Source organism: Oenanthe melanoleuca, chromosome 3, assembly GCF_029582105.1.
Source record: "Oenanthe melanoleuca isolate GR-GAL-2019-014 chromosome 3, OMel1.0, whole genome shotgun sequence".
Classification (NCBI taxonomy): Eukaryota; Metazoa; Chordata; class Aves; order Passeriformes; family Muscicapidae; genus Oenanthe; species Oenanthe melanoleuca.
In genome coordinates this window covers 29,408,025-29,515,202 of record NC_079336.1, presented here as the reverse complement: position 1 = coordinate 29,515,202, position 107,178 = coordinate 29,408,025, and the positions used below count along the sequence as shown (strand labels likewise).

At 38.1% G+C, this 107,178-nt stretch overlaps 1 protein-coding gene across 9 annotated transcripts; it reads left to right on the top strand.

Annotated features, from left to right (window-relative positions):
* The first annotated feature begins 1,733 nt into the window (after window positions 1-1,733).
* COL12A1 (collagen type XII alpha 1 chain) lies at window positions 1,734-101,071 on the top strand. 9 transcript variants are annotated; one of them, XM_056487020.1, is made up of 67 exons: window positions 1,734-2,106; window positions 2,461-2,556; window positions 5,074-5,181; window positions 13,583-13,699; window positions 14,375-14,518; window positions 15,380-15,436; window positions 16,115-16,378; window positions 16,490-16,654; window positions 17,083-17,256; window positions 18,051-18,341; window positions 18,564-19,166; window positions 20,519-20,791; window positions 23,063-23,335; window positions 24,280-24,552; window positions 35,906-36,175; window positions 38,050-38,316; window positions 40,277-40,469; window positions 41,797-41,918; window positions 44,476-44,625; window positions 44,713-44,832; window positions 45,354-45,518; window positions 45,712-45,858; window positions 46,494-46,633; window positions 47,774-47,903; window positions 48,939-49,084; window positions 49,333-49,462; window positions 50,256-50,395; window positions 51,125-51,254; window positions 52,633-52,772; window positions 53,041-53,173; window positions 53,275-53,301; window positions 53,612-53,754; window positions 55,884-56,013; window positions 56,878-57,017; window positions 58,107-58,236; window positions 58,887-59,029; window positions 59,947-60,076; window positions 61,003-61,145; window positions 62,507-62,636; window positions 62,797-62,916; window positions 63,539-63,685; window positions 64,442-64,558; window positions 64,995-65,141; window positions 65,254-65,328; window positions 65,833-65,972; window positions 67,192-67,315; window positions 67,511-67,654; window positions 69,535-69,699; window positions 72,422-72,460; window positions 72,553-72,691; window positions 74,802-74,944; window positions 75,310-75,419; window positions 80,489-80,638; window positions 81,054-81,131; window positions 81,715-81,801; window positions 82,648-82,701; window positions 83,223-83,318; window positions 84,729-84,782; window positions 85,690-85,743; window positions 86,937-86,990; window positions 88,001-88,072; window positions 93,225-93,260; window positions 93,371-93,437; window positions 95,082-95,270; window positions 96,297-96,365; window positions 97,390-97,560; window positions 99,959-101,071. In XM_056487020.1, the coding sequence occupies exons 3-67, from the start codon at window positions 5,109-5,111 to the stop codon at window positions 100,138-100,140; spliced, it is 9,369 nt and encodes a 3,122-aa protein (XP_056342995.1). In that variant the 5' UTR covers window positions 1,734-2,106; window positions 2,461-2,556; window positions 5,074-5,108; the 3' UTR covers window positions 100,141-101,071. The 9 variants fall into 9 exon arrangements, with proteins under 9 accessions (XP_056342995.1, XP_056342997.1, XP_056343002.1 ...); XM_056487021.1 differs by lacking the exon at window positions 1,734-2,106 and adding an exon at window positions 2,313-2,329; XM_056487022.1 differs by lacking the exons at window positions 1,734-2,106; window positions 2,461-2,556 and adding an exon at window positions 2,277-2,417.
* The last annotated feature ends 6,107 nt before the right edge of the window (window positions 101,072-107,178 follow it).

Below are 107,178 nucleotides of genomic sequence, written 5' to 3'. Positions count from 1 at the left end.
GCAGACCTGACAGACACTTTGCTTTCATAATGTAAATCCAATTGTAGCTCTACACCACATTATTCAAACATTTAAAAACAATATTTCAGAGTGATTCAACTTCTGCATAGAATAATGCATATTTTCTTCCAGTCTCATTTTTTGCATTAATTGCTTTTAACTATTAACATAAAATCTTGGTTATCCTATGATGGAAAAAATCCACATAATATTGTAAAAAAAAAAGCAAAAATCAAAAAACATTGTAGTGCACAGGTGATAAAAATACCTCATTTGCATTAATTTACTTCTTGTGGAAAGATATTTCACTGTAATCCCCAATGTCCATTCTTCTGAAACTATTTTCCACACAACGTTTGTACTTGTGTTCTTGCTGTATTCATTGAGGGAACTAAATTTTTAAAACTTATTATTTCTTAGAAATACTGCTTTTCTATATCAGATCTAGATAAGAAGAAATCTAGTTCCCCGTGACAAAATGATGCCAAAACAGAAAATCCAACTCAACAGCTGGGCAAGGGGTTTAATAGGTCAAGAGTTTTATCAGCAGAAGAGATGTTGCTTTTGGAAAATGCATTCTATCAATACCAGACAGCTGAAACTGTGCCGTGTCCCAAAGAGGAGCTGACTCACTTCCAAAGTGTCTGGAAATGTCAGCGCATGTCTTCTGGTTATCACTTTCTTTTCAGCATTTGGGTTCTTGTGTAGATGACAGGTTTGTTGCAGAAATGACGCTCAGGAAACAGGTCCGACAGGTCCTTGATCTCCCAGTCCTGCGGAAAAGTGCCCGGGCACGGTGCTCTGATAAAATATTAATCTCTGCTATGGGTCGCTTCCACCGGCTGGAACCCCCCGGTGACTCTGCCAGTCACGTCGCGCACGGAGCCGAAGGGACCCAGCGCGGCCCCGGCGCTCCGAGCGGGGGTCCCGAGCCCTGCTGAGGCGCGGCCCGGTCTCTCCCTCTCTCCGCCATCCCGGGCCTGGTTCCCGTCTCGTCCCCGCCGCGGTGTCCCCGGGGCCCAGCGGCAGCCTCGGCAGGCGGACAGGCAGACAGGCGGACAGACCGACAGACGGACGGACGGACTGACGGTCTGCCGGGCCTGCTCCTGCCCGGCGCCGCCACCGGGGGGCGCTCCGGCACCGCGGATGGCCCCGGTGCGGCGCAGGGGTCCGGGACGAGCGGGCGAGCCCGCAGCTTTCCCTTCCCTGCCGGCTCCTCGCCCGTCTGCTCCGCGTCCCGAGTGTGCGCACCGCTCCTAGGGGACGCTGACATGCCGTGTTTTAGCCCGGAGGGTCCCGGAGGAGTCTCGCCCGCCAGCGTTACCGGGGTTGCCGTTCCCTGCGGGTGTGGGAGCAGCCCCGCTGCTGGCGCGGGGCCCCCGGGATGCTGTGTCTGGGCTCTCGGGCAGAGAACGGCCCGGGCATTTCGCCGTGTCACTCTCTGGCACGGAGCCGTGCAGAGGCCGGGACACGTCGGGTGACCTGGGCTGGCTCCCGAGAGCGAATGATGGGGGACCCGGCGGATTATCCGATTGTGGAAAGTGAAGTTCCTTTGGAAGACACAGAATTTCAGACCTGGGCTACGGGCGCGGATTTTCCGCGGGGTCCGAGGGTGGGTGCGGCGGTGCGCCCCGTCCGTCGGCCCGGGCAGCCGTACCCGCCCCGCCGCAGGCTGCTCCAAGTAAAACACCCACGTGGCGCAGGGCTGACGGGGGGAGTGTGTATTTAATGTATGCTTAATGTATGTACGGCTGCACAGCGTCGAGGCCAGACACACCTGAACTGTGTCACAATGATTATATCACCTTTGCCCTCAAGGCTCCACCGGGAGTGCCGGCGCTTCTCTGCAAGACTGTGCCGAGGATCAACCCAGCCTCGGCTCCTCCGCGGGGGCGGCGGGGGCTGCGGTGGAAACCCCCGCTTGGGGACACCCTCCGCGCCGCCGTCCCTCGATGCCTGCCCGGAGACTCAGTTTTTCCACTGCCCAGCCGGGTCCTCCCCGTTTGGGAAGCCTAGGGGAAGGAGGGAGGGGGCGGCGGGCCGGGCCCCTGCCTCCGGGCGCGCTGCCGCCGCGGCTCCCGTCTCATGCCGCAGGAATGCGCGGAGGTATGCGCCAGTTTCCAGAAGTGGATCCCCTTCCTTGCTGGAGCACAGCAGCGCATATATCACCCGGTGGCAGCAGTCCACCTTCCCTGAAGTTTCGTAACCGCTTACGAGGGTAAATTGAGAGTTGGGAACAGCCCTCTATTAAGTAGCAGATTGAGAAGAGGCTCTTCCCACTTGGAGAAGGCAAGTCTTCCCAGACAGACCCCTCGCATCGGGAGCTACAGTAATCGAGACGCCTCCTCTGCGCTCACTGTTGCCGCTGCTGCTGCTCCTCCTTCGCCGCTGCTGCTACTTGCTGCTCCCTCCACAAGGTGCCCCCGGAGCTTCATCCTTTATCCTCCTCCCTTTATCCAGGTCCGACGGCTGGGCTCCGGCCGCGGGCACCGCCGAAGCCATCGCCGGAGGAGCTGTCCCGTCACCGACCCCGGCACCCTGCGGCCAGCCCGGAAGGTCTGTGTGTGTGCCCGCGCAGGAGCGGGGTCCCCGCCCGCCGCCCCCGTGTCCCGCTGTGCCCGCAGCAGCCCGCCCGCAGCCCCTCGCGATGCTCCTTAGGCGGCTACCAGCGCCGGGCTGGGAGCTGCCGCGGGATTAGGCAGGAGCGTGTGTGCGCGCCTTGGGCATGTCGGAGCCGGCTGCGGCGTGCGGCCGGGCGGGCCGGGAGGTGCGGGGCACGGCGCCCCGGGCTGCTGGCTGCCAGCCCGGGCAGGGCACGGGGCGGCCCGCAGCGCTGCCGGCGGTGCCTGGGCAGAAATGGGCGGGGGCCGTGGTGTCCCGGAGACGGAGGCTCCCGGCGGCCGGAGGCTCCAGGCGGAGCCCGCTGTCAGCGCCCAGCGCGCCTCCAGGCACGCTACCGCTGCGGCTTTGGCAGGAGCTCTCGCTTCCCTCCCTTGTGTGTGCAGCTGCCGGTGATGCTTTCTCCTGCTTCCAGTTTTTTATATCTTTGATGGGCAGTGGGCTTTTCCTGCGGTTTTTTTCTTTTTCTGTTTGCGTTAATTTTTTCTTGGAAGTGGTAAATGTCGTGCACTGTGTGGTTTAGAAATGCTTTGGCTAAGCGTTTGTAGGTTGAGTTAGCATGAGATGGGACTGGCACTGTGAAAGCTCGGGTCTGACTTTTTTTAAGTGGTCTCTAAAGATCAATGAGAAAACCTTTAGTCCTGACACGAAGTCTGTCATGTCCCTGGTGAGCCAGGAGGTGTCCTCTGCTAACTCCAGGGTTTCTTTCAAGCACCTAAATTCGCAAGAAGGAAACAGTATTTCTAGGTTAGCAAATGAATGCTTTGGCTGAGGTGGTGTATTTCATGAAACAAAAACGTGTGTCAGGAATGGTAGACCAGCAGCAGTGGAGAATTCCTAGATGCCTTTGTGAGATGATTAATTTCTGTTGCTTTTCAAAATGATCAAAAGATGGCAGTCAAAGCTCACATGAGAATGTCAGGACAAAATGTCCTTTTGCGTTGAATTTAGGCAATCCTTAAACTCACTGCAGGATGCTGTAGATCTGCCCAGGGGCAGAGGTTTCCCACGCAGAGCAGTGATAGGATTTTGGAATTTTCAGAGCATTTTTATCCCAATCTTGGCCTTCCTTGTGCTAGTGTTATTATGGTCAGTATTACTCTTCTGTTTAGCCATTGGAACTGACATTAGACTGAAACCTTTGCTTAGATTTTCGTTGAGCTTTTGGTATTTTCATGTACGGTAAAGGCGTTTGGCTAAGGCAAGCATATACAGCTGCTCAAATGAATCCTGTTAAGCTCAGTGTCAGTAACTGGGAAATTCCTGGATCTTCATAGTGTTCTCCCACCAAATGTGCCTTGCTGGGTAGTTCTTTAGATGGTAGAAGAATATTGTTTTCCCTTTCAGATGTTTCTGCGGACTAATGATTTATGTATTTTTCTTTTGTTTTGCTCTTGGCACCTCCCTTATAAAATCTGTTGCCTAATTGCTTTTGGAATTCTTTTTTCCCCAGCCTAATTATTATATATGATGTATTTATTAATTTATCCTCTACCTCTTGAGATAGAAAATTGGAAACTATAGAAACACTTACACTTACGGTTCATACTAGACTTTACTTAGACAAGGAAATAATTTGGAAGTAATAATAATTGGCAGTAATTTTACATGACCCAGAGCATATAGTTATGAAGGTATGGCTGTTTGTAATTAAGAACCACTAACTTGGCCTAGTCCCACTTATTTTGCTAGACAGCCTGCAGTGATTGTGAGACTCTTATGCCTGTCAGCTTTATATAGTGTATTTTAAATATATTTTCTCTCAGGACATGTAAATGAATTATCAGATGTTGAAACATCTTGGCTAGACAGACGTGTCAAATTTCAGATGTGTGTTACACATACTTCTGTATAACCTATTTCAGACTTTCAAGAAATGAAGAATAGCACATTTGTAGGCAGAACCCCTCAAAAAAGTTTTATTACAGTTTCCAAACTGCCTTGAGACCAGTAAAACAAAGCTAACTAAGTGGTTCAACAGTTATGAAAAAGGAGCTGATTAAAATCCCCAGCTGAAAGAGACATTTAGTTGATCCAAGGCAGGAATGACCTCTGAATTAGCTATCATCACATTCAGCGATGAAGTCATGGAGCTCCCTTCTGGCTCCTGCCTCTGCGGAGGCACAGATCTTCACTGGCTTCCCTGATCAAATTAACCCTAACTAGGTTAAACCTTCATACTTACTGTGATTGGAAAGGGTTCAGCAACAAAAGGCACATTATTGTGAGACGAGACTCTCCGGTTAGTCATACAGATCCTTCGTCGTCTTGGAGAGCTTTCAAGTCTAGAGGTTTCAACCTGGTCCCGTGGGTGGGGGCTGGGGATAAGGGAACAAAGTGAAATCCATGGTTTGTCTTTTTTTATGTTTCATGAATACACCCACGCAATCCTTTAATCCACATGTATCATTTCCTTCTCGTTTCTCCCCCTTCCTCCCTTCCCCGTCGTTGCAGATTCATTCATGTTGTTGTGATCTGAAAGGGCAGAAATGAAGACAGCGCTGTGCTCGGCAGTCGCTGCTCTGTGTGCAGCCGCCCTCCTCTCCTCCATCGAGGCTGAAGGTAACCTTCTCCTCCCTGCCCTCTTGCCCCGGTGCCCCGCTGACCAGCCAATCTCCCAATCAGCCTTGAGCTACTGGCTCTCTCCCTCTCTGTTTTTGAGTGTGAATACTTCACCTTCTTTCTTTCTCTCCTTCAGAGAAATGCCTCTCCTTCCTTGCCCAGCTCCTTCTGTGTTCTGTTTCTCCCGGCTAGTGAGCCGGACCGTAGCTCCCTCTCTCTGTCCCTCTGGTGTGCTGTCCACACCACCCCACAGACAGGACGTGGGCCAGCTGCTGTGGCCACCGGGCACAGCGCCCCGAGGAGCCATTGCCCCTGGGGCCATGGCTCTGCCCTCAGGATGGACGGAGAAGGGCTGCTCTCTGGCCTCTTTTGGTTATGTTGAGAAAGGAAACGGAAAATCTACTACTCAAGAACCCGCAACTTTGAAATAAAATGCTCCAACAGAGTCTGGCTCTCTGCGCCTGTGTGTTTTGTCCAGCCAGACCCTTGCCTCTGTCCCCGGCCTACCAATGCATCGGCCTCCCCTGCTCAGCGGGGCGACCCCCGGCTGAGCTCGGGGCGGCCGGACCCTCCCTCAGGGACACCCCGGGATGGCCGGACCCTCCCTCATGGACACCCCGGGATGGCCGGACCCCGCCTCAGGGACACCCTGGGATGGCCGGACCCTCCCTCATGGATACCCCGGGATGGCCGGACCCTCCCTCATGGACACCCCGGGATGGCCGGACCCTCCCTCAGGGACACCCTGGGATGGCCGGACTCTCCCTCAGGGACATCCCAGGGTGGCCGGACCCTCCCTCAGGGACACCCCAGCTTCTGTGGGGGTCTGACCTGGGGAACACGCCTGGGGACACGCTGCCAGTGCCGTGACATGCGGCGTGGGCACCGCTGAGGGGAAGGCTGGGCCAGGCCGTGCTGTGGCAGCCAGGGCTCCGAGGCTCGCGTGCGTGTGGTACTGTCACCTCTAAAAAGGCTTTTCCTTTCCTTCTCCTCCTCGTCAGCCCTCAGCGCAGTCTCTCTGGGGGCTGAGGCCCATGCCAGCCCTGGCAGCATCCTGCCTCCAGCAGGATGGGGAGACCCATCTTCACTGGCTCAAAATGGCCTGGCCCAGCATGTGCTCCCCAGTGGATTAACAGCAGCTGTGTCCTGTGCTCTCAGTGTGAGCTCCTTGGCTTTTTGGTCACAGTCATGGCATTTCTAGCAACACTGGCTGCTGGGGAAATAAAAAGGCTGTACGTCCTGCACTGAAATGACTTGATCTGACCTCTGGGACCTGACTCCGTCATAGGTGTGAAGTCCTCTGGATTTACTGGAAAAAACCAGAAGCCAGCAACTGCTAATTCATTTTTTTTTTTTTTTGCCTTCCTTCTCTTTCTGTCTTGAACTGAAACAAATCCCCTGATCATGGCCCGCCACAAGCTCTCTTGCCTGGACCTGGTCACCCTGGCTGATCTCTTCTAAAAGCATGGGGTGTCAGAGATGCTTCCACAGTGCCTGCCCCCCAAGTAGTAGTGTTTGCTTGGGGCATGTAGATGTAAAGTATACTGGCTTTCTGGAAAAATACGGCATTTTTGCCAGTAGTGCAACATCTGGTCGTCCTAGGAGAGAATCAGTCCACTGCCTTCCCCTTGTGCTGCGTTGCTGTTGGCAAAGGAACCGAAAAAGGTCATTTGAAGTCATTTCAGAGTTGCACTTGAAATGCAGGACTACTGTGCCAGAGAAAGCAGAGAAAGTGTACAGTTTTTATGGAGGAAGGGAGTGGATGTGTTTGTTCATTTTTCCCCATCTTACAAGGGAGCTCACTTGGAGCTGGGTAATATTGCTGTTGTCCTGCCCTGTGAATGACATGTATGGAGTATGTTGTTTCAGGATGAAAGTGAAGGCGTTTTATTTAGCTGCAGTGTAGACTAAACCAGTTATAACTTCAGTACTGTTAAAGCAAGCTACAAAAATGCATTTGGAGCAGCAGAGTTGTAACAGCAAATCTTGATACATAGCTGGATGACCTTGATTAGATGTTGGAGGATGCACTATTGCCAAGCAAAAGAGTGGATATAGCCTGATCTTGAGGGTTGTAGAGGGCTCTTGGACAGAACTTATATGATTTTGCATTCAGAAATGTTTGATAAATAGTATACCTAATTTACAGTGATAATGTTTCCATGAGAAAATTCTCCTAGCTCCAGAGTTTTGAAGTAAGAGCAGGGAAGTGTGGGGTGAAAAATTGTGGTGCTGAAAATGGAGTGAGAAGTGGTGGTGCTGAAAATGAAAGTTCAAAACTAGGAGTACCTTAGGACTTGCTGTGGTGGGAACTGCTTTTGTAGAGATTTTTACAGTGGGGTTTTTGTACTATACTGGTCATTCTTTTGCACTGTTTTAATTTTGTGCTGCAAGTTTGCATAATTTTGTAAGTTGCATCTTATTTACTTTAGCAAATTATTTACTTACGTATTTATTTACTTTATTCTGGTGTCATTGCAACTAAAATCCTGTCTGTTGAACTGATTTTCTCCTGTGAACGTTTGGTCTTATTTTCCAAATTTCATTTATCTTTGTGGCAAACCTATCCTCACCCACTAGTCAGTCAGTCAGTCCTGTGTCTTTTTTCTTGGTTCTTTTTGACTCTCTGTGTACCATTCACAGGACATACATTTTGAATTTTCTTTCAGCCCAAAGCTGTGGGTAGACACTTCATGGGATGAAAGAGTGAGAGGAGAATGAGAGGGCTATTTAATGAGATGAAGATGCTTGATATGAGGTGGAAAGATGGCGTGAGAGCGGAGGAAAGAAAAAGCTTAGTTTTATTTTCTGCCATCAGTCAGCTTTCATTTTCAGTCACCCCTGGGAGCAGTCTGTTTATCTGATGCTGCTGTCCATAGACTCGTGAATTTTCCAGTATGAAACTGATTCTTCATCAGCATCACAGCTGCTCTGAACTCCTTTGTGAGAGCTGTGCTCTGCTGCTCTAGGCAAGGCTGTGACCTACAGTAATGGTATTACAGCTTTTCTACAGAGTTACAGCAGAACAGGCATTTCTAGTAGGGCACTCACTGTAGGAGTAGAGGGGGTAAAACCCACATAGAGTCTAAATGTATTCATGCCATTTCACTGGGGAAGTTGTTTGTTTATGGTGGTCAAGGCAGCAAATCCATTTTCATGCTCAGCATTTTTGCTTTTTTCTTTTACAGTGAAACTCTTCTTGTTTTATTTTGCAATCCTTCTGATATCTCTCTCCAAGCTTAAATTCCTTGCGTATGATTCTATATTTTATGCTTTAAGTTGTTTTGTGCCTTTTTAGTCCAGCACAGGAATACTCCAGTGCATTCCATGACTGTCCACATCAGAATTTCTTTCTGATACAGTATTTTTTTGATTGGTGATCACAAAGAGATGAGGGCTCTTATTTTAGTCATAGTCAAGTATATTGTCATGTGATGAATCTAATAATTTTAACCTCAAGTTACTGCTATGATGTTGTCATGGCTTCTGTAGCATGTCATGTTTGTTAATACAGAGGGATTTTCAAAGGCACAGGAAAGAAATAAGGAAATAATTGGTTTTGTGTAACCTGACTGAGCTTCTGAAGGTGTTGACTTTTCCCTTTTTCAGGAATTGGTTCACACATAGAAAAGTCTGTTTTCTAGGCTGGAGGTAAGGAAGGAGGGCATCACTGATCCAAGTGTGAAACCTTTATGTTGTGCGTAGGAAGGTTTGTTTGGTGAAAAATCTGTTACCAGGACACCCAGTATAGTAAGTGACAAATAATTGCAGCACAGCAGTTGGAGGATAAGAATTTTTGGCTTATAATAAAGCTGTGTTGAGTACATTAATTTTCACTGACTGAATGATTTAGAGATGATCTGGGATAGCTGAAACTTTTGAGGCTTTGAAACTGGTTGGTAGGACCATTATTTTATTATCTTTTGATGGCAATATCTTTTGAGAAAGAAGCTGTTGATTTCAAAGTTCCTAAATAGAGAGCCATGTAGATTGACATGTGAAATTGAAATTTTTATATACATGAGGGTGGCTATACATCCCTCTTTTTCCTGCTGCTAATTAGAAGCAAAATATACATGCATGTGTAAGTGTATATACACATGCACATACATATATATGCACAAATGTGTAAAATTTGATAAATATACATACAATGTGTGTATATGTATTATGTGTTATGTTGAGATATATATATATATTTATTTGTATAGCTCTATAGATTTAAATGAATTTTTTTCAAAGTACATTTATGAGCTACGCATCTTCTATTTTAAAGAAAACTAATATAATATATAAAATTTAAAAAATGCAAAGATATAGATGGCAATGTTTATGTGTTGTGATTGGGAATGAATATCTAACAAGTTTGAGAAGCTGCTCTTTACTACATTTCTAGGCTGTAGGTCATTCTTTTTCTCAGTCACATTGACAATGTAGACTTCAGAGGAGCTTAACTGTGGTCATGATCTAGTTAGTTGTACCAAATTTATGCCATTTCTGAAAAATATAGTAAATGAAGAGTTTTGGCCCCTTCCTGCCTCAGCAGGCTTTATTGCTGGGATGGTAGGGCTAAGCTTACTCTTAGCTTCTGGAGAGTGTATGTTATTTTAACATGGGCTAACATGTTATTTTACCTGCTAATTATAGTGTATCTTTTCCAGTGATGGAATCACAAAGCATGTTTCGCATAGGGATTGTGGATGGCAGCTACATCCAAGTTATATAACTTTTAAATCTGGTTCTAGATACTAGATACTTGATATTCCAGTAATATTTTATTTCTGTCTTGTTAAGGTATTAATTGGGATCCTCTAGTAGTCACATTGTGTTATCTGCAAAAAGCCGTAAATTTTTTATTTTTTTTTAATATTACCTGTGAAGTAATACAAGCTAATATAAAATATACAGGACCTTCATAGCATAAGAAAGATGCTCTGCTCTCTTTTTTTTTGTTTCAGAAATTATACTCTTATTACATGTGCATACAACACAAGAACTGGCAGCGTTTTAAGTATATTATGTCTGATTTTTTTCTTTTGTTTTTCTTTCTTGGTGCATAATATAGAAGATCCAGTTAAAGAAATTATCATAACACAGTTCTAAGAATGGTCAAAATTAATGCTGTGGAAACATGATTATTGTACAGCAGGATATGTTTTTTTCTACTCTGGAAATCCATAGGGGAACCATGCATTTTGTGTCAAGAGTTGGATCTGAATGAAGGCAATACTACAACACCAAGACACATTATGGTCATGATCCTGTACTTGACAAGTCAGTGACAGGTTTGGCATGGATTTTGATGGACACAGGATCACTAGGATCACACTAGGAATAGGTGCAGCTTCACTGCTGCAAGCAGCCTGACATCAGGACTGCTTGCTGGAATTAAACTGCACTCACACGTAAGATTTTGTTGAGTGAAGTTATAAGGTTTGTCCCTGTAAAGGAGCAAACTCCTACTACAACAAGGGGCATTTTTTTCCAGAACTTTGCTTTATTCAGTATTGCAAATATATTATTTTTCCACTGGTGAATTCCCTTCTGGAAGAAGAATCTTAGTGAGATGGAGTAACAGTTGCCCTATTTTATTATCACAATAAGGTTTTTATCATCTAAACATTTTTCTGTACTTCAGATCAGCTTACTACTCTCAGTCATATGACCATGGTTTGGTCTTCACCCCACAGCTGGTTTCACTTGGGTGAAATCTGACCTCTGTGAAGGTCCATGGATGTTTTGGAGATTCTGTTTGAGTATCAAAAGCTCACAGGCCATCTGGAAGACATTTTGATGACATTGGATCCAAACAGCTTTTTCTCTCACTCAAGCAATATTCCTTTTTGGATTTCTATGGGAGAAGTATTCAGTGCTTGAGTTTGATAAGCCATAGGCTGAGAATTAATGGATTTCAAGTAAAGCAATGAAGACAGGGATTAGGTCTCAGAACTAACTATGATGATAAAGGCAGTGAGGTTTTGGAGTAATTTCAGTGGGAAGCTGTCAGTCTTGATAATAGTGGAAGTCTTTAGGATGATCTGAGAAAACACATCAGGAATGACACAGGGTGGCCAATCTTGTCTTGACTGTGGGATGGCCAAGGGGACATTCAAGTTCCCCTGCAATGCCATTGTTCTATGATCACCTGGATGAACGGATACATCACTATGTGTCAATGTTCTATTCTTCTTACCTGCCAAGATCCGCATCTGAATTTTCATAAAATGGAATAAAATCCTTTAAAATGTTCAAGACTTTTCCTCACAGTCAGCTTTTTCAGTTTATCTGGAATCCGGTCATTTGGATATCAACAAGTTGGGCTGCTGCTGTCCTTCAGCAGTTAAAGCCTAAAGTCTCTGCTGCAACATGCCAATTTACTTGCAAGGTTGGTGGTGCTACTTTTTCCATGTACTGAATTTTTTTTTAAAAGCATGCTCAGGTCAGTTGTCTCTGCCTTTGCATTAAATTTGTCCTGAGCCATTGCTACTGAAGCAATATTTTATAATGATATTCTTATAATCTAAATGTATTTTACTATTAACACGTGTTGCATGATTTTGACATTAAGTAACTACCCTGCCATCCCTAGCATTGTGATACTCATAAAGTGAATGATGAATAAACTGTGCATGCAGGTTAATGGTCTAATCTCACTGCCTGTGTATGGACAACAGGAAAAATAACATTTACTTCAGTACTAGTGTTATCTATTGTATCAGTATTATAAAGCCATATTATCCTATGGTTGAAAATTACAGAAAATTAAAAGGAAAAATATGTCATTTTTTTAGCTTAGTTTTACTTTTTGTAATTGGACAGTGTCTTTTCATAATTAAATATTCTAGCATTTACTACTTTATCTGCTTTTAAAATGATTTTCAAATCTGATATGAAATCTGACATATAATGGAGATCTTCTATGAAACAGAAGATCTGTCTTTTAAAAATGCCTGCAAAACTCTCTCACTAGTAGTTAAGGAAAGTATGGCTGGATCTAATCTTACTTTGTAGACCTATTTAAACAATAATATATAATACACCTACCATGCACTGACAGTGAGTCAGTAAAATGCTGCATGAATAAGCATGACAATTTTACAAAGAGAATATCATTATAAAATATTTATGAAACGTCTTTGTGTAATGAACCTTGTACATGGAGGCTTTGTCCATTGTGGGAAGCTAAAAAACCAATAATCAACATTTCATTTATGTATGCATGATGCTGCAAATTAGCGTATGTAAACTATTTCTTCCTGTACTGTTCAGTTACTTCTGTCATCAGCTCCTACAAGTTTTATTTGCAGTCATTTGTTCAGTTCACTGGTGCCCTCTTTGCCAATTTCTATAAATTCTGTAAAATAAATGTCCTTAAATATACTTTGATGTTGTCTTTTCATAATTAACCATTGTGTTGTTTGGAACCATACTGGCATTTTATTTTAAAATGCCACTACTAGTATGGGTACACCTGCTGCAAAGGGAACATGAAAACAATAGTTTACACCTTTGAAATTGTACAGAAATTTGGTGTAAACAGGTAGAACTTTATTTTTGAGAACTTTGCATCAGCTTGAATATTTTGGCAAATTGCAACAATTACTAATGCCATCTATTATTCCCTTTGTTCCTGAATCCTGTGTTGCTATATGCAAAGTATGTCACTTTAGTGGCTTCTGGGAACAAAGGGGTGGAGTTATCCATATTTTGTAATATAATGATACACCAGTGTATCATTATTGCTGATACACATTTTGCATCTATATTCAAATCTAGACCCTAACAGAAATTGTTTTACTGAACATTAAATGCCCAATCTTTTTCTGTGTTCTTTAAACTGTTTATTTTCTCTGCCAAGTTTCTAGATTCAGTGAAATTGATAAGAAATATCATATGCAGAGACTATATTAAAAAAGCTAATCAATTCTTTGATGTCTAATTAAGAAGAGTATTGTGTTCTCTACATCCTAAATGATCTCATTATATTGTAAGCAGGTTGTGATTTGGCATGCTTGTACGGATTGCACCCAGCATGTAAAAAAATTTCCTTTAATTGTTATGTGAAATGTTTGCATATGTGGTGATTATCTGTGAACTCATTGTACATGTATCCAAATGTGTTTTCTATTGTGCTTGATTTTGCTGGCCATTCCTGAATGTCTTGGCAACTCAAGAAACATATGTTCTGTGCTGTCCCCTGTAATGCATACACTCTTTGATGTTTTGTCATATTTTGTCAGCTTTTATTTTACTCTTTTTCCAACAATATATTTTTATATTTGTTGGAAACAAATTTATGCAAAGACAATTTTAGTAAGCTTTGCTCAACATTGCTTTATTTATTAATTTGCCAAAATTTGTTCAAGCTTTTAAACATTTACCTGGTATAAATCTTTTGCAGTTAATCCACCATCAGACTTGAATTTTACAATTATAGATGAACATAATGTTCAAATGTCATGGAAAAGGCCACCAGGTGCAATAGTGGGTTACAGAATAACTGTGGTTCCAACAAATGGTGAGTTCTGTCAAAATTTTTTATGTGATTACATGTTTTGAAACGCAGAGTTTATTTTTCCCTATATCTAACTTAGGTATGAGAGTAGCCATTAAAATCTTTTGGAAGTTTGTGATCAAGCCTGGGTAGCATCAAAGGGCATACAGGAAAAACAGTGATTCTTCCAAGTTAGAGATATCCTTGCCATAGTGTTTTACCATTTTGGAACTGCAAGTAACAAGTTTTGGATGCCTTTGCTTTGCAAGGTGCAAAAAGAAGGTAGAATCATCACTGCTCCTCTTCTATGCTTTCACCTTAAAGTTCAAGAATTGTATTATGCTGTGTAAGACAGCCATTATTCTATTTCACTTTGAGAAATAATCAATGTAAAAGTGATATTGAATCAGAGCAAGGCATGATTTTTTAGATGATAGTATATTTTGTATATACATTTCAAGTTTCAAATTTCCTGGAATTTATTAAACACTTCAACAATTTTATTCACTATAAAAAAAGCACATTAGCCTAGTGTTTCATGTTTCAATATTTATACTTCATGAAAACAGAAAGTGTATCATTCTAAAATTGTCATTGGGTTTGAGATAGATCATTGCCTGTTGCATTTTGTTTTAAAATCAGTTTATCAATATTATTGTATTTTAAGGCTGCATTGAGTGTTTTATATATTTATTGCAGATGGACCTACTAAAGAATTTACTCTTTCACCTAGCACTACCCAAACTATCATATCAGATCTTATACCTGATGCAGAGTATGTTGTATCAATAGCTTCTTATGACGACAGAGAGGAGAGTCTACCTGTTTTTGGCCAGCTGACAAGTAAGTAGCTGCAGTACAATTAGAAAGCCAATTAAGGTAATTGAGTGGTCATTCACAAAACTTGGCTTTGATCCAGTTCTCCAATAAAATTGCCACATACCTAAGCTCGACTTTGATGGAGCTGTCTGAACAGCCTTTTTCCATTAGTCCTAGTAGACGCAGAGAAAATTTGCAAGAGATCAAAGGATGCTAGGGATATAGTGTCTGCCAACCTCCACAGAATTCTTGGCAGGAGGCCATTATGTTTTTTGAGCTATATCTACTTCCTATAAATTGCATCTTCTGAATTTAAGGTGAAGACAATCACTGACCTCAGTAACAAATGAATTGGACTGGCATCCTGTGTGAGAAGGCAAACTATGTTAATTAAAAAATAATAAAATGTGACACAATATACCTAAATGCATGCTAAAATATGGATTTTAAGCTTTAATAACTTATATCAATAATTAAAAAAGCATAAAATAAATTTAATTTAATAAAATTGCACAGCAGACACTTTGCTATGACACAGACTTCACGAAGAACCATGGGAAAATTACTAATTATCAATTCCCCTAGGTGCTAGAGAGGGGTAGTACTGGTATTTCTTTCAGGCATGTTGCAGTTAATTTTCAGGAAATGACTGTACAAGATGTACAAATGCAGAGAATTCTAAGATATTTGCATTTTCTGTATTTTGTGTCACCCTGAATACTATGTTGTCAAACCTGTAAGTATGGGTGATGTATCCAGGACCTGCATTTATTTTTTTGTGTTCTGAGGCTTGTTAGATGCCTGTTTCTAATTCTTTATGTGCTTTTCTTTGATGTTTAAAAATTTAGCTCTATTTCCCCTATTCACTATGTCTATGTTGTGTAGTTCAGACAGGCGGCCCAGGGATACCAGAGGAGAAGATGATTGAGGCTCAATTACAAAGTAAGGTGCTTTGCTTTTCAACTTATCTGACATTTATCTTATCTGAGGTCTAGCTCACAAAGTTAAACTGTGCTTCTGTGTTGCCTACCAAGGAAGTTAACTTGTAAAGTTGGGCAGAGTTAAGAAAACTTATGAAGGGACTGGGATAGAAGGAATTTATAAGCTTCATTGAAGGATTAAGGTGCAAAGTTGTTACTGAAACTAGGGATTTCATGCAACTAACCTGAGCAAGTCTGTGAGTGTCTTGGCCCTATTAATGAAAGCTGTTGTGCTTTGGATAAAAGGCTTTGCAGAAGAACCTGTGCAGCTAAAATGAGGAAATAAAGATGCAAGGCACAAGTGGTAACAAAATAAATTTTTTCTGTAACTTTAAAGCATTGCAAAAAGTTTTGTATGTGTGTTTTCATCAGTTGTGGCATAACAAATCTTGTGGATTAGCATGAGAGGTGTCTCGAAGCAGTTCCCTTTTGATAATGGCTGTTAGAAAACTCCTGTGAATGTTCACTTATATGAGTTTCCCCAAGCAAGATATTCCAAATAAGATCAATCCTTTAAATACCTGTTTGCTTTGGCTTTTGCCCACTAAGTTTCTATTAGACATTTCTCACTGATTTGTAAGAATGCAATTGCTCATTTGCTAATAGAGTTGGTTTTCCTTTTTTCCCTGTTGTGTTCCAGGATGCTCCATAAGTGCAATGACAGATTTAGTTTTCCTGGTAGATGGTTCATGGAGTGTAGGAAGAAATAACTTTGGATATATCCTGGACTTCATGGTTGCCCTTGTATCAGCTTTTGATATTGGGGAAGAAAAGACGAGAGTTGGAGTTGTTCAGTACAGTTCAGATACAAGAACAGAGTTCAATTTAAATCAGTATTTCAGAAGAAGTGATCTTATTGATGCAATTAAAAGGATACCTTACAAAGGTGGCAACACAATGACAGGTACAGATTTCTCACATACATGTTTATTCAGCATTGCATGTCATAGTTCAATTGCTTTAAATCCCGGTTCATACAAGTCTAAAAAGACACAACTTGTGATGTTGATTTTAGGTGAGGCTATTGATTACCTTGTTCAAAACACCTTCACTGAGTCTGCTGGAGCAAGAAAAGGCTTTCCCAAAGTAGCAATTGTCATTACTGATGGAAAAGCTCAAGATGATGTAGAAATTCCTGCAAGAGAGCTTCGTGACATAGGAGTTGAAGTTTTTTCCTTGGGTACGTTGAGTTTTTCTTTTCATAAAAAGTTAGTTTATAAGTTTTGCAGACTGTGTAGCTGAAGAATTTTATTATGCCTCTCTCTTCATGTGGATGCCTTAAAATAGGTCATTTGTGCCCTCCAGAGTGGAACACACCAGTTGTGTTAATTTGATGGCAATTATGTAGGTCCTACATGGAGATTAATAAGACTGACAAGCATAATTTCAACCTTGGCCTCATTCTTCACTTACACCACATGATTTTTCCTGGTTGAAAATTGAGCATGCCACTTCATTTCATTAATTGTTGTTTTGTAGTTTGATTTTTGATCATGACAGAATTTAAACTCAGCTGTATTCCAGGATGTTTTCATACTTCACAAATACATTCACAGGTGTCTGTATTTTATGGTTACTTAACACAGTCCTGTCTATTGCTGCTTCTAGGTATCAAAGCAGCAGATGCAAAGGAACTCAAGCTAATTGCATCTCAGCCGTCACTGAAGCATGTGTTCAATGTGGCTAATTTTGATGGAATTGTGGATATACAGAATGAAATTATCTTGCAAGTGTGCTCTGGTGTTGATGAACAACTAGGTGAACTGGTTAGTGGGGAAGAAGGTGAGACGCTTTATAAAAAAATTATTCTTAGCTTCAGTTCATTCCAGTGTCTAAAGAGGCTATCCCTACTTCCTTTGCTTTATTTCTAGAGTTTCATCTGTTGCCTCACTTAGCAAGTGTGGAGAACTGGTCTCAGTTTTGTGTCTTTAAATGCAGGATAAGAAAACATGTGATGTAGCAGATTTAGAATAGCTCCATTATTATGTAATTTCAAAGGCAACACAGTGATCAGAGTCAGTTTGGACACAGGCATCACTTCCATGGAAAAATGCATTAAAGGAAAGAAAACTGCTTGGTGAAGTGTCAGAATGTGTAATAGATTGAGAACAAAAGCATGAAAACTGTAGAGAACTGAGAAAACAAAGACATAAAGCTGTATCACTGCAGCTTTCTTGCCCTGTAAGGTTTTAAGTAACTAGTTATTCTTTGACAGAAATGGCAGTAGAGATGACTCTGTAGTACTCTGCTCAAGTCTGCATTTGTTCACACTTTCTACCGTGTTCTTGTGAGTGTAGCTTTCACTTTTGGTTGAAGCAATTTTAGAGCTGGGCTGCACTTTTGGAACTTATGCTATACTTGGGGGACCACAAATGCATTGTTCATATTTTTTCCCTCTCACTGAAGTCTCATTTAGACTGTCCTGTAATTAATTTCTCTCTATGCTAAAAAAAAAAAACCAAAAATGATTTTTAGTAAAGATCAGCAAAGATAACTAATTCCCAAAATAGAAACTGTTAGGAAAATATGTTTATAATTGTAACTAATATTTTGGATTTGCTTTTGATTTCTTTCAGTGGTGGAGCCTCCTTCAAATCTGGTGGCCACTCAGGTCTCCTCAAAGTCTGTTAGAATCACTTGGGATCCATCCACAAGCCAAATAACTGGCTATCGTCTGCAGTTCATTCCAATGATAGCTGGGGGAAAACAGCATGTACTGAGTGTGGGTCCTCAGACTACTGCTCTGAATGTTAAAGATCTCTCTCCAGACACAGAGTATCAAATTAATGTTTATGCAATGAAAGGACTGACTCCCAGTGAGCCAATAACTATAATGGAAAAAACACAACCAGTAAAAGTTCAAGTAGGTAAGTTTGGAGCCACTTTACTTTCAAAATTTAGCTCTTAATTGGTGAAACCTCTGTAGCTTGTTTTAATATCATGCCTTTATTATTTTCGAGAAACAGCTTTGCTTAGCATAGTTTACTTTGGTTCTAAGCATTGTGTGTGATACATGAACTACAGATATGATTGTAATGCTATGTGGCAATTGAAAATCTGTTTACAGTGGTTATTCTTTTTCTTCACAGAGTGCTCACGTGGTGTGGATGTAAAAGCTGATGTTGTGTTTTTAGTGGATGGTTCCTACAGCATTGGTATTGCCAATTTTGTAAAAGTAAGAGCCTTTTTGGAAGTGTTAGTTAAAAGCTTTGAGATATCACCTCGAAAAGTACAGATAAGTCTTGTCCAGTACAGCAGAGATCCCCATATGGAGTTTTCTTTGAACAGATACAACAGAGTTGAAGACATAATTCAGGCTATTAACACCTTCCCCTACAGAGGTGGATCTACCAACACAGGCAAAGCAATGACATATGTGAGGGAGAAAGTATTTGTTACCAGCAAAGGATCAAGACCAAATGTGCCGAGAGTCATGATTCTTATCACTGATGGGAAATCATCAGATGCTTTTAAAGAACCTGCAATTAAGCTGAGGGATGCAGATGTAGAAATTTTTGCAGTTGGTGTGAAGGATGCAGTGCGTACAGAGTTGGAAGCAATAGCATCGCCCCCTGCGGACACCCATGTTTACACAGTGGAAGATTTTGATGCTTTTCAAAGAATATCATTTGAACTTACACAGTCTGTCTGTCTACGAATTGAGCAGGAGCTGGCTGCTATAAGGAGAAAATGTAAGTAACTACTATTACTTTGAGGAATGTAGAAGTGAAAAAAGGATCTGAACCAATGTTTTGTTCATATAGCTACCTAAAAAATTTATATTGATGAGATTCTCATACAAACGATAACTTTAATAACTGGGGATTTGCTTCTCATTTTCAAACATATTAAAAGCAACAAGTGAAATTAATGGATAAATGGAAATGAAAAAATATTGGAGAAATTTTTTCCCCCACCCCTGCTCTGTATCTAAAAAGCTAATAAAATGTGTGTCTATGGGAATGACCTTAGTGGATACACTCTGCTTTTGCACTCAATGTCTTGAGTAAAACAGTTACCAGAGCATTCTTTTTTCAGCTCTAGAAAATGAGGTGGCAAGTCTAAGGTTGTCTTTTAGATGTTCAAAGGCAACGAAATAATGCAAACAACTCTAGAGGGCAATTCGATTAATTTTTAGGGTAAAATCAATGGCCCTCTGAAAGGGCCTTAAACAAGACAACTTGAGGCTGCAGATGCTGGGTGAGAGTGATTGCAATCTAACTATAAAGACTGAAATGAACTAGCACATGAAAGTCTTCACATGCTTCAAAATTAGGCCAGCATGGATAATGTTTAACATTCAAAAGATTTCTAAATGGCCAGCTTTTGTTCCGATAAAGTTAGTTGACTAGTTGCACCCACAGTGTCCCTGCCCATGCTTAGTAGGACACTATCATTGAAGAGTCCGCAGTGTTGAAAGCCCCTCTCTCTTTAGGATAAGCCTTTTGTTCCAGGATAGCTTTGAGGAACAAACCAGCAAAGCAGTCTTTGTTTTAGAGGGTTTTAAGATCCTGCTGTTAGGCTGACTAGGCCAAGCAAAACAAGTCCAGGATGTCAGATTTGTGTCAAATTCCTTATTCCCCCTTTGACTTCATTCCTGAAAAAATACTGAGTTTTATTTTGTCTTATTCCTAATCTAGATCTGAAAAAAAACCCCAGCAATTTTTAGTTTCTATTGAGGACACAATGTTATTGCTGTTTGTTGGACATATGAAATAGGGAACCCAATTTGATCATCCAATTCTAAATTAAGTTTTCATAAATATATATATTTTTAGATGGACTGTTTTAATTTGACCTAGAAATCATTGAGTTGGTGCTTTTACTTACTGTTGAATGATTTTAGGCAGCCTAGTTATGATCTTCTTGAAATTTGATAGACATAAGCAAGTATAGAAAGCAGATACTGTGCACATGCAACAAAATATCTGTTGAATTAGAATAAATCAAATTATTGTGGAACATTTTTACTTTATTTTAGAAATTTTGTGTTTAACATATTCTGGCAAGCATGCCTCATATGCACGTTTTTATTTCCATACAGCTTATGTACCTGCAAAGAACATGGTCTTTTCTGACATAACATCAGAGAGTTTCAAAGTAAGCTGGTCTCCAGCTGGATCTGAGGTTTTGTCCTATCTCATTAAATATAAAGTAGCAGTCGGTGGTGAAGAATTCATTGTTTCAGTACCAGCTTCAAGTACCAGCTCAGTTCTCACTAACTTACTCCCTGAAACTACTTATGCAGTCAGTGTGATTTCTGAATATGAAGATGGTGATGGCCCTCCCTTGGATGGAGAGGAAACCACCTTAGAAGGTAAGATTCCCATTATTCTCAAATTATTACATTACATGACAGGGGAGTCGTGTTCAAATGAGAATTTGTTTAGCTGGAGAATGGATAAATGAGGAACAGCCAACTAAGGCTGAGTAGTTGTACTGCCATGCAGGTTGAGAATAAATAATATTGTATTTCAATGCATTCAGTAAAGATTTAAAATTCCAATACATGGAAGCATCGAGTATTGAGCTTTAATTTTCCTGAAGGTTGGATGTGTTGGACGTGAACACAGCAGTGTTCCTCTGCAGTGGCCTCCCTTCAAATGAAGTAGTGTGTTCTCAGTATTAAATTCTGTGGCATGAATTATTGTCAATATAGTCTCAAGTTGGACTAGATGAACACTGTAGATTCTTTCCAACAGAACTATTCAGTTCTATTCTACTCTATGTAATAATTATTACTCTGATGCAGGAATGCATGTTGACTTCAATACATTTAAAGGCAAATGTGTGCCTATGGAATTTGCTATGTCATCCAGTATAACACTAGTAGAAATCTTGTTCTATATACAATAGGCTTTAAAGGGCTTGAGTTTTGGTTAACTGCTTTGTTTTATCAGAAATTAATTGGTCTTATCCAATAAGTAATTCAAAAGTTCCATTGATGTCAGTATGTGTTTTATGTGCTCAATGGCTGTAAATTTAAGCATGGTAGCTTTATTTTTTTCTTGGTAGAGTTGCCATGATGCTTTTCTCCTGATTGAAAAGAGCAGCATGACAGTAGATTTGATTTTCTATTCCAGTAGTAGAACACTCAGTCTACTCTAAATCATGCTTTTAAAAATATTGATCTACTCTTTTTCTTTATTCCATGCTGTCATTTGTGACCTTTGGTGACATAAATGGTTCCACAAGGGAGCACAAGAAACAGCATGTTAATTGCTCTTTCCTCTTAAGACTGATAGAAATAAACACTTATAAAACAGCTTAGTTTGGATGTTAAGTTTGGAAGATACAGGTTTCACTGTCAGTTAGCACATTTCCATGACTGTACCAGTCAGAATATTTTGGACACACAAAATCTTCCCTTAGGAAAACAGACAAATTCTTGGCTGATAGAACATGTGGCTTGTGTGCATAAGGGACAGGAGAAGGAAAAGCTTTAGCAAAAATAATCTGTCTTCCCACTGGTAACTGATACTACCTTAAATAATTATTAACATTGTGATCTGATGATATCCCAGCACGTCTCAAAAGACAGAGTTCTTCTACAGCCACGTAAACATCAGCAGTTCTCCATGCAGATCTAGCTAACAGTTTGAGCCAGATGGGTTTCTTGGCAATTAACTTTGGTTTCAGGCTTTTAAAGGATTTAAAGTTGAGTATTGTGTTTCTGATTAATAAAAAACAAGTTTCTATTTTTAAACCGGGATTATTAATTACTCCACTATTTACTCTGAAGAACAATACTTATGGAATATAGATAGCAAACAACAAAAAACCAGAACTTTTTTTTCCTAAGTGACAATGCTATGTACTGCTAGGCAGTGTGCAATACAGTAGATGTTTATGTCTGTTGGAAGACTCAAGTCTTGTTTGGTGTGCCCACTGAGTTCATCTGAACTGCTGTATCTTTTGTCAAAGACCAGCCCAGGTTGAAGAATTCACCACAGATTTTCTTTAGTTTCTAGGATAATAAACTCTTTCTTTGAGATAGAGACTAAATTCAAAAACTTTTTTTTAAACATTGGATGCAACTCATATTGCAATGAATATGTTTTTTGTTTGAAAAATTCAAAGAAATCAAATTGGTTTGGTGAGTGTTTTTTGCTGTTGGTTCCTTGTTTGTTCTTGCAAGTAGAATAGCTGCCTGTGTGTAGCCAGGTGTATCTGACAACTGCCATTTTCCACCTGTAAATGGAAGGGGTGCAGAAGCAAATGGCCACAGCAAGGAAACTTTTACCATTTTTTGTGTTAAGAGCTTTCCTCACTATGTCCAAATGTCCCTTACAGAGTTCAGTCCTACTATTACCACTAAACACAGTCAAACTGTCTTAAGTTTCAGAAGCAGTTGTGGAAACTGGGATGAATGTACTTTTGGGGACAACTTTGTTCCACTGCTGAAAGTAACTATGACCCTAAATTTTCAGAAATTACTAAAGGTGTTTGTACCCGAAAGCAATGAGAGGGCAATATAAGCAGTTTTGGTAAACTGGATGAGCTAACAGAATGGTTGGTGTGGTTTTCTTTCAGACACTGCTTCAATAAAGGCAAATATTTACAACTTACATGTGTGTATTTTTTGTAGTTAAAGGTGCTCCTCGAAACTTAAAGATAACAGATGAAACTACTGATAGCTTTGTAGTTGGCTGGACTCCAGCTCCAGGAAATGTCCTACGGTACAGGCTTGTTTATAGACCACTTACTGGAGGAGAAAGGAGACAAGTGACTGTCTCAGCAAACGATAGGTCAACTACTCTGCAGAATTTGATCCAAGATACAAGATATGAAGTGTCTGTTGTTCCTGAGTATCAGTCTGGACCTGGGAATTCATTGAATGGATATGCAAAAACTGATGAAGGTACATGATCAGTGCTGTGCACATAGTAAGCGTGAGGAAAACTCGCTGCATATTGACATATTCATACTGAAAGGAGAATAAATCATATAATCCATATGTAGACAAAGAGAGAGTTATAATATTGCCCAAGCCTAGCTGAGAGATAACTTAAGACAATAGAATTTATCAAAATTGCAATATTTCATTTTAAAATACAGTATCTTGAGCCTGATATGGCAAGGTGACTTGGATGAAGAATCTACTTGTATGTTTAATTAATTGCCCACATGATTCTTCATATTGTCATTGATATAAATTATATACCTTATACACCTTTTGAGCAAATTTAGACTCTATTTGCACTTTGTGCTGAATGCTTAACAAGAAATTAATGAAACATTTAATTTTCTCAAGTTATCACTGTAGATTTAATGTATGTGAAAATGCATGATCCTGTAGCATGTATCATGTATCATGCCGTATTAAACAAAATCCAGAGAGTACAGACAGTATGACTGTCCTGATTGTTGTTTAAGTTTCACTGACCCGTGACAGTTATCATCAAAAAGACCTCTTTAGGAAACCAAAGCATTATTAATTTCGTATTTCATATTTCATTTGCCATCTTTGACTTCCGAAGACAGTGACTTCAACATGGATCTTTGTTGAATCTGAGTATATCTAGAGATGCTAGTATGTCTAAGTGCTCCAGGATTGAGCCTACTTTAACAAGAAAAAAATAAAAAGTAGACTTTATTGTGCATTTTTGCCTAAGGAGGGTGGGGATGGGATTGTACAGTCCTGATTACAGTACAGGTACACTGTACCAATGTTAGTCTATTTAGTCTATTAGTCTATTAGGGAAATATTTTTTAACATAAAATCCCATGTAGTGGTAACCTAAAAGCTAAACCAAGAAATGAAGCTTGCTTCAACTTGTTTTCAACATTTTTTAACATGTGCAGTCCGGGGAAATCCAAGGAATTTGAGAGTTTCTGATGCTACAACATCAACAATGATGCTGTCTTGGGATGCTGCTCTTGGCAAAGTGCAGCAGTACTTCATAACATACACTCCAGTCGCAGGAGGTGAAACTAAGGAAGTGACTGTTAAAGGTGACACTACCTCTGAAGTGCTGAAAGGCCTGGACCAAGCCACTAGGTATGCACTGACTGTGTCTGCCTTGTATGCCTCTGGAGCAGGAGACGCCCTTTCTGGAGAGGGAGAAACACTTGAAGGTAATTATTTATTGCTTCTGTTATTATTTATGCATTATCTGACCAATGTTTATGGTGTCTTAGAGTGTGTTCCCAAGTTTTCTGTAGAAGTAAATATCTAAGTGAAAATAGACATAAAGACACTCTCCTGCTTTACATGGACTTACCAAACCTTCTGTCCTTGAAAAAACAGTGGGTTCAGTCACTGGTTGTGGAGGGGACTGTGTCTCTTGAAAAAGCTATTGCCAGAAGCACCAACCACAACTGACTGTACTTCCACATAAGCCTCCATTAAATATTTTGTCTCATAACTACTGTCTTCCAAGCAGTTTTAGTGGCATATTGTTCTTAATGTAACAATTAAGTAATGGGGTCAAAGTATCTCATCCCTTTGAAAATCTGCAGCATTTCTATAGTACTGAGATGGAAAGATGTTCAGGGGCCATTTTTGCATCAGAGAAATAACAAGTAGTCTTAAGCATACAGAGTCAAATCCTTCTTCTAACAAAGAATCTGGAGCTGAGCATAAACAGAATGCTGGCAAAAGAATAAGTCAGGGTATCTTATAAGGAGGAAAGACTGTTCTTTCTCTGACATTGAGCAGATAATATCCCAGACAATTTCTCTGTGAGCATTCTCTATGTGATCTGTAGATTGTCAGAGGATAGGGCAAGCTGCCTCATAGGCCTTGAAAGGAAGTGTGACTCTGCTCTGTGCTGGCCAGGGATGCACTGCTGAAATCTGGCACTGCAGCTGTGTAGGCACCACACTTGGAAGCATCTTATAGATGAATTATGTGGAATTCAGGCTTGTCCATTGATGCTAATCAAGTTCCAGAAGGAATATACTTGATTTTCAGTTTCTCCACCAGTTCAAATTTTGCTTATGACATAGGTTAGGAAAAAATCCAGAAAAAAATTAAATTGGAAAATGTAAAATAAAATAATTTTAAAAATCAGTTTCAATGATTCACTTGAATCTGAATTCTTCCTTCTAAAATGTATGTACTTGAACACTGCTGTTTGCAGCATGGGGTCTCTAGGATTCGCCTGTGATTGATGAAGAAAGGCAAATCTTCCAGTAGGCAGATAGTCCCTCTGAGATCTCATTTTTCCTTCAAACAATGTTTCTCTGTCCACAATACAAGGAGCAAGTGAGAGCTCTAGACACCAACTGCCTGCCTGTCCCACTGCCTAAGACCTGATTACTCTGATGTTGCAGCTGTCAGAGAATCAGGCACTTTGTAATTCATGCTGAAAGTTTCCCAGCTCCCTTGCTTTCACTACCCATGCAAGGTCCAAAAGGCTCATTTTGTAGGGGAAAGGAGCCTGTCTCCTGCCCAGAACATTGCTGAGATCCAGGTCAATGAGATCAGGTATCAATCAATATTCTGCCCATACCCTCCAGAAAAGCCAGAACATAATGAACTTCCCTCTTGGTGGTGGTGCTGCCACTTCCTAGGTCTAATATTTTTGGAGGGAAGAGGGAGGGTGAAAAAGTAGATTTTGTGCTGTGTGGGAGAGTTTGAATTCACCTCCACATCCCAGCAGGTTCACAATACTGCAGAATGTACTGGGCAAGAGTCACCATTATTCTTTCCACTGACATCCAGGTCATGAGCCACTGACCTTCCAGGAAGACAAATTTCACCCTCAGAACAAAACCAGACTGGATCCCAAGTAGACATAAGAAGCTGAGAGCCCTGCATTCTCCTCTGTGCTATCAGTGCATAGAGGAATGCCTCAGTCTTCCTTTGCAAATCTTGAGAGGTCTCTGTCTTACTGCTAAACAGACTGAATGGTTCACTTCCTTAGGGACATAGCTCAAATTTTAGTAAAGGTTTGGCTAAGTTAGCTGTTTACATTTGGTGAAAACATTTTCATTGAGTATATTTGCAGTAAACTTAGGAGAGCTCCTTTGTTAACATGGAGCCATGGAAACATCAAATGTGTTTCAAATTCATAAAGTAAGCTTAGCTTTTTATCCTATCATAAAACTTGAGCAAAAGAAAGGTCTTTTAGGGCACTGCTTAGAGCTTCAGTTAAAACACATCCTAGAGAGAACAGTGAATGAGATACAGTAGAATCCAAAGGACAAAATCATCAGAAAAACAGAATTCAGTCTCAGATGCAGACTGTCCTTTCAGTGCTCCCTGCCCTGTGTCCCCCTTGAGGGCTCTGATTCTTATTTGGACTTTCTGCATGGCTAAATTATTAATAAGAAGAAAAACATTCTCAACATAGGTTGAAGAGATGAAGAATTTAAAAGAATATTTGCCTCTATCTTAGGAATGGGCTTATGTGCAACCAGATGAAGTTTAAAATGGGTGTTGGACTTAAAAGGTCACAGAAGCATTTCTGTAAGGAATTTTCCTCTAAGTAGCTGAATTACATTACATAAAAAATTCATTGACAGATTTTGTCTTGGAATAAATATGAATAAAGGAGCCTCCTATCACTCAGTTGAATGACTTTTTATTCAGTTCTTCAGCTGTGAGGAAACAAAATTAAAAATTACATACCATTTTGACATGCATAGTTTTATGACTCAAGTATAAACTCTTTGAAGATTCAGTTGGATTTGAAAATCCTATCAGGATGCTGTTCAGAAAACATTACCCTTCATATTAAAACTATCTCTTAAATCTTCTTGGTTAGATAAAATGTTAGGAAGAGCACTGTAGAGATGTCAGTCTTTACTGGGTGATCAAAGGGAAGGAACAGAATACAAATTTCTTTTTGCATGACAGCAAAGACCTAATTAATGATATTTCCTCATGGAACATCTACTGTGTATTTCAGTAATCAGCATATCTGCAGTTTCATGGGGCAGTAAAAGTACTTGAATTAGGCCAGGACTCTGAACATAGTTGTAGATATTTTAAAAGACTCTCTGACTAAGAGTATGAAAGGTTTTCAGAATATTTGTTGTAGCATATTAGACAGTATTTCAGTGTATGGTCCTATCTTACCATAGTGAAGAATAAAATAACAAAACCTTTGAAGAAACCCAGACAATTATGAATAAAAGGGTTGCAATTTTGGAACTGAAGGGTAACATTCAAATTTCAAAGCTCAGTATAGAAATTTACATGAAAAGAGATGTCATGCTGGCTGTGAAGCTAAAATAAAAATGGTTGGACCAGGATGAAAAGTTACACAGGTCAGTGAAGTGAATACTTGACTAATGATTAGCTGAAATAACTTGTCTGACTGAGGCTGGAAATAGGACAGGTCTTAACTTCTGGAGAAATAAACTTATCAACAGTAATGACAAAAAAGCTGTGAAAGGAAGCATAAAAAAGTGTTTAGTATTTCAGTTAGTTTTTCCATGAGCCATGGTGTCTGAGAAACAAAATAGCGTGGTGTGTGTTTTTCATTGCCAACAACCCAGAAAGACTGAGCACTTAAGTATTTTTCTGTATCAGGAATCCCTATGGGGCTTACTTGATGTCTTCACCATATGAATTCTCACCAAACCTATTCAGTTACTGGTGCCATAGTTGCTCATCATATGAGGAGCTAGGCTTGAGATTGCCTTTCAAACTGGGATGGTTGCTAGTTCATGGAATTGATATGTAGCCTAAGAGGAATCAGACATTTCAGCACCAACAGGAAAATGAGAAAAGAGGAGTTGGATATGGTACCTTCGCCAACTATCTTATAGTCAAGTGGCAGGAAATGAAAAATCCAAACTCTCAGATGTTTATGGAATTTTACTGAATTACTGAATGGTCTCCAGTGATTAAGGATGTAGACAAACATTCTTGCTGCTTTCAGTAATGATTTATTTTGTCTTGCATATAGTAGTAGAACTCACATGGGCAGTTCCTCTCAGACAAGAGTATCCTTCAGCAGAGAGCAAAAAAACTGAGAAATTTTTAGGCTGCTCTAACCTGATCTGCATGGACATGTCTGCCCAGGCATTCACTGAAGGTCCTTCAGTTATGTTTGTTATCTTCAAAATATTTTGGAACAATCACAAGTTGCCCCCTGTACCTCTGCTTTGCTCTGCATGGTAGTTTTGCAGTGTTTTGAAGTGGTTTGTTTGTTTCAGGATTCACAGGAATATCAATCCAAACCCAGAAACCATTCTGTGTACTTGATTTCATTTACCATCTGGGTAATCTCAGTTTCTCCTTGTGTTTTTCTTTTTGCTAAGCATATGCTTGCCCTTATTGCTTCTCTGCATAAAACAGAGAGGGCAAATATTCCCTCAAGTAACTGTAGATAATCTCTTTTATAAACTGTTTGCTTAGCTCTCTGGTCCAGCCCAAAGATAAACACATGCCAGAGGATCAGCATTTTATGAACTGTTCACAGACAACACAGTGTAGAAAGTTTAGCAAATGAGTAATCAGAAAATGACTCATATCTGAGAGTGCTGTTCCATTACCAGGTAATTGTTATTCAGGGAGAATAGATTTCTTTCTTTTTTTATTTTTTTGGTGTTTTTGGAGCAGGAAAAGGGAAAAGACATTTGCCCCTTTGTTAAAGGAATATGCTTTCCTTCTTCAGTAATCCTGATTTTTGAAAATTTATAGCATTCTCATATTTTATATGACCTCTTTCAGTCATAGCTTGATTTTGTCTACAGTTATGAAGTACCATCTAGAGGTGAAAATTCTGAAGCTTTATATTTCATACTGCTTTAAACATAACTGCATGTGCAAAATATGCACTGAGGAAAATTCTCCATTTTTATTCTCTCACTTTCAGAAGTGCATGGCAATCCATCACTGGGCAGCTTTGGTTGGAGCACTTCTATAAAGGTGCCATGGAAAAATTTTCCTCAGACATACTTTTTTGGCTATGATTCCCCTCAGCTCACACAAAGTTGTTGAAATTGCTAAAGTAAATTAAATCAGTGAAGGCTGCCATTTGCCTTGGGATGAAACAGGGCTTGTGACAGCTGGGGGAACTAAACAAATTTTCACTGATGGTTGTATTTGATGTTATGTGATACAGATTGAAGAACAAGCAAGAAACACCCACGGAATGTCTTAGGGAATAGTCTTTCTCTTATCTCCAAACACTCCCAACAAACCATTTGGCTTTCAGTATTTCTTGGGATCACATGATCTTCACCCAAGCCCTCATACAGCAGAAATAAAATACAATGAGAAACATGGTGAAGGCAGTGAGTCTAAATGCAGCAGACAGTGAGCAGTTTGAGAGAGCTACTGTTTTTCTAATTTGTTTTTTAATAAGAGAAGTGGTTTTAAGTCTGGTAAGAATTTGATTTTCTGCCCAAATGCATGCTGTCAGATGAAAAGAACATACTGTACATTAGCTGCTAAACAGATTAACTCTCATAATTTGCAGTTGTTTTAAAGAGTAACAAATTCATTGCTAGATTGAGCAATCAATACAGAAATGCTTAATCCTATTAAATGTATGAAACACTTGAAAACTGAAGATCTGGTTTATGCATCGTTTGCTGGCAGCTGTATGGTTTTCAGAAAAGAATATTTGAGTAACTGACAGTAATCAGGCAAGTCATTACACTTTTAAATACGAATTTCAGAGAAATTTAGAAAAAAGTCTGGTTCATTTTTTTTTTCCAGAAAAATATTCAGTGGTCAGATTTCCATCTTGGTTGCACTGAGAAATTTTCAAGTATTTCCACTTATATCAGTGAAGATCCTAGGCTAGACACACTGTTGGTTAAAAATGACAAAGTTCTTTGGCATACTTGAGGTTGCTGGTCTCCATTAGCAGAGGTGTCAGCCCATTTTGTTTCTTATCTTTGTGCTTTTTAGAATAAGCGAAAAGAGGCATATTGTAGTATATTCAGAAGAGTATAAATGACTTTGAGAGATAATTATGTCATTGTGTCTTCTGCTTTAGAAAGAGAATCTTTGTTTCAGTGATAAAGGGCCTAAACCTTCCATCCTGTTTGAGGAATTTTTGTGTTGTGAGAATTAGGCTGTACTAAAACAATACATGAAGAAAAGTTGTCATGACTGGGTCATTTTCAGTTTGAAGTGATTTTCTGTTGAATGTGTTTCTTATAGTTTAGATTTGAGGATTTTGGAGGTGGGCTCTTTTTTGGTTGGAAAATGGATAGCAGTGCTTTGGTAAATAAATTATTCTTTTTTTGCTGTTTCTGTAGTAACATAAGAATGCCTTCAAAATGAATGACCTCCTACAGGCAGAATAGTACAAATTCAAGTGACATTTCCTTACAATGAGGTTTTTAGCATATCGCAGAGACTTTACGTAGTGGCCAGACGCTGTCCTGACAGAAACAAGGACTCGGTGTCTCAGGAGATTTAGTGCTGTATCATGCATTTTTAAAATTATACATTCCAAAATTTTTGAGTGTGACCTTTGAAACTGACTTGATAATATGAGGAAAATTATCTTAGTTTTATCAAGGAAATGAAATATGTATCAGAAGAAACCAATGGGGGAAGGCTGAGTGAATAATAAGATATTTCTATGCAGTGTTAACTGAACAGCTTTTGGAAAAGACAGATAGAATATCAAAGGCACTGAATTTGAAGACCTATTGGCATTATCCTAGATCAGGGACTCAGGAGTGCTCTGGCTAAACTTCCTCTGTTTTGGGTTAGAACTCTCCTGGTTGGCATCTTCTCTTGTAGAAGAGAGCTGCTCTAATGGGGTCATGTGAGGATGCCTCTGTGTAGCAAGTCTTTGGCTTTGGCGCCTGCAGTATGGCCACATCCCCTCTCCACTTGCCTGAGGGCTGGTTGCTAACAACTTTTTGTGTTGGAGGGAGGGATATCAGCTCACCAAGTGGCTGCTTCCTCCAGTGCTGAGGAGAGTTTCACCATTAGAGTAACACTGAAGTGATCCTGCTATCCACTCATCTGATGCGTGCACTTGGTTCCTTGGCTGTGGCAATCTAGCCTGATGACACAATGGGATACTCCTGACTTTTGCTCATTGTAAACAAGGCAGGACTCAGGCCAGAACATTTTGGTCTATGCCTCTGCAAGTGAAGGTTTGTTTAGTTGATTCTGACATTTTAGGATGCCGGTTTACAGAAATCCTGTGTTTAACTGAAATGAAACATGGCTCTGCACAAGGTTTACCACTGCATATTGATTTTGAAACCTGATTTTAAAAAACACACACAGAAAGCTGTTTAAAATTTGGGCCCAAATTGCATGTAAAAATCCCACTGAGATCAGCTGGAGTTGTGTAAATGTCTCTGAGGGGAAAGGCCATTTGAATAAGGACGTTTGATTTTTATGAATGTCAACATTTTAAGTTTAGCTGATTCAGTCTTGTGTTCAATAACAACAGTCATTGCTGGAGAGCTATGGGAAGTAAGCCAAGTGGACAGAGGGAAACTGCTTTAATATCATATTGTGTCTCTGGCACACTACAGTGGAAAAACTTAATATGGAAACTGGACATTTCAGAAGTCCAGAACAGGGTATAAAAGCACCTGACTGAAAGTTACCAAGAGATTTTTTGAAAGTGTGTCTGCTCTAAGCAATGGTAGAGATGTACAGGGTACTGTAGGCAGTGAAAAGTGCTAAAAACTGCCAAAGTGAATCTGACAGCCTGAGGCTGCTGCCTGGCTTGCTCTCCCAGGCAAGGGTTTGACCTGTCCATGCAAGCACTTTGTTTTCCTGTGTACATACTCACCATGGTTTACAGCTGTCCTACACCATCTGGTTTGATGCTCCAGAGAGTCATAGGACCTCATGCTTGTTAGGGAATAATTAAAAAAAACCAACTCCCTCCTTATTTGCTGATGTAGTTTGCTGTATGAAGTGATGAACATACACTAACTTGCAGTTCCAGGAAAAGCAGGAGTCTCTTGCTAGCCAGCCAGCACGTTTCTTTCTTATGATGTGCATTGTCTCTCCATGCTCCTTAACCATCCTATTTAAACAAGCAGGCAAGAAGTGGATGCTCAACAAGCATTTCTGAACACATTAGCCAAAGAAAAAAAAGAATGTTCAGGAGTTACAGTTGTAGATTTTTGTGTCTACAAGTTACCCAGATATTTTGTTTTAATCCAAGGGAAGAATATTACATAGGTCTCATTGCATGTTTGTTAGTGATGTTATATCAGTGTTATTGTGGAGCATAAATGTGTTTCTTGACTCTGAGTGTAGCAGCTTTGATAATATTTCATAGAATCCTAACAGTTAGTTAATCCAACTTAGGGTTGGACTGCATCTTAAACATAGCTATTCTCTTAATAATAAATGAAAAAAAGCCACTGTGTCAGATCAAGTAGAGCAGAAAAAAGCTGTGAGTGAACTTCCACCTCACACACGTGAGGTGCAAATCAAGTTAGTGTGTTATGTTAAAGAAATGTTCTCAGCTGCAGTGTAACATATAAAAAGTCTAATTTCCCTTAGTAGGTAAGTTGTCTTGTCAGCAGTTTCCAACTATTTGAAGTAAAAATTTTCCATTTAGTTCTAGTGGTTTGGTAGAAATCCCAGTTCCTTTTCCCTCTTTTACCTTACCTTATAAAAAAGACATTTAGTTCCAAAGAATATTTCTTTCAGAACCAACATATTACAGTAACTGCTGTTCATTATAATCCATTCCAAACAAATTATTTTCCTCTGTTATTTAATGACTTCAATAATGACTTAATCAATAAGGGTTTTAAATAAGAAGTTATTTTTGCAGAATTTCCAACATATATCATTAGCTGTAGTATCCAAGAGTAGACTTGCAAAAAATTGTGCTGTGGTAGCAGATACTTGAATACTGAAATCATGTTGTGGCAGAGCCATGTTTTAAAGTAGCCAAAATAAAGTAACTTGTATATTTATATTACATTAAAATATGGAAAGAAAGGTTTTTATTGTGAGACATCTGTGCATTCTATCAAGTTAGGTTTTCCATATTTTTTCCACTTGGATTGCCTTAATATTTTTTTTTATTGTATGAAAAAGCCAAGATTTGAGAGTAGGAGCTTAAGAGCAGACAGAAAAATTGGTGTAATTTACTTTTGAAGGCAAATCTTTTTTTCAGGCTTCCAGGAAAATTGTTATTTGGAGTTAAGATTCTGCCCTGGCTTTCATTTAATGCAGTCACTGAATTTGGTGAGACTTCATGAAGCATGAACTGAATTGGGCCTTTTCACTATAACTTTATAAGTATATGCAATCACTGTTGTGAAATTATAAGTGGACTTTACCAAGCCCTCTCTATCTTAACCTTTTTTTTGAAGAGAAGATGCCATAAATTTTGGTAATTTATATCATGAGGCTAAAAATCAGTTTGAAGGTATAATTTTTAGAACTGATGCAGAGTTAGGATGGAAAAAGAACTGTCTCCAGAAAAACATGATGGAATGTCTCTATGACTGAATTAAAATCAGAACCCCCCCACAACACATGTTCTGTTAGCTGTATTTGAGAGTCATCTTTGTGATTGTTATGGTAGTCTCTGATTCTGTATTCTGTGTAGCTGGTGAATCTTTGATAGGTTGACATTAATTTCTGTTCATCATTAACCTAAATGGGATTAACTGGCTTACTTCTAATGAAGCTGCACTAGCAATTAGATGTTTCTAAAACAAAACTTTCTACAGGCAGTCTTTTCTGCTTCAGTGGGATTGTGTTTGGAAATGTTGCAGATTGTGATGGAAATAAAAGAATCTGAAAAGTGAAAACTCAGTATATGACTTTGAGCAACTTGTTGCTCAGCCTGAAAATGCTTCAGGCTTCTGAATGTACTTGTCAGTTCTTGCAATGAGACTAAGTAGTGGAAACTGGAAAAGTATTGAATTCCTCTGTGTTCAAAGCATTTTGATTCTAGTCCTGTGGTTGCTACGGATAAGTATAAGGATGTATTTTTATCAGTGAGAGTAAAACAACTGTGATGCCGTGAGGCCACCCCAAGTGTTTAAGTGCTCTTGCTAAGCAAGAGTCTCTCAGGAATGTCCTGTGCAGTGAAAAATCCCACAGAGAATACACACCAAAGAACTGAGTACTTCTTTGTCTGTATGGATCTAGTTTCATAAAGCCCTTTTGCAGATTTTGCTATGGTGAGACTATTGCACTTAATCTACCAGTCAATGCTCCTTTCCTGCCATCAAAGCAAGCCATTGCAACAGGAAAATTGTACATATGTTATAAATGTACATTAAACATTAAACATTAAACATTAAACAGAGGCACTCCTTTCACTGCACCACTTTAGACCAATGATCTTCACTTTTAAGCAGAGGAATTACTCTGGTGTGTTAGGTGAGACACACTTATCCATCTCACAACTGGATTTCACAGACTAATGAGCTGCTTCCTTTGTTCCAAACTGGCTAAAAAAAACTACAGAGAGGAAAGAGGTACAGGTCTTACAAATGGAAAGATGGAGAATGTTTTTTACAATAAGTGTGAAATGATGTAAACACACTGCAAATTAGTTGTGAACATAAAATGAAATAGATGATCAGGTAAATGGCATTCTGGAAGATACTAGCACTAATAAATAATAAAATAAAGTTGTCATAGAAACGACTCTGACTGATTAGAGGCCTGGGTAATCACCAACCTTATGAAGTTCTTTAAAGGAAAGTGCTGGATTCTGCACCTGGGATGGGGCTACCCTGGATTTATGGACAGAGCAGGGAATGAGATGCTTGAAAGCAGTGCCATGGAAAGGGACCCACTGAGGGTCCTGTTTGATGGAAAGTTGACTATGAGGGGAAGACAGGAGCAGACACTGATCTCTTCTCTGTGGTGACCAGTGACAGGACCAAGAAAATGGCCTGTGTAAGGGGAGGTTTAGGTTGGATGTTAGAAAAAGATTCTTCACCCAGAGGGTGGTCGGGCACTGGAACAGGCTCCCCAGGGCAGTGGTCACAGCACCAGCCTGATGGAGTTTGAGAAGTGTGTGGACAATTTCAGGAACAAGATGTGACTCCTGGGTATGGTGCTGTGCAGAGCAGGTAGTTGGTGATCATTCTGGGTCTCTTCCAACTCAACAGATTCTGTAATTCTATAAAAAGTTTCCATTATTTACCGTAGGAAAAAAGTTACACACATAACAATAAAAAATGAATGAATGAAATAAAATAATTTTTTTTGAGAGTTAAAATTTTACTTGAGTGAGTTGCATCACATTTAAGCACTGGCTTCATTCCAGGTCTTTGAATACTGCCATTTTTATTTTGCATATTCTAAAGCATAGTAGACTGCTAAGTATCTTACATGGTAAGGATAAGATCATTCATAGTCTAAAGTTAGCTTTAGGCATTTTGTTGAAACCTTAATCTATTTTCTTTTGGGACTACCATTGTATGCTATTGAAAATAATATTGATGGGAAAAGTATGGTTTAGCTCTTAATATTATTTGACTTTTACATTTGTACTTTGCTAACATTTGCTATTTATATTTAAGAGAGAATATGCTGTTTTCTTTCTTGCAGAGCGTGGCTCACCACGTAATTTGGTTACCACAGACATAACTGACACTACAGTTGGGTTATCATGGACACCAGCTCCAGGAACAGTTAACCATTACAGGATAGTATGGAAATCACTTTATGATGATACCATGGGAGAGAAGACAGTCCCTGGAAATACAGTGGATGCTGTGATAGAAGGCTTGGAGCCAGAGACTAAATACAGGTTTTCAGTATATGCAGCCTACAGCAGCGGAGAAGGAGACCCAGTAGAAGGAGAGGCTTTTACTGATGGTAAGTGTAGTACATTACCACCATTTGTAACATTCTGTTTTTGATGAAATTATAATTTTTATAGAAAATGCACCTTATTTTTCTTCATCATAATTTTTTTGTTTTGTTTTTTTTATTTTATGAAAAGTTTCCCCAAACCAAAATGCCACCTCATCTCAGCCAGTTCTGACATTTTTGTTGGACCATTAAAAAACACACAAATTCTTTTCTATGTCATACAGGTTTCAATTCAGCAAGAATTACTTCCAAGTTAAGATATGATTTTGTCTGCATATTTCTCTGAATTCAAACTTTTATAGGTTTGATGTGACTGCTAAAAATCGGGTGCAGGAAATATGGATAGAGCAAGGAGGAAAGATGGGGTAAATTCCCACAGAATCAATGAGTTTCCTTTCCAAGTTATTGCCCTTTCAATCTTCACAGTCCACAAACTGAGGCTCACTGAGTGATTTTGATGTTTGTTATTTAGCCTTCTGGGGTTCTTCTCTTTCTTATTTGCCAAACATTACGTTGTATTTGTCAGAGCAGTCTAAAGCCTCTCCTGCAGTGTGGGCAAAGTGAAAAAACACAGAGACCAGGGATGACTTGTTTCTTTATAGCGATAACTGGCCAAGGAAAGGGGTCAGAATGAATGAAGGGATGTCCTGGGTGAGGCTTGACATTTCTGTTGTTTGCCTAAAGGGAACATGCAAAGACAAAGCCCGGAGGGAGGACTCTGGGGAAGCATCATTTGTGTTTACACGTTCTTGTGCTCTGTCCTTAGCATCTGTTTTGACTACTGTTGGAGACAGGCTGCTGAACTACTTTAACCTTTGTCCTTGACCCAGTGCAGTTGTTCTTAAGGTTTTGCAAGAGTAGTGATTGCTGCTGTTAGTAAGAGCTGACTCCCCAGAGTCAAAGCAGACTGCTGTCCCACAGCTTCCTTCTTTATTCAAGCTCAGCAACACCAGCTGTTCTAGTTTTCCAGGTTAGTAGGCAGCCTAGCCATGTCATTTGTGCTGGCTCTCACTGTGTGCTGACTGAGGGAACTTGCTATTAGGCCTATCAATAGCCCCAGACCTGGGGCTAATAGCCTGAAACTAATATTGTATCTTTCTGGTATCCACACAATTAAAATTGTCAGTTCCTACAAAGCCCACCTTACTGTGTGATGAAATACTGACCGATTCAACCATGCCAAGAAGGTTCAGCTTTGCCAAAACCTGGATGGCTTATTTTGGCTGACAGCCAGTGTTGCATACCTGTCTGTTCGCTTGGGATTATTTATACCATTTGTACAGTCTGGAAAATATCTCTTAGAAGCTGAATGCTGCAATTTGTCAAGAAAATGCTTTATTAGTTCATGGGCTTATTTCAGCACATATGCTATGTTGTGATGAGTGATTTTCCAAGCATTTGGAAAGTCAGTTGCCTCTATTTGAAGGACAGTTTGCATGGAGTTCAACAGCCAGCTGCTTAGGTATTCACCTATCAGACCTGTAAAGTCAAAACTTAGAAAATCTGAACTCTATAAGACATTGTGTTCATGAAAATCAATGACTTTATAATTTATCACTTTCATTATTTAATGGATTACTGAAAACATTAAATGAAGCTCCCCATTATGCTGTGTCATCATGTAATTTATCCTGAGACCCTTTTTTGTCTCAGTAGTGAAAACCACACCTCTGTTTGTTTAGTCCATTCCAATTAAAAAATAATTAACAATGGCTTGTGAGATTCCTCTGTGTCTTCCCACAGTCAAATACTGGAATTTTAAGAAGGGCAATTTTTTTTTTTTTTTTAAATACAGCAGAACTAATTTTGTAGGCATGCATTTGAATATATGTGTAGACAATAAAGTAAAAATTTATCCATATTTTTACACTGAAAAGTGTCACCAAATGCCAGGACTGTAACAGTAGACAACGAGACAGAAAACACAATGAGAGTTACGTGGCAGCCTTCTCCTGGGAAAGTCTTGTCCTACCGTGTGAACTACAGACCACGCAGCGGAGGAAGACAAATGTCTGGAAGAGTCAGTGGTCCTGCCACCAGCATAGTGCTGAAGAGACTCAAGCCCCGAACTACCTATGACATCACTGTGGTTCCAATTTATGATTTTGGACATGGGAAATCAAGAAAAGGAGAAGGAACAACAGGTATGTACCACACAAGGACGTACAGGATTTCATAATGCAAGTTTTATGCTTAAAATTAATAATCGGGAAACATAGAAAGCATGGTGGAGTCTGCCAAGATCATGAATTGACAGGCAAATAGAAGAAAATGCTAGAAGTTGAGAAGAGAGTTTGATTTGTTTGAAAGTTCACTGTGGCATAGCCTGAGGACAGCTTTTTGCTGTTGATATTAAAAGGTATAAATATGGTGGAAAATCTGTTTGAAAATACTAGAATTGTTTTGAAATGCTGTCATCAGACGTTCAAACAAGGTGTTTTGTGAGGAAGAAGGACCACTTAATCAAGCATTGTCAGCTGTAGGATAATTTGCCTTTTGCTTGTGGGTATTGATTAAATAGCTACGCAGTATCCTGTTGTTTAGGTTTGTCTTCTCTGGTCACCGTATTTTCTGTGGAAAGCCCAAGGTACTCAAAAGGGGGAGTAGATGATTTTGAAGATTCTTCTGTGGAGGTCTGACTTCATGGTCTTTTGAACAGGCTATCTTTTCCCTCAGAAACCAAAACTCTAAAACATTTAAGTCTCAGTGAAGGCATTTTTGTGGTAAAAGAAAAACTCATTTGCTACTCTACCTTTAGTATGAATATGATGCTGGTCTTACATTTTGTGAGGAAATATTCTCTAGATGTTCAGATCAATCAGATTTAGTGTCAGTTATCTACTTTCATAGATGGAAAGATATTACCAAAAGAGAATCTTTTTCAAGATGTTTCTTCCGGTGTGACACGAGTGCCATTCACTGAGGTACTCTGTAAATAATTCATGCCATTCTGTTTCCTGAATATATGTTATATTGAATGAAGCTCAATATATTCATATTGAAGTAAGATAAAGGTATCCTAACAGTGGAGATATCAGCACCTCAGTTACTGAAAAAAGGTTTCTTCTTAACCTAAAATGTGGTTGATATAAAGGAGTCACAAAAACTTGATCAGCTCTTTACCAATACCTAGTTTTTAATGCTGAAAATTATATTGAGATAAATTTTAGATCATCCAGCTGCTTTTAATTTTTGAACTCTTCATCTTGATACAGATATGCCTCTGCTTTCAGTCTAAATAACTGTGATGGTAAACACTCTTTGGAAGCAAGTGAGGCCTGAGTCATCTTTTTAGTTGAAGCTGTCATGATAATTCAGAGAGTATGATGAGAAATGAGACAGACAATCTGTACTTTTCCTTGTGAGTGGGGGTGTATCTACTGTTTCTCAGCAGAATTCACAATATGAGGACAGTTATGATATTTCAGCTATAGCTAAACAATTGCATAGGCACAGGAACAAGGCAAACTCTTTCTGTTTTTCTTGTCTGTCATGCCAAAGCTATAGTGGTAACTTTTTTGTTTACTCTAATTCCATTTTTTTTTTGGAACTTTGAGGTTACACTGCTGCATTATTTTCCATGACTGCACTTTACAGTGGCACACAAGCAAAATCTGCATAAAATGCAGAAGCTAGCAGCAGCTTGTACACTGCTCTGTCTGTGAGTACTGCCCTGCAGTGGGCAGCTGTTAGTCTTCCAAGGAAGTTGCTCCTGACCTAAAAACCTCAAGCTGTTTGGCTGGCACTCCTCAGAGGAATTGTTTTTTGACACACTGCCACACCTGTCGTTGGTGAAGTTGCTTTAGCTGTCAGGCAATTTATCCCTCAGTCCATTGACTGCAGAGGGAGTCTCTACAGTAGACTTAGACCATGTACCTATTGGTTAGATAGCTAAAATTAAGTGACAAGAATCTCATCCTTCATTTCTTAATACTTTGTGGCTAAAGAAAGGAACAAAGAGTTTAGGACTGTCAGTAATACTAGATTTACATGTATGTGTATATATATATATATATATATATATATATACACTTAAAAGCATACTTGTTGATTTTTTTCCATGTGTGGACCTGATCTAAACTCCTTTGTTTCCCACCCTTTCAGCCTCTCCCTTTAAGCCACCTCGAAATCTGAGAACTTCTGATTCAACTATGTCAAGTTTCCGAGTAACCTGGGAGCCAGCCCCGGGGAGAGTGAAGGGGTACAAAGTAACTTTCCACCCTACTGAAGATGATGGGAGTCTTGGAGAATTAATAGTGGGGCCATACGACAGCACAGTGGTATTGGAGGAGCTTAGGTATGGTAATTCCCTCATGTTTTTTGTTTCCTTTAAATAACTTTAACCTAGGGTTTTGTTTAATCATAATCTGGTATTGAAATGCCTGGCAAAATCTACTGTAAATTAAGCAAGTAATTTTGTCAATTAGCAATGAACATGTTGTTATGCTGTCTCTGAAAGGTACCTGGAAGGTTTCTTTCTAAGATTATCCATTTACATCGCTTGTGGTGTCCTCACAGGAGCTGAAGGAGGAAAGATACAGGCTGGAACTGTATTATGTATTTCATATATGAGAAAGATAATGGAATACTGAAGGATATTTAGGATTTCTAAAGTTGCCTCTCAAATGTTTCTTGTCTCATGTTTCTCAAAAGATGCTTAGTTTCGCTCGATTCATTTTCCAGAGGCTTGGATTTTTAAAGCAGGCTTCACACAAGTCAAAATCTGTTTAGCAAGTATACTAAATATAGTTAAAATAGGATCATTAAGTCAAAGAATCATGCAGTCATAGAATGATTTGGGTTGAAAGGGATGTTAAAGATCATCTGGTTCCAACCTTGTTGCCATAGGCACCTTCCAGTAGATCAGGTTGCTCCAAGCCCCGTCCAGCCTGGCCTTGATGCACTGGGATGGGACACCCACAACTTCTCTGTGGAGTGACACCCACAACTTCTCTGTTCAAGTGTCACACCACCAAAAATTATATTTTTGCCTCAGAGGGAAAATGCAGGGACTGGGAGTGATGTCTGAGCTGCATCACAAGAGGTCCAAGCCCTTCTTCTATTGATGGCTCCAAAACTGGACTCTGTACTTCAGGTGGGGTCTCATATGAGCAGAACAGAGGGTGAAAATCACCTTCCAGCAGTGTGGCTGGAGCCCATTTCAGTGAAAACTGAGGCAAAAATATAATTCAGTACCTCAGCCTTTTCCATATCCTGGGTAATAGGTCTCCTGTTTTCTTCTGGAGGGGTCCCATTTTTGCTCTAGTCTTCCTTTTATCATCCATGTACCATAGAAACTTTTCTTGTTGCTCTTGATGTCCCTGGCCTGATTTAGTTCTATCAGGGCTTTAGCTTTCCTAACCTGATCTCTGGCTGCCTGGACAATTTCTCTTCATAAAATTAAATAACTTGAATGAGGAAGGCTATAAATTTAATTATAGGGTGTAAAATCAGCTTTTAAACTGTTGAAATATCAATGTCTTGTGGAAGAGCCAGTATTTGAGCTTCAACTTTTAGCACCTTCTTTTCCATGAGGTATTTTTTTTTCCTGTGAGAATTTAATAAGTGAAGTGTTTAGCATTTTACTAGACTTTTGTTAAAGTACACTTTTTTGACTATTTCAGGGCAGGAACTACCTATAAGGTAAATGTTTTTGGGATGTTTGATGGAGGAGAGAGCAACCCTCTGGTTGGACAAGAGATGACCACCCTTTCAGATACTACTACGGAGCCATTTTTATCTAGAGGTAAACATGACTGATTTGCAGAAAAGGCAGTCTTGTATTTTGGATTAAAAAAAGAAGAATCAGAAGTTTACTACATTTCCTTTTTGTTTTTCTAAAGCATATACATAATTGTTTGCAGGATTCATTCTGTTCCCTTCCCTGATGACACAAGCCCTGGTCTGAAATGACCACAAAGCATGCCCCAGTTCACAGTTCTAGTCCTCTGCACCCTTCAGATGATCTTACAAAGATGATAACACAGGCAACCTGTGTTTTGCTGATTATTCAAAGCCATCTGCATTGCATTTTCAAGCTGTCCACATCTGTGTTAAATCACATAAGGTCAAATTCTTGAACAGAGATCATGGCTCATCTACAGGGGTCTTCTCAGGAGTAGAACAAGGAATTTTAAGCAGATTGTTGGCCCTTTACTTGTCCTTATATGGTGACTCTTACTTTTAAGACTAAGATGATATAATGAACAAAGATCTCTTAGTTGCTAATTTCCTAGTGCTAATCTATATTATTTAAGTTTATATTCAACATAGTAATTGTTTAGTCTTTTGATTTTTTTTTTCTGTAGTAGGAAGAGACTTTTTCACAAAGGCAATTTCACAGTGCTCTCCAGTACCTATTTGGGAGCTTCTCTCTGTGTAGCTAGTGAACCTTTCTTTCAAGGTTTCTGTGAATGTTATGATTTTATCTCCCTTTGGTGTGGTTTCAGGGCTCAATCCTTCATGGAAAGCATAAAAAAGCAGGTCTACATTTACAGTAGCCAAGTACACATGAATAAGTAAAGCCTTTTCTCCTCTGCCATTTCAATGCTTGTATAACCATCAGAGAGAATTTGGTGAGGAGAAAGGATTTAACTGCAAAGTCCTTTCAGAGTTAATTAAAGAAAAAAAAAGTTTCTGACAGCTGACTGTATAGTTTTGCTTAGCCCACACTGGGTTGTGTAAAAAATACTCATCTTGTGTATATTTTTTAGAAACTTTTTAATTAATTGATGTCCTCCTCTGTCTAATACTAGAGGGTAAAACTGAAAAAAACCCCAAAACAGGCCATCAGTGATGTTAGACTAAAGCTTTAATATGTCTGGCAACAAAAATTTCACCAAGTGGTTAGTTATTTTTTATTATATCAGCTCTTATTTCTGTCTTTGGTGTTATACTCTTTAAGCTGATTAGTTTTATTAATGCATGGATTTGAGTCATGGTTAATGTGAAAAATGAATTTATATCTTGGACTGTAAGCGTAATAGTAAATTATTTATTAATGGGGGGAAAAAATCACCCTAGATCTGGCACATTTACTAGAATTTTCCATGTGGGGGACTATAATATGTTGGAAAAAACATAAAAGTCAAAGTAGATTAACTTTTATATTGTACATAAAGTTAACTTTAACTTCCATATTAAAGTTATGCATGCAATTTTTTGAACTAACGTGGTTTGACTTAAACCCTTCTCCCAACTGATTCTATTGTCCTGAATAAAGACTAGATCTATATTTTCTGTGCAGAAGAGGATCATGCTTTTAACCCCCAGGTACATGGAATAGTTATATTCATGAGTCTACAGTGTTGGATCAGTTCTGTGGAACATATATGAAATCACAATATCTTTCAACTGTGATGAGTGTGGATGATTTTTCTCAATGGGATTTCTTCCATATAAAGACCAGAAGCTCTGATGGCAGGAAGCCAGAAAATTTGCAGCTGGTAACAAAATCTACAGGAAAAAAGAGAAAAAGGATTTTGGCTATTTTATTTATTTATTTATTTATTCATTTTTGCAAATGGCTGTGGATAAAATTATTGTGTCTTTCTGTTTTGTATAAATATTTTGTGATTTTCCTTGTGATGAAAGCAATATGATGCATATTTTATTTTGTAATTTGTAAACTGAAGATATCTGAAATAACTTCCTACCTTTTTGGAACATTGCAGCTTTATATGAATGTTTGTTCTTGTTGTCTCTGTATCTCTTGACCTGTGTTTATGCTTGTGTGTCTTCTCTGGATTGTGCTCTTTCTTTTCTGTACATGCAAACTTCTATACCGTATGTATTATTATGTCTTTTTCCCCTGAAAATTGAGGAATGCTATTTATTTGAAAGTGATTGTAGTATATGCTGTTAATCCCACTACTACATGGTTGAAAATTAGTCAGTAGTTCAGCTATATGTGACAGACTAAAATATCATAAAATTGTATAATCTAATAGTGCTTACTGCCATATCAGTGGTTCATTTAGTAGTCTTGTACAAAACTTCTGAAATCAAGTTATCAGCCATCTTTAAAGACCAAAACAGACAATGACATGACAATAGAGGACACTGGCCTTGACATTTGCAAAGGCTTATTTTTAAAAGGAAACATACATGAAGGAATTTAGACAGCTTTTGCCATGGAACCACTGACTAGTGTGAATAATGCTCTCAAATAGGTCATACTTGACGGAGTGCCAGTGAATAAAACTAGAGCTATTTTGGAAGCTAACTCATGACATATGTCATCTAAAAGGATGGGGAAAGAAAACCATCATGCTAAGGCTATATTTTTCTGGTTAACATGGCAGGTTTAGAATGTAGAACCAGAGCAGAAGCTGATATTGTGCTGCTGGTGGATGGCTCATGGAGTATCGGGAGGCCAAATTTTAAAACCATCAGGAACTTCATTGCCCGTATTGTTGAAGTTTTTGATATTGGACCTGACAAAGTACAGATTGGTAAGCTCTCATATGCTGGAGGGAAAATGGACCATACCTGCTACAGAGACACATAATAACTGAGTAAATGATGGCTTTTTTTCCCAGGTCTTGCACAGTATAGTGGTGATCCCAGGACAGAATGGAATCTCAATTCTTACAGAAACAAACAGTCTTTGTTAGAGGCTGTAGCCAACTTGCCATACAAAGGAGGCAATACTCTAACAGGTATGTCACAGTGCTAGGATTTTACTTAAGGTCCAGTGAAAAGGATTCTTGTGCTGACCCTGATACTGTTCAGTGAACTCAAATGTGTCTGTGATGAAAGGGACTTAACAGCTCAGCTCAGTATGGCTGGAAAAGAACAGGCCCAGCATAGGCTTAAAGACTCAGGAGAAATGTGTTAGAAGAGATTTTGGGTGATAAAGAGCTTGTGTTGCTGTTAAGCCTATGAGAAGAAGAAAGGTCAGTTCCATGTCAGGGTTGGGATGAGGACAACCAGGAACCAGAAGGAAGGGTAGTGGAAGTCAGGAGCTTGCTGCCAGCAGGTAAGAGAGCAGTAAATAGTATCAGTCACTGAGAAGTCTAGATTATAGACTGCAACTAGATTCAAAATTCTTCTAGAAGGAAGTAAACTGTGGAACTATGTTGTCAGAGTGAAGTCACTAGGATGCACTAATTTATTTTACTGTGACTACTGTGTGAAAAAATAGTTTCCAGTGATGGCTACTTTCTTTGTGTCGTGCTAGGAATGGCTTTGGATTTCATCTTGCGAAACAACTTCAGACCGGCTGCAGGCTTAAGGCCCAGAGCTCGCAAAATTGGTGTTCTCATCACTGATGGCAAATCACAAGATGATGTAGTCACCCCTTCAAGAAAACTCAGAGATGAGGGAGTGGAACTGTATGCAATTGGTGAGTAGTCTGTGAAGGGATGGCCTGCAGCAACCCTCTCCTGCTTTTCTGCTAAATGTGCAGAGAAGTGGCCACATACATAAGTACGTAAAAGAATTGTATGCAAAGAATTGTGTTTAGGGACTTAATTGCATGCTATTGTGCTTTATGGCCGTAATTTCTAACAGGTTTTACTTTCTTCTTCTCTTGTAAGGTATTAAAAATGCAGATGAAAGTGAATTGAAGCAGATTGCAACGGATCCAGATGACATCCATGCTTACAATGTTGCAGATTTCTCCCTCCTGGCTACCATTGTTGATAATGTAACCACGAATCTGTGTAACAGTGTGAAAGGTCCAGGTACATCACATTTTCAGTCTATTTCATTCTTTTCCATGCATGTACTTGCGCTGCTAATTCCTTTTTATTACTTACTGGGAACACTGTGTTAGCCAGGGGCTGTTTTTTCAGCTGCTGGTGTAAGGAAGTTGTGCAGACCACCTAGACTACCCTGCAGGGGTTCTTCCTTTCCTTCCAACAGTGACTGTGTTATAGCTAACACAGCATGATGTTGCTGGATGTGCCTTCTTTTTCTCCCCAGAATCGTGAAGTATCTTTCTCAGTGTGTCATCTTTTTATTCATTGCGGCATGTATTTTGATGATAGTCGTCCAACAAGGAAAATTTTAGCAGCCCTGCTCTTTTCAAGTATTTTTCAAGTATTTTTTTCAAGTCTGACAGCCCAAAAGCAAAGATGAGCATGGAAAAACAGTAATGTTAGCTGATGGTTCTTCCATGAAACCCTGGTGTTGAAGGTGGAATAGGAATTACAAGGAACTTGTTTAGTCTTAAGTGTGTTAAGCTGAGCTATCTCTTAATGAAGTTGTTTTAAGATCTCCTGAGGAAAAAGAAATACAAGCAACTACTTGAAGGTGTTTTTTTCCACCCCTTCTGATAAGTACATTATTATCTTTTTAATTTGCTTCCCTCTTGCAGGTGATTTGCCACCTCCTTCAAATTTAGTTATTTCAGAAGTGACACCTCGTTCTTTCAGGCTGAGATGGAGCCCACCTCCTGAGAGTGTTGATAGATACAGAGTTGAATATTATCCTACCTCTGGAGGTAGCCCTAAACAGGTTAGTATTGTATGTTCATCTTTGACATTGTCCAATACAACCTTGGACATCCACATAATATCATTCTGAATTTGTTCTGAGTAGGATATAACAGTAACTTAAAAATGCTTCTAAGGTCAAGAATACCATGCTTTGGTAAATGATACACAAAATTACAAAAAATAGGAGCATATATATTACTTTGGTTGTTTTAATATCATGAATCCAGAAGTAAAATGTATTCCTTATAAAGAGTTGTCTTCTATTTCTAGTAACTCATTTATTTTCATATTCCACTGTCATACATTAGTTGAATTAGTTATATTAATCTGTTCCAGAAATCTTCTGACCATACTCATGGGTAGGCCCTCTTTTCTTTTTAAAGCATTTTATTCTTTGTGAAAAACAAGATAGTGGGGGATTCAGATTTTGAGAAGTGATTAGATTAACACTGTATAACTCCAAACTGTTTATTGCATAGGATCAAACTTGTGGTTATTACTTCTCTACACAGAGAACCAGTGGCTGGCAACTCTTGGTTCTAGGAAATCTGAATTGCTCATTACTCTTTTTAACAAAAAATAATTGTATTTAGGAAAATGAAGTGTTTAGAAGAATGTAGTTAGAGGCCTCTGCATACCTAGCTCTGAATTTCCCATCTCCGGTTGTGGCTTTTGGATCTTAACTCATATTTGGCTCATGGAGAGTTCAAGATTAATAAAGTTTGAGCTGTTGTTTTCAGTGACAAATTTGACTACTTCCTGACATTTCTGTTCTACAAGATATTGCTAATGCCTTGTGCTGTAACCATCTAGATTATCCTGGATTTTGAAATTTTTCCCAAAGTGGCCTTTTTTTCCCTGGTCCTTTCTTTATGTTCTTTAGTGATATAGAAGTGTAAACCATGCATGAAATCAGAATGCACTGAAAGTGATGCTAAGCAGATCCAGCTCAATTTGAAACAAATGTCTGTCTGAGATTTCCCTACAGCTTGCTTTGCAAAAATAATGCTATATTGTCAGACAAAATGTATACAAAATTGGGACCAGACTTACCTCCTTGTCATTGATTTCTGCAGTTTCACAAGGAATGATTGCTTTTCTTAGAGATGAGATTATGAACGTATTTGTCTTGCAGTGATTAACATTGCTTCTCTTGCAGTTTTATGTAAGTAGGATGGAAAGAACAACAGTTCTGAAAGATCTGCAACCTGAAACAGAATATGTGGTTAATGTGTTTTCTGTGGTAGAAGATGAAAGCAGTGAACCTCTGATCGGCAGGGAAACAACTTGTAAGTTAGAAATGGGTCGTGAATAACATGTCAACAGTCAGTTTGGCACCTGGGGAACTGTCCAGTAGAACTTTTAGCACTATGGATTTTCTGCTTAGCAGAAGTAAAGTATTTAATTTGAATTACCAAATTATTTTGTGTTACTCTGGTTGTTCAGACCTTGTTGTCTGGAAGACTTCAGCAAAGTGAAACTGTAAGTGGTAGAAAATATTTGTCCCAGCTTCTTCCTAGGCTCATAAAGAATGGCTGTACAAAACAAGGACAACAGACATGAATTAAAGACAGAGTTTATAAATTCCTGAAAGCTGATCATAAACAAATATGTACTCCTTAATATTTTATACTAGGTAATTAATTCCTGCTATTACCAAACAGAATTATTTCTAATTAGCAAAAGCTAATTCAACATAATTATGCCACTTCTGTGAGTTATAACTCAGCTATATTTCTCCTATGAGCTGTTTAGCTGAATGATTTCAGGTATATTTATGTTGTATGCAACATAGGGTGACCTGCCTCTTTAATAATATTGAATATTTGCTGTATATTTCACTTCTTCATTTTGTATTAGGCTTGTCAAAAATCCTTAAAATATGTGTGTAACTTTTATGAAGTCTATATTACTTTTTGATATCGCTCCAGGGAAACTTTTCCTCTATTTAATAATTTGAGAAATATAGAAAACAAAAAGAAAGTAAAAAAATCCTCTTTGTACAGATCCCAAGTCAGTCATGTTGTTTCATATTAGAATTTTCAAATGAGTTAATGTTACTTTTTACAAGACTAAAATATTCCAGTGCAGATTTATAAGAGTTTTAGTGGTGTATGTAGAAAATCTGTGGCCACATTCAAAATGGTATGACCATTACCTCATTCTTAAACTAAGAATTTAAATACCACTGTTTGCAGATCACCTCTCTACTACGCATAACATGCCCTAATACCTATGTGCAATATTCTCAGCAGTATGACCTATGATAAAAAATATTAAGAAGCTGGAAGAAATAAATTAATATGTATTTTTTTATTTGACAGTGCCAATCTCTTCAGTTAGAAACTTGAATGTTTATGACATTGGATCAACTTATATGCGAGTGAGATGGGAACCTCTCAACGGAGCTACTGGTTATTTGTTAACATACGAACCTGTGAATGCTACAGTCCCAGCCACAGAGAGAGAGGTAAGAGAATTTGTCTTTGCTACCTGTGCTCTACCAAAAATAAATTAAGAAAAACTGTTAGACTATCATAATGGTCAGAAGACTGGCATGTACTTCTTGAAGTGCAGTGAACTTACTGGGATATTATATACAATGACATCAGTCAGGAAACTGTAAATATACTGTGAATCTCACAAACAAAATTCCCTTGAAGTTATATCATTGCTTTCTTCAGTTTTTAAACATGGTGTGTTATTTTTCATGTGCAGATGCGTGTGGGACCGTCAGTGAATGAGGTGCAGCTGGTAGATCTCATCCCCAACACTGAGTACACTCTAACAGCTTACGTGTTGTTTGGGGATATGACGAGTGACCCACTCACCACACAAGAAGTGACGTGTATGGACATCTTGATTTTTGCTTTGTTATTGCTTCAGCAACATCTAATTCTAATTGTGTTTCATGCAACAGTTTTTCTATCATCTGTTTCATTTAGAAGACCATCTTAAGAATGTTTTATGCATTTTCTAGCACATATATTTCCCAAAGACCTCAAAGGCAATTTCAGTGACAAGGGTCCAGCTACTAAAAGGGAAAAATATAATTTTTAACTTGAATAATGAAGGAAATCTTGAGATCACAGTATTTTTAAAAGGTTTTGATTTTGCTTGTATTAATTTAGAAACTTCATTCCTGAATTCAGACATCCTCTTAAGCATAGAAAATACTAAAGAAACATGCTGTATCAAGAAGAAAATAGATGTAAAAATGGCTTCCTTTTTTATACCTTTCCTTAAACATTTCCTATTGGCAGAGGCAGGCTTCTGGTCTAGATACATGCAGCATGGCTACTTTTATGTCCTTAAAAATTTTAAACCATTAACCATAGATGAAAAGTGGCTATTGTCACCAAAAGTTATGGTCTTAATTCCTGATACTTCTGGAAATACTGTGCTCATAGTTATAAAGGTGAAACTACCACAGTTTATAGCTATTTTGCTCATTGCTGAGAAATTAAGCTTCTGAACTCTCTCATCTAATGCCCAGGACAATGAACTTGTCAGAAAGTGATTGCCTTCATTCACTGAAAAGTCTTTGACTGAAAGACATGAAGAGAATTCACTTTCATCTGTGATAGACTTACACCTCTGCTATGAATAACATTCACTTACTACTATCACTATTTTTACAGTACCTTTGCCTGGACCCAGAGGTTTAAAAATTCAAGATGTTACTCACAGCACCATGAATGTCGTTTGGGATCCTGCTCCAGGAAAAGTTCGAAAATACATCCTAAGATACAAAATAGCTGATGATGCTGATGTAAAGGAGGTAAAATTTTTAAAGTACTAGGAAAGTTTTATTTTGAGAAGCTAGATTAAAATAATAGTAAAGGTACTGTTATAATCCACCAGGTAGAATATAGAGCATCAGTTCATAGTGATTGCAGTCAGGAAAGGCTATTGATTTCTTGGAAACTGATTGAGAACAAGATGGATTTCTTAGGTACTCCCTTTATTCCTCCTCCTTCTCCTCCACAGAGGAAAAATACTTGAACTGACTCATATGTTTTGGTAAATAGCCATTTCTATGCTCTGCTTAAATATCATACTGCCAAGGTCTAAGAACAGCTCACAATTAAGAGGACTGGATAGTGGAATAAAGGTATGTTAGCCACTTTTCCTAATGATAGAACATGTGGGAGCATTGTTAGAGATGCCTTTTAGTTTAGTACAAGCTTTCCTTGAATGTGCTGCTAGGCATAAAACTCCTGGAGAATTAAATTTGTTTTTTAAAGGAAACAGAATTTTGCAAAGGTTCAGTCTGCATCCTTGTTTCCAAAGGAATAAAGCACAAGTAGTACGTTTATCTGATATAGTGCATTTTACAAAGGAATTAGTAGAGTACACTCAATATTCAGGTGCCAATTTAGGGGAAATGGCAAAACTTAATTCAGAATGCTTCTTTGCTTTCCACTGGAGGAATTTCTGCCATTAGACCAAATGCAGTATAAGAAATAGAGCAATTTACAATCCTTTAAGTCACTGTTTTTATTCTTAGGTGGAACTTGACAGACTCAAAACCAGCATTACTCTCTCTGACCTTTCCTCCCGAACACTGTACAATATAAAAGTTGTTGCTGTATATGATGAAGGGGAATCCATACCAACAAATGCAGAAGCTCTCACTCGTGAGTTTTCCTAATGATCATTCTTGTGGGGTTTTTTGCCTTATGTTTGATTTAAGTGGTCTGTGTTGCAATATGTTATCAAGTTTAGGTGGAACTCTAATTTAATCTGAGAAATACTTCATTGTAGCATTATTTGCAATATAACAAACCATAGGAATCTTAGATGAGTTGTGTCTTACTGCAGTGAACACTGACATTGCAGTCTGCAGAGAGGTGAAAAGCCACTGAAACAAAACTATTTCTTTTTAAAGACTGGAGAAGAAGTGTAGGTGTAGAATTGGTAAGAAAGTATGAGGACAGAGGAAAGGGTTAGCAAGGCTTCCCAGGGGTCTAGGCAAGTGAGTAAGAAGCTGGGCCATATACTAGAGGATTATAGAGACATGATCCTGTCTCTGATCCAAGAGGGTTTTTGCATCATGGAATGCTAAGGCAGCTTTTACTTTTAGAGAATCATAAAGACACATTTTAATAACTTCAACAAACAGAGGCAAGGAAATGGAGGTACACAAGCTGTAAGAGCTGATCTCCATACTAGAGATGTGACAGACTGAAAGAAGAAAGCAGCAATCAAGGAAGTTCTTATCCTGATCAAGGCTTAGGATTTAAGAATATAGTTAACCAGAAAAGCTACAACAGAAAAGAGTAATTTTACCTTTTTACTTCCCCTCCCTCTGGGTGTGAAAAAGAAGAAAAACCCATTAATATTCTCTCTCATTTTTTCTTCTGAATTTTTCATTTGGTAGTGTGATGTGTTTAAAAAAGTTTGTGAGATTTCCTGCTTGCTGTTGTGCTAGTCTTTGCTCTGTACCTGTGGTTTTGTGTGAAAGTATGTGTAAGGAAAGAAGAGGAAAAGTCTGCCAAAGAAATTATTTCTAGTTTAATTCTCTGGTTCTACCTATTTGCATATTTCTTCCCAGTGGCTATAATATTTTCCCTCCTTAACCTACAGTTAACCTCTGTGAATTCTTTCTAAATAAGTGGTGACTTATTTGGCTTATATAAAGAATTTTAAGATTTGCAAGAAACTCATGCAGGAACTTGACCTGCGTCTTTGGGAGTTCATATTCGCTCCATATAACTCCAAAATGTAACAGACAGGGCTTCAGACAGGGCTTCAGTTGTTTTGAATAGGCATGTGAGTTGAGACCTTTGCTGAGGTCTGCTTTATCAGATAATGACCTAATGATGGATGATTTGCTTAGAGCAAGTGGACTGGGTTATATACTATGGCATTTGATTGTAGTCATTAGAAGCATGATAACTGAGAGGTGAATCTTCTGCATAATCCTCTAAATTATTTGTCTAAATAATTCCTTTGTTTAACTGTATTTATTTTGTAGTTACATTTTGTGGAATATTTTTCCTTTTCTCATAATAGAGTCTGTGCCAGCACCAGTCAATCTCAGAATCACAGATATAACCACAAATAGTTTCAGGGGTACTTGGGATCATGGAGCTCCAGATGTCTCTCTTTATAGAATAACATGGGGTCCCTATGGAAGAGGAGACAAACAGGAGGTAAGTGTAGACAATCTTATGCTTTTATGGGCAGTCTCTCAGAGAGTGTATTTTTAAACTCAAAAATGTAATTGATAAATGGCCTATAAGTTGGAAACTCAGTGAGAAGGCATAGGACACATACTTACAGCCCTGTTCAGTGATGTTACTGAGTAAGAAGTTAGTTATATCCCACTCTCTGTTTGCCTGTTTCATTTGTATCTTTTGGTTTTGTTTATTTATCTTTTCCTTTTTTTTTTTTTTTTTTTTTTTTTAATTTCTTCACAAGACTATCTTAAATGGGGATGAGAATAGTTTGGTCTTTGAAAATTTGAATCCAGATACATTATATGATGTCTCAGTTACTGCCATCTATCCTGATGAATCAGAAAGTGAAGAGCTCATTGGCAGTGAAAGAACATGTAAGTAACTAAAGGGATACTGCATGTTGTTATTCATAGTTATTGAAATAGAAGGCGTACACATACAAGAATTCTGAAAATTCTTTCTACTTTTTTCCTAGTACCCTTGGTACCTATCACTACACAAGGTAAGAATCTGAATTTCCAGGTACCATTTTATTGAAGGAAACTCATAGCTCTCTTTTTCTAAACTGTAAGAAATGTTGACATTAAAAAGCTGAGATCATTTAATAAATATTACTGTGTATTTGGAAGAATACTAAACACTAGAATACCACATGTTTATTATTTTACAAACATTACAGTTTATGGTCCCCTGTACTTAATACTTTCTGCTCTTGATCAGGCATTCATGCAGCTCTAAAAGTAAGAATGAAGTGTTTGTCTCTGCTCTTTGGGGAGCTGCATATTTATAATTTTCTTTGTTATGCTTCTCAGCCCCAAAGAGTGGCCCACGAAACCTTCAGGTGTACAATGCTACTTCACACAGTTTGACTGTCAAATGGGATCCTGCCAGTGGTCGGGTGCAGAGATACAGGATCATTTACCAGCCTATCAGTGGGGATGGCCCTGAACAGTCGGTAACTAATTTTGAAGTGCTAAAGTTATTAAATCTTAAATGCAACCTTCTGCAAAGTAGTCCATTAGAATAATTTCTTTTCAAAGTACATCACTGTATATATCAATCACCTTTTATGTGAAGGTTTATATTTATAGTGAATAAGTATATACTCCCACCTTTTTTTCTCCTCTTTCAAATCCAAGTTAGAATACTCTTAATTGAGCAGCAATAACTTTGGATGCAGCCTGTTTTCTCACGAATCACATAATCATAGACTGACTCATTTAGGTTGGAAAAGATCTTTGAGTTCATACCCCCAACTGTTTATCTATGGATAAAACTAAAATAAAGTGTGTTGAAGAATAAGTCAGTCAGCATCTAAGGATACAAATCACAGACACAGGTGTCAGAATAATCAATAATATGAACTACCATGACTACTTTCATAGTCCAGAGTTTTCCATTGTTTTCGTAGTGTGGTTTCCATCCTGTCAGAAGACCTTGCCATGGAACATGCTGTGAACAGTTGAGACTGTCTCCCACCACTCTAGGGTCAGAGTAACCACACAGAGATAGCAGTTGCAAAGAGAAATCCATGCAAAACGTGTGCTAATGAAGTATTTAGGGTATCGTATACTCTTTTACTGTGATGAGAAGCTGTAATGCTATGGAGAGACAGTACTTTATGATCAGCCAGCTTTCCCTGTGTTGTCAGCACGAACTGTTTTGGCTTCTGGCAGCTTATGCAACACAGCCTGGGAATGGTAATTCAGTCAGGCTGTTTATCAGAAGTGTGTGCTACTTAAAAATGCCCTATTCTGTAGTGGGAGGCTGTTGTGGTTACTGTCAAATGAGTCAGAGGAACAGTCTCATGAGAACCACATTCATTTAGCTTGCTCCTGTAATCAGAGATCACACATGTTCAGAAGTATATCTAGGAATATTTACTTTAGAATCAGTTGGATACTTACACATCCATTTTAACTCTCTTCTGATCAACATGCATTTGGGTTGAGGTAATTGAAACGTATATTAAGCAGCCGAATGCAATTTTAGTGAGAAATCACTAGAGGAATAAGGAACGGCAATATGTTTTAGTAATACCTGTAATTCAGTGCTGAGAGTGGAGTAAAAAGGGAATTCTCATTATTCTCTTGAAATCTGTGCAAAGAATATGGTTAATAGATTTAATTGCTTACAACTGGATAGAGTCAACAGTGCCCGTTGTAGAAAACACCTCTGTTTAAGGGGAGCACACAGACCTCTCATACTCTGTTCATGGCATCTAATGTCTGTTTGCAAATGACTTGCAGTCCCATGATCACAATTCTTTGTTTTCTTTTGTTACTCTGGCATTTATTAAACTGTAGATGCTGAGTAGGCAGTAGAACAGTCCCCACCAAAGTATTTAAAATATAATTTCTGGAGGGTTTTTATTGCTGCCTGACTTTTAATGGCCTCAGCACCAAGAGGAATCATAGGTGACTTGAAGACAGAAAAAAAGGTCTGCAAAAACTGCACACAGAACTGCAGAGACCATAATGATAATTTAGGGTCAGGTTTTGAAAGGCAATCAGATACTGAAACGTAGAGGCAGCCATGATGGGATGATGAAAGCATTTGTGCTTTGAAAGGAGCTTTGTACACTTGAGTACAAAAAACCCCTTTGATTGTAAGTTAAAATAGTCTGCCTGTAAATTAAAATAATCTACTGCTATGAAATTTGAAGATGTGTAAATGCTTGCTCATTTTCAGTTCTTCATCAGCAGATGATTTGAAGTGTTATGCTGAACACATGACCTGAATAGGCTTTGAAAATGTGCAGATAGTATTAAAAGTACAAACAGTGATAGGAGTTATACTATAATTTGTGCTGGTACAGAACTGGGAGTTTATATACAATTATGGTTGTATGCAAGTTTAGAGACTTTAAAGAATAGTGGCTTTGTGTCTAAACTTGCTAAACCCAATACCTACTAAATATTACTACTGTTCAATGTCTACTGTCAGTGTCAGTCACAAGCAAATTGCAACATTTGATACATCACAGTGTTTTCCACTCTGCATCAAATGCTTGGGTTCTTTACTGTAGCAGTAAGCACAAAAGAAACAGTATGAAAGGGATTTTAATATTTTGTTTTGCTGCAGACTACTGTTGGAGGGCGACAGAACAGTGTGGTGATACAGAAGCTGCAGCCTGACACACCATATGCTATTACTGTGTCATCCATGTATGCAGATGGTGAGGGGGGACGAATGACAGGACGAGGCAGAACCAGTAAGTAACTCTTCAGGTCTTCTTATTAGGTACAAAACAGTATTGATGTATTGCTTTTCAGCAGAGCTGAGAAAACTTCCTTGTGGTGAAGTTCATCCCTTCTATATTTGTCATTTGCCCTTTGGTGGCTTTCAAGTCTCTGAAGTAAGAACATCTGTCAGTCTACTGGCTGTAGAGAAACCCTGGACTGCTGCCTTTGACTGGATGCCCAGTTTTTACAGCTGAGAGAAACACTGACCTTACTATGGAGCTTCTTCCTCATTTTAATTTGTTTACTTTTTTTATGCCATAATGTAGCAAACACCTTAAAGCATCTGAGGACATGTTACTCTCATATATGTATGCTTTTAAGCATCTTCTGTTTAGAGGTTGACCTTCCTATTGTGCTCTTTAGAACTCCACCATTTTATATTGATGCATTCTTTAGATCCTGCTATAGAAGTCAGTGAGTGATTTGCTATTGCTATCAGAGACACTCCAGGTATAAAACCCATTTCAATATAATTAACTATATAACTATAAAATTATAAATTCAGTTGCATTTCATTATGAGCTTGCAATGGAAAGTCAGACACAATATTGAGTTTGGTGAGGAAAAAAGAAAAAAATCTTAATGATCTTATTGCATAATTCCAAAATAGTGTCCAGAAATAAATTTTTCTAGCTAGCATTGTTTGTGGTGTTGTATAGGTCTGATGTGTTCTGATTGATGAAGGTAAATAAGATTTAACAAGTGCTACTAAACCTATTTTTAAAATTTTCTAAAGATACGTTACAGAGGTGTGATCTGACAGCAAAAAGGAGAGAATAGTGTTCCACATCTTCTGTGGACATCTTTTCTGACATCTTATTGATCTGTTTCAGAACCTCTCACCACTGTGAAGAACTTGCTAGTTTATGACCCAACCACCAGTACTTTGAACGTTCGATGGGATCATGCAGAAGGAAGTCCTCGCCAGTACAAAGTGTTTTATGGACCTACAGCTGGAGGTGCAGAAGAAATGGTAAATTCTTCATGTGGATCTCACTAACCATCTCAGATAAATTACAGCTCATGGTGCTGGTGAGAGAAATGCTGCTGAATGAAGTAGGTCTTGTTTGTCTATAAACTGGCTTTCTTTCTGTTCATAGACACCCCAGAGAAAATGCACAGCACCTCCCATATGTATTACAGATGTTTGATTTCATATAGCAGACCATCAGGGGTTAGTTCTTAGCATGGGATTTAATACCACACACAATTTTTTTTTCTTTATCCCTAGGGCAATATGTGTGAATGTAAAGCTGACTTCAGGGTATAACAAGTTAGCAGTCTTTATTTCTACCCATTTTGACTGCTAAGAAGTCATGTGACTGTAGGCTTCAATGATATTTGTGAAAGCAGAAAAATCCACTTTCTAATCTCCTGAAATTATTTAATTACAAAGAGCTAAAAGAATCCTGCAAATAGGAAACCCTTGCTGCAGGCTGGGAAATCTTATTTCCTAGTTCTGTTTCTTTTTCTACATCAGTGCAACTTAATGTGTGCATGAAATGTGTTGTACATTAATGCCATTGTTTCAATAGCAACCAAAGTGCTACTGATGACAAATATTCTAAAATGCTGTGGAGTTTTATTTCCTAACATGAGCTACTCATTACTTTTTGTCATTAGAATGTTGTAGAGTTATGTATGGGCTTTTTTTCTTGACTTAGTCATGTTTTAATGCCTTTGAGCTGCTAAATAATAGTCATTAAAGAGGTCACTGCAGATTCTATCACTTTCATTACGCTTCATTTCACTACAGCAGGATCTGGACCCAAAAGTGGAGAGAGGTATAAGGGATTATATAGGAGAACATAGAGCTAATTTGTGTTAAGTCTGAGACAGAACCTTCTTGAAAGGCAGTTTCAGAAGATACCACAAACCATGATTTTTTAAACTTCACTTTTTGTAAAGTTGTTATCACATCTTCTGGAAATTAGATATGGTAGGGGAGTAAGTGAGAAATAAAAAAGCTTAAACTTTATATGTCTGTTTGTTTTTTGGTTTTGGTTTTTTTTTCCATGTTTTTTCAAGTTTCTTGACCCTTCCTTTCTTTTTAAATTTGTAGACCACAGTACCAGGAAATACAAACTATGTCATCCTGAGGACTCTTGAACCCAACACACCTTACACTGTAACTGTGGTTCCAGTTTTCCCAGAGGGGGATGGTGGACGTACCTCTGACACTGGACGCACTTGTAAGGAACATAGTCCTTTGCAAGAAAATGTTTGGATTTTTTTACCAATGGCCTCAGATCATTGGAAATCGATTTTATATTTAAAGTTTACCTGCTTGGTAATTTTTGCAGCTTTGTAACTTATTCTGTTTCCTTTGCTTATTTGTGTGGAGGCTTTCTGTCCGCTTAACTCGGGCAAGCTCAGCTCCAAAGTTGTACAGCACACTTGGTATTTACTGCACAAAATAGTCAAATTTTAATTGTAGTACTAGTAGAAATACAAACAGACAGTGAATATTAGTGTTAATCCATGCTAATATCCATACTGTACTTAAAATTTTCCGGGAAGTTTGAGCTATGAATGTCAACTTGACATGAAATGTGTACTTTGTGGTTATATTTCATACATATCTGATTAACAATAGGATAAAAAAGTGTTACGATCATAGTTTCAATTTGCAGTACAAACACATACTTTGCTGCCTGGTATGGAAGCTTGGAAAGACTGAACCTGGAGATTCTTAGCTTTGTAAATTTTGGACTAACATAAGTAATGTGTTTATCTTGGACTAAGGTGGTTTTCAACTTTTGAGCACTGTTGTAAATTCATGCAGAAATAGAAATTACACTAGCAACTTTGTAAAACTTAATTTAAATTATCCTTGATCTAGTGGAGAGAGGAACACCAAGAAACATTCACATTTACAACCCCACACCAAACAGCATGAACGTCCGTTGGGAACCTGCTCCAGGTCCAGTACAGCAATATAGAATTAATTATGCTCCACTGTCTGGCCCAAGGCCATCAGAATCTGTAAGTAATTTCACTTTTATACTATTAGTCAAATATATGTAGAGAATATTGTTTCCTTCAATGAGTGTAAAAAATTATAGTAAACTCAGGCCAACTGTCTGCCCAGGAGAGTCTCTGCTGAAAGCACAGTGTTTATAGGAATCTAGTCCATTGTTAATAAAGGCTTAATTTGGTAAAATGAAAGAAACAAGAAACAAGACTCTCCCATTTAAAACTCTATTGTGTATCCTTTATCCTACTGCAGGTAAAGATGTGTTAAATTAATTTTTTTTTAAGAGAGACAGAGACAACAAATATTTATTAGGAATTGCGTAATTATGGAACTAGATGCCAGGTTTATGTGATTTTACCACCTAACCATCTGCTTCCCCCACATCATTACAGTTTGGTGGGGGTTGGTAAGCAGCAAAGTCTGGATATGGGTGAAAAACTACCCTCCAGATGTGAAGAACTCTTGGATTCCTATAGAAATAAGTGCAGTTTTAAAGCTTTGACCATAAATGTACTTACAATGCAAAATGTACACCAATGTTGTACACGTAGATGTACATGTTTTTATGTTAAGAATTGTAAGGAGTTTTATGTCTTTTATATGTAGTAAACTGTAAAAGAATTTCTTTTTTAGTTTCTATTTATGATTGTTTCTCCTATTTTCTCTGAACTATTTTATTGTAAAATATAAAAAATATCAATTGTATTTGCAGAATGAGAGCTCCTTGTACTGTTTGTTCTTTTTTTCACCCAAATTGAATTTTTATGAATATTGCATGTTTATTTTAAACTTGTGTTATTTTTCTTGGATAGTGTGCAGCATGGTCATGTTTCCAATTTTTCTGTATTTCATTCAAATTGTTTTCTGAAAAGAGAGGTATAAGCTGAAAATTTATTTATATAGGTTGTTTTTGTTTCTATTTTAGATTGTGGTGCCAGGCAACACTCGTGATGTGATTCTGGAGCGCTTGACTCCTGACACTGCTTACTCAATTAATGTTATAGCTCTGTATGCAGATGGAGAGGGGAATCCAAGCCAAGCACAGGGAAGAACATGTAAGAGACAGTCAGTACTTGTGTTGTGAAATATATGTCAAAATTGGTGTGTGAAGAACTTATAAAATTGGTTACAATTACAAATAATGTAAGATATTTAGTGCAACTCTGAATTAATGTATCTGAATTACGCCTACAGCAATTATAAGACTCTGTGGCAGGGAACTTTTGCTATGGTGCCTGTCAGTTGTGGTACTTGAATAATTAGCAATGTAATTTTCAATTGGGAAATAAGCTTAATTTGAAAGTGCAAGAGTTTAAAGGCTGTTCTCAAAATCCAATTACAGATGAATAACAATTTGTCTTTTGTAGAAAAAAATAGACTATTAAGATGGTTAGAATTAGTTGTCAACAGAAGGAAAAGGGCTTCATGTTCAGTGTCTGACATGGCAGTTGTATGTGTTGGCCTCCCCAGCTGTTTGTTTTTTTCATGCAGACACCTAAACACCAGAATCTCCTTGTTACAACTTATCTCATAGGATCTTGGTTGGCATATGCTTAGATTCTTTAAAATTCATACTAGAAATAATATGTACAGAACCTGTCAGCAACAATAATTTTTCTTCTTCTATATTTTCCCTGTAAAATCCCCATATTCATCTAAAACTGGAAGATGTGACAGGCTATAGTTGCACTTATCTGCAGGAGTTTGTGAAGCAGAATGTGTGTTGATGCTCACTTTGCACATCTGGATGTTCTCTCCCTTCCATACTGCTCAAGTTCCTCCAGTTGGGCCCTCTTTCTCTTTAAGACCTTCAGGCACTGCTGCATGGTCATTGATTTAATCTCCTCATGTATATTTATTTATTCAAGGGTTTCAGGAAGGGCCTTTGACTTTGGCTTCAGGGCAACACTTGAATTGATGGGGGTGACACTGATCTAGAGGCATCATGCCCCATACAACCTTCTGTATTTTCACTCTTCAGTGCCTCGCAGCGGTCCAAGGAACGTGAGAGTATATGATGAGACTACAAACAGCCTTTCTGTACAATGGGACCATGCTGATGGGCCAGTCCAGCAGTACAGAATCATTTATTCACCCACTGTGGGAGACCCTATTGATGAATATGTAAGTTCTGTAATTCCTTAGTATCACTGAGGTGTTCTCAGTCAATTCTTTAGGCTACAGAAAAAAGAAGATGCATGTTCCACACGTAGTACACTGTGCAGGCTCTGTGAGTTTTATGGTCATTGCTGTCAATGTTAGGAAGCCATGGTTTGTGTAAAACAGGGGGTTTTCCCATGAAGCTACAGAAAATATATGGTTTCATGAACAAATATGTGTGTGAAATAATTAGATATGTGAGTCACACATTAATCAGAAGACTCTGAACAGAATCTGCTTCCTGGCATTAAAAAGTGTTGCACTGAATAGCTATCTATTACTTCATACTGTATTCATTACAAAGTAAGTGTGCTAGGATACAGAATAAACAAAAGTCTGCATTTTATAAATTGAAGAGTGTTGACAGAGCCTAGTAAGACAACAATGGTTACTTTGATTCAGGATCTGACTTACTGTTCTGAGTTTCAATATGAATTGTAAGTGTGTTTCATTTCCTGCACCTTAATGATAGCATAAATTATTCTGAAGCTTATAAAATTCAAAGAGTATTTATAGCAAAGCTAAGCTCAGATCCTATAAAGGACAATGGCAGAGTTCCTGCCAACTGCCACCAGCCAAAATGACAAATTATTATTGTTTATATATTACTGTATAGCACATGCTGAAAAATGCCTACTGGACTCATTAATCAGGATGCACATATTTTCAACACACATATCTTTGTAGAAAAGATTGGACAATCCATAAAAACAGCAAGTCTCAAACAGCTGAAAATTTTAATCAACTGTACATTGCAAGTGCTGACTGGCATGTGCTTTTGAGAAAGATACCTCAAGTTACTCCCCTTAGTTTCAGTGCTTTTTGTCTTCCTTATGGAGTAGGATCACTTTTGGGATTATAGCTACATTTTCATTAGAAGGGAGCAATAGTGGATGGCTGCATAAGGAAGTTGAGATTGAGGGATGCATAAATAGGGACGTTTTTATATATCAATATATTTAGAGCTTCCGTCTCAGAATAACTTGTTTCTGCCAAGAAAACAAACACATTATTATGACTTTTATACTTCTATGAGGGAAGAGTACTGAAATCATGGTGAAGAACTGCAGCATCTCAGTCTGATTTGAGGGTTAGGACTGAAGAGTCAATTTGATTTGATGTTTTTGTGATGGCCACAGTGTTTTATAATTCAAAATAACAAATACTGATAATTTTATAGGCTACAACCCTGAATGACTTTTTCTATGGTGGACATGAAACACAATGTGCCAAATGTTATTGCAAATTTTTGTTTCTAGCCCCTGTCACTACTGATGAGTTGAAAGACTGTGAGTGTGTTTACCTCTGTTTCTTTTGTGTTCCAGACAACAGTTCCTGGTATAAGGAATAATGTGATACTACAACCACTACAATCAGATACGCCATATAAAATCACTGTTGTTGCTGTGTACGAAGATGGAGATGGTGGACAACTGACTGGAAATGGCAGAACTGGTAATTATAGTTTTCATATTGTTTATTCTTTTTAAAATGTAAGACATATTCCTTAAGCACTTCAACATTGTTAAGGTTTCATTTCTAAATTCTGCATTTCTAAGGATTGAAAAAGAATTACTAGCCTAATTAGAATGTGTTTTTTTTTCTTTTTTTTTAGTTGGCCTGCTTCCTCCTCAAAATATGTATATCACTGATGAATGGTATACACGTTTCAGAGTTTCCTGGGATCCTTCACCATCCCCCGTTCTTGGCTATAAAATTGTGTACAAACCTGTGGGTAAGAAAACTTGTTTATTCTGAGTATGCCACTTTCAGAACAGCAAGTGGCTAATGACAGACCAGAGTAAAAATCATATGTATAATTTTGTGTTAAAGGAGCTATTTATTTCCTTAGTTAACCAATTTTCATGCAAACTTTATTCTTATGATCAGTATTCTATAATAAACACAAGCTATCAATCACAGTTTCATACATTCAGTTACTGGGATTGAATAGTATATATATATATATATTTAAAACTTTATACAGTGACTGATTTGTTTTTAACCTCTTTAATGCCTCTTGTCCTTCTAAGGCTGTGAACTGTTGTATATGAGATGATATTGGACAGGTATTTGGATACTAATGGCCTGCAGAACTTTTGTTTTATGTGGCCTTCAAACAATATACATATGTTTCTAGAAGCTGAAAACAAACATTGCACAATAGTTTGTAAAAAAACCCCTATGTGTATGTACTGTTTGCAGAATTGTAATATGCTAAAATTTAAGAAATCAATATGCTTTGTTTTAGAAAAAATGAGGTACACATTTACTGATATGTAAGAGAATGAATAGCTTTGTAGCTCATGTAATCATGATTCTTTCTTTCTCTGTTCTTAATGCTTCCTTGATTCAAGGTTCAAATGAACCCAGGGAGTTTTTTGTGGGAGAAGTGACTTCCTACACTTTGCATAATCTGTCTCCCAGTACTACTTATGATGTGAATGTTTATGCCCAGTATGATTCTGGAATGAGCATACCTTTGACAGATCAAGGCACTACATGTAAGTCAGAATAATTTTGTTGTAGGCATGCTAGATGCATATGCTGGTCTGAGATAACATTGATTAAGAGAAGATTTTGATGGCTGGTTGCTAGGAAGCCTGAGCATCCTCTCATAGAGAATACTCATCATCTGTCCATGATATAGATCTTAAAAACACTAATCTTGGAAAGAGTAATGAAGATATATTTTAAAGTAATAACTTGATGAAATTTTCTAGTTTCTTTCCTAAAATTTTGTTAAGCTATACTTTACCTGTCTCCAGGGTGCTACAGAATCAAACCATGTTACTAGGTCTAGGCTTTTTGATACTCTGCTTTTACCTCATAGTAATGTCCAGTGATTTTAAAGATGGACTCAGCTAAGAAACTTCTAAAAATTTCTTCAGTTATGATGAATCAAGCATCCTGACTCAGTACATTCTTTTCATACTGTTATATGTATGCGTCAGATTTTTATTTTTGGAGGCTTCTTATTTTGTAAAGAAATCAACCTCATGTGAAAACTCATAAAATGGGCTGTTACCCAATAAGGGATCTGGGGCCTTTGTAAGTAGCTAGGTGGGGATCTGTAGGGTGTAAAATAGAAGAGATTTGACTGAGAACTGCTCTTTCTTTTTGCAAGTATTTTTAAAAATCAAGTTCCAAACCAGCACTGCTAATATAATTTTTTTATAATTATAAAAAAAATTTCATTTTTATGTGGTTTACCTATTACATACTATTTTCCAAAGAACAATTTCTCTCTCTCTTCACAGTATATTTGAATGTCACTGACCTAACAAGTTACAAAGTGGGTTGGGATACTCTCTGTATCCGGTGGTCTCCTCATCGGTCAGCAACTTCCTACAGACTGAAGCTAAACCCAGCTGATGGTAAGTATGTTCTATTTTTTGCATTTTCTGGAAACATAATTGTCTAATGTCAGTGACAGCACCACTTATTTGGATTGGTGGCAAGCACTGACCATAATGACACATCTGGTTGAGCTGTAAAGTTCTGAGCATTACCTGTTTTCCTTGAGCGGTGAAAAAGAAAGAGGAAGTACTGATGATTCTCTAGTGGACCTACATCTACCAGTTGCCTGGTGTCACATGGATGCTGCAATGTACTTTCCACTGTGCTCCAGGGTTCATAACCACCACACAATTTGGTTTAGAAAGGCTGTTATGGTGCCTTTCTAAAGAATAAGAGTCTTATTAGCTCCAACCTCTTCTCAAGAAGTTTCTTCATTTTTGCACTTATGTCTACATACATTAGAAGGGAAGTAATAGGTTCTAACTTTTTTTCTGTTGGGCTTTTTTTTGGCAGGTTCCAGAGGACAGGAAATCACAATCCGTGGGTCAGAAACGAGCCACTGTTTTACTGGCCTCTCCCCAGACACAGAATACAATGCTACTGTCTTTGTTCAGACCCCTAACCTTGAAGGACCTCCAGTCTCTATGAGGGAGCATACAGGTAGGTAACAGACACTGTGAACTTTAGGTTTTAGCTATAGAATTAACTGCAGAATATATATATATGCTATATAGAATTATAACTGTAGAATAAAATTATTATTTCTTTTCAGTCCTCAAACCTACTGAGGCACCAACTCCACCACCTACACCTCCTCCACCTCCCACAATCCCTCCAGCTCGGGATGGTATGTTTATCTCTAGAATTATTCAATATTTTTGTGTAGTTGCTGTACTACTTCATAGTTTACCTCCATTTTTTATATCTTTAAGTGGATTTAAAACTAGCACAGCATTTTAGAGAAATGAAGATTGAGACCTTTCCTAATGCCATCTCTTTGTTTAGAGCTTTACTAGACTTCAATATTTCCTGGTTTGGAACAGCAAGATGCAAACCTTAGGGGGAAAAAAATTATTGATAGTCTATGAGATTATCTTCTCTCAGCAGACACTTCATATTCTATGGTAGCTGATCAGAAAAAAAAAAAGTAATTTACAACATTTACATTTTATTATTGAAGTCTTTCGCATTTCTTGAAGTATAGAGCATTAGTCGTCTGCCAGGTTGAATGTGTGGTAGTAGACATTTACTGAATATTTTTTCATTCTTGAATTTTCAAATTTTGAAGCAATATTTATTTCATGGTGATATGGTTGATGTATTTTAAGAGTTCCTTTTCTTGGTTTTTCAGTATGCAGAGGTGCCAAAGCAGACATAGTATTCTTGACTGATGCTTCCTGGAGTATTGGTGATGATAATTTCAACAAAGTAGTGAAATTTGTTTTTAGTACAGTAGGAGCCTTTGATTTAATCAATCCTGCTGGGATCCAGGTAGGTTTGTTATTCCCATTGGGTACATTTTGGAGGGAAATTGAAGATGAACTGAATTGTTACTTTCTTTCAGAATGCTGTCATTTTTTATATTATATTGTTGTAAAACACATGTATATGGGTGTGCATGCCTATTATTTATTTAATAGGTTTGCCATTTTATAAATACAAGGGAAATACAGTCTATTTTGAGATGTTAAAATCCTGAAATACAAAAGTTACAGTTTGTGGGAATCCTACAGGTAGAGAAACCAGAGTGATGTATGGTCAATTTTATATTTTCGTTTATTTGTATATAGTGTCAACAACTGGCACACTGCTTAGTTCTTAAATCCTGGGTTTTCTCTCCATCATATCAGAAATCTGTTTTAGGGACATTCTGACTTTTGACTGAGGGCTACATTTTAAATTTTTAGTATAAAAGATAAGTCTTGTTTATGCAGGGTCCAGCTGGCTTGCCATTGCTGAGCTCCCTAGAATCCCACTGCACTAAATAGCAGAATGCCTTTGAAAACAGCACTTACAGAATCCTTTTCATGCTGTGATAACATGGGTCTGTTCCACAGGGGGCATAGTAAAATATGAAAAGGTCCTCCTGATGAATTAGTGCATTTTGAGAGAGTAAACAGTAAGAGCTAATGAGGGATAGACTTTCAGGAGTTCTGGGCTGCTCATAGTTGTGTCAAAGTAACTTCCTGTCAGGCTTCTTACCATAAGCATTGCACCATTATCAGTTTTCTTCTACTTGTAGGAAGCTGGATGAAATCAATGTCTAGGTTCCCATAACCACTTCTCTTTCACTAGATGAAATGAATGACATGAAGTCTGAGAGGGTTTCTTATATGGTATTCTGGAGTGTTGCAGAGAGATGCAGGTGCAATGCCTTTGCTTAGAAGGCTAACAATATATTTACATTGTTAAAGGTCTGCATTTTATCTTCTAGGAGTATTTTTAGTCATTTGATTCCCTATCTTTAACTGTCGAGATTTTTAAAGGAAAAGATACTCCTTAAAGTCACTCTGTGTCAGACACTATCATTCTTAGCTCTAATCTATATGGGGTAGTTTTCCTTTTCATTTGTTCTTTCTTTAATATATTTTTCTTGCTAATATACATGAAATCAGAGAAGACAGTATGGGTGACAGGTGACATTTCAATGGAGAGAGTTGGCCTGAATGTGGAGGTATGAGATTGAATGCTGTGTTACATTCCATTTCAGGTTTCGTTTGTGCAGTACAGTGATGAGGCAAAATCTGAATTTAAACTGAACACATTTGATGACAAAGCCCAGGCTCTGGGAGCTCTTCAAAATATTCAGTACAGAGGAGGAAACACTAGGACAGGTAATTTTGGGCTGTAATTAATTCATTTTAAGATAAAATATTTTCAGAAACTACATAATTATCCTAATATTGCATGGCTGAAGAAGCTGGTTTTTCAGTTGTGTTTTAGCTGTGTGGCTGTTGCCATTCTGAAGTAAAAGATTTCTTCTCTTGTGGATAATAAGGATGATTCCTTGTTTATTGTACACTTTGCAGGCAAAGCCCTAACATTCATCAAAGAGAAGGTTTTGACTTGGGAGAGTGGCATGAGGCGAGGTGTTCCCAAGGTACTTGTTGTTGTCACAGATGGTCGGTCTCAGGATGAGGTGAGGAAAGCAGCGACAGTCATCCAGCACTCTGGTAAGCCATTCACAGCACCTGCCTGTTTCTTTTCTGTATTGCTTCAGTTATCTGGGAATCACTTACTCATCCTTTATGGACTTGGAAATGCATTCTGAGAATTAGGAAAACCTCAAAACTATTCAAAGGATTTGTGCTTTCTGGACCTAGACTTACAATTTCTTTCTTAAGCCTTTTCTCCGGGGAGGGATGTGGCTTCCCAAAGATTCCTCATGCATGTCATTTCAAAGATGTGGCATTTGGTTACTTCTTCCTCTTTTCGGTGTGTGGACCCCAGTAATCATTGAGAAGTATGCTCTGTGGTAGTGCTTATGTTTTAATAGGCCTGGTTTGCTGAGGTTTATGTTTTATCTGGTATAAACTAGTGGATCTCCAGTTGAAGTAACAGTTTTTGAAGGAGATGGGTCTGAAAGGACTCCTCTGTTGCCTTTTGAGCTAAGAAGCACTGCACTTCCTCATCAGATTTAATGATTGTGGCTTATGTGAGTGTAGTAACCTGTTCCTGTCCCAGCACTTGACATTTTGCCTTTCAGTGCATGAACCACTTAGTTCTGATCTCTAAGCAGGGAGATGTTGTACATCCTTATGGGAGTCACATGCATGTAAAGCACAAGTGATCATCTCTGTCTCTTTAATCTGGAAGAATTAGCTCTGTCTACATGGTTTCTCAGTCTCCCTGGACAATATGCTTCAGTGCTTAACTACCCTACTGGCACTCACCTCTGTCTTGCATTGCACCCAAGTCTTAATGCTAGTGAGATTGCTGTCTTTATTTACCCAGTTAACCAGGAAAGAAGTTGATCACTGTCCACTGTAATGGGCCTTCATATTTAAAACCCGTTGTCATCTTCTCTTTCTGTCTCCTCTTTTCTAGACCAAACAAATTTAGTTCCTTCAATCTCACATTGATCATGTTTTCAAAACCCCTTATAATTTTTAGTTTCCTCTCTATTTGCCTTGTTTTCTATACATATCAAAGGATGCTTGAAGTTGGGCAGAGTATTTCAGCCAAAGTTTCACCAGGGGAATAATTACCTTATTAAAAAAACCAAAAAGCCAAAACCAAAAAACAACAAAGAACAACAACAACAACAACAACAAAAACCCAAAAAAACCCCCAAACCCCAAAACTTTTATCATTTGGAATAAGTGTGAATTCTGGTTTCAGCCTCCAACTGGCTTTTCCAATGTCTGTGCAGTTTCTCTTCAATTAAATTTGCACCTGGTGATATGATTGTCTTCTATGGTCTGGTTCTTATTTAACTTAAAACATCTGACAACTAAATGTCTAGTCTAAAGTCATTGTGTAGGGTCCCTTTATGACTGGTGAAGAGAGCAACAGATAGACATCTACAGACAATGACTTTTCCCATCCTGAATCAGCATGTTAGGGAGCTAAGTTGAATTGCTTTCTGAATCTGCCCATGTCTATCTGGTGATTATAGAGAAAAACTAGACAACATAAGCCAGAAAGTAGAAGTTAGTGAAGTGAATACCACTGTAAGAAAGAGAAACCGAGAGACATGAAATACAAGAAATGGAAACAGATAGATAACTGGATAACTAATGGTCCACACAGTTTTTGGCCACAGGACAGATTTAAGATATTGTAGAGCTGAGAGGATTGTACATTTTGGTTTAAAGAGTGAGGGGACTATGCTGCCAAGGCTGCATGAGATTCGATAATGCCCAAAAAAACAATGAAAGAGGAGAAAGTTGTGGAAGAAAGATGTGAAAACCTTCTGAGCTTTGACAGAGTGAAAAGAGATCCAGAATGTGGGCTCATAGGTAGCTCCTCACAAGTCAATGGTATGTGCAATATTGACATGAAAAAATGTCAATGTTTACTGCATTTCAATTAACAAGTGTTATTTTTACAGGCTTCAGTGTCTTCGTGGTTGGTGTGGCTGATGTAGATTACAATGAACTGGCCAAGATTGCCAGCAAGCCCAGTGAGCGCCATGTATTTATTGTTGATGACTTTGATGCCTTTGAAAAGATTCAAGATAACCTCGTCACCTTTGTGTGTGAGACAGCTACCTCAAGTGAGTAGAAGACATTGGTTTCCCTTTTCTCTAACTAATATTTTTGCTTATATACTGCTACAAGTAGGTGGTGGGCTGACCTTGGCTGGGTGCCCACCAAAGCTGCCCTTCTCAGCTGAACAAGGAAGAGAAAATACAATGAAATGCCCATGGATTGAGATAAGGGCAGGAAAAAATCACTGAATAGTTACTGTCATGGGCAAGGCAGACTCAATGTGGGGAAAAAAATAATTTATTGTGAATCAGGGTAAGATAAGGAGAAATAAAGCCAGGTATTAAATCCTTCTCCCTGCCTCTGCTTTCTTCCTGGTGGTAGCTTTACTCCCAATTTTCTCTATCTCCTCACCCTGGGCACCACAGGAGTACAGAGAATGAAGGCTGTGGTCAGTTCATCATATGTTTTCTCTGCTGCTTCTTCCTTCCCAGGAGGAGTAGTCTTCATACTCTTCCTCTGCTCCAGTGAGGGTCCTTACAATTGGAGACAGTCTCCATCAACTTCTCAATATGGGTCCTTCCCATGGGCTGTAGTTCTTCATGAACTGCTCTAGTGTGGGTCACAGAATCACAGAATGACAGAATCACCTTGTTAGGGTTGGAAGGGACCCCTGGAGATCATCCACTCCAATGCCTCTGGTCACCTAGAGCAGGTTACACAGGAATGCATCCAGGTGGGTAGTGAATATCTCCAGAGAGGGCGACTCCACAACCTCCCTGGCAGCCTGTTCCAGTGCTCTACCACCTTCAACATAAGAAAGTTCTTCCTCATATTGAGGTGAAGATTTTTGTGTTTTAGTTTTTGGCCTTTGCTCCTTTTTCTGTTGCTGGGCAGTCCTGAAAAGATTCTGTCACTGTCCTCTTGACACCAACCTTTGAGATATTTATGTGTCAAGGTATTTATATCTCCATTAATGAGATCCCCTCTCAGTGTTCTGTAGACTAAACAGGCTCACCTGCCTCAGTCGTCGTCCTCATGCTGCATTGCTGGAACATTTCCAGTAGCTTCTAGTCTTTCTTGTACTGTGGAGCCCAGAACTGGACACAGCACTCCAGGTGTTGCCTCACTAGGGCTGAGCAGAGAGGCAGGATCACTTCCTTGACCTGCTGGCCACTGTTCCTGATGCACCCCAGGATACTATTAGCCTCTCTATCTGCAAGGGCACTGCTAGCTCATGGTCAGCCTGTTATCCACATCCCACATCCTTTTCAGCAGAACTGCTGTCTAGTAGGTCAGTCTCCAACCTGAATTTGGGGTAATTCCTCTCCATGTGCAGGACCCTACACTTTACTTTGCTGAACCTCATTAGGGCCCTTCCACATGGTCCTTCAAGCACAGCCTGCTCCATTGTGGGTCTGTCACGAGGTCAACAAGTCCTGCCAGCAAACCTGTTCCAACATGGGCTTCTCTCCTTGGTGCCACGGGTCCTGCCAGGAACCTGCTCCATTATGGGCTTCCCACAGTGTCAACAGTCCTTCAGCCATTCTCGGCTCTGCAATAGGGGCCTCCTGGGACTGCAGGCAGTCCTGCTTCTCTGTGGACTTCCATGGTCTGCAGAGTGACAGCCTGCCTCACCATAGTCTTCACCACAGGGAAAACCAGGAATGCACAGGAATCTCTGCTCTGGTGCCTGGCAGAGTTGTTTCTCTCACATATTTTCATTCCTCTCTCCAGCTGCAGGCTGTTGTGCTATTTCAACACACACAACCCCCAACCCCAGCCATCACCCCTTGTTAAATGTGTTGTCCCCAGTCTCTACCACCCCTGCTGATGGGCTCAGCCTTGGCCATTGGCAGGTCCATCTTGGAACCAGACAGAACTGACTCTGTTGGGCACAGCTTCTGGCAGCTTCCACACAGAAATCACCCTTGTAGCTCCCCTATTACCAAAGCCTAGCCACACAAACCAAAGACAATTTGCCATCTTATTTAAGGTACATCAGAAGATATGTTCATATTAAAAAGTTAAATTTCAGAATAACTGAATATAGTTCAAGGGAGCAAATTACTTTTTAAAATTATGAAGTGAATATTGTGTTTTATGTAATCTAATCTTGCATTTCAAAAGTGCTAGTAGAAGAAGAAAAGAGTAACAGTCACTGACAACATTAAGAAGTAGAATGATGCCTAATGTAAACTGCAGGCACAACAGGTCTCTTATTTACCACTGGAATAGGTAAATGGTGCTAAAGATGCATACCTATACTGTGTGATGCTGTTTTAAAATTATCTAAGTAAAGCTCAGTTGTTTACTCAAGTGAGATCCTTCTATGGCAAAAATAAGAAATTCCCAGGCCTGTCATGTGCAACTGCATGTTCCCTAACTGCCTCATCTTCTGGCTCCTGAGGAGTCACATAAATTTGCAGTTATTTCTTGAGAATCTGACAACTATTATGCAGCTTGACTCATGCCTTAAGTATTCATGGAAAGACTGTGTCATTGTCCTTCTTTCTTCTTTTAAATTATCCTCTTAAAATATTTGGGGTTCATTTGTCATTCGATACAATTTGTCCGAGTATAAATACCCTGCTAAAAGTGATGAGTAAAGATTTTGATATTACATCTACCACAACTCATGAAACATCATGACAAATGTAACAAAAACTGTCTCATAATTAATAATAGCACAGACTTCTTCGTAATAAAATTTTCTGAAGTATACATATGCTCATATTCTGTTCATTCAAATTAGTAGTTTTGAATTATATATTGTTTCATGTCTTTCAGCTTGTCCTCTTATTTATTTGGAGGGATATACTTCACCTGGTAAGTAACTGTCCAATATTTCAGCATAGGTTCATTTGTCTTTTACAACTCTTCAGTGTTTCTTATTTTTAATTTTTTTTCTGGACTTAAAGGTTTCAAGATGCTGGAATCATACAATCTAACAGAGAAGCATTTTGCTTCTGTGCAAGGAGTTTCACTGGAATCAGGCTCTTTCCCAAGCTATGTAGCATATAGACTCCACAAAAACGCCTTTGTCAGCCAGCCAATACGGTAAGTAGGCATAAACACTTATATTTAGGGTGACCAGGTGATGAAGGATTAACAGTTTATAGATAGCATTTGTGTATTATGGAAGATGCATTAATTTAATGTTCTTTTTACTAAGCTTCTAGAAATACACTCTGAAGAGCATCTATCATTGTTATCATTAAATGCTATCCTATTTCTTCCACTGCAATCATAGTTTACTATTAATCTAGTTGCTTACTTTTCTTTGAGATTATGCTTCTTAACCATTCAAGTTGCATATAATTCACAGTTTATACCTAAGCAGTTGAGCAACAACCTCCTTAGTGCAATGAATTCCACATTGCTGGACAGAAATTGTTTCAGTATGGAGGGATTAGCATCACTTTTTCCAGAAGCATCGTTCTTACTGCAGTAGGCAGCACATTGATGCCATTAACTTAGGGTTACTTGACTTGCCTTATTTGGCAAATGAAGCAGGGTTTTCAAGGGCCTGTGATCGTAGAGCTTGGTTATAGATGGGTAATACGATGGCCATTCTTGCCAACATTTTTCCCAAAGGAAAAAATGACTTTGTTAGCAGTTAGTCTTACTAAAAGTGAAACAGTACCTTTCTCCCTTTTTTCTCCCAATTTTTTTTTACATTTGTTTCTCTCACATCTATTTAAGTAAGTTTCAAAAAAGGTTATTCTGGTTCAGAGGAGATGCCTAAAAATAGCCCATTGTTCCCATTAAATTTAGAAAAATTTAATTTTCTTTTCACAGAAGCCTTTGAAATCATCTGCAACCCTTCCAGATTAGGTAAAGATCAGATCACAAGCACAGAAGCTGAGGTTTATGAAGAAATAATTTATTTTTTCTAGCCTTCTGAAATCACAGCTTTAAAAGTGGAAGACTTGAGGATTTTTAAGTTCATTGACATGCTGCTAGTACCTGTAGGGATGACAGGTCTCTGACAGCATGGATTTTTGCAGTCTAGGGAAATACAGATAATCCCAGTTTTACAGCTCTCTTGCATTGATCGATATTGCATTTAGGATAAGTTGATGAAAAGACAATAAAAAGACAGGCTTCACATTTGTTTCATTTTTTTAGAAATATTGTGATACATGAGTCTAATGTCTGCTAAAGAGGTGGAATAGACTTGCCAGAGTATTCTGAGAATTTATTTTCCTGAGAATCCAGAAAATACAAGTCTAGACTGAGTCAGCAAAGCAATAAATGCATATTGATCCTAGTGGCATTGCTGTTTCCATATTTGAAATAACTTGTTATCCAAGTTAAAAATTGTGATGCTTTATCTACTTTAATATTTGAATTCTTGCACTGTGCTGTGTGATGATGTTGACTTAGTGATATGGTTTTTACTGCAGTGTTTCTAATTCTATGGGTTCATAAGCTTTGTCTAACATACAAAGCATACCCTCTCTTCATTTTAAGGTTTTTATGTTCATGTGACTAAAACTCCTACTGAGCTCCATTATAATGGTTAAGGAGAAGCAGTGATCACCTCCTTTTTTACAGCTCTCTTCCAGCATTCCTTCCTTTCCCAGACGCCGTTTCATGCATGTTTTTATTTACTTTTTTCTCTCTCCTTTTTTAATGTGTAACAGTCAAAATATCACAAATTTAAACTCAAGCTACTAAAGAGTGAGCTGGAGCCCAAGTGCATCACCAGTTGCAAAGAAGACATTAAATATTCCATCACTGTATCTGTACCTGAAGAGCAGCAATAGTTAAATGCTGCTGCCTGACTGAAGCAGGCAAGATAAAAAAAAAAGAATAAAGCTGTGGTCCTTTTTATCTGTATTTATTATCAATTTAAAACATGTGTAGTTTATACAGAATTTTGCCACAAGAATACATACCCAAGAGTTCTTGGCCATATTCTGGCATCCTTTCTAACTGTGGTGCTGGGACCAGCTGAAGACAAGCTGTGAATTTATCTTAAATCACAGTGTTTTTATATCACCATGGTGTTTTCTATTTGACAGAGTAGTTAAAATGCTGTTTCACTAAACACTGCGGTTTCCCTGTTACTCTTGTGTCTTTTATTTGAAAAAGAGCAAATAGTGATGATCTTATTTTCGTCATGTGTTTCTGTGAAAGAAATGTCTTTATATTGTCTTGACAGGGAGATTCACCCAGAGGGATTGCCCCAGGCATACACCATCATCCTGTTATTCCGTCTCCTGCCTGAATCCCCCAACGAGCCTTTTGCAATTTGGCAGATTACTGACAGAGATTACAAACCACAAGTTGGAGTTGTGCTTGATCGTAAGGATGATTATACTTATTGCATGGAGAAGTTACATGTTACATTACTTTGCATGTGTTCCTTACCAAATATTTCCAAACCCAAAGCATTTCTACATGATGAAAGGATTATACATTTTTAATTTTGAGAGACTTCTTTTAAACATAATTCATCTAAGAATAATTCATTTAAACTACATTTCAACGTGGGTATTAACTCTAAAATCAAAGGAAAGTTCATCTGTATACTTACAGGACATTAAGATCATCTATGATTTGTGCTTACCCAAATAAGGGGTAAACTAGATTTTATCTATAAGTATGTATTAGGATGGTGGTTTCAGTAGTCCATATTAAATGAAATCTGTTATTTGTATTTATTGCAGCTGCCAGCAAAGTGCTGTCATTCTTTAACAAGGATACAAGAGGAGAGGTTCAAACTGTAACTTTTGATAATGATGACATAAAGAAAATATTTTATGGAAGCTTCCATAAGGTAAATTTAAATTATGATGTTGCTTTCTGAAGTACTGTTCTTTTGAATAGAAGACAATCAAGCAGAAGTCACTATCAGATGACTGTATCTGGTTTTTGGATAGTACTTTAGATCGACATAAGGACCTACAGATGATGTAAAACAAGATCTCTGTAGTTATAGGTCTTTGAACCGCTGTAAGAGATTTGTTAAGAGTTTGCTGATTTTGTAAGTGGAGGGATATATCTGAAGAAGAAATTGTTGCCTGGTTCCTGCCACAAGAAAGAGGAAGGATAAAAGTTTAAGTGGAATAAAGAAAGGAAAGGAAGTTGTGGTGAGAAGAGATTGCATGGGAGTGTAATGATTTGAAATAACTCAGAGCAGAGGAAGATATAGCCCGAGAAAATGAGTTGGCAGGGAACTAGTGTTGGGAGGTCAATAGCATATTGAATAGGATTCTTATGTTTAACAAACATAATACATGTGTATGTATATATTTAGTAAGTATGAATGTGAATTGATTTTTTTTTTTTTTTGCTTAAAACACTGGGCCTAAAATATTCCAGTATTGGAATATGAGGAGGCCACAAGGAGAGAGAGCCCATAAAATGTCACTTTATGATTTAGAATGAAACTTAGAGTTTTTGAATTCACAAAATGGCTAATGAAGTCTTTACATGTTGTTGTATCTGTCTTCACTTGTCACAGATTTGTGCTTGCTTTTCTAATTTTATGCACCAAGATATGAACATTTGATCTTGCCAAGCTTCCTTACCTCTAGTCATCAGGAAGTGCTTGACCCAGGCTACGTGTATATTTAAAAATATTTAAAAAATATTTACTCGCTGTGTTAAATATATATGTTTGGGGCAAGAAAGTGAGTTGAAATTGCAACATTTTTGGTTAGCTGAAATGCACATTCTCACGTTTTCATTTATCTCCCTTCTATTTAGTTTAGTTTTCATCTGATGACTAAATATGGCTTGAGTATAGCATTTGTTTTCTTTATGATACCGTCTTCTGCATGACTTGTCACTACCAGCATTCCTTTGAGGATACTGATAAGGGCTTGCCTCTGTCAACTTCCAGACACTGGAGGCCAAATCATCAACTGTGCTTTGCTAGACTGAAAGCCAGGAACGATAACTGGTGCCAGCATTATAATGTTTTATGATTTCATCTGTTTAAAACACAGGTGATTATGAAAATTGCACAGTATCATAAAAGCTATTGCTTTCCACAGAATTTGGAGTAACTTCCCAAAGTGGTCTTATATTATATCCAATTATTTTTGTTTCAGAATTTATGCCTGGTTATTTTAAAATTTAGGCCTGATTATTTTTGTATATATGAAGAAATGTTTATGTCATTGATTTTGTAACAGAGTAGCTTTGGATCATACCTACATTAAGCAGCCTTTATTTTGTCTGACATTTGCCTTTTTTTTTTAATTGCTTGGTAGAACAACACAATTTTAAGGAAATGTATGAATCTATTGGAGATTGAGAAAAACTGTCAGTAAAGGCTAGGATGTACCTTGATTTTGTATGAAGGTTGAGTCATCCCCAAGAAGTATTGTTTAGACACAAAGCAGTGTGTAGGATACATCACTGTGAGAGCTGACACTTCTTCATGTCAATGGTGTGGAGCTCTCCACATGCTGTACTGCCAGCAGTCTGTTTTCAATACCTGTTGCTAATTTAGTTGATGCTTAGAATCACATTTTTCCTTATAGTTTCTCTAAATGTGATAGAGCTGAGCAAACTTACCTGACAGCACTTACAGTGATGTTCTGCTCATTTATCAGAGCAAGTGGGGAAAAAAATCTGTGACCTCTGCTAGCTGCTAGAAATTTGCAGTTATGTAAAATTGTTTATTATACTTGCTAGTGAAGAAAAAAATTACGGGGCAGATAAAAATCCAAATTTTTGTATCATTTTAATAGTTAAATACAGTAATACATATGGAGAGAAAGTGATCCAAGATCTGAGCATCTGAGCATCTAAGATGCCAAAAACTGAACAGGAGTAGCAGTAATTTGCAAATTATCTTAAAGCTTTACAACTACAAATTCTTGCTTAAGAGACAATTTATTAAGAAAAAAAAATTCTCATTTACTTAATGCAATGTGTAATTCCTAATCTTTTTTTCCCAGAAAGGAATCCAAAGTTCAGATTTTGATAACATTTAAAGTAGCTGGAAGAGTCTTGGTTTAGAGCTGTATTTGGGATTTTTCACCATGAAACTAGGTTGACTTTTTTGGCTTCTCTCCAGATGATTACTGAGATTGCTATCTCAGTCAGGTTGTTAATGACTGCATCATGGGCTTCCCCAGCCCACCTGCTGGGAATGCCTTATGCATCAGCTGTGCTGGTTAGCTCCTAATAATGGATTGCAGTAGTTTCAGATGGATGAAGGAAGGAAAGTAAGATTAACACATTTCTAAAGGTACTTTTGCAATTTCTCCTACCATCCACTTCCAAAGAAATGACAAATCTTTACAATGCAAGGAGATGTTTTCCAAAATATTAAACATTTTTGTGGCTTTCATTTGATGACTTACTGGCTCATTTAGTGAAATACAGTTAACTACACCTAACTGTGGGGAAATTTATTTTGGCATACTTGAACACTCTCTGTAGCACAGCCATGGTGAAAGCTGTTGAATCTGGCAAGTTTCATAGGAAAAATGACTGCCTGGGACAGTCATTAAATTTATAACTGATGTTTTGGAGAGACAGACAGCTTCTACTTTCTTATTCTTACCACACTGGACTTCCTTTTAGCTTGCCATTTTACAGTAGTCAGCAAGAGGAAATTTGATAATGAGTGTATATCTTTCTGCTGATATACATATGGGAAATTAGTTTGCTTGGCTTATTGATGAGATTCATGTGGCAGCAGATCAGAACACCATCCAACTTTATCTTATAAGGTAGCTGGAGAAAAAAATTAAAGTGTGTTTTCTTTCCTAAAATATCATAAAGGATATAAATAATCAGAACTAATCTGAACAGATTTTTTATGTTGGTGTGTTAGAAGCTGTTGAAAACAAAATGTTTTGGGGTTGAATACAGAGACATGTTATTTGCTGTGAATTCCAGATGCCTCCTTTAATTAGATTTATTTCATAGACCATGAGATTCAGGCTGGAATTCAGATCTGGCAGTAAATCAGTGTTTAAGTGACTGAGTAAATGACTTGGGAGAGCTCTCCTTATTTTTGATTGTTAGGATTGCTTCTTCCTTGGATGGATAGGTGATGCTCAGCAGTTATTTCTGTTTGAACCTTTTCAAGCTGATCTCATTCAACATTGTGATGTAGATTTACCTCTCCTAAATTTTTCTGTGCTAATGAAAATATAATCTAGATTTGCTATGGAATGTGTTTTATTTTATTTAAATTGTGACAAATACTTAACATTTCAGTAGAAGGACTTGCATATTAGGTACCTTTCAGAATTAGTAAATTACATCTGTGATGTGTTTAAACTGGATGATGCAGTAATTAACCTGTAAAATTTGGTCATATAATCAAATGACTCAGTATATAATATACTCCTATACTCATATATACTCATATACTTATAATGATTTTAAAGTTTTGGCATGACACTTATTTTGTTTTATAGGAGGTTTGGCATGTAATACCAAATTATACTTTGGACACACATATTTTATCTTTCAATTTTTTTTTTTTTTAGTTATTTGCTCAATGAATACTGTTTGGAATTTTAATTATAAACCCCACTTGTATACACAGCACTGCAATATAAAGTGTAAGGACATAATTTTGAAAGACTTTTAGATAAGCTGTGCTGATGCCTTGGAGACAAGTCTGCCTGGGAAAATATTTAAAAGGGAAAAAAAGTAAAAATTCCCAGGAGATTGTTCAGACACTTGTTGACTCAGGACATTTAGGGGAATCTCTCAACTTTATGCCAATTTTTAAAGCGGTCATCAAATAGCAATATGTTTCTGTGTGGTTATGTACTGTGATAAGAGAAGATTTAAAACATAAATACATACATCAGGGATTCTTTACTCCTGATCTTAATGTGTCCATACTTTAACAATTACATAGGTGTTATAATGATGTTTCTGAAATATATGCTGTAGGTAAGGTATATAAACCCCTGAAGACTTTCTGTTGCCTGAAGATGCTCTTTCATCCACCCCATATTAGGCGTGCTAAAGTGACCCTTGTTTATTTCTTGGAGACTCCTAAATATTTTCTGTGCTTTCAGAGAAATGTAGAAAATTCACTTTCATAACATTTGCCATATAATATTTGGAAAGATAATCTTCTCTTAGGTTTTGTATATTCTTATTTAAGGTTTACTATGTTTCCCCCAAGCACTTCAGTCTCAGCTCTTGGTAAATGTACTCTCTTATTATTACAATCATTCCTTTCTCCCTCCTAAGTGTCTTCTATTTCCAAAAATTAATCTCTTCCTCTTCCCTGTTTCCTCTTGTTTTGGCTTATGTTTTGGTAACCACACTTCTCTTGTGGAAATTTTCTCTTGCATCTTCCATTATTTTGTCTTGTTCTGGGCAGGCTTCTCTGGTCACTTCCTGTAGCACAATGTAGTTAAAGCCTCTGGTTGAGTCATCTGTGGAAACTGAACTCTGTATCTTTGGGTCTGAAACAATCTGCTCTCTGAACTGAGTCTATCAGCCAGTGGGCAGTCCCAGGCTTATAAACATCTTGTGTGGTCCCAGCCATCAGAAGAGACCAAGAAATCCTTATATTCCCTTCCTCTCAAAAGTTCTTTCATTTTTTACTTTTACGCCATCTCAAAAAACATTTTGGCAAGCTTTTAAAATAGTTAATAATAGTCCAACTATTACATTAAAGTGTATTTCTTAGCTTGCTTGTGTGTTCATCTTCTTGACCTTCAACACATTCTAAAGAGGTTATAAATGTCATAGACTTTCCCTGAGTTTGAATTTTTCCACCAGTTGGAAGTAAAACAGGATTACTAGGAATAAAGTTTAAAACAGTACTATTGAATTATTATTAATTATAAAATACTATTAAAGTGTTAAAGTAACTGTGCCATGTCTAAATATTTCTTTAAATTTTTTCAGGTCCATATTGTTGTAACTTCATCAAATGTTAAGATTTACATTGACTGCAGTGAAATACTGGAAAAACCAATTAAGGAGGCTGGCAATATCACAACTGATGGCTATGAAATACTTGGGAAACTTCTGAAAGGCGACCGAAGATCAGCAACAGTAAGCAATAAATATGAATCTGTTCATTATTGCAAGACCTTGAGATTTTCTGAGGAAAGAGATTAGAGATTAGGGACTGTTGGGAAACCAAAGCTGTATCCAAAGCTTTGAAGTGTCTGTACTGTCAAACCCAATGCACTTAATGAAGAATTTTGGTCTTCATAGCTTTTTGTTCTAGCAGAATTGCAAGAACAAAAATCTAATAGCTGGAAGTTGCACTCAGGTAAATTCAAACAAGAGCAGGAATTTTTTTCTTTTAATAGGGAGAGCAGATAGTCATTGAGTGCATGTACTGTGGATTGTCTATCATTAGAAAGAAATGGAGGAACCACTCTTAATGATAATGTCCATAGGTTTAATACTTAACAACATACCTAACTTAATGATCTTTCAAGAGTATTACTTTCTTTTACAGTTAGAAATCCAGAATTTTGACATCGTATGCAGTCCAGTTTGGACTAGCAGAGACAGATGCTGTGATCTCCCTTCTATGGTAAGTAGAAATGAAACAGAGGCTATCTAGAAAAATGTTATTGACAGCAAATTTAATAATATAACTATTAGGCTATTATTAAACCTTGTACTGAAAACACATCTAAATCACAGTTGTCAGAGCAGCCAGTTAACTGCACCTTATTTCAAAGTTTTGTATCTGAGACTGTAGGGTTATAATGCTAGAACTGAGCCCCTTAGAAATGGTGCAAAAAATGTCTGTTATATTTGTATTCCAGAGATGTTTCGAATTCTAGGTATTATAAATGGGGAATATATATATGTTTAATCTGTTCTTGGGGTGGCATCCAAAAAGTAACTCTTTGTCAGCATGAGCTGATTGTCAAATGCATATAAGCACTAGAACAACATTTTGCTTGTACCTCTATTTTTAATGTCTTGCATAGCTCACAGAGAAAATTTGCTAAAAATATAAAAGATCCTGTAGAAACATTTGGAAACACAGTTTAGCTGTGAGTTTTACTTGGAAACAGGATAATAGAGAATCTTACTGCTATTGTTTCTTGCTGCCACTAAGTACATTTCTTTAAAAGGACAGTAAAAAGTTGTGATTGAATTTTCAGAGAGATGAAGCAAAGTGCCCAGCTCTTCCAAATGCTTGTACCTGTACTCAAGACAGTGTGGGACCTCCAGGACCTCCTGGACCAGCTGTAAGTTGCCAGCTGTAACTATTTGCAATAGACAAATTTTCTGGTTTTTAAATTTATGGAAGCAGTTCTTTCTTGGTCTGTGGTTTTGTGAAACAAATGTCAGTCAGAGACAGATTCTTAGTAATATATCCTTAACAACATGATAATCCATCCCCTTTTCGTCAGCTCCTACCACACCTACTTGCTTGTATGATCTTTTCCTGCATTTCTAGTGTGATCACTGAGATTAGCTCCTCATTGTCTGATAGGCTGAAAGAGTCTGGCCCAGTCTCTTGCACATCATGTACAAGATATTTTTAATGGACTGCGAAAATATTTTTCCTAAATGCAGAGTCAAGATTTCACTCCAAGGAAAGATCCTTTACTCTGTCAGGGAAATAAATTGCTTTATTTTTTATGGGGAGAGATAGTAATTTATGGAATGGACATACTCCTATCAATTGCTTTGAATACTAGGGAGTTATACTCAGCCCAGCAGTCATACTTTGAAGCTGTCAAAAGTGCTGCATGAGAAATCTAAAGCCCAGTTAAATTGTCTGGTAGTGTACTAGAGAGTATGTTCATCATATTTTGATGAACATAAATTGAAGTTTATGTCTGCAGAGACAAAAATCAAAATAATAATTTTTCATGGGCCAAATTGGCAAGGCTGAAGCTGACGTGGTTTCCCTGAGTTCCTGATGCATACTTCATTCTCCTACTCTCTTAAACAGTGTGATCTGTACACATCAAAACTTTGGGGCTTCACTTAAGAGTTTGTTAAGGAGAATTTATAATGCACACTAGTGTTATGCACCTTTGTTTTCTGTGTATGAAATACATTTTCTTTCCAAATATTCAATTTAGGGTGGTCCAGGTGCTAAAGGTCCCAGAGGTGAAAGGGGTTTGACTGGATCATCTGTAAGTACATTTCCCAAAATATATCTATAAATGATGTTACTGCAGGCTTAGCTGTATGTAATATTTTATGCTTAGGTTTAGTCTAAGAATGTGGATTAAAAATTTAGTTGAAAATATGCCTTTATGTTACTTATGTGTAGCCTGCCTATTTGAGACTATATAGCACAGTCTGTGTAGCCTCAAAGGCATTTACCATACATCAGGATACTGGGATTATGTGCATCAGAGTGTTAATACACACTCTGCAGCATTATTGTTCTCTCTTCTGTACAGAGAACATGGCAATACTTCTAATTGGCACTGCCACAGGGCATGTATTGGCCTGAGACTGCCAACATGAATCAGAGAAGAGCTAATGAAAGGGCATGCCTCTTGAACAACTATTTCCACCATTGTTCTGAAGTATTAAATGTGTCTCCAGGCTTCGGATTTACCTTAAGTGTCTAGCCCAAAGGATTTTGCAATTACGGATTTGAGATGGGATTGTCATTTGCAATTTTGTTTTAATTTTCTGCTTTAAGGGGCCTCCTGGTCCTCGTGGTGAGACAGGTCCTCCAGGCCCTCAAGGTCCCCCAGGTCCACAGGGTCCCAATGGGCTGTCAATCCCAGGAGAACCGGTGAGTGGCCCTGCTGAGTGCCATCAGCAGGCAATGTGTGTGGAGCCAGAGATGTCCATGGGGATGGAGTTCTTGGGAAGAGGGTAGAAACTTTGCCAGAGCATTTGTTTGTCCCTGCAATGCAGTAGTATTGTGAAACACATCTCTTTCTGAAACAAGTCTCTTAATACAATAGCATTTTCTGTCCTGAATGTTACATATGCTTATGGGATTCTAATGAAGGAGCAAAGTCTGAGTGCTGTAATGTAAGTTATGCTACTCTGATTTCAGTCTTAATTGCTTTTCTGTAGAGTTGCTAGGCATTCCAGTTTAAGGACTCAAAACTATCAAACTGTGGTACAGGAAGATTAAGCATGCAGTATTATTTGAATACTTTCTCACAGACTTACTTGTTCAACTTCTGTTTTCTGGCTTAAATCAGTAGCTAGGGGTTTTCTTCACAACAGCATCCATATTTTAGCAAAACGCTATTTCTGATTTCATGTGCATGCCTTCAAAGCCAGAATAATTCTTATTAACACTGATGAAGTTTCATTATGTTCTGGTTTTTATAGAAGATATCATACACAACTTTGCATTGTAAATGTATTAAGGCTGCTTTTGCCATATTTCAATAACTAATCACCCTAAAAGCAAGAATATAATTCTGATGTTTCCTATTTAGGATTAACTTTAATTTTAATATATTAAGGAGCTTTTTTTATGAACTCTTTGATCAAAATGTAAAGTTTAAGGAAAGAAGTGATGTCTAATTGCATGCTGTGTGATTTTTCATTTGAATTTTGTTTACCTGCTCCATCTGTAATGGAATTTGGGGAATGGAAAATTAAATGTGCTTTCAGACAGACATTAGGAACACCTTCTACTTTGTAAGGACAAAGCAGAATGCTTTTGTTACCCTGAGAAGATTCTTTTAATGGATTTTTTTGTTATATACTGGGAAGAAAAATTTAAACAAGAAGATCTAGAGGTACCAAACAGCAAAAAAGTAAAAACATTCATTTTACATGTGCAATACAAATAATACATTTATTTGTCACATTCACTTTAAAAAGTCTGAAGAATGAAAACCCCAACATTTGTGGAATTCCTCATTAGCTAACAGGAATTAAGAGCAGTTTCAAGTAATGTAATTTCATTTTTTGTATCGATAGCGATCCACGTTCTCACTCTATGTTTACAATTTTTTTGATTAGTACCACCTGTTAAATTGCAAGCCACTGTAAAAAATAAATACTGTATTGTCCAGTTTAGCTCGTGTGGGTTAGGAATGTGCATTTATACTACAGTGCTGTAGCATATACGGTAGGGAAGCTAGTTGTGAAAGGCAACAAATTGCTTCTTTATGTGCTGTGACACCTTGAGTCCTGGAAGTGTGATGTATTCTGTAATAATTTGTGAAAACTGTAGGGTCGTCAAGGAATGAAAGGGGATGCTGGCCAGCCTGGACTCCCAGGGAGATCGGTAAGTTGACTCTTAGATAAGATAATGTCATTTTGCACTATTCCTGATGCAACCTGGCTGCTGGACAGCTGTCTTTGACATCACTAGGAGTCATAGGCTCTTCTCATACCTCCCTGGGCTACAGTTTTGGAAACACAGTTTATCTTACACTTAGGAATTTGAAATGGATTCAAAATAGCAAAGGTGAAAAAACAGCTGTGCTTGGTCAAGCAAGCCAAATGTCCATCTGGACAGTTGTGAATGCAAAATGACAGACATTGGACTAGTAAGAGTACTCTGATAATTCCCCAGGAAGGTCTCTGGTCTTCTGACCACTTGCAGTTAAATCTCTTCCTAAAATAAAGATAGGAGAACCTTTGCTGAACCCTTCTTTAACAATGTTGCCTAATTACTTTCTGCTTTTGGAATTCAAATGTCCTTGGGACATTAATTGTATGCTTTCTGAAAGAAAGAAACAATATTAAAGTTCAGTTATGTGCAGATTTCTGTATTGTAAACTATACAAGGAGGAGAAAAAAATAGGCTCCTTTTTTAATTGGCCAAATTTAGAGATAATCTAAGGTCATTGATATGCACATGTCATGGCATAATGAATATTCCTTGGTTGTCCTTAATTTTACTGATGATAAAAAGATTATATGAGAAATGCTTAAATGTTGTTGTGAACTTAGTTTCATATACCATATAAGGTCAATCATGGGCCAAGACCCTTGTATTTACCTGTTTCATTAGTCCTTATAACCCTGAGTAATATAGTAATGTCTTGTAGGAAGCAATGTTACTTGTAAGTGAAAAATGAGATTAGACATAAAGGAGGGAAGAACATACATACTTGAGATATATAGAATGACATAGCCATAATGTTTGTTCTGTCATGGATACAATTTCTCACTCTTTCTCCTTCCAGGGAACGCCAGGTTTACCTGGTCCACCTGGACCAGTGGGACCTCCAGGAGAAAGGGTAAGATTTCCTCAGTTTATGTTCTGAAAAGACCAAGCAATGCCGTTTTGTGTTTTGTTGGATTTTCCCCCTTTTTTATATATCTTTCAAATTTCAAATATTTTTTATTCAAGAGGAGTCCTTTTATCAGCATCCTATCTGGAGAGACAAAAGCAGAAGGGTTGGAAACACCCACTCAGGGGTGGGAACCTCCCCAGACAGCTATTGGTAGTCAGGATAGGTTCTGTAAGAATTGCCCTGCTGCCTCCCCTGAGTAGGTTCTCAGCTGGCTTCACTCATAGAGCAGCGCATCCCTGGGCAGGGCTCTGCCAAGGGACTGAGCCCTGCTGTCTTCCCCACATTGTTGCTGCTCCAGGGGATCCCTTATCTCAACATCTGGGAGATGTCCTATAGGTAAGGAATCTGTCTGTGCCAAACATACTGTGGAGGTCACGGTTGTCCCTAAACCTTTGGCTATAAGGAGCTCCTTTGGATGGAGAACTCGGAAATCTCTTCATAATGAAGGGCATGTACAAGTATTTCATTGTGGAGTTGTTGCAATTAATTTCTTCTATTGGAGTCAAGCAAATCTCTTTTGCCATCACAGTGGAATATCACCTTTAAAATGATTAAAGCAATTATTTGCCTTTACAGTCAAAATGAATAGCTGATAAATGCATTTACAGCTGTCCTTTAGTGGGAATTGATAGCTGGAAATGAAAATAGATGACTGTGTGATAGCCAGTTGCCAAAGAGGATACTGTTGGATTAGTGGGTCATGGACCATCAGCATTGACTTGTGAATGCTATGTTGGAGTACTCAAATGGGATTTCTAAGCATTGATTTTTGCAAGGGAAATATCTGAGAGAGAGGTGGCTTTTCAGTTAAGTATAAGCCTCTGATTGTCCAGTTAAACTGTGAATGAGAGAACAGTGAAAAGAGAGATTTTGCTTCTCTGGGATAGAGTAACCGTTACTTTTCTTAAAAATATTAAGAAACATTGATTTCATTTTCAGTTAATCAACAGCAGCTGAACATCTAAAATATCTGAAGCTCATTGTTCCATAGCCTTCTCCAGCATGATTTGTGATAGCTATTTTATAACTTATATTGTGGATAGGATGTAAAAGAAACGCAAGTAGTAATCAGGAGTATTGCAATTACATAATTGTAAAGGCCATTTTTCTCTAATCTTGCTTTTATTTTTGAATAGGGTTTCACAGGGAAAGATGGTCCCACAGGTCCCAGAGGCCCACCAGGACCAGCGGTAAATATAGTTTTGTCTTTGATATACTCTGAATTAAGAGACCTGAGCCAAGAGAGAGCCACACTGACATTTTCAATTTCTGTCGAATATGAAATGGATCCTTTGCTCAATCTTCTAAATGGGTTTGAATAACTCTTGGTAGAAGGTGAAGAGACAGCTGGTCAAAGCATATATTCACAATCATTTGTAACAGTGGTTTTGAAACTGATTTCTGTCAGGGTAAATAAGGGAAGAACCTGTTTATCTGGTTCTTTAGCCATGATCTTTAAATGCATAGCTAGGTGTTCTGAAACCAATTGGCTTATTACCATGGTTAATACAAATTTTTCTTGACAAGAATATTTGAGGATTAGTTTTTGCTTAAAGAGCTGCTTCATTGTGTTTTGTGGGACCATGCTAGAAAAGAGTCTGGCTATTAGAGAAAAGCCTATGCTGGATCAGACAGCCTGAGATAGGCAAGCTGCTGCAGCTCCATGTCACCAGGTCCAACCTATAGCAAGGTGGAAGGTCCATTTCCAGAAGGCTGATGCACACTGAGCACATGTTTGCATTACATACACAGACAGCAGTCTCTAAGGCAGGGTATTATTTACTCCCCCACAATTGCCTTTCTCATGTTCCTTTGTGAATGTGCAGATGAGCTTTTGTCACATAATCTGATACTGGTCTTTTAATTTTTTTGTATTTATCTAGTATCACTAGAATGGCTTATGGTCTTCTTGTTGTGAATTTTTACATGCTTCACAGATACCAAAAACACATACACACTTTCTGCAGCTTTCAGTGCTGAAATGCTGTTAAACTGTGGTGTTACACAAAAGAACATATTTCCAAGAAGAAATAAACTGTTTATTCCATAAAAAAATTTTCAAGCCTGATATGAACGTAACAGAAAACAATCTGATAGGAACCATTTTCCATATTGCTTTATACTCAGTATAGTAACACATTTCTTATTAGCACTTAGGCTGGATATTTCCACAATTCATTTTACATGTATTGTCTTGCAGGGTGCTCCGGGAGTTCCAGGAGTTGCTGGCCCAAGTGGAAAACCAGGGAAACCAGGAGATCGTGGGACACCAGTAAGATAATGATACACTTAGAGTATCAAATTTAAAATTACGGTCTGTTGATGAACACGAGACTTCTGCTGCTTTAAATAGTTGTCTTGCACTTATGGTGGTGGTTAATACAGTTGAGCTGACCTAAACCCACAAGTCTTTTTTTAAAAATAATTTTATTTTTACAGTATGCCATTTTGCTGAGTTTAATAGTTGGGGCTGGAAATTGTGGTCTCTCGTTTCCACTAAAAAGATCGTAAGACATTATGTGCCAAGACATATATTAATTCCTATACTGGATAAGCATGAAAAACTAGGTCAGCAAAATGATTGTAAAGTCTTTACATTGGTGCATGTGTGTGTAGTAAAAAAGTGATAAACTCCTGAAGGTGGACAATCTTTGATAATACTACATAATCAGTTCTGTTTTGGAAATGTTTTATTTTTTTTACAATGTTATTTTAAAATTATTTAGGAGTGGTTTATGTGGGTTCTATTCAAACTTTTAAAGTGCTTCTTGAACAGGGAGAAAGAGCAGGAGGTGCTGCCTCCCACCAGCACTTTCAGGAGAAATTTAATTTGGTTCATTTATAGGATCTCTGAGAAATTATGCTTGAGTCAGGAGTGGAAACAGCAAGCGAAATGAGAAGTCATTCATTACTTGTGAATAATGTATGGCAGTCATCTAGAATTTTCCATCCTGCCTCAGTGTAGCTATAAATAGAAAAGCTGGATAATTTAGAAGAATATGTAGTAGGCTGGAAACTTGATGGCCATGAAGTGGAAGCTCCCAGGAGCACTTGGAAGCTGGGTCATTTTCTCATACACATGTTGAATTCAGTCGGTGTTTGCCGAACTATAAATTCCATTTCTCCTTGTAGCAGAGGACATGGAGTGTCTTAGGAAAGTCTTGAAGCTTTCCTGCCTTTATATATACATTGCTAATGGGATATTTGAGCTTGGTTGCATGTTGAATAGACATGGCTGGAGCACAAAGTGCTGTGCTTTGCTCACTAGGGAGCTTTAAATTGTCAGGTGTATCTGATTTTTCCTTCACCTGCGACAATGGCTAGCTGACCCAGTTCAGAAACAAACATCTCCTGCGGGTAAATAATGTGTTTAGAAAGAAATCTGGCAAAAAGCTGCTTTTGCAAAGCAAGGCAGTCAACTCCTGTCCAAGCACCATGTCTAAAGTCTCCTGCACTCTAATTCTTAAGAGTTCCTTTCAATTAGAAATACATTTTTTCGCCTGCAGTTGTTGCACTTTCTTGTAATGGGACACTGCACATCATATTTACCATTTCTAATGTTTCTAGAACAGATCCCAGCAGGAATTCTGGCTTGTACCTTGCACAGATGTTTTATCAGATTCCTGGTGGACAGAATTTCAAGGCTTTCCTTTGTTTGCAGTATTACATTTGCCAAAGGTGCAGCCTGACAGCCAAATGCAACTTGCACTGTCATGAATCATAATTCTGCCTGAAGAGAAAGATAATGAGGCTTCACACTGCCTCTGGTAAATTCAAATAATAAATAATTTTTGACCAGATTCTGCCACTTTTTCTTCTACCTGAACAATCTGTATTGCTCTTACTATTAAGTGAAAGTCAGGAAAAAGAACCCTGCAAACCAAGGGATATTGCATTACAGGTAAGGGTATACATTACCTGCAAATTATGAACAGCCTTGGTGCTAAGAAGTTACTCCCAGTGAATGTGGTCAGCTGGAGCTCTTTCCTAATGTATTCTGTACCACTAATGTGCTAAGCTGAGGCAGACCACACTGTAAACATTTCTCTTCCTCACTGTGTACTTATACTAGAACAAGTATATCCTGGAGGTGTTAACTGAATTTTCATGGAAATAGGAAATTTGGCTTTTTGGTCTGCTTACAAGTACCTCCAAGAGAAACTTAGGTGTTTTTTTCCAATGCAGCAACAAAATGACTGAAAAAGAGCACAAACGAGTTGGTGATTTATTGAGAACTGTGTGCAGGCTGTCCTAGAGGAGACTAAAATATCTGTCTGGTTAGAGAGTGAGAATTCCATAGTAGATCATACACATATCATCAACAGTAAGAAATACTCATTAAACTAGAAAAGGATATTGGTTCAAGAAGAAGTGGATATGTTTTCTATGAATAAATATAACAGGAAATAGAGGACTATTAGTTATTAGGACAAATAGTTGGACTATTTGAGAGGAGAAGTTCCAGTACTTGTTGTTTTATAGGTGTGAGACTGAAAACAGTAATAGTGGGTAGGCAGATTAAGTTGTGTTAAGGTAGAGCTGTCCTGTTTATAAAACAAACTCTGACAACAGGATCTGACTGTTGATGTAGGCAGTTTCTGGGAAAAAAATGCAAGGCATTTAAATTTAATACGTAAGGTGCTGATGCCTCCAGAACCAAATAAACTGTTAAAACCTTTTGAGGGTAGTCCATGTTTGTTGTTAGTTACATGCAAGTATGGAGAATTTTGCATTCTCTGCTGCCATGTGTTCATTGCTCTTGTATCCATCTATGCAGATGTCCTAGATGAAGTCTCAAAAAAGCCCTGCTTTGAAAGCAATGAGCTGGTGGCTCTTGAGGGAAGCAAACATTCTTTTGGGAATAACAATTGAGCACATTATCTTTAAAAGTAAAAATAGCAAAACTTCCTTTGTTTTGTCCTCCTTCAGCAGTAGAACTATGCTGCAGCCCCAGCCTTCATCCCACAGCTCAGAAAAATCCCACATGCAGCATAAACCAGCTTTTCCTTGCACTGACCCCAAGTGACTCCTTCATTGCAGGATATCAACAGAGAGAATGCCAGCAAGCAGCTGCTGTTTCTCAAAATGCTGTCAAGCAGTTGGCTAAACTGCACTTTTTGTCTATTAAAAGAAAATTTAAGAGGCATATAACCAAGTGGGAGGAAGATGCAAATAGTAACTAAGTAATTGCAGTTGTAATTATTTTTAAAAAAATTTGTTTCTAAAATATCCAGGTGGAAAATGCATTTTATTGTAAACATGGCCAGTCAGCCTCTAACCTTCAAATTTTAAACTTAGTTTCAAATAGGCTGTAGACTTCCAGCCACAAGGCTGAATCAGTGTTTGTTTACAAGGTCACAAATTGAAGAATTAATTTTTATTTCAATGAATTTTAAAATTTACCAGGCACTGCTTATAACGAAGGAATGGCTTTAGAATTTTCCTCACTGGGGGACCTTGTTGTCAATACTTTGGAGCAATGTTGTGCCTGATAATCCTCTCCCTCTCTCCCTCTCTCCCTCTCTCCCTCTCTCCCTCTCTCCCTCTCCCTCTCCCTCTCCCTCTCCCTCTCCCTCTCCCTCTCCCTCTCCCTCTCCCTCTCCCTCTCCCTCTCCCTCTCCCTCTCCCTCTCCCTCTCCCTCTCCCTCTCCCTCTCCTTCTCCCTCTCCCTCTCCTCTCCCTGTATAGTTCTGCTGTGTGAATGTTCCAGCCAGCAAATTCAAACATGGCATTTTAAGTAACTTTCAGGATCGTAGATGAGAAATCTGATTTATAATACATGAACTTACCTAGTGAATAAGTAAAAGATTTACTATATTATTTGCTTCTGGTAGAAAGTCATACTGTGAAAGCCTTAGAAAGAAAGAAACTAAAACAAGCAGGTATTATAAATACCTGCAGATAATTTCAAAGCAATATACTTGCAGGAAATAGAAAAATTGGCAAGTTTCAAGCAGAAAGAGAAGCATGAATAGTTTTTTGCCATTTTTCCTCACAGACTTTCATGTAATAGACTAGTACAGTTAAAAAACCTACAGTTCTGTTCAATGGATATTTCAGGTACATGCAATAGTGTATGAACGAGATGGTAATGTCTGTTTATTTGGGAATCAAATTAATGTTTTTTTAGAAATTCAGTGCATCATCTTTTACCACAATGTTAATTATTGGAGAATGACAGACAGAAATGTCACATTTTCCTGATAGTTTTAGTTATTACCATTTATTTATGGTATGGCATTTACAAGCACATAGTCTGTTTTAGCATGTGGCTGTAATAAGCTAAAACTAAAAGACAGACATTTTCCCATGGACTTCTCAGAGTAAGAAAAATATAGATGAAAAGCAAAGGACAGAAGGGAAAGGATATTCATCATCTTCATGGATATATTTTGTACGTATTAGCAGCTGCCTCATTGGTGGCATAATTTATTCCAATGGCACGTTTATGGTGTCACCATTCTAAATCTTTCATTTGAGTCTGTACAATTAATTTTGAAAGAATGATCTGTTATTCATGATGCAAATGTACCATATGAAAACTACTTAGCTCGGTGATGGATGAGCTGTCTCATATTTTCTGTGGCATGTCATAGGGTAGGTGTGTGCAACTCTGCAGCAGAGAAGCTCAGAGACCACACTAAGTTCACACCCTGACATACCCCATGGGCATTTGTCTGCCCAAACCCTCGATAGAGGTCTGTGAAACAGTGTCACCACACTTGAGAGGTGTATGCTGTGACCTCAGTGGAATGATTTGGTGCTTCATGCTGTTGAAATTAATTGCGGGTACTGTAGGAATGTTATGAGAAACAGCTGCAGCCCACACTTGGCCTTTGCTTTGTTAATGGTGATAAATAGATTCCTTAAAGAAATACTACAGTGTAAAAAGCAGTAACACTCAGGATGTGTGTGTTACTGTGTGGAGAGCCGTGCAGAGCTGCAGATGACCAAACTGATCTTTCACCTTTGTAAATGCCTTATGTTCAAGTAGTAAGTTAGGCTACAAATTAAAATCCATGTGAACTCATGCTAGCCCCATCATTATTCCTGGTGGTTTTCATGTACACATACATATATAAAAATTAGAATCAGTCCTCTGGTTTACTTCTTACATCGTGCTCTTGAAAACTGAAAGCCCCACAACCACTAAACTATTCAAAGGCAAATGTAAAGTCCTGTTAGAGAAAAGCTGGCAAATGTTAGTAATTATAAAGGAGTTCAAACTAAGACTTCTATGAGACATTTTTAAAACTAGAAATGGTTGAGAATTAAGAGGAAAGCTGTTGTTATAAATAGAATAAGCACTCTCTCCTTATGTGTCATCTCTGGATAACTTTTTCTAGAATTACACATCTCAAACTTATAGTTGGGGTGAAATAACATAATCCTTCAGTTGCTTAATTTTTACTTATTTATTTTAGGGTGCACCTGGAATGAAGGGAGAAAAAGGTGACAGAGTAAGTCTGCTTAAAAGTAAATTCTTCTGATAATTTTAAAATTAAACACTATGTCTTTAAAAGTGCAGACACTTGCTAATGAAACACTTCTTTTGCATTTGATTTTTTAGGGTGATATTGCTTCTCAAAACATGATGCGAGCAGTTGCAAGACAAGTTTGTGAACAACTGATAAATGGTAAAGTGGTAAAGTGTTGCTTCCTTTGTATCCCATACAAGTCATTAACTACTATCTTAAAAAGAGAAAACAATGGTTTAAATTTGAAGTGACAGATATTGGCCACAGAGCACAGCAAGAGCTTGACCAATCTCCTAGCTGTCCAATGCAAATGATTTGGTGGAAAGAATGTAGCAGCAATTTTTTGCCAGATCCAGGGGCTAGCTTGATAATCACAGAATAACAGAATAAGCTGAGTTGGAACTCATCTGTGACCTTTGGAAATACACATGAAATTCTGATGAGGTTCCCTTTGTCATTTTGGTCCAAAATTACTTCATCTTTGCAATAAAATCAGTATATATTTTCTCATTAGATACATCTTCAATAGAAGGGAATCAGTGAGAAAAAAGATGCTTACTGCAGGCACTTTGCCAGCAGGGAAAGACAGATGAGTGCTGGGTAAATACTGTGCACAGAATCACTGGAGCTATGCAATTAGAAACAATATTTATTTGGAAAAGGACTTTGAATTGAATTTCAGTCCTCTACTGCCACATAGTGCAGCTTTACAGCCCATGAAGTTGTTGTTCTCTACAGAGGCTTTTTCTCTCACCTTGAAGCAGTGCTTTTGCTATCTGTAAACCTGCCAAGAAAGACAGAGGCAATTAGTTTTTAATATGCTATCTATTACAAGAGTAAATGCTGACTGGGGAAAACACATATACCTTTTGGATCATTAGGAGTGTGTGTGTACAGGGAGGGGGACAGTATGTCCTGTAAAATGTCTATGATGGCTGCTAATAAAAACATATCTATTAGTTAGCCATCACAGAAAAAGTAAAGTACATTTTTGAATGTGTTAGGCTTATGAACAAGCATATCATGTTCAAGATCTTTTAACATTTCTTAAAGCATTCTCACCTTATTTTTTTTGTGTTCAGCTGATCTCTTTGTGTTATGCTAGGACTGACACATTATACTAATCAGATTTATTTTTCCATTAAGGCTTCCTTCCTGCATAGTTTAAAAATGATTTTTTTGTTCACACATCTTTTTTTTTTTGGAAAAGAAATTTGCCCAAATGCAGAAGGTATATATATACAAGCCTGTGCATCCTGCAGGCTTAAGAAAATTGCTTCATCGACTGTGCTACTAACTCTACACATGAATAATTTATATTATTAACTTATAATAATTATAATATAATAATTATACTTTATAATATAATAATTTTAATTATTAATTTATATTGCCTGTGGTAGCTGCAGAGGTCTGAAAGTATGTAGAAATGTGTTACTACAGTTTTAGAAGTGGAGCAAATCCTTTCTGTTCTTCATAGTAAAAATAGCCTCTAAATAGAGCTCGAAGAGCAAGAGTATTGTAAAAAAATTGCCTCTTTTTTATTTCAATGATAACGTTTGATATGATAATGTTTTTAATGTCATTGGCTTCCAGAAGCTTCTGTACCTTTCCTCCCTGACCCTCTCCCTCCATTTATGTTCAGCCTTCTTATCAGACATTCATCTTAAGTCTTTCTAATTAGTCTGTACTAATTTATTTAATGGGAACAAGAATAGGATTTAATGAAGAGAGATAACATTTTATTCCTTCCCACTCTGATAAATATTTTCACTCATTTCACATTTTTATTTTCTTTCGAAGGTCAAATGAGCCGGTTCAATCAAATGCTGAATCAAATCCCGAATGATTATTATTCGAACCGAAACCAGCCAGGACCACCGGGTCCACCTGGTCCCCCAGGAGCTGCTGGGACAAGAGGGGAACCTGGACCTGGAGGAAGACCAGGATTCCCAGGACCTCCTGGGGTCCAAGGACCACCTGGTGAAAGAGGTGAATAAATTCCAAGGCATCTGTACTGTGGGCAGAGTGCAGAGGCTGCCAGAGGAGCAGCCTGCTCCCTTTACCATGTCAGACTAGGAAGCCCTGCTAGGCCAGCTGGATTGCCTGAGGGACACTGCTGTACTGAAGGACAAGAATGACTGGATCAGTGCTTTCCTGTCTCTCTCTTGCTCAAGTTTCATGAAACTCAAATTGGTATAAGGTTTTGGCTGCTGTCTGAGACTTCCACATAATATCCCAGGAAAGCAAATGTTCTTATATTTCTTCTGGCACTAAACAGCTGCATCTTGAAAGGCTGTTTGGAGTAACACAACTCTTTGCAAAATAGAACACTGATTAAGAGAGAAAATGAGTCATTAGCAAGTATAAAACTTTCAAGAATTAGATCAACATCCTTAGCTCTTTACAATATTCAGAGGGAGGGAAGCGATGTGAACATATGGGTAAACCTGCTTTATGGCTATCTTGGATCACTGCAGTCACAAGGGGTGTCTGTAGTGTACTGTTTTGTGGTCTTTACTTATTTCCACTACTCTACTACAGCACAGGCTCATTGCTATGTTTTCAAGAATATATTTTATAGACTCTTTTAAAAAGGCTAGGAAGAAATCAAGGAATTCAGAAGAATTTCTTAAATTTTTCTCATTGTAACTGTTCCTTAGAAAGTGTAAACCGTACTTTATAGGAGAAGTGTGCAAGACTGAAAATACCTTTGTGATTGTAGTTTAAAATAAGAAGATTCTGTAGTGTTTCAGTATCTCAAAACTTTTCTATGTTTGAGGAAGTTTATTCATGCTAAGTTGCATCTATATCCTATTTTATTCTTGGGTTACTATATTTATATCCAAATTATTTCCCCAAATTTACATTTGGACATCTGTAAGACATAAATTTTAACCACTCTTGTTGCACTAAATCATGGGAAGTAAATATTAATGTCAGTGAGAGAGTGTGAAGAAATATCTGTTGAGGTAGTTTCCTTTCTTGATTTTCACTGCCTTTTTTTTTACTTTGTAGGAATCCCTGGAGAGAAAGGTGAAAGAGGGACTGGATCCCAAGGACCACGAGGTTTGCCAGGACCACCTGGTAAATCTTTTTGGTTTTATCAGATTACAGAAAAGTAGGAGAGAAGCAAATATTTCCTTATAGAGAACCAGACTAGATATGGTGAATGAACACCCTTTGTCCACTCCATGCTTTTGACATGTATTAGAGTTTACTCTAATAAATTTTTAGGAAACCACCCCAAAAATAGCAATTTAGAAAGATTTTTGGACACAGCTAATAGGTATTTATCTTTTTATTTAGTCATCTGGCATGCTTGTTAAGGAAAATGTGTTTCATGAAAATACATTGTTCAAATATTTGGCAGATATTTTTCATATGTCTTATCACATGGTTCTTTTGTAGTACCTAGGAGGTTTTTTTACTTGCTGGACTACAAAATACTCCCAAATGCAGAGTTATTGGATAATAGAGATATTATTTGTTTATTAGTTTTGGTTTTTGCATTATGAAATTTTGTTTATGCCTTGGCATAAATCAGCTGCATCACTTGTTTCTGCTTGTAGTTTGCTAGGCTAAAATGGCTTTTCATTGCCCCATAATATGCTTACAGCAAATTATAGCCCCAGTTACTTGAAGCTTTACTTTTCTGCTAACTATAATAAGACTGGTTCCAAAAAAAACATTACCTCATCTACCCTGGGGCTACTGGGCAGTGTAATTGATGTACTCCTATATTTTAATTGAAATCCAGTGTGCTTGTCTAATCTGGTAGTTTCCCTTGAGATCACCATATCTTACACAAAGGGGAAATTAACCAGAGAATACATTGATGTTTCTTACTTGGCTCAAACCTTACTAAATTAGTTTCTAAGAATAAATACTTAACTAAGCCACACACAGGGAAGCAACTCACGATGAGTCACATTTCTAGATTTCTTTTGTTTTTCTTTCTATTGACTGCCATATAGCAATAAAGTCTGAGTGCTTTCTCACCAAAGACAACCTGGGCAGTGTAGTCTAGACAGTAGTATTGTTAGTTGTCTTATCAAGATGACTCTTGAAGAAAACAACCTCCCAACCTCCCTCTCAATTCTAAAATTAGGTCCACAAGGAGAATCTAGAACTGGTCCACCAGGGTCCACAGGATCACGAGGACCACCAGGGCCACCAGGCCGTCCTGGGAATGCGGGTATCCGGGGTCCCCCAGGGCCACCAGGCTATTGTGATTCATCCCAGTGTGCTAGCATCCCTTACAATGGCCAAGGATTCCCAGGTACGTCATGAACAACTTAACCCTAACCTTGCCCTAATAGCCTTCTCAGATGTGGCTGTTCATATCGAGCTGCTTTACGTGAGACAGTCCTGCTGACCTGAACATTCTGAGGCAGGAGGAGATGGCTGCAGGGAGCAGGCCTGCCTCATTGTAATGTGCAGGTATATGAGCAGCCATTTAGACTTTGGTGTAGGATTACTTGATGTTATGCATGGCTGGTTTTAAAGAGGAAGTAGTGAGTAAACATTGTAGTCTTGTTTATTTATTTTTTTTAATATAGATGGTTATTAGCTGGTAGTGTTGCTCATAGGATTTAAGTGACCAATTTCTTCTCTTCTTTTTTCCCCCCCTCTATCACCACCCCTTCCAACCGTCTTCAGAACAAGGTTGAATTCTCCATGTTTCTCTTGAAAAATAAAAGGAATGCTGTGGTTGGCAGTTTCCATGTGTCTCTTTTTGAGCCATGACAGGATTATTTATACAAAATTGATACCTGAAATAAAAATTTTCCACACAGGAAATCCATTTGGTGATAACAGTGCAGACAACTGAAAAGCACCACTGTCCTATGATATCTACCAAGTTAAATACCATGGAGCCTCTGATAAGCCCTGAGTCATATAAGCTTTCCACTTTGTGATGTAGGTCAAAGCAGTAGGCTGCTTCTGGGACCAAAATGAAGGGTCACAGTGACCACCAATTTTTGACTGGAAAGATTCTAATATATTTTCACATGGGGATCCTGCAGGACCACAGTATTGTTAACAAATTAATATGTATGCCTTGCCAGATCTCAAATTAGTGTATGTGATAATACTATTGGATATGGTTTGCTGTTAGTGTAATTGTGCATGTATCCATGAAAAGAAAAAGGAAAGAAAATATATATATATATGTACACACTTGCAGACTCAGTGCTACTGGTTAAAGAGCCAGGTGGTTGTGCAGATCTCACAAAAAATTCTTATTTAAATGAAAAAATAAAGACAATTGTACATGTGATTCAGCAGTGTTCTTTCTAGCAAGCAGCTATGTATACATATATAAATATATGCCTAAGACTTAACTGTTATATATTTAGTTGGATGAAAGTATGTTTTTGCACATCAGATGGACTTTTAAAAGACTAACATCATCTTTGACCTGTTTCAGGTTTCGGCTAACACATTTTCTAAGTCGCCAGTGCTGCTTACAGTTTGAATACATGAAAATCCTGTTTCTGAGATGTTTGCGCACGTGCTTATTAGAGAATGAGTCCGTATGGATATTTCACCACGGATATGGTTCTTGAACCATGTTGACCTCATAGAACGGGGAGATACTTTTACTAACACAACTCTTGAATGAGATAAAGGACAGTGACGTCAATTCATTAAGCCTATTGCATTTCAATAATAAAATAGACAGTCTTTCTTTTTTTAAAAAGACCTAGACCACCAAAAACCTCAGTGGCGAAGGAGGCTTGTAAAACTACTAACCAGCAAAGGTAATGCCATTAGAAGAGAGACAGATTTAACCTGGAAAATGAGAAATAACTTATGTAAATAGTAAACTAATTGTGGCTTGTAGATGATTTGTATGGGACTGTATCCACTAAAATCTGTTAACAACTCTAAGTGATACTTTTGCATAAAAGCCTGCTGCTGCTTGCTGTATGCCAGAATAACATCTTTGACAACTTATGAAACCTACCTGTCTGTTTCTTGTTACCAACATGTCTGAATTGGGGCATATACCTTTTTTATGTGTAATCTTGTTGGATCTGTAACTGCAGTTATAAATACCAAAGTTTTATAATAATTTTTCTTCTGTTTTGCTGTAGTTTTTGGTGTTCCTGAAGCACCAGCTGTAACTCGGTTTGTTACGAGGAACAGCACGACAAAATGACATGTACTGTATATTGCCGCTGGTGATAGTTATGTCTACACTTATTTCCCATTCTCAGAGAAAATTAGTATATGCCAAACCCATCTTTTCATTTTACCTGCTCCATGTCTTCTATTAATTATGCAGTTTAAAATAAAGACCAACACTTAGATTTATTGAAGTAGCTGTAAAATAGTAATTTTATTTTATTTTTTTGGTTTTGTTTGGTTTTTATTTTAATAGTTTTACCATGATTTGTCCCTTGCCTAATTTATGACTCTTTCTGCACTGTTTTGTGTATTATAAATACAAAGCCTTTCAAGATTAATTTTAAACCTCTTATTATTTTACTGCCAAAAAGCACTCATGAGCAAAACTGAGAAATACCCCCAGTGAACTAACTATTTATATATTTATTATGTGAAAATAAGGTTGAACTAACATTATGTAGACAGACTAACTTTCATTGCATATGTGGATTCAAAGACATGCGATAACTATTGTGTTCAATCGGACAACTATTTTCAACCAGAACCATACGTGCCTGAAAGTGGACCCTATCAGCCTGAAGGTGAACCCTTTATAGTACCTATGGAGTCAGAAAGGAGAGAGGACGAGTATGAGGACTATGGAGTTGAAATGCATTCACCAGAATACCCTGAGCACATGCGCTGGAAAAGATCACTGTCGAGAAAGGCAAAAACAAAACCGTAAAAGATCTGTGTCTTCTTTTGGGGTTTTTTTTTGTTTGGTGGTTTGTTTTTTTTTTGTTTTGTTTGTTTTTTTGCTGTGCTTGCATTTGCAGATACACACAGGGACAGAGTGTCATTCCTTTTGCAATAAGGCTCTCTGGTCTTTTCATACCAGATTCACCCTTGTTTTGTATCTCGCTTATGTGGGGATAGCAATGTGTGTACCCAAACACTTCATGTTGCTCTGGAAATGCTTGTAAAATACTGTTGCTTATAGTGGTTACATACAGATTAAGGTGTGCATTCAGTTATCCCAGTGCTGCCTTTTCATTAAAATGATGTAAAAACAAATGCATTAAAAAAAAAAAAAGAAAACCAAAATACCAGAACAAAAATAACCACAGAGCTGTTGCAAATTTTCTAAGGACTGTCTGCTTTAGCTCTACATTTTTCTTCTTTTTCAAATGCATGTTTTCAATTCAGTCAGATCACAGGTCTGCAATATCTAGTTAAAAAGAAACAAAAATTTCCCTCTCCTTCCAGTATCATTGTAATTTTCTTCTATTCTGAGTTACAATCTGCAGAGCATTTATTGCTCTTATACATCTCCTCTAAACACCACAAACATTAAGTAGCTGAAATCATTGTATCAACTGGATACAGTTTAATAATGCCTGAAATCTCCTTGTTTGTAGACACAGTTACATTTATGCCAAATTGCAGTCAATCCTGCAGAGATGGAATTGCATGTTTATGTTGTATATTTAGTATGGATTTTTTTTTTCAGAATACAATGTTTCTTAGTTACCAAAAGCAGTTGGAAATTGTTTGCAAGACTATGGATATAGAATTGCTGCTTTTATATTTTAACTGCAAATTGTGAATTTCACTGCCTTATATTATTTATTTCTGAAATGAAAGAGGCATTTTTCAATAAAACTACTGAAAATGTATGTGTCTATTAATTTTTTGAAAGGCATTGTGGGACTGATATATTTATATACCTGGAAATGCCAGGTATCAAAAGTCAATTAGAATGGGAATAGTCTAATAGGTGTTTGGGCTGTGCTGGCTAGAGGTGGCAGGATGAAAGCAGGAGATGCCTCCTCTGTCTGAGGTGTGAATAACTTTTAGGAAATTCAACCTGCAAGGCTTTTGGTGAGGAAAATGAGATCTACTGTGAGGATTAATAGCTGTCTTTGGGGAGATTTCTAGTGGATGGCTGCTGCAGGGAGAGAGGGACTTTCCACCTGAGGAGCTACTTGAAGTGCAGAGAGTGCCTAAAGCTGCACAGCCTCTAGTTGCTGGTGTGCTGTGACAGCTTGTGGCAGCACTGACATTAGCAAACAGCTTCCTTGAGGAAGCGGGGTGTGTGTCTGCTGAGTTCCAGCCTTCTGGCTTCTCCTGCTTGGGAGGTTTTCTGTGTTCACACCAGCTCTGATCACAGTGGTGGCTGATGGAGCTTTACCTACAGAGGGTGGTGAGAGTGATTTGGGAAAGAACCACAGTGGGCCAGAAGAGTTACTTGCTAACTGAGGAGGAGAGAGCGGACTGGTGGTGACCCTTCTTTTCCACGGTGTCTGAACTGTCTTCCTGATAAGTAGAAATGGCTTTTGCTGTAAGACCTGGAGCAAAGCCTTCTGATATAACTGGGAAAACTGGAGCTATGTTTCTCAAGATCATCTGTCACAGAAGTGAATCTAGATATGCAGGCTGGCTTCCTCATCCCTGAATCTTACTCTGCACTGGAAGCTGCATGGCAAATTTTAGTGACCACAAATGGAAATTGTCCACAACTCCATAGACTGCCTGACTGGTTATCAGTGGAATGAAATACAAACAAACAGGATTTCAAAGAATGATCCTGATTACATCCACATGTCTTCTAGACTGTGAGAGACTAATTCTGAGTCAAACTGAGGAAGGAGAATCAAAGCTAATAATTCTTTATGCTTTTTTTTAAGTGTTCAGAGTTGAGTATCAAAAACATGTTCTGCAGTTTCATGTACAATAAAGAAAGGCATGAGTCAGGCAGAGAAAGAAGAAGATACTAGTGGAAGTTTGGAGAAGTGATTAAAAGATTTATCTGGATTGTATTTAAAAATAATGACATCTTGCACTGATCTCCCATCTTTTTCTGGTGTTGTCTCTAGGACAACTTTAACTAGATAGCCATGCCTTCATTGAAAATATTCCTTTCTGTCCTCTAAACAGAAAATTTTACCTTTTTTAAAGCATATATTTTAAATTGTTTTTTATTTCTTCACAAAATACACCAAATGCCTGCCAAGGATGCCTTGTGGATTTTTGTGTTCTTCATTGCTATCAATCCTAATAGAGATGCCACTATTTGATTATCTGGTGGCCTGAAAAATTTAAACATTCAATGAAACTTGAGCTTATTGGTAGTCAATGTAGTCAACTTTTTTAATGACAAAATTCTGCTCACAGATCTGCAGGGCAGATGTAAGTTCTAGGTTGTGTGCTCCCTACAGGCACAGAATTGCAAAGTGTAAATCGTGACCATCTGTGTACTTGAGATAAGTGCTGATAAGCATTTAGGTTTAATTTAAAAGTCCCCACAAACCCCAAAGCTGGTTAACACTTCTTTCACCTGTTTGACATAAGTCAGATTTCTGACTGCATTTTGAAACAAAATGAACTTTCACTGGCCCATCCAGAATATGAAGAAAATACTTTAGATGTTTGGCCAGCTTATAAATGAGTGTTTACTGTTTGAGGCCAACAAAGAAGAAAACTTATTTCCAGGAATTCTCAGGATGGCTTTAAGGAGGTGGTAGGGCTACTGATGACACTTCTGGGAAAGCTGTTGCAAAGGTGAACCAAAGAAGTCTGGGAAAAATACAGATTCAATGCAAATGCAACCAAATTTCAGTTCCTGAATATCTCATGTACAACTGAGCAGTTTACATAGCCGGGCAGTTTGAAAGAAAGAAATTGTTTGAAAGCGGAATTTTAATTGCATACACATTTCCCTTCGTTTTGGCAAAAGCTGTGGATACAAGCAACCAGGTGGGAAAGGGCTGCTGCTTGCTTGAAATCAGTATGAAGCCTGAAATCAGTATGAAGCACTTTATGGGCTGAGGGAGTTGAGCCTGTTCAGCCTCGAGAAGAGGCGACTAAGAGGGGACCTCATCAAACTCTGCCAGTGCCTGAAAGAAGGGTGCCAAGGGGATGGAGCCAGGCTCTGCTCAGTGGTGCCAAGCAACAGGACAAGAGGCAATGGGCAAAAAGTGATGCAGAGGAAGTTCCATCTAAATATGAGGAAGAACTTTACTTGTGAATGACTGAGCACTGGAACAGATTTCCCAGAGAGGGTGTGGAGATATTCAAGAAACATCTGGATACAATTCTGTGCTCTGGGATGACCCTGCTTGAGCAGGGAGCTTGGATCAGATGACCCACTGTGATCCCTTTCAAACTTACCCATCCTGTCACTCTGGGATTTTGTGATTCCATATTTGCAGAGAAGAGCTGAATGAAGACAGCCTTTTTTCCACAGGCCTCCTGCTCGGAGAGCAAGCTCTGCATTTCTGATGGCATGGATAGCAAAACTGAAAAAATACCCTGACAATATTACTGATTTATGGAGACTGAATATTGTGGTAATGCATCACTGCTGAAATCTTTGTGCAAGAGTGGGCAAGAAGGGAGCAAAGGAAAGGATGTGAGAGTGCTGTCCTTCATTTTTACTTTTGCTGTGGTTTTGCAGTAGTCTGAATTGAATGCCCTAGTGCTGACTGCACAGAGAGACTTATAAAAGAAGAAGATAAAGGGAAAATAACTGATTTGGCCAGACACAAAGGGTTTCAAAACAACACAAGCAGTTGATCTTTGTTTCCATGAAAGCCCCTCTTTGTATTAAAAAAGTAAAATATACATACATTAGTGATAAATTGATTAATCTCTATAGATCTTAAAAGCAATAATTCTTATTAGCAATTTTAAAAAATATATTCTTCTGCAGAAAATACATAAAAGAAGGCACATAATCCTTGAGGTTTTCCCTTGCTGTTATGAAGTGAAATAACGTGTTGGCATTTTTTGACTGCAGCTCAGACCACAGCTACGAATGGAAAAACATTTTGGGAAGATGTTGCACTGTAAGAACATAAATAATTTTCATGTCAGTTTTAAATAAGAATTAACAGCTTTTGTATAATTTTATTTTTGATGTATCATTGAGCCTACTGACATGAAGGCAGTTGTAGTTCTGGTCTTCAAAGAAAAAAAAAGATCATGCCAGCTTATAGCCACACAGCTTCTAATAAAGGATTTATTTCCTTCAGAAAGCCTTACAGTTTTGCCTTGACCAACTAGTTAAAAAAATGTTTGCTGATGACTTGCACATTCTGGAAAAGGAGTTGAGGATTTAAAAAAATTCTCTTGAATGCTTTTCCAGATCTGAAAATTTCTTAGATGACATTCAGCTAAGACGAATAGAATACAACAGTGATTTTAGTGCTGATTGCACTCTTGGCATCTGAAAAAAAACCGCTCAGTTGCATTTTCACTGATTTATCCTTAATATGTTTCCACCTTATTGTTTTTGGTTTTTTGTGTGATCATTGAACTAATTATGATAGTTACACCTCAGAGAGTGACTGTGAAATTCTCTTGTATGGTCAACTATGTTTTTTTCCACCAAATTTAGTAAGGTTGCATTTGTAGTCCTGGTTTGAGTGAACAAATCTGTTCCCTTAGCTTGGAGATTTAGAAAGCCCTTAGTAATCAGGGATTTGCTTTTTGATGAGGAAATGCAGCAAGACTGTATTGAGCTGTCACACAAGCACTGGTCTCAGTTTCACTCCTGTGTCAGCTTTGTGGCTATGAGTTTCTTCATCCTTGAACACTCCTGTTTGCTTCTGAACTCTTTGTAAAGAACAGTTTTGTGCCCAGTTTGAGTCCTCCTGTCTGTCATTCCTCTATAGGCAGTCCAGGATGTCTTGAGGTTTTTATTCATTACCACTGCAATTGCACTGTACATTTTCTTTGTGCAGCTCATATTTATTACTTCCTGGGCTAATGCAATCTACTCACTGGACTTTCAAGAGTTCCCAAAGTTTTAAGAGCATGACATTTCTGGGTGCTTACTTTGAGACACCCATTGATCTTTGAGTTTCAGAAAGCAATATGGCCCTAATAACTTGTCCTGTCTAACCAGCCTTAAGTTATCTTCCAAGTCACCACAAAGATTATTTTTATAATATTAAATATTGAATAAATCAATGAAAACGGGACAGAGAAGAAATAAAATACTTTCTGTTTCTCATTTTCAGAGCGTGTTATCCCAGTAAAGTTCAGAAGTTAAAAATACTGAAGGAAATGTATTTTCTTCCTTCATCTGTAATGAAAGTAGAAAACCTCAGATGCACAGGAAATACCAGAAAGAGCAAAACAAAATCTGTCTCTTTTTCCATTAGAGAGGGAAAATATCCAGGGCCTACTGTCATGAATTTCATCAGAATTATTGATCTCTGAGCAAAAACCAGAAATCCAGCATTGTGTCTTGGATAAGCAGGAGTATACAACACTGATAAATACCTTGAGTAATACTGGTTTAGCAGCTGCCAAACTGAAAAAAAAAAAAAAAAGTGAGACGTTTATCAGTTTTAGTGCCATGATGTTTATGGCTCGTAGCAACCTCTACTGGAAAATTGCAACACTTTATTCAAGGTTTGCAGTTTTGGGTTCTGTTCATGAGAATGAACAGAACAAAGTAACTAAAATTAAAATTGCTGTACACTGTACAGGAGTGGTTTTGCCTCTCGTGTTCTGCCAGCAAGTCGTGCCTGGCACGATGCTCCTTCCCTTCTTCCTCCTGCCTGTTTAGCTCCAGGAAATGTGAAGGAAAAGGACACGTTTCAGCTAGTTCATCTGAGGAACACCAAGGTGGTCCAGGGGCTGGAGCACCTGGTGATTGCAGGAGCTGGGCTTGTTTAGCCTGGCAAAGCCAAGCCTGACAGGAAGGAATCCCTCTGGTGTCTTCCACTGCCTTTGCCTTCCTGCTATTCCAAACACTTCTTTACTTGCTATTATTGCGGCAGCATATGAACAAAAGATTAACAAAGTCTCTAGGATTCCTGAATCATGTACTCCATGTCATTTGCATTTTGCTATTACCCATCTTGCATCCAAAGCAGGGATTGGACAGAGAGCTTTAGGGTTTCTTTATAAATATTGGCCTTTCCAAGTCTCCCTGTATCTTTTGAACTGTCAGACCTCTTCCAGCTTTTACACTCCTGTTGTGATAGATTAACAAGTGGGAAGTCTTCTGGGTAAATTATATTATTTTCTTCTTATAAGTAGCTTTACATAGTTGTGAGCTGTGAAGTGAGATGGTTCAAGACATGATTTTAACCCAAATCTATTACTTCTATGCAATTCCAAGGAACAAAAGTACTTTTTTTGGTGCACTGAAAAGCAGTGGGAAATATTGTTCTTTTAACTGCAATGGCTTTTAATCTTAACTTTTTTTTTGCATTATGGGTAAATAAGCAAAGATATAAAACCATAACCAAGGTTTGAATAGAAAGCAGGAGTCCTGGCCTAGAATCCATTCTTAGATGTTTATACTTTAATTTTCAGTTCCAAAAACCCTGTTCATGTGAAAAATGTCAGCATAACATCAAATAATGGGTAATCTGCAGGCTTGTTTTCTTTGGCAGTTCTTCAGAATACCATGAATACTCTCTGTTGTTATTTGGCCATGCCCTTGTGGACAGTATATTTGACAGAAAATGCCTGTAGACTGTAAAATCCCAGCCAGTGCATCCTCCAAGGTAGTATCCTGTAGTTACATTTCTCAGTCTCCTGAACTGATCTCTTTTCAGTAGCAGCAAAAGTCAAAACAGCACCAAACATTTCCTACATCTGTCCACTTTCTCAAATACATGTCTGAATGATGTCTCTTCCTCTTATGGCACTTGCTTTCCCACAAATGAGGCAAGAAATTTCCTAGTGAAATAGGAAGCTTTCAGAAATTTGAAGAGAAAGATGTTTAAATGTATAGTAAAGATCAAAAGCTTTTCTTAGACAG

Excerpts from the sequence above, each read along its gene's own strand:
- COL12A1 (XM_056487020.1), top strand. The coding sequence starts at position 5,109 with ATGAAGACAGCGCTGTGCTCGGCAGTCGCTGCTCTGTGTGCAGCCGCC. Across the intron at positions 49,463-50,255 it reads CACCACACAAGAAGTGACGT|TACCTTTGCCTGGACCCAGA; the intron begins GTATGGACATCT and ends CTATTTTTACAG. Across the intron at positions 62,917-63,538 it reads AATTGTGTACAAACCTGTGG|GTTCAAATGAACCCAGGGAG; the intron begins GTAAGAAAACTT and ends CCTTGATTCAAG.